Below are 142,454 nucleotides of genomic sequence, written 5' to 3' on the forward strand. Positions count from 1 at the left end.
GTTGGAAAAGGATTCATGATTAAGGCGACATTTGAACGCAGACCTGAAGAAAGTGAAGCCAATTTCAGATTTTTCTCTTAGTGAAAGTGAATTCATTGGAGAATTGTGAGCCCAGGAGTGACATGACCTGACTAACATTTTTAAAGGAACACTCTGGCTGCTTTAGGAGAATAACTGGGAGGGGAAAGTATATGCAGGAAGATGACTTACGAGCCTTTTGCAATAATCCAAGTGAGGTAATGGTGGCCTGGACCAGGTAGGAACCGTGGAGCTGCTGCTTCAACTGAGTTCTGCAGTTTGTTGTTTAGTTCTCTGTGACCTATTTTTCTGTAATTTTGTTTGTGTCCTGGAAGACAGGTTTTGTTTTAAGATTTATTTGTTTCTTAGAAGGGGAAGGGGTGGGGGGAGAGAGAGAATCCTGCAGCAGGGACTCCCTGCTGAGCATGGAGCCCCACTCGATTCTACTCGGGCTCAATCCCAGGACCCAGAGATCATGACCAGAGCTGAAATCAAGAGTCGGCTGCACAATGGACTGATCCACCCAGGAATCCTGCTGGGAGACAGTTTTGACCCATAATGGCTAACAAAATGTGTGAGTCACGGTGCCCTGCCTGCCACAAAGAAATAAAGGAAGACCATCATGCTGAATGTTAAAATGGGAGGTTTTTGGTGTCCCTGAGGCATCTTTGAGGAAAGCGTTCAGGAAACAAAGGTAAGGATCAGCACTCAGGGAATGGAGCAAGCTCTTTGACATTATAAGAGATGTCCTAACTATGCCACAGCAGGAGGATTGATCAACTGCTGAATGACTAATTGCTGGAAGAAATCAGTACTAGAGACATTTTATAACTTCGGGGGATATGAAGAGAATTCCACCACCTTGCAACACTAGAGCAACGTCTGCAAAAGGACTCTATAGTTCTCTCCCATTTCCAGAATGTATTCCCTGTGCTAAAGGGAATATTAATTTGGACAGTGTTGGAACATTTTGCTGTCCTCCGCTGACACACAAGTTTCTAGAATGAATAGTACTGATAGCTGTGGTCTCTTAGATTTGACCCTTCTTGATAATGATGGGAAACCAAAGCAGCAGAACACAGAAACCTTAGAATTCCATTCACATGTGCCTCTACAACATATTTGGGAGGGGTCTGAAAGCCAGTCCACTTTGGTATATTGAAGAAGTTGTACCTTAATACGGCTGCTAAAAAAGTACTCCAGTCTTCAAGAGCCAACTTAGAAAAATTGAAACCTCTCCCTATAGGTTTCCAAGAAAGGTCAAAAGTTAATGGAAGTCCCAAGTTGGGCATTTCACAGTTAGGTAGCCAGAGACTGTTTCTTTTCTACAGTTTATGGAAACACTTATTTGCTTTCTTGGCTTATGGTTTCTGCCACGAGTTGAAAATTAGAACCACGTGTAGCTTGGAGACTGTCAAGACAGAGAGACAAATGATTTCAACATGTCTTTAAAAGCAGTGATCCATGGGTGCCCGTCTGCCCTTGTTTTGCTAATATCCAGACCCAATCACCCACTTCTTGGGTTCAGTGTGAAGCTGACCCGTACTTGTCAGGGTAGGGAGTGGAGAGGATTGGGAGGTCAGTCCAGGCAGAAAGCAGCTTTGTGGGGGACAATGCCAGGTTTCTTTAAAATGAGCGTCTTGCTCTCTGCAACCTACAGTCAGGATGGTCAAAACCAGGAACGCAAAGGAAGCTACTCATTCTGGAAGTCGTGAGAGCTAGAAAAACAGTGGAGAAATTTTCACCATCAAAGCATCTCCCAGCCCCAAAAGATTGACAGCTGTTGCACTGAGCCTAGGAGTCAAGAGAAGTCCACACATATGGGTGGGAATATATGCATAATGTGATGGGATATGCCTGACTTGATGGAGAAATCATCGTGACATAAAAGGCAAGTGATCTGTGTTTGACCAATGACAAATAAAAAATGGGGAACCCAGAGGCTGCTGCTAGGTTTTATTTAAAAATATTATGTGCTACCCCCTTGTGTTTAGAGGAGTTGAGGACTTTCCTAGGTGCTCAGAAAATTCTCAAGAGGTGAGAAATAACTGGAGGAAGTTTTCCGACTGGGTTTCTAAAATAAACGTTGCTGGGGCACCTGGGTGGCTCAGTGGGTTAAAGCTTCTGCCTTTGGCTCAGGTCATGATCCCAGGGTCCTAGAATCCAGCCCCTCATCGGGCTCTCTGCTCAGCAGGGAACCTGCTTCCCTCTGTCCCTGCCTGCCTCTCTGCCTGCTTGTGATCTCTGTCTGTCAAATAAATAAATAAAATCTTTAAAAAAATAAAATAAAATAAAATAAACGTTGCTCATTAGCTTTCAGTAAAAAGCAACTGAAGGTCTCTGTCTTCCAAATATATTTTGCAAGAAATGTATGAGCAGCGATTTCATCAGTCATCAAGACTTCTCTGAGTTGCTGTATGATTTCATGGAAGGTAATAATTTCGTTAAACTTTGAATTAAATTAATATTATTTAAGAGACACGCAGAAGCAAAGCTACATTTGTTTCATCTAGGTTGTTGCTACGAAGTTGAGCAGGTATGATTATCAAGTAATTAAACTGATTCCATAAAGCTTCATGGAAAAATTAATTGGATTACTTTATAGACACACTTGTTATGTGGTTTGTTCACTGCAATAGATTGCAAAGTAAAATTTAATTAAAATTCCCTTTTTTTCTCTAGGATACATTCTTTTCTAATTTAGCAGTGTTTGTATTTTATTATAGTCATGAATAATTTCCAGAACGCAACTACAGACATTAAACAACTTGATTCACTCTTCTGAAGGACAAGAGGATTAACATCATTGTTTTATAGATGAGGAGACTCAGATAGCCTCCAGAATTTAGTTTTAAAGGTTTCTGGTGTAGATAGGTGATCACATCTTCTGGGGTCTCTACTTATTGTTGAGTATGTACAGTAGGAGTTAGAGGTAGCAAGAGGGCCATCTCCTAAGACAGCCAAAGATTCATTTTTAATGTCTTTTGTGTTGCCTGAGACATAAAGTTAGTAAGACCTGAAAATGTGAAAGTGTCAAGATTCACCAAATTAATTTTATAGGAGCAAAATGATTTAGCCTTCATTCATCTAGGAAAATAGTTCTCATTTCTACGTTTGTGTGTAAATGCATTGGTGTGTAAGTCCTTGTGAATCAGGTGTGATATGAGCTTCTTCTTTCCTAAGCACCCTGCTTCCTGGGAGCCTCTGGTCCCTGCTTCTCCTATTCAGAGATCTTGTTCCTAATCGAGAGAAGTGGATCTTCACCTTTCCTGCATTATGAACCCCTTGAAAATCTCTGTGAAAGCTATAGGTTATCTCCTTAGGAAAAATGCATGTTAGTACATATGTATAAAATTTTGCAAATACTTTCAGGTTTGAAGCCCATTTGTGTGCTTCTGTATGAACCCCAGGGAAAGAATCTCAGGCCCTGGGTTCACTGGTCAAGATCCTTTGCTCCCTATCTTTCCAGAGGAGTGATATATTTCTCAGCAATAAAGGTTTGTTGTCATCATTCTGGTAAAATCCAGAGTACTACTGGGCAGAGTGGGGCTTGATCCCAGGACTCTGGGATCATGACCTGAGCCAAAGGCAGACATGTAATAGACTGAGTCACCCTGGAGCCCCTACACTGGAAGTTTCAACTGTATTGGTAATGTTTTCCTTTTCTTAAAGATGTTATTTACTTATTTAATTTAGAGAGAGAGAGAGAAAGCACAAGGGGGGGGAGGGGCAGAGAAGGAGGAAGAGGGAGAGAGAAACTCTCTCAAGCCCACTCCACTCTGAGCGTGTAGCCAATGTGGGACTCACTACCCCTACCCTGAGATCATGACCTGAGCCAAAACCAAGAGTCTGATGCTCAACTGACTGAGCCATGCAGGCACCCGGTAATTTTTTTTTTTTTTTTTACACTGAGTGGTAGGTGCATAAGTTCCTTGTACTACTCCTTATTTCTTGTGGTTCTTAAATATTTTACAATTATCTCATTAAAATAATTTAAAGAAAAATAAAATAATCTAAAGAAGAGCAAAAAAGGAAGTTAAGTCTTATCAAAAAATTTAAGAAATCCCTTTAGGTAACACTCATTCTCTTTAGGAGAATAACACTTGGGGACACCTGGGTGGCTCAGTTGGTTAAGTGTCTGCCTTGGCTCAGGTCAAATTACCAGGAGTCCTGGGATTGAGTATTGAGTCCCACGTCTGGCTTCTTGCTCAGGGGGAGACTGCTTCTCTGTCTGCCTGCTGGTCCCCCTACTTGTACTCTCTCGCTCTCGCTCTCTCTCTGGCAAATAAAATCTTGAAAAAAAGAAAAGAAAGGAAAGAAAATAACACTTGATTTTCTCAGACCTTTACTCTTTTCTCCATTTCCTCCCCAAATTGTTTAAGCCAGTATAGCTTATGCAATTGTATGATAAAGGACAGAATCCACGAGACCCCTAAGTGCGAATGTTCTTTGACTGTTCTGGCCTTTGGGACATTGTCCCTTCCCCACCAGGCCACTGCTTGTCCTGCTGGTATTTGCAGCTGAAAGATATGGTTCCAGACCAGGTGGATATAACTTGTGAGCTGGCCTTGGTTGCTCAGGACTCATGGCTGTCTCTCAGCCTCTCTTCAGCTCTTTGGCTCTACAGATCCTATAAACTACAGTTTGTCTCTGAGGCGCATTAATGAGCCTTGGCCCTGGGTGGTGGAGGCAGGGGATTTGCTGGGCAGGCTTCCCTACTGTGTCACCTTGCTCTAGCTTGCTAAGGTCACCCCTCCAACAAGTTCCTCAGCCAGATACTGTGGCTCTCATTGACAGCATCCCAGGAAAGCCAGACCCCAGGGCCTTTGGTCTGAGTACACTTTTACTGGCTGTGTATTGCCAGAGGAAGATACAGAGCATCCTCTCAGGGGTCCCAATGGGTGCAAGTCCCTGCTATTCCCTCCAATCACATGATGTACCTCTCATTTGAGAGAGAGAGCATGAGGCAAGGGCGGTGGAGGTCGGGGGAGAGAAACAGACTCCCCTGCTGAGCAGGGAACCCCATGTAGGGCTCCATCCCAGAACCCTGGGATTATGACCAGAGCTGAAGGCAGAACCGACTGAGCCATCCAGATGCTAGATATCATCTCTAGACAGAAGTCTGGAAAGGAGAAATCAGGACATCTGAGAGTTTTCCCTTTCCCCCTTCTCTCCTAGTCTTTCTTCCCATTATCCCCCAGGACCAACAAACATAGGATTCCCTGCCTTCCTCCACTCTGTGTCCTTCTACCTCTGAGCAGCAGACCTCACGTCTTGACAGTCATACCCTTTGAAAGAACCTCCTGAATTAAGTCCTCTCAGCTAGTATCTTCAGGGAGTCAAACTTTTTTTTTTTTTTTAAATCTTGAAAGGAATTTAGGAAATCTTCTTTCAAGCCAGTAACCTGGCTTAGGAATTTCTTGTCTTGCTATAAAATTCTATTTTGAATGTCAGAAGCTGAATATCTCAGTATTTCCACTCCCCCCCACCATTCCTTCTCTAACAAATCCTTATCTTCCTCAAGCAGATGGACGCCAAGGGCCAACTAAGGCTAAAGTCATTTATTCATAAAGACACAATGTTTATCTAAACTATTACTTTTCTAATTGCACTAACGTTCTCCCCATCCTGTTCCTCTCCTTCATAGATCTCCCACAACTGCCCCGTGACAGGTCAAATTCTGAGATTTACTGCCGGGAGTGATGCTCAAAATGTTGAACAACCAGCTGAATAGCATCGCTGACCCATGATGAACCAGAGAGGAAAGAGTACCAGTTAAGTCAGTTCCCAGTGTTAGCTCTTCCTCTTGCCCAATGCACATCCGTGTCTAGCTTGGAGAATGTTTTACCCAGGGGCTCTTTTCCTCAACCTGTGTTTGGAATGACTCCCCTCCTGCCTGGTAGGCAAGATCTGCGCAGTGTGCCTGGCGCCCCTCTGGTACCAGCTCACGAGGCATGACTTCAAGGAACATAAACATCTCATTGATGTCACAACTGCCTATTAGGCCGGAGGTCTCTCTGGGGGAAAAAGTTCAGGCCCAATATTCAGGAAGTCAGTGAAAAAAAGTGAAAGGAGAGCCTGGCAGTAGTTGAGGAATCGGGCCAAGCACTAGCTAGCTCCTCACTTAACCTTGTCTGAGCTTAGTGTCTTCAACTGTGAAACCAGGTTAAAGAGAATTCACTGACCTAATGCATGTAAGATGCTTAGCACAGAAGTGCGGAGTCAATGTCAGCTATTAGTGTAAACATGAGTAATGTTTATTATAATAATTATTTTGTTGTTGTTACTGGGCCAGTGTCTCACTATTGACTATGAGTATTCCCGCCATCAGCACCCTTAGCCACACATACTGTGGGATTTCTAATACAAATAATGAATTAAATGGCAGGAATAAACGAATGAATGGAGCATGGGACACACCAGCAACAGGGTAGTAAGGATAGAAAACTCAGTCACATACCATGCCCCAGGTTAGCATAAAACAGAGCTTTCCCTATACTGAGAAGGAACAAAGTAAAATTCAAGCATTACTGCCTTTCATATTATTTACACAGGATATAAAACTTTTAAAATAAGCAATAAGGGAAAAAAGAAAAATACATATTTTAAATAATATAAATTAAAATAAAGTAGAGAAGGGGAGTCTATGATTACATTATATCACAGCAACCAGGATTTCAGGAGACAGGGTCTTCAGATACATGTGGAATGTGGCCAGGGGCCATAGAAAAAAGGGAGCTTGGCAGAAGTGCCTTCACATTTGAAGTTATAGCTTTCTTTACTGAAAATAATAGCTTTAAGGAGATAAATTATTTACAAATCATTAACAGCAGATGCTGAGATGGGAAGATAATAAGCAAGAAAGATAATTAAAGCCTGTGTTCTTTTTAAAATGAAGTAGAGAGGCATGAATTGGATGACTTTTCAATCCTTTCTAATCTTATCATCCTAAAATAATTTCTTCTAGTGCAGAAGTTTTTCAAACATTTTTTGACAGCAAGCCTTTAAGAAATTAATCCACATTTCGACCTGGTACATGCAAACACACACAATATTCTCTCACGATACAGGTTTCATGAAAGAATATTGATCCCTACTATGTAATACTTTCCTTCCTTCCTTTCCTTCCTTCCTCCCCCTTTCCCTCCCTTCCTTCCCCCTTACTCTCTCCCTAATATTCTTGTCAAACGGATTTGCCACTCAGTTTGAAAAATACAGGTCTAGGGGCGCCTGGGTGGCTCAGTGGGTTAAGCCTCTGCCTTCAGCTCAGGTCATGATCTCAGGGTCCTGGGATTCTGCATCAGGCGCTCTGCTCAGCGGGGAGCCTGCTTCCCCCCCCACCACCACCACCTGCCGTTCTGCCTACTTGTGATCTCCATTGTCAAATAAGTAAAATTCTTAAAAAAAAAAAAAAAATACAGGTCTAGTTGGTTTTCCCAATCATTAAATATTTCTGTAGGTTGTTTACTCTCCAGAATTCAGCAAACTGCCCCTAAGGGCAGTTTCAATGACTTTTGTCTCTACGACTTAAGTCACTCCTAGGGGATCTTGTTTCCCCTATAGGACAGACTACATGAGAACCAATACAAAGAACTGCAAGGTCTGAAGGCAAGAACCATGTGTCTAGTGGAATCTATTTTATATTATTTATTATTAGTTTTTTAAAAAAATCTCCACCTTAAATATTTAGCACCACCGTGCACCTTTTACAAATAAACCAACACACAACTCTAGTTTGGGAGCCCAGCTATTCATTTCCATGCGAGAGAAACCCCTTTCCCAAAGCCAGGCTCCCGCGGGTCCCTCCGGAGCCCCAACCCTTCTCTGGCCTCGGGTTAACTTTTCCCTCCAGTTTGGTGGAAGGTTACCTTAGAAGAAAATAGTCCCCACCGTCTAAAAACTTTTCAGGGGGAAAGAAGGCGTTGGACGTGCGGTCGGTTGGGTGGGCTCCGCGGACAGGAGACGCGGAGCCGGGACCCGCCGGGGGCGAGGGGGGAGATGGGGGCGGAGCGGGGTGGCGGCGCCAGGCGGCAGGGGCGGACCGACGGGGAGGGGAAAAGAAAACCTGAAGTCCCAGAAAGGGCGCGTCGGCCTGCGCGCCTCTGTTGAGTGCCCGCCGCCCGGCAGGGGGCGCTGGCGGTCGGGGAGTTGAGGACGGGGCCGAAGTTGCCCCGCCACCCCCACCCCCGGCCTAGGGGAGTGGTTTACTCCCTGGTCCTAGAGCCGCCTTTTCTTATTGATAATTTCTTTTTGTCATCGTCATCTCTTGGTCTCAGACTGCATTAAGGGAGCCATACTGAGAGTGCAGAAAATAAGGTGACCTGGAGAAAAAATTAAAATGTGATTTAAAAAATAGAGTTTCTCCTGCTTCCTTTTTCCTCTCTCAAATTACTTTAGATGTAAATTACATTTGGAAAGGCCCCCAAGGTCAGGCTTTCCAAGGCTCTGTCTTCTGCCCTCGCCTGACACTTAAAATGAGGTTTTGGTGTAATGGTAATTTTGCCAAATGGAGGTCGGCTTCCCAAAACATCACACCCTGGTAAGTAATGAACATTTCCATAGCTGAAGACTTAGTTTTTGTTTTACTTCTAATAACATGTCTCTTTTGAGTGGGTAAGATTATACCTAGGTCAGGGCACCTGGGTGGCTCAGTGGGTTAAGCCTCTGCTTTCGGCTTAGGTCATGATCTCAGGGTCCTGGGATCGAGCCCCGCATTGGGCTCTCTGCTCAGCAGTGAGCCTGCTTCCCCCTCTCTCTGCCTGCCTCTCTGCCTACTTGTGATCTCTCTCTCTCTGTCAAATGAATGAATAAAATCTTTAAAAAAAAAAAAAAAGATTATACCTAGGTCAGCCCTGGTTAATTCAAAGATTCTTTTTAAAAAAATCTCTATGGTAGATAACTTACTTAGTTTCTTATTCAGATTTAGGGAATTTTGCTTTATTGCTACATGAATTTTACCCATCTTTTGCCATGTTATTCTTAGTGTAGATAGAAAATAGCCTGTCTTTTTCTTTCCCTCTCTCTCCTGGTTAGCATTGTCAACAAATATTTGGGGAGTACTTAGTTCAGGATGCTGCTGGGTACTACAAATTAAACAATCTGACATACCTGTTAATTTCATTAGAATAGCGTTTAGGGGGGCAGCTGGGTGGCTCAGGTCATGATCTCAGGGTCCTGGGATGGAGCCCCATGTCAGGCTCCTTGCTCAGCTTCTCCCTCTCCCTAGGCCCCTCCCCCTGCTCATGCTCACAGTCTATCTCAAATAAATAAATCTTTAAAAAATAGCATTTAGGATTTCATTTACATATGGTCTTTATCTTGCTATATATCAGAAATATCTGTGAAATGTAAACTCCTAAAATGTAGGGGCTCTGTTTTATTCTTCAGTGAAATGGAGTTAATCTCCATGTAGCATTGTGCATTTTAAAGGGTTTAGGATGTAATAGGGACTCATTAAATGACAGGTATTAGTATTGTTTATCTGGATATCCTCCAAAGTGCTTTGCACGTGGTAATCAATAAGTATTGTTGAATGAGTGAATATGCCATGTCCCATACTATACACAGGGAAATAATAGGATGGGAGCCCTCTAGCACAATGACGTCATTTCATCACTGAAGTTTAGTATGAAGGTTTCCATCCTGGAGCCCTTTTACCTAATGTGGGTTCTCTTGACCTTGCAATGTGGACCACTTCAAATTTTCCGGGGGGAAAGAGTGTGCCTAATTAACTAGTGGGGCCTAACCTCTTGTCAGGATGGAACTTAAGAAGTTTGTTTAAATATGGAAAAGCTAAGCTCACTTGACACAGATGGGGGGTTTCTAAGCATTATTCAAGTTATTCATGTCAAAAGCGATTAATGGGCCCTGGTTTCCATTATTACCTCACTTGTTAAGAGAGTAAGAGCTAGGAGCTCTGCAAGTCACATGATTCAATGAAGGAATTGAGGGAATCTTTGTGTTTCTGCCCTTAGCCATATTCAGTTTTCAGTATATTTGGAAAAGGTGAAAACGGAACATGGAGATCTAGTTACTTTAATGCTGTCAGACTGCTAAGTGGTGGAAACTTGTTGAAGAGATTTACGAGCTGTTTCCGTAGATTAAAGACTTCAGTGAATTAATTAGAAAGGTTCTGAGAGATAAAACATGCCAGACCCCTACTGGCTCGTAAAATTGTTCTTTCCTATTGATGTGATGTGACAGCTGAACACAGTTCATGTGAAGCTGCAGAGGAATTAAATAAGGGCCATACTGGTGTGTTCAAAGAATGCAAGTGTTCAGCTCCATCTGGCCATGACAATGGAGTCAGCTGGGTCCCATGCTCATTTTTTTCCGCTCAAGCACCTGAGCTCAACAGAAGCCTAGACTTCAGCAAGGTGCTAGACTATTTGGTGAAAACAAAGTCACCACTTCAGAAGAGCTTCACAGATTTTGATGAGTAGGTATTATATTTCATGTTTTAGTCATTGCTTTTGGAATGCACACCTGAAGCTGGCCCTCAGTTACCCAGCCAGATTTGTGTCACTCAGTTTCCAGAGTGACTGACTGAACTGAAAGTGAACTATGTCTGTAAGGAGACAAATATCCCTGGAATGTTCCAGACAAGGAGGTGAACTGCAGAAGTATTCTAAAATTTTTGACCAGTGTTTGGGACTAGCTGGTATAGAAAGTACATTCTTTTTCAGGCAACAGTGAAGTCAACATTGTCAAAAGTGTCAGCCAACACTGAAGCTGCAAGACTTCAACATTAATATATACCTGTAGTCAGAAATCAAGTAAGCTGTGGTTAAATAGAACATATTCCTTCTACACATATTTACTAAGTGGTTGATCTTGGAGATGCCTCAGTTTTTATAATTTGAACCATCTATATAATTTAAACTTTTCTAGTGGCCATATTAAGAAATTTAAAAGAAACCAGTATAATTAATACTGTATTTTATTTATCTGAATATATTTAAAATATTATTGTGGTATGTGACCACTATAGAAATAATACTAATACTTATTATTAATTTTAAAAAGATTTTATTTATTTGAGAGAGGGAGAGTGAGTGAGCAAAAGAGAGAGTACAAGCCCTGGGGAGAGGCAGAGGGAGAAGCAGACTCCCTGCTGAGCAGGGAGCCCAATGTGGGGCTTGATCCCAGGACCCTGGGATGATGACCTGAGCCGAAGGCAGACATTTAACCGACTGAGCCACACGGGCACCCTAACAGAGCCACTGAGCCACTTTTTTTTTTTTTTTAAAGATTTCATTTATTTATTTGACAGAGAGAGAGAGATCACAAGTAGGCAAAGAGGCAGGCAGAGAGAGGAGAAGCAGGCTCCCCGCCAAGCAGAGAGCCCGATCAATCCCAGGACCCTGAGATCATGACCTGAGCTGGAGGCAGAGGCTTAACCCACAGAGCCACCCAGGTGCCCCTTAGCCACTATTTTGTAATAGTTTATTATTTTGGGGGCATCTGGGTGGCTCAGTTAAGCCTTGAATCTTGATTGGGCTCTGGTCATGATCTCAGGGTCATAAGATGGAGCCCCGTGCTGTGCCTGGAACCTGCTTGGGATTCTCTTTCTCCCTCTCTCTCTCCCCCTCCACCCCCCGAAAAAAAAGTTTATTTCTTTCTTTTTAGTAATCTCTACACCCAACCTGGAGAATTCACACTCTGTGACCTATTTAGAAATTATTAATGAAATAGTTTACGTTCTTTGGAATCCAGCTTTTCTAATTTGTTATTTTACACTTTCAACACATCTCACATTTTGCTTACCATAGTTCAGCTACTTAAAGCCACACGTGACCAGTGGTTACCATATGGGGCAGCCCAGGTCTAAAGGGAAATACAGATGAGTAAACAGGTAATTTCTGCAAAATGTAACAGAAGCTATGATGAGACAAGCATAAGGCACAATGAACATATACAAAGGGCTTAGTCCTTTCAGTCTGTTCCCAGATTCCACAATTCTCTGTGTTTCTTGGCATCCTTCTCATAGCCACTCTTAAGCCAGGCCAGCATCTCTCTTTCTCAGACTTGAACAATAGCCCCCAAAATTGTCTAACTGTATCCACCCATGCACCTTTCTGCAGCTAGAGTGACCTTTTAAACATATGCATGTGATCGTGTCACCCTCCTGCTTAAAACCTTAAATACATGAATGCACAGTGAACAAATGTGAAATGATGGACTTAAGGGCACCCAGCACACAGGTTCTGCTCACTGAGTTTACTACCACTCCCTTTCACTGTTTCTGCCTCTTCCCTTTCTCATTCCTTTTTCTGTCTGCCTCCCAGGCCCAGCCCCTCCTCCTCCTTTTATCACCCAACAGTCTCTATCATCTGAATTTTTTTCTTTCTTACTTTCCATTTTCTTCTCTCCTTTCTTTATTTTCTCCTTCCTTCCTTCCCTCAGGCTTGATGCCCAATATGGGACTTCAGTTCACCACCCTGCGATCAACAGTCCCCTGCTTTTTGGATTGAGTCAGCCAGGCACCTGTCTTCTTCCTGCTTCAGTAGAATTTAAGTGGGTTTGAAGAGAATTTTAATGGGGTTAAAATTTTGTGCTATAGTTCTTTACTTCTGTGTTCAAGTTCTTCACTTAAAAACCAGGAGAGCTTGACCCTCTATCAGAATTAAATTCAAGTGCTTTTTTCTTTCTTTCTTTTTTGAAAATATAGTTTATTTATTTATATGACAGAGACAGAGCTCACAAGCAGGGGGAGCGGCAGAGGGAGAAGGAGAAGCAGGCTTTCCTGGGGAGCTTGATGCAGGGCTCTATCCCAGGACCCTGAGATCATGGTGGGTGCTGAAGGCAGACACTTAACTGACTGAGCCATCCACATGCCCTGGGTGCTTTTTTTTTTCCCTCAACATGGTCTTCAGTTAACTCTTCTTGTAGATATGAGACTACTTCTCCTCCTCCTTCTTCTTCTCCTTCTTCTTTTTAATATTTTATTTATTTATTTGACAGAGAGAGAGAGCACAAATAGGCAGAGCGGCAGGCAGACGGAGAGGGAGAAGTAGGCTCTCTGCAGAGCAGGGAGCCCAATGCGGGGCTCCACCCAATGCGGGGTTCCACCCAATGAGGGGCTCCACCCAAGGACCCTGGGATCATGACCTGAACCAAAGGCAAACGCTTAACTGACAGAGCCACCCAGGTGCCCCGATACGAGACTTCTATAGAAAAATACATATCACCTTCTCCTTCTGGGAGGAAAACGATCCCCTTTCACATTTTGTAGAGGGGCAAAGTGGTGTAGCTACTTACACAGGATCATCTAGTGATTTGAAACAAGTCAGAAGAACCCAGGCACTTGCCCACAATGGTTACCTCTTTTAGGTAGATTGCTGCTGCCTCCTGGCAGTAGGGCAGTGAGGCAAATTAATTATTCAGTGTCTGGAGAGGTCAATAAATAAATGAAATCCCTACTTAAATATACCAGGGTGCTGAGAGCTTATAGTTTCCTTAGCCGTGCACACTTTCTGTGGAGCACCATTTCTCTTGTTTGAAGGAACAGCCTACCCAAGTATACAGGCTGCCTCCCTTTTACTTCTGGAAAAGTGGATTTATGTCTCTAATAGAGACAACTCTGCCAGGTGCCAACAATCTTTCTACCTCCAGTGAGAGCAAGAAGAGATCCTGTAATTACGTAAGGAAGAAAGGAACTTATAATTCAAGAAGGACTTCCTGCTGCCAAGTCATAGTAGTCACCAACACAAAACAAATGAGGGAGGATGTCGTCCTGGAAAAGATGTGTTTCTGTACAATCAAGAACCCCCTGAAAGACTTGGGCATTCAGAGTCAGATTCAGCAAACATTTGTTGGGTATCTTTCCACTATACCATTTAAATATATATTTTTTTCATTTTAATATTTGAATCTATCTTTTTACTATACCATCTATCCTTCTACTATATCATTTTTAAAAAAAGATTTTATTTATTTATTTGACAGATCACGAGTAGGTAGAGAGGCGGGTGGGGTGGGGGCAGGGAGCAGGCTCCCTGCTGAGTAGAGAGCCTGATGTGGGGCTCTATCCCAGGACCCTGGGATCATGACCCAAGCTGAAGGCAGAGGCTTTAACCCACTGAGCCACCCAGGCGCCCCTTTACTATACCATTTTAATATCTGAATCTAAGAGAAACTCTTCAGCTTTTTCCCAAATGGAATTTCATCCTGAAATAATATCCTGCAGAGCGAGGACGAACTACAGAAGTACTTTCTTTCTTTCATTTTTTTTTTTTAAGATTTTATTTATTTATTTGACAGAGAGATCACAAGTAGGGAGAGAGGCAGGCAGAGAAAGGGAGAAGCAGGATCCCCGCTAAGCAGAAAGCCCGATGCGGGCTCGATTCCAGGACTCTGGGATCATGACCTGAGCTGAAGGCAGAGGCTTTAACCCACTGAGCCACCCAGGCGCCCCCAGGAGTACTTTCATATTCATTATGTGCCAACTACTCGCAAATTAAAAAAAAACCCAGACTGGGGCACCTGGCTGGCTCCGTTGGTGGAGCATGTGAATTGATCTTGGGGTTGTGAGCTCGAGCCCCACGTTGGGGGGCAGATTGTACTTAAAATTTTAAAATCCTTAAAAATAAATAAATAAATAAATAAATAAATAAAATCCTTAAAAAAACCCCCACCCAAACTACTTTTGTATTAAGGTACCTCTGCAACCCGAAACATTTTGACCATTGCTCCATGAACATACAGACACTGTGTACCACATTCCATCTTAGCATGTTGTTCTTACCTTCTCACTACAAAGATGTACTGATAATATCTTTCTGAACAGAATTACTCTCGTGAAAGAATGGAAGCATGTTGTATTAGGATAATTGCTGTAACAGATAGATCCAAATAAGGAAAGTGGCTCCAATACAAATCTTCCTTCCTTCCTTCCTTCCTTCCTTTCTTTCTTTTCTTTTCTTTTTTTTTTTTTTTTTGAGATTATTTATTTATTTGACACAGAGAGAGAGAGAACAAGCAGGGGGAGTGGCAGGTGGAGGGAGAGAGGGAGAAGCAGGCACCTGCTGAGGAGGGAACCCAATGTGGGCTTGATCCCAAGACTCTGGGATCATGACCTGGGCCAAAGGTAGACTCTTTTTTTTTTTTTTTTTTTAAAGATTTTATTTATTCATTTGACAGAGAGAGATCACAAGTAGGCAGAGGAGCAGGCAGAGGTTGGGGGTCGGGGGAAGCAGGCTCCCTATGGAGCAGAGAGCCCAATGTGGGGCTCAATCCCAGGACCCTGAGATCATGACCTGAGCCGAAAGCAGAGACTTAACCCACTGAGCCACCCAGGTGTCCCCAAAGGTAGCCTCTTAACCAACTGAGCCACCCAAGTGCCCCCAAATCTTCCTTTCTTTCTGAAGATTTTTATATATTTTTAAAAAGATTTTATTTATATATTTATTTGACAAAGAATGAGTGAGGGGGCAAGTGAGTACAAATATGGGGAGTGGCAGAGGGAGAGAGAGAAGCAGGCTCCCTGCTGAGCAGGGACACCCCCCAGACATGGGGCTCCACCCCAGGACCCTGGGATTATGACCTGAGCCAAAGACAAACGCTTAACTGACTGAGCCACCCAGGTGCCCCTAAGATTTTTATCTCTAAGTAAACTCTACATTCAATGTGGGGCTCGAACCCATAACCCCAAGATCATCAAGAGTCACATGCTCTACCAACTGAGCCAGCTAGATGCTCTCAATTGTTTATTTCTTGCTTCTTATGTGGCAGAGCAGCCCTCCTCCATGCAGACGTTTAGGAACCCAAATTAAGGAAGGCCCACAAAAGGCATGGAGGAGCACAAGTGGGAAGTTTTTTTGGGCCTAGAAGTAGGGTACATCCCTCAAAATGGGCTTTATGGACTGGTATCAGTTTGATACAGTTACTGAGGTATGACAGAAATGGCAACTAAGCCTTCAGAAAATTTTATAACCATTTTTTTTAAAGATTTTATTTATTTATTTGACAGACAGAGATCACAAGTAGGCAGAGAGGCAGGCAGAGAGAGAGGAGAAAGCAGGCTCCCCACCAAGCAGAGAGCCCGATGCGGGGCTCGATCCCAGGACCCTGGGACCATGACCTGAGCTGAAGGCAGAGAGGCTTTAACCCACTGAGCCACCCAGGCTCCCCTATAACCATTTTTTTTTTAAAGATTTTATTTATTTATTTGACAGAGAGAGATCACAAGTAGACAGAGAGGCAGGCAGAGAGAGAGAGAGAGGGAAGCAGGCTCCCTGCCGAGCAGAGAGCCCGATACGGGACTCGATCCCAGGACCCTGAGATCATGACCTGAGCCGAAGGCAGCGGCTTAACCCACTGAGCCACCCAGGCGCCCCCCCATAACCATTTTTGATACTGTTTTATGTCTGCTGAATTTAAAAACTGGAGCTTAATTTTTATCTTTGTGTTAAAATTTCATTTTTTCCAGCAACTCTGGCAGTGTATTTTATAAAAGTTTTGGTCCACAATGAATGAAAAGAAAAAGAAGAAAAAAACCCCCACAAAAATCATGATCTAGAAGCATGAGTGTACATTACTTCCCTTCATATGTCTTCAGCTAGAACTCAGTCTCATGTTCCTGTCTAACCACAGTGGAGGTTAGAAATGTGGTCTAGCTGTATGTAAAGAGAAAGGGGGAAAAAAAAAAGAGAAAGGGGGAAAACAGAGACGTTGGTGAGCACTAGAAGTCTCTGGCACAGTTAGCTTGCACACCCAGAAACACAGCGTAAAGTGTGAATTAGAAGAAAGAGAACAGAGCACCTGGGTGGCTCAGTTGGTTAAGCAACTACCTTCAGCTCAGGTCATGATCCCGGAATCCCAGGATCGAGTCCCGCGTCAGGCTTCCAACTACATGGAGAGTCTGCTTCTCTCTCTGATCTTCTTCCCTCTCATGCTCTCTCTCTTTCTCTCAAATAAGTAAATAAAATCTTTAAAAAAAAAAAAAAGAAGAAAGAGAACAAAGTCCTTGGGGTGAGGCTGAGCAATGAGAGGTATATTGTCCTACTTTTGTCCATTGCCAGCCATTGGAACTACTTAAAATCCAAAAGGGTTTGGCTGTGAAGGCCAGAAGGGGAAATGTTTTCTTTACTTACTGTGCTCATTTCTCTCACACCCTAACTTTTCTTTCCATTCTTCTGGCCATGCTTTAGTTCATCATTTCTTAAACTATCAAAATAGCCTCCTAACATTGGTCCCCACCTCCAGCCCCCACATTTCTCATCCCCATCTAATGTGAACCTCGCCATGTTACTCTTCTATGATTCCCCATCACTTACAGACTTGGGTTAGATTTTAATCATTAAAATCCCATAGGGTCATTCACATTCCAGTCCCTTCCTATCTGTGAGTCCTCATCTCATGGCCAGATTAATGAAATCATGCCTTTTGCTATTGTGTGACTCACTGAGACTTCCCAAAGGAGCCACCATCCATCTCACTCTCTTGTGGCCACAAGACTCACTCTGAACTTTGGCAAAGAGTGAGGCGGAAGCCAGAGGGGAGGGTTAAAGTCAGCAGAGGGCTTAGTTTAGCCAATCTGTGGAAGAAAAATAGGGTATTCAAAGAGTAGGAAAGCAGTTAGCAAGTTCAAGGGAACTATACTTAGCTAATTCTTGGGTCCCAAGTCCATCCCCAGACCTAGTGTGTCAACCTACCATAAAAATGAGGTCCAGAAAACTTCAGGAGATTTATAAGACTTTCTTTTTTAATTTTTTAAAAATTATTTTATTTATTTGACACAGAGAGAGAGAGAGCACAAGCAAAGGGAGTGGCAGGCAGAGAGAGAGAGGGACAAGCAGGTTTCCTGCTGAGCAGAGACCCCGATGTAGGGCTTGATTCCAGGACCCTGGAATCATGACCTGAGCTGAAGGCAGATGCCCAACCACCCAGGAGCCCCTGATAAGACTTTCTTAAGTATGGTGAAGGTCTCTCAAGAGAAGAATGGAAGACATAGTCCCCTCCCTGAAGGATTTTGTCATATAATACATCCATTGCAGCTATCAGCAGGCAGAATTGTGTATGGTTAAGAGCATGACTCTAGCAGTCTGGGTGTGAATGCTGGCTCTGCTACTTACTGTGTGACCTTGGGTAACTAACTTAACTTCTCTGTGCTTCAGTTTCTACACTTTAAGTAGGAGTGATAATGCTACCTACCTCATAAGATCAACATGAAGATTAAATGAGGTAATATTTGTAAAGTAATTAGAATAGTGTCAGGCATATAATAAGTGCTTCAGTGCTTTTAAAATAAATAAACATGTGTAATTAGAGATTTCTAGATAACATTTAACAACACTCATCATGTGGCTTAGTTCCATAAGAATTCAGAAAAGGGGGGGCAGGTGCCTGGGTGGTTCAGTTGGTTAAGCATCCAATTCTTGATCTCAGCTCAGGTCTCGATCTCAGGGTTGTGAATTCAAGCCCCTTGCTGGGCTCCATGCTGGGCATGGAGCCTACTTAAAAACCATACAAAACTAGAACAAAAACAGAAATGGGAAAAATTACAAGGAAAAAGAAACAAAGAGGGGTTTCAGTAAGGTAGTGAAGCTTCAGAATGGGCAGATTTGGGAAGACAGACATGTGGCCAGATCCAGATGAAGGCATGGTGGTAGAAACTGGCATTGTATGGGGGCAGGTGGTGGAGAATGAGAAGAGATGGCAGGACAGCAGAGTTGCAATTGGGGAACAGAGAGAGCTAAGGTTGACACCTGATTGCTTAAGACTCTGAAAGACTCTAGGAGGCAACAGAGAATTGTTGGCATTTTTCAGAAGGAAATGGCATGATGAAAGTGGTGTTTTGGGAAGATTCATTTGACAGTGGTTTTCTGTAAAGACTGGAGAAAAGATCAGGAGGGGGAAGGACAGTTAGGAGGTAGTTATAATCCTGACTTGAGGTAGTGAGGACCTGATTTAATGTTGCTCTAGAACATAAGATGAGGGGAATTTGGGAGACGATTGGTTTTAAATTTCTTTTCAGGAAGTAAAAATGTAAGATATACTTAGAGTTAAAAAAAAATTGAATAGAACATAATGGTATAAAATGAAAAATAAAAGTCTCCCTTGTCTTTGCCACCCCTAGTCTGGCTTTACCAAGGTAAATAAGTTTTAAGCATGTACCTGTGTATAAATGGTTGACTCTGGTTTTCCTGCTAGTTCTGTTCTATAAAGTTGTCTCCAGCACTGAATTAGCAAATACAGAACAATTGCTCTTGGGGAAACACAGGGTTAGGTTCTTGCAAGTCTCTGATCATAACATTTTCAACTGATCAAACATAACTTTGGTTTTGTGTGTTTCTGTTTAAATATACCTTATTTAACATGTATTGTTGATTCATTAACATCGATCTCATGACCAAGAAGAGTACCATGACTCATGCCTGAAGGAAGCTTATCTAATGCATATTTTCTCTGAAAGTACATTGAAGTTTTCTTGAGCTTGGACACACTAGACAGCCCTTCAGCACAACAGTTGGCAGCCATTTTAAATGGCGAAATCATCAACACCACCAAAAAAATGTGAAAAGCATGACACTACATAGACCATGAGTAGAACACTTGTTTGTAGGATCAGAGCCAAAAGAAAGAAGGTGGAGCGTTCCTTTGTTGGACCTCAGCTGGGAATGAATCTGTCCTGTGACTCAAATTGTTTGCTGCTCTGTACATGTCTGTGGATGACTAAGAAAGCATTATGAGTATTGATTGGGGGGCTACAAGTAACTTTTAGCGATTTGGCAAACTGACAAATATAGAACTCTCAAGTAATGAGAATAAACTGTGTTTAGAGGGAAGCCCAGCTTCACAGCCCTATGACCTGTGCAGTCACACAGAGCTGAATTCAGTATGTCTATATATAAACACATACACTTCAGCAGACCATGACATTACATTCAGACACTATATCCACAGTAGCATTGCTGCTAAGCCAAAGGATATTTGTATTTCAGATAGTGATCATGATTGCCTTGTTGCTCTCTAAAAAGTTTGTACTGGTTTTCACTCCTAGCAAGAATATTTTTTGGGTTGCCTGGGTGGCTCAGTGGGTTAAAGCTTCTGACTTCGGATCAGGTCATGATCCCAGGGCCCTGGGATTGAGCCCCACATCAGGTTCTCTGCTCAGCAGGGAGCCTGCTTCCTCCTCTCTCTCTCTCTGCCTACTTGTGATCTCTATCTGTCAAGTAAATAAATAAATAAAATCTTAAAAAAAAAAAAAGAATATTTTCGAATGTCTATTTTCTTACTGCTTGCTAACTCTGTGAATTTCCAAACTTTAAAACGTTTGCCAATCTGATCGTTGCAGTTCTTTTAATTTGCATTTATGTAATCATGTGTGAAGTTGAACATGTTTACATATTAGTCATTTTTTTCTCTTTTGTGAATTGCCTATTGCTATCCTTTGTTCTAATACTAAAGTTGTTTGCCTTTAGTCTTTCTTTATATAAATTAATTAGCTCTTTCCTTATTATATGAGTTACAAATATACTATCCGTGACTTATGAGTCTTTTGATTTTATTTGCAGCATTTTGGGGGGGGGAGTATTTCTTAATCCCCTTCACCTATTTCTCCTGGCAACCACCAGTTTTTCTCTGTATTTATGAGTCTGTTTCTGTTTTCTTTGCTCATTTGGTTTTTTATTTAAGATTTTATATATTTGTTTATTTTAAGAAAGATTTTACTTATTTATTTGACAGAGAGACACAGCGAGAGAGGGAACACAAGCAGGGGGAGTGAGAGAAGGAGAAGCAGGTTTCCTGCATAGCAGGGAACCCAATGCAGGGCTTGATCCCAGGACCCTGGGATCACAACCCGAGCCGAAGGCGGATGCTTTAATAACTGAGCCACCCAGGCCCCCCAAAGATTTTATTTTTAATAATCTGTACAACCCGGGGATCATGAGTCGCATGCTCCACTGACTGAGCCAGCCAGACGCCTCCATTTGTTTTGTTTTTCAGATTCCACATATAGGTGAAATCATGATATTCGTCTTTATCTGTGTGACTTCTTTCCTTTTTTAAAAAAAGATTTTATTTTTAAGTAGTCTCTACACCCAACATGGGACTTGAACTTACAACCCTGAGATCAAGAGCCCCATGCTCTACTGACTAAGCCAGCCAGGCACTGTGCTTTTAATTTTTAAATAAACAACTTAAGAATTATTTCAGATTTACAGAAAAGTTGCAAAAATAGTAAGTACCATAAGAGTAAGTGCTCTCATCTACCCTACACCCAGTTTTCCCTGTTATTAAATCTTATATTAGTACGGTACATTTATCACAATTAATGAGCCAAGGGGCACCTGGGTGGCTCAGTAGGTTAAATGTCTACCTTTGGCTCAGGTCATGATCCCAGGGTCCTGGGATTGAGTCCCCCATCAGGCTCCCTGCTCAGTGGAGAGCCTACTTCTCCCTCTGCCACTCCCCCTGCTTGTGCTATCTCTGTCTCTGTCAAATAAATACATAAAATCTTAAAAAAAAAAAAAAAAGAAAGAAAGAAAGAAAAAGATTCCTTTGATTTGGAATGGTTCTTTAGGTCTTTGTCTTAAAACAGAAACATAAAAGATTTTTTAAAAATGAGTCAATAATGCTACGTTGTTATTAACTAAATTTCACGCTTCAAATTTCATGCCGATTTCCTTAGTGTTTAGTCTCACATTCTTTTTCAGTTCCAAGACCCCATCCAGGATACCACTTAGTATTTACTCATAATGTCTATTTAGGCTCCTCTTGGCCATGACAGTCATCCACATCACGGATTGTCATCCCACATCAGTTCATGGCTAATGAGAGCACAACCCTCTTGGAACCAGCCATGCTCACCATTCAGAATCAGCGAATAGCTGACTCTAGATCCCTATCTCTGCTCTCCCTTCTGCTTCCAGTCCCTTTATCCCGAGGATCTCAGGCATTCCCATCTCCCTGTACATTCACTTTAGTGCCCTGTGCATTCCTCACTTGCCCTCTGAATTCAACATATGGAAGGTAAGTCTTCCTTTTAAGTAAAACACTGCTTTCTAGCCTTCTTTGCCAGAGGTTGGGCTCACCCCCAATATTCCCATAAGCTTGCTTTATTTGTTTTTGTGTGTGTTTATTTACCCCCTTGTCAGGGTAGCTGGCTGGTTTTCTTGGTAGCTAGTTTCTGGTACCATTCTAAGCAAAGAGTCTCTCCTTCAGATCCTGAAAAGACTGAGGACTACGGCTAGCAGAGACAGGAAGGTCGAGAAGAGTTGGTGAACTGGGGAAGTTAATGCCCCTGGTTTGTACGTGTCAGAAGTAAAGGTAAAATGTGCAATCACAGAAGGCCTAGAGAAAGCTAGAAATACAGATTTGGTACACTGACGAGAGGTCAGCATTTAAAATAGAGATGTGAGTTACCTGCTTTTGAAGGTGGCAGTAGAAAGCATGGGACTGAGGGAGAAGAGCTGAGGGCAGAGGAGAGAGAGCCTTGTCTACAGTTACGGGACTGGGAGGGAGGGTCCGTGATGGAGACAGGGGAGGGGCTGGCACCCATGGAGAAAAGAGTGTGGAAGACTAGGAAGCAGATGAACAAGAGACATCCAATAGAAGGAGCAACTGAAAAGAGGTCTTTAGTTTCTGAGCTCAACTGTAGAGGGATAAGGGGATTCAGAACCACTGAGTATAAACTGACACAAGCAATAGTGAATAGAAAGGAAGGAGATAGGGGAGCAGCTACAAATTGCAAAAGGAAGGGGATATGGTTCTCCTATACATCTCTGAGGTCAGAAGGAAAGTAACTCTGAGAGTGAGTTAGTGAAGATGATAGAGGGGAAAGAAAAATTGGTGGAAATTAGGTTCTACTTAGGTTCTTGTAGTTTCCCTGCTTCACCAGAATGTAAGTTCACAAAGGCAAGGATTTCTGTGTTGACTTCTGCCATATTCCAGGAGCCTAGAACAGTGCCTGGTACCTGGTAGGTCTTCAGTCAACATTGCTAAAGAACTGAGAAGAACAGGAATTATTAAACCTAGATACCAGGAAGAGAGACTGATTTTAGAATGAAGGCTAAATGTGTCTCTTCCTCTTAGGCCATCGGGAATATTAAGGAGCTGGGAATAGATACGGAACTCATGCCTGAAGCCCTGGGCTGAAGGACATGGTACCCAGTGGAGATGGACTGCAGGCTTGTCAGGGAACTGAGGGCAAAAATCTCCCCCTGCTTCCATCCAGGGCAGCTAAGAGCTGGCCTCGGACACCATCTGGGCTCCTTTCCCAGACCTTTGCATTTTAGCTGAGTCCCATGCACAATGAAGAAAGGGAACTGACAGTGAAGTGACATGATTTAGGTTAATGAACCACTGGTCACTTGCCAAGTGGATGGGAATTTTTCTTTCTGCCCACTTTTGTAGAAAAAATTTTTTATGAATGATTCATCTAGTCTCATTACCCAAAGTACAAATTTGTGAGCGGATAACAAGAGATTAAAACCCAGGGAGAACATATTCACCCCCACCTGCACATCTACCTCCAATTTCTGGTGGATGGATATGTTCACTGTCTTGACTACAGTGAGGATTTCATGGATGTAGATATAGAGATAGATATAGATATAGATACTATCTCTATATATCTCAGAGGGATCAAATTGTACATTTACATTTATGCAGTTTACTGTATGTCAATTATACCCCAATAAAGCTGTTTAGAAAAAGGAAAACAGGAATCTCATATAAAATATTTTTATAATCATAGAGTTAGGGTATTTAATTTGTGCATGTTTACTTGTGTATATCAATTTATCTAACTTATCTTTGCAATCAAAGATAAAATCATTTTGAAATATTATTTTGGAGGAAAAAAGGACAACCAGAGAGACAAGCTACAAAGAGTGTCGTTGCAGGAATCCCAGCCACACACCAGGATAAACTAACCATTTTCTGAAGTGTGGGGTGGGGAGCAAACAACTGAAGAAGAGAGTCTTCCGTTAGCTGGGGTGAGAATGTTGTGTTCTTTTTGTAATTTCTTATTTAGCTGGCTAACTCCTTGAGACCATGCTCTCCTTGTCCCCACCACTATACATAAAAACCTCCCTTTTACAACATAGAAAGATGTTTTCTTCCCTAGGGAAGCTAGTTGCTCTTCCCTTCTGCTGGTCCCAGGGTCTCATTTCATAGGCCTACTGAGGCACTACAGAACTTGAGAGATGTGAGTACAGTTCACTGAATGGATGGATCAAGACCTGGTTTCCCTGACCCCAGGACTCTGTGATGAATGGAACTCTTGCTGAGGCCCATCCACTTTAAACTTTTCTGAAAATGTTTTGGAAATTATGGCCACAGGAATCAAATTTAAGTGGCTAAGGATTTAATTTACTCCCAGTTGGGGGCACTTGGGTGGCTCAGTTAGGTAAGCGGTTGACTTAGGCTCAGGTCAGGATCCTAGAATCATTAGGGAGTCTGCTTCTCCCTCTGCCCCTCGCTCTGCATGTGCTCTGTCTCTCAAATAAATAAATAAAATAAATAAATAAATAAATAAATAAATAAATAAAATCTTTACAAAAAATTACTCCCAATTGGTCTCTGCTATTGCATTGCCGTCTTAGGGCTTTTATGCCAAACAACATGCATGCATCAGTGCTGGGTGTTGTTCTTAATCCTAAAGAGCAGGTTGGTTCTTGATCTTGACCTGAAATTCAGAAAGGCTAGAGACTAAAATCCCTGGGGGATGAAAACATGTAGTTTTTCATTTTTCTGTTTAACATTATTTTATTGCCTGAGTGTGTCAGTTTGGGTCCTTTGGGAAAAGAGATGCTGAGACAAATTTAGGAATGTAAGTTTATTAAGCTAACACCTGTGAAAGAGGGAGGATGCAGGACAGAGCAAAGGAGAGCCTTCAGCACCATGCACATCTGATAGAGTCTTGGACCGCCCAGGAGAGAGGCCTGGGGGAAAACCGCTAGTATAGGAGTCCCACACTGAGCAAAAATGACCAGGTCCTAGTACCCAGTCATGCTCAGTTATTGGCTGGGGTTGCCAGGGAAGAGCATGCTTTCAACTGGAACATAATAGTGAATCCTGGAGGTGCTGCACCTGGAAGGGGAGGAGGGGGAATGACTGTACTTCTGGCAGCTGAACAGAAGGTACTTTTTTTTTTAAGAGTTTATTATTTGACAGGGGAGAGAGAGAGAGAGATTGAGAGAGAGAGAGAGAGAGGGAGAACACAAGCAGGGGGACCAGCAGAGGGAGAAGCAGACTGGGGGTTCTCGATCCCAGGACCCTGGGATCATGATCTGAGCTAAATGTAGATGCTTGACTGACCCAGGCTCCCCTCTCCTTTTTCTTTAAGATTTATTTTGAGAGAAAGGGAGCGTGTATGTGGGTAGGGGTAGAGGTAGAGGGACAGAGAATCTTTGAGCAGACTCCATGCTGAGCACGAGTGGGGCTCGAACCCAAGATCCTGAGATTAGGACTTGAGCCCCAATCAAGAGTTAATCAGCTCAATTGACTGAACCACCGAGGCATGGCTGGCTCCCCCCAACTTTTTTTTTTTTTTTTTTAAGATTTCATTTATTTTGAGAGAAAGAGAGAAAGAGACAGGTAGAAAGTACTTTCTTGAAGGGACTCCAACTGGGGCCCTCTATGGCTGCTACAGCTGCCTTCTTGTGTCCTGTGGCAACAACAACATTTTTTTTTTAAAGATTTTATTTATTTATTTGTCAGAGAGAGAGAGAGAGCGAGCACAGGCAGACAGAGGCAGAGGGAGAAGCAGGCTCCCCGCCAAGCAAGGAGCCCGATGTGGGACTCGATCCCAGGACGCTGGGATCATGACCTGAGCCGAAGGCAGCTGCTTAACCAACTGAGCCACCCAGGCGTCCCAACAACAACATTTTTGTTTTCCGTGGGCCTCTCTTCCTGAGGAGGAACTCAGATGCAGGTTAATGGAATAAACTCCTGTCCCTGGTGCTGCCATTAGTCTCAGGGCTGCAACCGGTCCTCTTTGTTTCCTTCCTCCCCACTGCAAATCTCCCTCGCTCTCAGCCATTCTCTCTCCTGTTCTTAGTGGCCCAAACCCTGATTCCTGAGTAGTATGGGGTCCCTTTGCAGGTTGGGGTTGCTGCACCTTTTCATTCGTGGTCACAACTACACAAGGAAGGACCATGAGGTGCCTAGATAGGTCACCACACACTTTTTTACTGGGATGCTGGTGAGTTACTGGGACCTTCATCCTGCCCCAGCTTTGGAAGGGCAGTCCTAGCTCTTACCTGATCAGGATCCATTACCCCTGGCACCACAGTAGTTTCATATCCTGCCTGCTACTCCCTGTACACATATAAGGAGCCCAGCTCCTTATATGCTGAAAGGGCAGCCGTAGTATGTAGTTTAATGTGATCCCTGTGGAAAGAGCGTGCCTCTTTGTGGACCAGAAGTTCTAATCCTGCAAAGCCCAGAGTAGAAGGAACAGGAAGCAGAAAGACCTCCAGTAGGTCACTGAGAGTGAGATGGTAAGTGGGTGCTTTGGTCTGAATGTTTCCCTCCCTCCAAAATTCATATGCTGAAATCATAATACCTGATGTAATGGTTTTAGGGGTGGGGACTTTGGGAGGTATTTAGGTCAAGAGGCAGAGCCTTCATGACTGCAGTTAATGTCCTTATAAGACGACAACCAGTAAAATCCCCTCTTCCTTCTACCATATGAGAACACAATGAAAAGACAGTCTTTGGGCTCCTCGGTGGCTCAGTTGGTTAAGCAACTGCCTTAGGCTTGGGTCATGATCCCAGGGTCCTGGGATCAAGCCCTGCATCGGCCTGCTTCTCCCTCTGCCTCTGCCTGATGCTCCTCCTGCTTGTGCTTTCTCTGTCAAATAAATAAATAAAATCCTTATTTTATTTATTTATTTTTAAAGATTTTATTCATCCATTTGACAGAGAGAGAGAGAGAGAGGGAGAGGGAGAAAAGAAAAGACAGCCATCTATATACCAGGAAGCCCTTACCAAACATGGAACTTGCCGGCATCATGATCCTGGACGTCCCAGTTTCTAGAAGTGTCAGAAATAAGTGCTTATTGTTTATAAGTCACCCAGTTGATGGCATTTTGTTACAGCAGCATGAGCTGAGCAAGACAGTAGGGCTACTTCATTCCTGCTCCAGAAGGGGCTGTCTTCTGTGTCACCGGGTATATGGGCCAGAGCAGTGTTTCTTGAGTGGCATGTGTTGCCTGCACAATGTGAAGTGGCCTGTCAAGTGCTGTGATTCCTTCTTTGTCCTAGGAGATGCAAGATATAGCAATTTTTCTTTGATTTTGGAGGGGATGTCCTGGCATGTTCTTAAACACTGGACTCCTAAAAACTTCACTGTGGTTTTGATGCAATAGGCCCTGGAATCTTCATGGGGATTATCTTTCACACTCTGGGGCATGTGTGTCTCCACAGAAGCTTATGGAAGCTTATAGTACGCAAGCTGCTCTTGCTTCTCCTGACCGATCAGCATATATCATCAACAGATCAAAGGGATGTTCTGCAGGATGGCCCAACAGTCCAGATTGTTTCTGACTAGATGGACTGACTCCATTGTAAACTCAGGATTCTATTTACTACCTGGCTCTCATAAGCTCCACTCAACGGGGGTGGGGGGATAAGATATGCTTCGGGTCTCCAGATAACAATGTCAACTCAGGTCCTGCATCCAACAGTCCTCAAAATGCTTGGCCTCTTCTCCTCTCCCCTGTTTACAGTCACCCGGGAAAACAGTCATAAGTCCCTTTGTGGAAAGACTGGGGAATTATTGTAGTATATACTTACCATGGTATTGCTAGTCTTGGAGATCCTGCCACCTCTTTAACCAATGCACATTAGGTCTGAAAACCGACTCGAGTTGGGGAACTAGATAAGGAATCAGGATTTTTTTTTCTTGGGACTTCCATCCTTAGGTTCCTGCTTATTTATTTTTGCTTTCTTTCAACGACATATATTCAGTAATTCCTGGGCTTTGCCCCTAGGGATGCTGCATTCTATTAACCATCTCTACACCTCTGTGTCAAACTCCCTGGGCTGTCACTCTGACCTTGCCAGTCATTAGGATAATTGTAACCCCCAGGCTTCTGGCAGTTAAGTTTAAGTGCTGCCACTTGGCCTCGTTGCTTTGGGACTCCTTTATTTCTGTTGCTATAAAAGAGCCAAGCTGTGACAGCATCTCATCTTATTGGCCCTGGCTTGCAAAAGAAAGCCACGCTGAGCTTCATAGCAATGCTGGCACTGCCCTCACTAGCACATTCCTGATGGCCTTGGTAAATTGGTTCCTCTGGACTCTAGCATGTGCCCACTTCACCGAGCCATGTAATCCTTTCTTCTCCCAATTGCCATGGCAATCCAGGCAGATGAACTTCATGCAGCAAGGGTTCCTCCATGTTTCTAGGAGTCACTGGGGCAGGTCCTTACCAGGAAGTTAAATTCTACCCCAAGAGATTAGGCCCCAGTGAGTAAACTGTCCCTTATCCAGTCTTGTATTTCAGTCCCTTGGTCACAGATACTCCTCAGATCTTACCAGTACCTGCTGGTTAGTTCTTACACAGCACATGCAGTGCTTGAGGCAATAGTCCCTTTCTTCTCTCATTAGGACCAGCATGTTCTTGCTGTACTAAACTGTAACTTAACCTTAAATAAGGTGTTGGCAGTCAGGAGAGGAGGTACAGGCAGATTCTGGCACGGGGGAGGCCCCCGTAGTGTCTTTTCATGTGGAGGGAGTGCTTGATCTTAATAAGGAGGTGAGGGCCCCTTCTTAAGGCTCTGAAGGTTCAGAGAAGTATGAGAGCCAAAATTTTGGGGGACAGGGCACCACTTAGATACCTCCATTCTGTGTACCAGAGTCCTGGGTTTTCCCCACTCGGGCCCTGACCTTGATTACCGATCTGCCTCCTAGAACTCTATTAAATCCCAAGTTTTGTCTTCAGCTTCTTTTGCTCTCCACCTGCTACAGATAAGGTCCTCTTTGTAACCCATCAAAGAGGCTATCTGCCCTTCATAGTTAATTTTCAATGTTTGGTAACTGCTCTCAGCTTTTCATTATCTCTTGACAGGGTTCAATGCAACTTAATAACAGCCAGCCAATTCCATTGTCTCTGTATTCACTACTACCCCTCTGCCTACCCTGTATGCTTGAATTGTTACACCACAGGAACATTCTCCCACTTCATCATTAGTGAAAGCAACTGGGCCACCATCTTGTCTCAGACTATCTGTAGCCCACATACTATTTGGGAGAGGTTCTTACTGTCAGCCAGGCAGTGAGTACTGCAGTTCCCAAACCCTATCTAATTGTCTGCTTTTTCAGACCACTCCTGGAACCAACTTGAGTCCATTCAGGTGGCCTGGGAAGCACATGCTGAGGCAAAATTAGGAGTGCAAGAGGCTCCGTGGGTATTAATGCCTGTGAATGAAAAAGCGGAAGGAAGCAGGAAAGGGTACGGAGAGCTTTTAGATAGAATACAGATCTGACACCCCTGAAAGGAAGGATGTAGGAAGCAAAATTGGACAAGCCATGATGCAGGTCCTTCCAAACTCCAGTCAACTCAATGGAAAGCTCCAGAGCAGAGTGTCTGACAGAGGAATCCAATAGTGGACAGAAATGGCCAAGTTCTGATCCGCATACCATGCCTAGTCCTAGGCTAGGGGCTGCCTGGGGAGAGGGGGGCCTTACCTCTGACACTGTAACAGATCCCGGAAGTGATGTAGCTGGAGGCCGACAGCTAACCGGGTGCTGGTAGATGAATGGCAGATTCTTTGTCACAGGAAAATCTGAGCCTTACAATCTCCGTGGCTGCCACATCAGGTATTTTGTCTCTGATTTCAGTGCTCTGTCCACATATCATCTTCCCTTTCTCTGTATTTGAGATACATATTTAAAAAAAAATTCACATAAAGAATCTAAGCAAATCCAGCAATTGGTGGGACCCTGCCGAAACTTCTTGCCATAACTGCCTGGGAGAGAACCTGGGGCTTTGGAAATGTGTATACAGGTTTAGGCTGCCAAGCTTCTGCCTCCTTCACTGAGATGAGGAAAGTAAAGCAAGATGGGAGGGTGGAATCAGCTGTTGTTTGGGTGTGTGGAGGCAAGCTGGCTCTCTCCTCCAAACAGCATCTTAACAACTCAGAAAGAAAAATTATGCAGAAGAAATCTGTTCCTTTTAATTTCCCTTGGAATTGGAAATATGTAGCCTTCTTGCTCTTTTTTTTCCTTTTAAATGATACTCTTATTTTGTATATCTACTGGAAACTTTAAACATACTGGAATTTGGTTGCTCAGAGTGTTAGAGGTGGGGCAGCTAGGAGCACAAATGGGTGAGTGAGTGTAGGACCGAAAGGAGGAGTTTAGAGATGAGGCTCTCCCTTGTTAGGGAGTGACTCTGATTAGACTGAAAGGTTGCTTGGAATTCTTTGTCCAAAACAGTTATCCTGTTACATATCAGATATGGTTACACATATTCATGTTCCCAGCCCATGATAAGAGAGGGGCTGGAAGACAGAACTTGACTCTTCTTCCCTAAAGAAGCTCTAAGGAAACAATGTAATTATGAAATCAGGGATCATTTTCTTAGTTTTTCAGAGGAAACTGAGTCCCAGAGATTTAGGAGACTTGGCTAATAGTATGGATTTCCCAGAAGAAAAATGAGAATACAGATTTCTGACTCCTGATTCAGTGCTCTGCCTCAATGATGTCCACTTATAAAATCTCTGTGGAAAGACTGGAACACATGGGTTGGAAAAATGAAATATCTTTGGGGAACTCTTAGAGATCTCGAACCCAAACACTGGAAGAGTGTATCAAGTAAGTATGTAGAGTGACTCTTTCTTATTGTCTTCCCTAACAATTCCCGTAACAGAAATTTTACTCAACCAAGAAAAGCTCCAAGCATTAGTAAATTGCAAGTTATCATTGCTCTTGAAGGGCAAAATACTTGTAAACAAAGCTCCAGAAAGAAATGATGAGCAAGCAGTGTGCTAAGGGACATTAGGGTGAGTGGTCCCTTTCTTTCTCCCTTGCCACAACTCCAGTGTGGGGCATGCCACCTCAACCAAGCTTTGCCCCCCTGCATTTATCATATTGAACTAGCTTAACCCTCTTGAGTACTGCCTGCTTCTCCCTCAAACCCTTTGATAGTTCATTACAAATAAAGCCCACATTCCTTATTCTGATATTCAAGGCTTGTACAATCTATCCCAGAATCTGCCTCTCTGGTCTTACTTCCCACTCTGTCCCGGTCTCTTTGATTAGCTTGTAGGGGCTCCTTCCAACTCCTACAACAAACACTATGCTTTCCTGCCCCAGGACCTTTGCACAATTCTGGTCCTCATTCCTCCTCTTCCTTCACTTACCTGTTTTCTCAACACTCAGATTAGATACCACTCTCTTCTAGTTGAAAGGAAGGCTTTCCTGGTAGCATTCATTTGAACCATTTATTTGGCACTTACTGTATTCTTCCATAGGTTTCTGGGTAATTCCAATAGTTCTAAAACTGGTTTACAAAGTCTCTAGTCCTCAGAATCACCCTTCTTTTTGGCAGGTTGTGCAATGTGGTGAACTAAAGTGATCTGACTCCACTTTATGCCCCACTCCTTACCTGGTCTTCCAATTTAAGTTCCAGAGTACAGACTTCATCTTTTCCTCTATGTCCAGGCTTTGACTGCCTGCTCACATTCTCTCTCTCCTTTGCTTTCTTTCTTTATTTTTTTTTTAAGATTTTATTCATTTATTTGACAGACAGAGATCACAAGTAGGCAGAGAGGCAGGCAGAGAGAGAGGAGGAAGCAGGCTCCCTGCTGAGCAGAGAGCCTGATGCAGGGCTCTATCCCAGAACCCTGGGATCCCTGGGATCATGACCTGAGCCCAAGGTAGAGGCTTTAACCCACTGAGCCACCCAGGCGCCCCTCTCCTTTATTTCTTGAATCTTGCTCACCCTTTTGGCTTATTCTCAAAATATAACCAAGTCTCTCATCCCTAAAAACAAAATAAAACAAACATAAAACTTCCCTTTTACTCTGTGTTTTTTTTTTTTTGTTTTTGTTTTTGTTTTTTTTTTGCTTGTGTGACCTTTTAATGGTGAACTCCAGGTCACAACACATTAACTGTCAGTTCAGCTACACCAAGGTTTGTGGAGACAATGGCTTCTGTGCCCAAGCAGGTTGCAAATAAATTTCGAATGGAACCTGGCATTACCCTGAAGGAATTCTAACTTCACACTGTTGGGGTAGTATACCAAGATGGCTTCAGAGTAGACTAACTTTACACAGCACATTTAAAAAAAAGACACATTTATTCAGCGTCATAATCAGACTATTACATTTAGCAATCAACAGCATGGGTGCAAAAAAAAAATCTACATTAAAACCCTTTGTTGGAATGCTTTACACTTTACACAGAACAGAAACGAAAATAACCTGTTATACAATTAGTCACAAATACAGTCCTCGAGTTTTTTTGCCCATACACATGAGTATTGTCCAAAACATGTCTTCTTTGTAGCAGTTAGGCCCTGCCACCACTGTACTTGGCTGAGTTCACAAATCTGTTATAACCTATAGCTTCCCTGTCACTTCTCTGGCTCTCCTCTCCTGCTAAGCTTTGTTTCCTGGCAGTAATTAAAACCTTCTGCCACTGCCATACCTGCTGCTGCTACTGGAACCACCATAGCCACCTTGGTTTTGTGGTTTGGCGAAGTACTGGCCTCCACCACCATAAGGACCAGAGCTTCTGCCTCCAAAATTGCCTCCTTTCATGGGTCCAAAATTTGAGGATTGATTGTTGTAATTGCCAAAATCATTATAGCTTCCGCCACCTCCAAAGTTGCTTCCATCATTACCAAATCCGTTATAGCCATCCCCACTGCCACCATATCCACCACCACCTCGACTGCCACCAAAGCCACCTCGACCACTGAAGTTTCCTCCGCGACCAAAGTTGTCATTCCCACCAAAAACACCTCCACGACCACCACCAAAGTTTCCAGAACCACTTCAACCTCTTTGGCTGGCTGAAGAACTAGCCATCTCTTGATTAGAGAGCGCTTTCCTTACTTCACAGTCGTGGCCATTCACAGTATGGTATTTTTTGAATGACAATCTTGTCTACAGAATCAGGGTCATCAAATATTACAAAAGCAAAACCCCTCTTTTTGCCACTGCCTCGGTCAGTCATGATCTCAATCACTTCGATTTTCCCATACTGTTCGAAATAATCTCTTAGATGATGTTCTTCAGTGTCTTCTTTAATGCCACCAACAAAAATCTTTTTCACAGTTAAGTGGGCACCAGGTCTTTGAGAATCTTGAGACAGCCCTCTTTAGTTCCACAACTCTTCCATCTACCTTGTGTGGCCTTGCATTCATGGCTGCATCCACCTCCTCCACAGTGGCATATGCGACAAACCCAAAGCCTCTGGAGCGCTTGGTGTTTGGGTCTCTCATTACCACACAGTCCGTAAGTGTTCCCCATTGCTCAAAATGGCTCCTCAGACTCTAATTGGTTGTTTCAAAGCTCAGACCTCCGATGAAGAGCTTCCGCAGCTGTTCAGGCTCTTTGGGAGACTCTGACTTAGACATGACGTCGGTGGGAGGGGAGACTTTAACGATGATTACTCCACGGCGTCCCCGGGCAGAAAAGTTACTCTGGTTTTCTTTAAGTCAAGTTACCTTTTTACTTCTCTTTTCTTGATATATATTTCTGTTGTTGCAGTCTGAGCTGAGGGTCTGACCTCTACTGAAACTTACACCTGGAAGATCAGCAAAAATTCAAAATGTCAAATTTCTATTTCTTCTCCTACTTCAACACCTCTCTTCCATGGACTTTGTCACCTACCTCTCCGAATCCTCCCTCTGACTTTGTGTTTCTTCCTTCTGTCTCATATTTCTCAAGGTTTGTTCTTTGGTCCTCTTTGCAAATTTGCGTATCTCTGAGGATGATTCTTAGATCTGTTTCTAGCCCTACATCTCTTCTAAGCTTCACTTCCTACTTTGTGTGTGTGTGTGTGTGTGTGTGTGTGTTTATGTCCCGCTTACTTCTCCAACATGGCAAATTCCAAAGTTAATTTATTATGTTCTTCCTCTTTTGGGTCCTCCCCAAATCCCTTCTGTCTCCTGTCCTTTCAATCTCAGCCAATGGTGTCACCTTCTTCCAGTTACTTACCTTTGAGTTACTCGTCCTATGCAGTCTTCCCTGCAGCTCCTCAAGAACTGGCCACAGATTAACAGGTGATTTTTTTTTTTTTAAATTCTAAGTAGATTCTTTTTTTTTTTTTTTTTTAAGATTTTACTTATTTATTTGACAGAGAGAGAGAGAGAAAGAATGAGCAGGCAGAGCGGCAGGCAGAAGGAGAGGGAGAAGCAGGCTCCCTTCCAAGAAGGGAGCCCAATGGGGGACTCAATTCCAGGACCCTAGGATCATGACCTGAGCCTAAGGCAGATGCTTAACAGACTGAGCCACCCAGGCGCCCCAACAGGTGATCCAGACAATAATTTCAGTAGAGTTGTTACTGGTAGTGGTGAGATGGCCTGGGAAACTCAGAAAAAAACAGAGGAAAGAACTGTAGGACAGGAATTTGGTACCAAATTCACTTAGTGAAAACTAACAATTTACCTAGAACTTACTCTTTTATACCATTTCACAAAAAGTATAATTACCCACTTAAATATATATATCAGTGTAATTTATTCCTTCTTTCTGAATATTGTATTTGCTCTGCTTTCCTACCTTTGCCATACTTGTAAATTGGCCAATTTTTCCAAATTGTAACATTTCTTAAGGAGAAGGGACCACAAACTCTGTAAAAAGACTTTTTTGGTGTCACCTTTACTACCTTTGCCTGATGATGGTGTCCTTCAGAGATTGAGTGCTTCCTTGAGAAATAGATGACACTGATGATAACTTTGAGGCCTCCTGGTTTTTCTTGTAATCTGTGTCCAGAGTGCTCCGGTGTGGAGTCTTCTTTACCATCCTAACTTCCTATTTACTAAGAACATACTAAGTACCCTAATTATTAAGGTGTTATCCATGACTTTAGGTGTTTCCACTTTTCCAATAGCGGGGTCAATTATCATTCTCCCATTTCAAAAAATTTTTTTGTTTAAATTTTCCCACTGGTCTGGAGATAACACATTCTGGAGGGATACTTCCTCTTCGGATCCCCACCCCCACACCTTTCTGCTGTTCCCTCCCCTAGGCACTGGCCGGTTTGTTCACTCTAATCCGGGTATAATGCTTCTCTTGGAACGCAGAGACTTTGGTTCCTAGCAAAGGAACTGGTAGGTGGACTTTACCCTCCAGGACCCACACCTAGCTTCCGGAAGGATTGAAGGGCGGGGAGGGGAGGGTAGGGAAATGAGCGCCAGCGAGTGCACCCGACTGTCAGCTGCATTTAAGATTCCTCGTCAACCCTAAATAGATACACGGTAAATATTTGTTGAGAACAATATTCAGAGTCCAGCAACATAAACTAATCTTTTTACGTATCTCAACGGTTAAAATCTAGGAAGCCGACTTTAACGCTGTTTAATCACAGCTAGCGTTTAGCTGGGGCCTGTGGTTCTCTGAGCAGCCCTGACTCTAATTTATTTCTTCTGGGGCCTGGGATCAATTCCACCATCTCGGGGCGCCTGGGTGGCTCAGTGGGTTAAGTCATGATCTCAGGGTGCTGGGATCAAGCCCCACAAGGGGCTCTCTGCTTAGCAGGGAGCCTGCTTCCTCCTCTCTGCCTGCCTCTCTCTGCCTACTTGTGATCTCTGTCAAATAAACAAAACCTTAAAAAAAAAATTCCTCCATCTCTTGAAAGGCTAAAGTGGATTCACAATCTGGGGTTGAGTCCCCTTTTGTTTATAGAGCTAGGGTTATTCCTATTCATTGTAAACGTACATCCCCCTTCAATGTAAACTTACATAGTCATTTACCCAATTCCCATTCATTAAACGAATTAAGCGCCTAACGTGTGCCGATACCTGTAGTAGGGGCTTGGGATAGCAGCGAACAAAACAAGAGATCCTTTCCCCGGTGGAGCTTGACATTGGACGAGAGACAAACGATGAATATGATTTTAAAAAATTGATGAGGTAATTTGGAAAATGATAAAATACTACAGAGAAAAAGGTACCAGGCTGGACAATGATTTGTGGAGCCCAGAAAATAGGGGCTACGGCTCAGGCTGGGGAGAAGTGACACGAGCCGAAGTCGCGGAGCTCTGGCGTTTGAGAACCAGGGAGATACCCTCTGCGAAAGGACATCGGAGCTATCTGATTTATGCCGAGATGGGTGAAGGGGAGAAAGCGTTCTAGACAGAGATTCCCGCTGAGAATCGCGGAGGCAGAGGGCTGCTTTCCAGCAGGGGCAAGAAGATGCCCTGGCAAGCGGCTCCTGGGGCCGGGCAGGGGTGGTCACAGACTGCCAACCACTACGCCAACCACTACGCCCCCAAAATGGCCTCCCATTACCCCTTGCCGCCCCGCCCGCGGCGCTCCACCGCCCGCCGGCGCACGTGACCCAGCCCCCTCCTGGCCTGCGACCCCCTGTCCAATTCCCGGCGGCGAACGGCCCCGCCTCTCGAAGGAAACGGGCCAACCAGAGAAGGGTAAGGCGGGCGGGTGGTGACGGCCAATGGGGGTGGAGCTCTGGAGGGGAGTAACAGGTTGGTGGGGGGAGGGAGCGCTGAGGGACGGAGGGGGAGGGCCGGGGAGAGGCGGTTGCTGCTCAGCCCGAGCGCGAGCCCGAGCCCGAGCCCGAGCCCGAGCCCGAGCCCGAACCCGAACCCGAGGCCGAGGCCGAGCCCGGGAGCGCCGAGCCCGGTTGGGGTGAGTGAATGCGGAGGGGGCAAGAGCCCCTGAAAAGGCAAGCGGGCCTGAGGGGCAAGGGGCGAGGCGATCCGAGATACCCTTCTCCGGGGTACAGGTGCTGCACTGAAGAGAGGAGGAGGGGAGCTGAAGCTAGGGTGGGGAGTACTGGTTAAGAGCTGGCTCCTACTCAGGTACCAGAGGCAAGTGGCTGGGAACGTGCCAGGTGAGGGGCACCTGAGGCTAAGGCTACTCTCAGGACACGAAAGCGTTTCAGCGGCTGGTTATCTCTGGAGGTCAGACGCAGGTCCTAGGGGCAAGAATTTCTGTTGGAGACCGCGGAGTTAGGGGGGAGTAGTTAGTGACAGTTGAACAGGGGGAACAACTACCTGGGGTTCAGAGACGGAAGGGGGAAGGCGTCCAGAGGTGCTATTTCCCTCAGCTTTTCCTCCTGACTGCCGTTCTGAGCTGGCGCTGGCACCTCCTTTCAGGCTTTGAGAGGTGTGAGGTGAGTTTTGCTCTAACCCTTCACCTACAGATGGAGATACTGAGGGACAAAACAAAAAGGCACCCCCATCTCTTTGCTAGGTGTGAAACTGTTTAAGCCTTCAGTTTCTGTCAGCCTTTGCTTTAACGCCTGGGAGATTTTTTCCTTCTTCCTCTTGAGAGAGTGCTTGCCAAGAGAGGGGTATGAGGAAGCATAGATCCCTAGGCTTACAGAATATGTAGAAATACTTTCTAACAAGGCTTCTGGCTGGGGCTAATGTCGGACCCCCCCCAAGCACAAATAGTTTATCCTGTGGTTCTAGATGGGGCCATTGGATGCAGTTTAGGAGCCTAACCATTCCCTTGATGCCTCCCGGAAGATCCCTTATTACTCCATGAAACCCCACAGGGAGTCCCTGAGTCCAGGACCATGATGATTGTCATACTGTCAGTAGGCACCAGGGGTGTGGGAAATAGGCAGGACTCCTTAGGAGACCATAAGACTAGGGGAATTAGCACCTCTGGGACTCCACACTGGACGAGAGCTGCATGTTGCGGCCCAGACAAGGCTTCTGAGGCAGATTTCCTTGCCTTAGGCAGGTAAGGGAACCAGAGCCAGTCTTAGCTTGGCCCCTTTGATGCCCTGCCTGAGGAAAGTTGTTGTAATTGGGAAATAATTAGCAACCGCTATGTTGTCCATAGGCTGCCTACATGTGCCTCTGCACCTCTTCTTTTATCCTTGATATTTCGAGTCGGGGGCTGGCTGTAAGGGACTGCTAATCCAGAGATTTGCCTTGACCCTAAGAGGATTCTGGCTTCCTAGAACCCTTTCTTATTTCCCCAGGCTGACCCGCATGCTATCAGCCCTGTGGGAGGAGAGGAGAAGGTAGGGTTGTTTCTCTTGGTTGTTGCAGGGGAGGGGAGAACTAAGGGCCAGGGAGTGGGCCAAGGCAAGTGTGGGATGAGGAATGCAGCTTCCGGAACTTGAGAGGGAGGAGTGGGGGACACAAAGTCTTCCTATCACATACTGGCCTGTCACTCACCAGGTTCTTTGTGCATCTGTTTCTCCCTGTTCCCTCTCCACTCTCTGCCTCCTTCACAGTCTTGGCATCTAGGCTGGGCAGTCCATGCCAATGGTTTTGCCCCCTGCCTCCTCTGTGGTGTGGAGTTTCTCTGGTCTGCTTTATGAGCTAGCTGCCAGTGGAGTCTCTCTGGCCCTCCCCTTCCCCTTGCCTCTCAAACCAGTCCAGCCAGTTTGCAGGGCCCAGTTCATCATTGTGTTTTTTTCCTCTACTGGCCAAGCTGCTCTAGCCTGGCTCTCAGGTTTCTGCTTTTTCAGTGGACTGGGCCAGGAGTCCACTTGGGGCCGGTTCTTTTTGATCCATGGGGAACCTTCTTATCTTTGTAACTCTTTCTGAGAAAATAACCAATCCATCAAGGTCACTGAGCTGTCCTTTTCTATTTTGGCCATTTACTTCTCTTGTTCCCTCTGAGGGGAGTCTAATCTCTATAACTCTCTTTCTTCCATTTTCTAAATCTGCCAGTTATGTAGCATCTAGCATATTGCCTGGCCCTGTATATGTCAGTTCTTCCTCTACACACCCCAAACTACCCCACCCCCACTTCCTGCCAGAAGTTCAGAGACTGTCACTCCTAGTTGGAAGCCAGATGCTTATGGCTGGGTGAGGTGACGGAATTGGGGCAGGGTAGGCTAATAAGTAACTGAGGGAGAAGTGGCTGTCTGGTATAGGTGCAGCATATCCTCCCTCTCCTTACAGGCAGGAATGGAGAGGCAGACAGATGAAGTTGAATTAACCTGTGGCCTGGGCTCTTCCCAGAATACAGTTGATGAGGAATGCCCTGGGCACATGCTGAGGAGGGAAAAGCAGGGGCAGGCTTTGAGAGTGAAACCTGTGTACTCTGTGTTTCCTGGCACCAGAATGCTGTTTACCTGCCTCTGGGGCTTACGCAAGGCCTTGGAGCTGCTTGGCTCCCCTGGCCACACCCCACTGTCCTCTGTAACTAAAGGTGGATAGGTTTCAGGTTTTCCATGTTGAATCATTTAGAGCTCTGCTTTCTGACCCACCACCCCAAAGATCACGTCAATCCTGCTCGCCCCTGCCCACTGTCCCAGGACTAACAGTCCGTTGAAATTAGGGAGTCATTGGGACTTGGGGGCACGTTCAGCACTGCCTCTGAACAAGTTGGTGCTCTTGCGTGGGTGAGGGACTGTGCACTCTGCTGGGCCTAGTCTGGGAGCTCCTCGATCTGGATCTGGAAGATCAGTTGATGTACTGACAGAGTAGAGCTGTGATAATGAATAAATCATGGGACTTCTGAGAGCTGGCAGTCTAGGCACATCTGGCTCCAAAATTAAGACTGAATGGGGCAGGGAGAGGTCTTGTTACGAGGGCACATGAGAAATGGCTGTGAGGGGGATCGTTGGGTAAATCTCCCCACTGCTATTCGAGAGTGCCTTGGTTCAGGATACAAACTTTAACACATATTTATTGATACATACTGTGTCACCAGGTCCTGGAGGCCTGGAGTCAGCTGAGAGCCATGTTCTTTGCCCTCCAGGAGTGTGTCATCTAGTGGGGGAGACAGACAGGAAGCAAATCACTCTGATAAATATACAAAAATAAACAGGGGTGTCTGGCTGGCTCAGTTGGTACAGCATGCAACTCTTAATCTCGGGGCTGTAAATTTGAGCCCCACATTGGGTGTAGAGATTATTTAAAAATGAAATCTTTAAAAAATAATAAACTGAGGTAGATTTATTGAAGGACAACTATAGAACATATAACATTGTTCTTTTCTTTTTTTTTTTTTTTAAGATTTTATTTATTCATTTGACAGAGATCACAAGTAGGCAGAGAGGCAGACAGAGAGAGAGAGGGGAAGCAGGCTCCCTGCTGAGCAGAGAGCCCGATGCAGGGCTCAATCCCAGGACCCTGGGATCACAACCTGAGCCTAAGGCAGAGGCTTTAACCCACTGAGCCACCCAGGAGCCCCATATAACATGGTTCTGATCTAGTTTGTGGGAGGGGGTGGTTGGGAAGGGCTCTGAGGAAGTGACATCCTTCTGTGAAGCTTGTGGAGCCAGGAAGGGCCTGTTAGAAGGAGTGCATGTATGCAGGGTGAATTTATTATCAGCTTTGTGACAGGCATAGGTGCTGCTAGCTATGTTTCATGTTTCATGTCTTGTCATTTTCCCTCTTTTTTTTTTTTTTTTTTAAAGATTTTATTTATTTGTAAGAGAGAAAGTGAGTGAGTGGGAGGGAGAGGGAGAGAGAACCTGAAGCAGACACCGTCCGGAGCACAGAGGCCAACATGGAGCTCGAGCCCCACAACCATGAGATCAAGTTGAAACCAAGAGTCAGATGCTTAACTGACTGAGCCACCCAGGCGCCCCTATTTTCCCTCTTTTTTTTTTTTTTTTTTTTTAAGATTTTATTTATTTGACAGAGACAGACACAGCCAGAGAGGGAACATGAGCAGGGGGAGTAGGAGAAGCAGGCTTCCTGCTGAACAGGGAGCCTGATGTGGGGCTCGATCCCTGGACCCTGGGAGCATGACCTGAGATGAAGGCAGACGCTTAATGACTAAGCCACCCAGGGGCCCTTCCCTCTTTTTATTTAAAAATAAATAAATAAATAAATAAATAAATAAAGGAACCTAAGTAAATTACATGCAAGAATCTGAAATGTAGAACATGATAACATTTTTATAGCTGTATACACTTGTAATTATTATTGTCTAATTTTTATAAGTATTTCCTCAGGAGGTATTATCATTATACCTATTTACTGATGAGGAAATTGAGGCTCAGAACAGTTGTGATTTGCTCAAGGTTATATACATTCAATGAAGAGGAGGGCCAGGTTCTTTTTTTACTGGATGAGTGGTTTGAAGAACCTTTGCCTTGTAGCTTCTTTCCTGATCCCATTTCTTACTTGAATTCTAACAAAGGACCCTGCCGATTTAATATCCTTTTGTTTGGAGTATCTGAGGTTGGTTAAAGTCCTCCCCAATGCCGGAATGGAGGAAGGACAGGGGTCCTTTAGTTCAGGGTGGACTTGGGAGGTCTTAATGAAACTCTTGAGATTCTGTAGCAAAAGCTTGTGTGGACTGTTTCTTGGGGGGTGGGTGGGTAGGTGCATTACTTCATTCTCTCAAATGGAGTCTGAGAACCTTGCCAATAAGGGCTCCTCCCTCCAGTTCCTTTCCCTGGAAGGGAAGGGCTGGGAATGTTAGGAATGTTCTTCCCACCAAGCCCTTTCTCACCTGCTGCTAGGCCACTCCCTTTCCTTCTCACCCTCGTTTTCTGGACTTCCTAGCAAGACTACAGTCCCTGAAGGGGGCCTTGCCAGCTTTCCCAGAGCTCCACTGGGAGATTGAGCTGGGTATGTTTTTGTGTCTGTCTGGCTCTTCAGATACTCCTCCTCCAGTTTGGTACTAGGCTGTGGTGGAGATTAGTTGTAGGGCTGCGGAAACTGGAGTTGTTATTTGCTTCAAGGAGAAACTGCCCTCCCCAGTTCCTGGAGCCAGAGCACACCTGGAATATATTCCATTTGCTGACTCTAATCTTAGGCTGATGGGGACCAGAGGAGTTGGCCTATGTGTTGTCCTGGCTCTGGCCCTCAGGTGGGACAAGTCTGCCTATCCTAGGGCCCTTGGAATGGACATTCTTAAATTTTACTTAAATCTTTTTCTTTTTTTTTTTTTTTTAAGATTTTATTTATTTATTTGACAGACAGAGACCACAAGTAGGCAAAGAGGCAGGCAGAGAAAGAGGAGGAAGCAGGCTCCCTGCTGAGCAGAGAGCCTGATGTGGGGCTCCATCCCAGGACCCTGGGATCATGACCTGATCTGAAGGCAGAGGTTTTAACCCACTGAGCCACCCAGGCGCCCTGCTTAAATCTTTTTTTTTTTTTTTTTTTTTTTTTAATAAGCAATACATCTACATGGTTCAAAATTTAAAAGGGACAAAAGATACACAGTAGAAAGCTAGTTACTCTCCCATCCTTGTCCTCAGCCCCCATGTCTTCCAACCCAGAGGCTTCACTGCTATCATCCCAGAAATAGGATGGCATATCTTGTGTGTGTGGGGGGTAGTTTTGTGTATCTTAAATGAACTCTGGGAGTAGAGGGCCCCTTTTCTCCATTGGGATAAAGGTATCTGTTAGGCGGGGTTTGGGATTTGCCTTCATTGGGGTTGGAGGAGGCACACCATGCTATAGGCGTATGTGTGAAGATCAAGCAAAATTGTTGAACTCTTGACAAAGCCAGGCTCCCTAAGACTGTATTAGAGGAAATGGATTCTTCTAAGTCAATGGATCTCAAAACCTGGAATCTGGACCAGCAGTGTCAGTATCTCCTGGGAACTTGGTAGAAATTCAGATCCAGACCTACTGAATCAGAAACTCTGGGGACAGAGTCCAGTAGATACTTTTCAGATAAAATAGGAGAACCACTATTCTGTGTAGAAGGAACGACAAAATAATAAGCCACACAAAAGCCGGACAGGTGGAGGTTTCTGGCTTTCTGCTTCCAGTCTCTCAGCTTTAACTGTTTTCTTGATTTTCTAGGACCCCCTCCCATTCATGGAGCAGGCATCCACCATGGCTGAGCCCCGGGGCCCTGTAGACCATGGAGTCCAGATTCGCTTCATTACAGAGCCAGTGGGTGATGCAGAGATGGGCACCCTACGTCGTGGTGGGCGACGTCCAGCTAAGGATGCAAGAGCCAATACCTATGGGGTTGCTGTGCGTGTGCAGGGCATTGCTGGACAGCCCTTTGTAGTGCTCAACAGTGGGGAGCAAGGTGGTGATTCCTTTGGAGTCCAGATCAAGGGGTCCAACAACATAGGGGCTCCGGGAGCGCTGAGCTCTGACTCGGAATTCCCTGAGAGCTCCTACTCTCATGCCAAGGAATTTCCTGCCTGCTCACAGGGCAGTATGTCTGATGAGGAGCCTGGGGCCCACTGGAATGGAAGGCTACTCAGATCCCAGTCCCAGGCCTCACTGACAGGCCCTGACCCTGTGAGTCCGAGTACCAGGAGCACTAGCCTTCTGGAGCTGGCCCCCCAGGGAGCTTCTCCAGGGAGCACCATTGACACTGCTCCCCTGTCTTCAGTGGACTCACTCATCAACAAGTTTGACGGTCACCATGGGGGGCAGGCCCGGGGGCGGACTGGCCGGCGCATGCGTACTCTGCCCCCTGAACAACGCAAGCGGAGCCAAAGCCTGGACAACCGGCTCCCACGGGATACAGTTGAGGAACGGGAGCGTCGGTCCCCCAACCACTGGACTCCTAGCACAAAGCATGACAGCCACATGGGCAGCTCTAGGCAGTTGACCCAGAGCCAGAGCTCTCTTGGTGACTTTAGCCATTCCCATCAGACCCAGGACTGGGTTCTGCAGAGTTTTGAGGAGCCACGGGGGAGAGCCCAGGATCCTGGCATGCTGCAGGTCAGACCCCACTCCTCTGTGGCTTCCGATCCCCCCAGCCCAGCAGCCCCAGGACCCCTTGCTGATTCAATAACTTAAGGCAGAAGGTTTCTACTTTTGTCCTCCACTTTACTCATCTTCTAGATAGATGATATTCACATGTACGAGATGCTTCCATGGAAATGGAACTGATGTGAAATCAGCCTTCACAAGCATGAGAGTCACTTGTTACTGCCTGGCCATGGACTGTGCCTCAGTCACTAGCATTTGCTAGGTCTGCAGCATCTGTAAGGCAGGCCGGGTAATATGACCAGCTTCCAGTGCTCTGGTCAAAACTCCCATCTCTGTCTCCCACTCAGGAGTGTAAGTAAGTGGGGCAGTAGCTTCTTGCAGACAATATTAAGCCTGTTCATTTATAAGTTCATTTATAAGTTCTAGTACATTAACTGTCAGTAGTAACAGGTTACCACAGAGCTCACAGCTAGTTGAGATCAGCTTGTCAAGGAGAATCTGGCTTGCAGCAATAGTGAGAGGTGTACCCTGCTTGGACCTCTCCTGGGCCTGCTGCTCAGGCCTCTGTAGTGTTGCCTCTTTTCCGCATGTGAGGCCTGTTTGGCATGCTGGGAGGGCCTCGTCTCCCACCTGCTGCTTCTGCACCATCTGAACCCCACAAAATGCCGCTGGCTTCATCTTCCTGTTTCTCTGGGTTTATGTTTTGCAGTTCAAATCAACCCCAGATCTTCTCCGAGACCAGCAGGAGACAGCGCCACCAGGCAGTGTGGACCATGTGAAGGCCACCATCTACAGCATCCTGAGGGAGGGGTAAGGGGGGGCCCTCCCAGCAGCGCAGTCACACACCTCCCCTCTTTTCCTTCTGGCTTCCTTCCCCATCTTCCCTGTCCTTAGCTCTTCCTTCTCTCATCTCTGTTACCTCTTCCCTCTCTTAGCCTTTGCTTCTGCCCTTTTATCCTCCAGAAGCTCAGAAAGTGAAACGTCTGTGAGGAGGAAGGTCAGTTTGGTGCTGGAACAGATGCAGCCTCTGGTGGTGAGTGGCCACCTCCCGGTGGGACCAGGAGGCAGGGTTAGGGCCTGTGGGGCCTGGATCTGGATGTGGACTCATTCCTTCCTGCCCTGTTTCTGGCAGATGACTTCTCCTGTGTCTGCTAAGGCCCTGGCTGGGCAGAGCGAGCTCACCCGAAAAGTGGAGGAGCTACAGCAAAAGCTGGATGACGAGGTGAAGGTGAGGGGAGACTAGAGGTGCAGGAGGCACATGGGGCACGGGAGAAACAGTGCTTGGGTTGCTCTTCCATGTGATCAAATGAGCACTCATATGTTCTGTGACACAGGAGACAAGAGTATGTGCTGGTCCCCACAAGGACTTCTGGGCTTCCCTGGAGCTTAGGGAGAAGAGCACAGTCATCAGAGCTCTGACTACCTTCCATTCATTTCCTTTGGAAGTTCTTATCCTGGCTTTGCTGCTCACCGGGATTACTAACCTCAGTTTTTTTCACTGTCATTATGGTGATGGCAATACGAGTAGCTGTCATTTATTGAGTGTTCTCTCTCTCTCTCTCTCTCTCTATCTATCTATCTATATATATATATTTGAGAGAGAAAGCATGAATGGGGGAAGGGGCAGAGAGGGAGGGAAAGGGACAAGCAGACTCCTGTGGAGTGTGGAGCCTGGATCCCAGGACCCTAAGATCATGACTGGAACCAAAGTCTGATGCTTAACCAGCTGAGCCACCTAGGTGCCCCTATTGAGTATACTTCTTGTAATAGGTACTGTCCTGGCTAATACATAATAATTATAGTGATCTTATAAAGTAGATATTGTGGACCTTTTCGTGATAAGGAAACTGAAGATCAGCCAGGTTAAGTGAATTGCTCAAGGTACTAAGTAACAGAGATGGAATTTAAAAATTCAGGTCAGCCTTATGTGAAAGTCTGTGTACTCCCTTTAAAAAAAAATATTGTGGGGCACCTGCGTGGCTCAGTAGGTTAAGTGTGAGACTCTTGATTACAGCTCAGGTTGTGATCTCAGGGTTGTGGGATTGAGACCCGTGTCAGGCTCTGTGCTGATCATGGAGCCTGCTTGGGATTCTCCCTCTGCCCTTTCCCCCACCCCACATTCTCTCTCTCTTAAAAAAAAAAAAAATTTAAAAAGTTTTAAAAAATATTGCTCCCACCTCTAACAGTATTGCCTTGCATGTAGTTAGTAAGTATTGGATTGTAACTCCCCTTATTTCCTGGAAAGCAGTATAGTATACTGGTTAAGTGGTCAGCTGTGGAGTCAAACTGAGTTCAAATCCTGGTAACTGTTGACTGAGTAACTGACTTCAGGCATGTTCTTTACATGTTCTAAGCTGCTGTTTCCTTAACTATAAAGTGGGGATAATAATTGTACTATCTTATTTATCTATGGCTGTGTAACAAATTACGTCAAAACTCAGCAGTTTCAGTCATCTCCTGGTGTCTTGAGGACCCAGATTCTGGAAGCACCTTAGCTGGGTAGTTCAGGGTCTGTTAGGAGTTTCCAGTCAAGGTGTTGGCTGGGGCTCTAGTCAGAAGACAGTGGTTATTGGCTGGAGAACTTACTTCCTTGCTGTGTGGACCTCTTCCTGGGGCTGCTTGAGTCTCTGCACAGTATGGCATCTACCTTCCCCCACAATGATCCAAGAGAGAAGGTAAGGAGGAAGCTGCAGTGCCTTTTTAGGATGAGTTGCAGAAGCTACACATCATTGCATCCTTTTTCTGTTTGTTAGAAGAGTGTTCTTACAGGTGTCTGGGTGGCTCATTAGTTAAGCGTCTGCCTTCAGCTCAGGTCATGATCCCAGAGTCCTGGGATTGAGCCCTGCATCAGGCTCCCTGCTCAACGGGATCCCTGCTTCTCCTCCTCTCACTCCCCCTGCTTGTGTTCCCTCTCTCACTGTCTCTCTCTCTCTGCCAAATAAATAAATAAAATCCTGAAAAAAAAATTAATTAAAAAATAAAGAGGGGAGAAACTTCACCTTTTGAAAGGAATGTCAGACAATTAGTGGACATACTTTATACCATCAATCACAAGTCCCAAGGCTTGTTAGGAGAATTAAATGCAGATAATAAACACAGGATCCATAGTACAGTGCCTGTCATGTAGTGAGTCAGTAAATGTTAGACATTTGCATTACTCCTGGTCCTCTGAGAGGCTTTCCCTTCTCTCCAGCTGCTTTACTCTCCCTGCCTTTTCCAGAAGCGACAAAAGCTAGAGCCATCCCAGGTTGGTCTGGAGCAGCAGCTGGAGGAGAAGGAAAAAGAGTGCAGCCGGCTGCAGCAGCTGCTGGAGAGGAAGAAGGGGGAGGCCCAGCAGAGCACCAAAGAGTGAGTGCAGCTGATGGTGCACACATGGGGCTGCTTGGGGACGGAGGCCAGAGTTGGAGGTGTCCCCTGGGTGGGAGAGACAGAGAATCTAGATATCTAGAATCTATAAGGGGCAGACAGAGATAGTTTAAAGATAGGACCTTTCTCTTTGCTTTCTCTGTCGGTAATGGTGATTGTGCCTGAGTTGGGTTACCTGGCTTTGCCTCTCTACTTCAGGCTCTAAATCTGTAAAATGGGTTAATAATAGTAGCTACCTCACAGGACTGTTCATTTAGTAGATGTTTTTGCAATGAATACTGTTTGGCAGGCACTGATCTAGATTTCTGGGGTATACTAGTGAACCATTGAGATGAGGAGCACTGCTGTCCAGAAGCATAGTTTCTTGTGTGCGTAGGGGAGGAGGTTGGGGAGACAGACAGTAAATAGTGAGCATATTAGATAAGTAAATCTGTAGCATTTGAGAAGGCGATTAATGGAGTAGGTCAAAGTAGATTGGGGGGCCTGGTGGTGGAGGAGCCAGTTTGTGTATTAAATAAAGTGGTCAGGGGGCACCTTGGGGTTCAGTTAAGTGTCTGCCTTCAGCTCAGGTCATGATTCCAGGGTCCTGGGATCAAGCCCTATATCAGGCTCCTTGCTCAGTGCAGAGCCTGTTTCTCCTACTCCCCCTGCTTGTGCTCTCTCTCTCTCTCTCTTCCTCCCTTTCAAATAAATAAATAAAATCTTTTAAAAAGAAACAAAGTGGTCAGGGGAGGCTTCATTTAGATTTGAACAAAGAAGGAGGTTTAAATGAATTAATATATGTAAAGGGTTTAGAAAACTGCTTGACACCCAGTGCTTGATGATATTATTTGTTATTAATTATTAGGCTCCAGAACATGAAGCTCCTTGTGGATCAGGGTGAAAGGGTAAGACATGGGCTGGAGACCCAAGTGATGGAGCTGCAGGACAAGCTGAAACAGGCCCAGGGATCAGAGTCTGCTAAGGAGGCACTAAGAAAGGTAGGGAGGAGAATGGCTCCCGTAGCCTCTGTTTCCTTTCAGCTAGAACACCCTCAGGTCTGTTCACCTCCAGTTTCCCCACAGTATGGGCAGAAGATAGCTGATTATGGGTATCCCTTAGTGTGCTTTCAGATAGGTTCAGTGGTCAGATGGGGGGTAGAGCCCAGAAGGGTGGGCATCCTAGAGAGCAGAGAGCACCGGGTACTGAGCCTGACAGGTCTAAGCTGCTCAATAAATATTTTTGATTGACCAAATGAATGGACAGGCAGAGTCACCTCTTTACTTCTGTCTTCCTTTCCCCAGGACCTGTCAGAGACCCGGCAGCTTTTGGAAGAGGTGTTGGAGGGGAAACAGCGGATAGAGGAGCAGCTGAGACTGCGGGAGCGGGAGCTGACAGCCCTGAAGGGGGCCCTGAAGGAGGAGGTGGCCTCCCGTGACCAGGAGTTGGAAAGCGTCCGGCAGCAGTACCAGCGAGATGCAGAACAGCTTCGCCAGAGTATGCAGGATGCCACCCAGGCATGTGACCAGAGCAGGGACTGCTGGAAGAGGGCAGCCCCTCACCCCCAGAAGGGGCTGCCTTGAGGTCTCTTGGTATTTGGGGACTTTCCATGTCATAACTGGAACTCCCTCTGAAAGACAAATGTGAGATGTAATGAAAACCTTGGCCAGGAAACCTACAAGGGCAGAGTGAGGAAATGCAGGCCAGGAGTACCATGAGGGTGTGTGACCAAAGTCCCATGGGGAAATAAATGGGGGAGGCATCCTGTCAGTGACAGCGGGGGTGGGGGGACACTCTGACCTGGGGAGACTTTGTGCTAACATCACACCAGGCACCCTGAGGTCTCACGGTGTGTCACCAGTGTGGTGCCTTCTGGTCCTGAGCCTCCCCTTCCACATGCTTAGACTTTGATCTGAAGCGAGTTCTTCCCTCTGAGCCTCCTGTCCCCCAATTGTCTCCTTCCCTAGGACCATGCTGCCTTAGAGGTGGAGAGGCAGAAGATGTCAACCCTGGTGCGGGAGCTGCAGAGGGAGCTGGAGGAGACCTCAGAGGAGACAGGGCATTGGCAGAGCATGTTCCAAAAGAACAAGGAGGAGCTTAGAACCACCAAGCAGGAGTAAGGAATTTGTCTGTCAGCAATGCTTATCTGTGTTTCCTATATCCTGCTGCTTTTCTACCCATGCTGTGCCCTTTACTCTGCTGAGAGTGGGTGCCCAGCCTGTTGGCTTCTGAGGAGGTGGTTTGCATTGTCCCACTAACCTTTCCTAGGCAGGTGGCCTGACCTTGTTCCCTTTTCCTTTGCATTCACCTGGCTGGGCTCAGACTCCTGCAGCTGCGGATGGAGAAGGAGGAGATGGAAGAGGAGCTTGGGGAGAAGATGGATGTCTTACAGAGGGAGTTAGGGCAGGCCCGGGCTGGTGCTGCAGATACTCGCCAAATGGAGGAGCTCAAGAAGGTACTTGGAGGGGCACCTGGCTGGGACTTGATCTCAGGGTTGTGAGTTTGAGCCCCATGCTGGTATAGAGATTACTTAAAAAAAGAAAAGAAAAAAAAAAAGGTACTTGGAGTTGGGGTGTGGAAGAGCAGGTTGGGGTGATGGGCACTGACCTCACCTACCCATGAGGATCTCCAGACTAGTGGCTGCCTCCTCTGTGCTTGGTTTTTAGGACCCATCTTCCTACTCAGCCAGCTCTTTCCCCTATACACTCTCTGATGCAGTTGGGCTGCTCTCATTGAGTGTACAGGTTTCCAGTGGGAAGGACTCCTAGTTGGGTTCAAGCCAGAGGCTGCTGGCTGCCTCCCAAGAGACCTCAGGGGAAGCAGCATTTAGATGGATTTGTGAAACTCCAGGGTCATTTTTGAAGCTTCAGATTTGGTCCGCACAGGGAGAGTTGCTCTGTCTGGAGGGGGTGGGGCAGTGGGGAGTAGGGCAGGGGATGGACTCATTAACTATATCTATGAAACCAACATTTACAGTTAGAATGGCAGTTTATTAACTTGTAGCATGAAGTGTCATCAGACAGACTGGAATATTTGCATTGGCATGGCCAGCTGACCTACTGGGGAAGCCAGATGGTATAGTGAAGGCTGCTCAGAGTATAGAATCTAGACACAGGGATTTTATCATGCATGGATATTTTATAAATGATAAGGTCATCAGATTGAAGCGAATACAGATAATTTCTTCATATTCCTGGTATTAGTTTTTGGAGGACAAGAAAGCATCTAATTATTTTGGATGATTTAGAAACTTAGAAAATATTTTGTTAGTATAGGGAACTGGCATTTATGGCCTCCTAAGGATCCTTCTTGGTTTATAGTTCTTTGATTCACTATGCTGGATATGTAGTTGGTGCTCATTTAACAAGTATTAATTAATCATTGCTTGTTTATCATTCCTTTGCCATAAGGCTGCCTAATTATAATCAAGGCAGTCATATTTATTAAATGAGTAAAGAAGTATAGCTCTAAGCGATGATTTTCCAGATAAACAAAAGTCTGAGCTTACACAAAATACTTGGAGAAAAACATAATGAACGTTAACCAAGTGTTAACGTTAGTGATTATGAAATGAAAAGTGCTCTTAAGTTTTTACTATGTTAGTATGAAGTTAACAAATTATCAAGAATGTCTGAAGTCTGTTTGCTATATTAGTGGACATTCCTCTGGACAATCTCAGTTGACTATCATAGGAGATAAAGCTGAAAAGCTAAGAAGAAGTAACTAGTGCTTGATTTATCTCATGTATGAAGTGTATTTTATCAAGTACCCACTCGGACTACATATGCATTAGGAAAACAGACCCCATCCAGTATAGATCACACGCTGTGCTGTTTTTTTCTTTGCAGTTAGTTGTGTTATTTTATACCGAAAACTCAAAGTATATTATATAACCTTTCAGCCTAATTATGGTATTTTCTGAATTTCGGAAGTAGCTGATAGCTAAAGAACGATAGCACGAGAGTTCATATCTCAAAATTTGATTTGTTTTTTATTTTATTTATTTATTAGAGAGAATACAAGGCAGAGCAATAGGCAAAAGGAGAGGGAGAAGCAGGCTCCCCATGGAGCAGGGAGCCCAATGTGGGGCCCGATCCCATGACCCTGGAATCATGACCTGAGCTGAAGGCAGATGCTCAACCAACTGAGCCACCTGGGCACCCCCTCAAATTGGGGCTCAAACTCACAGCCCTGAGATCAAGAGTTGCATGCTCTACCTACTGAGTCATGCAGGCTCCCCAGTATTTTAATTAAAAAAAAAAAATAAGAGCAGCACCACTATTTATTGTGTAATATGTTTTGGTTTTCAACATATTTTATTTTTGAAATAGCCAATCCTGTTTATCCACACCCTCATCTACTCTCACTTAATGTGATTTGATTTTGTGTGTGTGTGTGTGTGTGTGTGTGTGTGTAGATTTATTTCACATACCATAGAATTTACCCTTTCTAAGTGTATGACTTAGTGGGGTTTTTTGCTTATTTGTTTTTAAAGATTTTATTCATTTATTTGACAGAGAGCACAATCAGCGGCAGGCAGAGGGAGAAGCAGTCTCCCCACTGAGCAAGGAGCCCGATGTGGGAGTAGATCCCAGGACCCTGGGATCATGACCTGTTGCAAAGGCAGACACCCAACTGGCTGAGCCACCCAGGAATCCCTTTGTGGTTTTTAGTATATACACAAAGTTATATGTCCATCATCAATATCTAATTAGAGAACATTTTCATCACCCCAAAAAAGAACCCCATATCCATTAGCAGTCACTTTCCCCAGCCCTGGGTAACCACTAATCTACTTTCTGTCTCTATGCATTTGCCTATTCTGCATAATTTCATATAACTTGAGTCACAATATACGGCCTTGTATATCTGGTTTCTTTCACCTAGCATAATCTTTTTGTAGGTTTACTGATGTTGTAACATGTATCAGTACTTTTTATAGCTGAATAATACTCTATATAGATACATCACATTTTGTTTATCTGTTCACCAATGGGTGGACGTTTGGGTCATTTCTGTTTTAGCCATCGTGAGTAATGCTGTAATGAACATTCACGTGAACATGTTTTTTGGGAACATGTTTTCAGTACTCTTGAATATATACCACGGAATGGAATTCATATGGTCATTCTATGGTTAACTTTTTGAGAAACTATCAGACCCCTTGCCCAAGTAGCCACAAACATCTTTCATTGCCCCCGCAAAACATGAGAGTTCCAGTTGCTGCACAGTCTGATATCCCAGGCCACCCCTGTGCCCTGTCACTGTCCCCCTTCCCTTCCAGGAGCTGCGCCAGACCCAGCGGGAACTTAAGGAACTGAGAGAAGAGCAGCAGAGCCAGGAGGTGGCTGGACGCCACCGGGAGCAGGAGTTGGAGAAGCAGCTGAAGGTTGAGGCTGATCGAGGTCGGGGGTTGGAACAGCAGAACCTCCAGCTACAAAAGATCATCCAGCAACTGAGACAGGACTGTGAAGAGGCTTCCAAGGCAAGGGGAGTGGGCACAGGGCTTAGGAGGTGGAGGCTGAGGGGTCTGGAGGGCAGAGGAGCCAGAGGGCATGGAAAATTACCTATCATGGGTATGTACAGACCAGATCCTTGGTCCTAGGTGTGTGGTGAAAAGTAGCTAGGATTGGGCAGCGGGGAGGCAGGGCTGCAGCATGGCTCTGTAGGGGTGGGATTCGCAGAGGCACTACCACTATTTAGGTCCAGTTCTCATGGGTGGTCTTCCAGGTGGCTCTCCTGGGGGTAGCTAGGGACTTGGAGCCCTGGGGTCTGAGCTACCACTCCCTGAACTGGCCGCAGGCTCAGGCGGCAGCAGAGGCAGAGGTGGCAGTGCTGGGGCAGCGGCGGGCAGCCGTGGAAACCACACTTCGGGAGACCCAGGATGAGAATGATGAGTTCCGACGGAGCATCCTGGGTCTGGAGCAGCAGCTGAAGGAGGCCCGGGGCCTGGCGGAAGGTGGGGAAGTGGCGGAGGCAAGGCTTCGGGGCAAGGTGCAGCGGCTAGAGGTCAGTGCTTCTGCCCACGTCGTTGGCTCCCTGTCCGCCCCCACCCCCCGGCCCTCTCTCCTCTTGTCCCTGGCTGAACACTTCAGCTAAATCCTCAGCTATCAGTTTCATTTTATGCCGAGTGTGCTTCTGTTGGCCTTCCCAATCCAGTGTTACACTTGGCTTTATTTCCTGGAGCATGCTTTGCTGTGGATGTCTTGGCCCTTGCACTGGTACTTTTGTCTCTTATCTCCCACCTTGTGCTTGTTCTCTGTTTCCTGATTTCTTTGCTGCTTCCCCTGAGCCTGTTTTCACTGCCCACCTTTTTCATAAATCACTCTTCTTCCCTCCCATCTATTCCCCTTGAAATGGCCTATGTCTTCCCTCTCCCAGGCTGAGAAACAGCGGCTGGATGAGGCCCTGAATGCAGCTCAGGAAGAATCGGGGAGCCTGGCAGCTGCCAAGCGGGCACTGGAGGCCCGGCTGGAGGAGGCCCAGCGGGGGCTGGCCCGCTTGGGGCAGGAGCAGCAGGCACTGAACCGGGCTTTAGAGGAGGAGGGGAAGCAGCGGGAGGCGCTCCGGCGGAGCAAGGCTGAGCTGGAGGAGCAGAAGCGCTTGCTGGACAAGACTGTTTGCCAGCTGAACAAAGAGGTGGGGCATGGGGTGTCCTGGACTCTCAGGAAGAGTCCCAGCTCTTAAGGGAAGCTTGCCTGGGGGGGTGAGGGGTTGGGGAGGGGTCAGAATGTGTGGTGTTGGCTTGCCTCAAGTTCACTGCTGGGGAGGCCAAGGCCAAATCTTGAGAGAGAGGTGTCCTTCCTACCGCTCCTCAGTGTTCATGTCCTCCCTCCACATCCCATTCCATGTGGTCTTGGTCCTTGGAGAATGTCTCCTGGGATTCTCTCTTAAGACATCTGTAAGATGAATGTAAGAATCTTCATTAGTAGAATTTTCTGTTTGGGGTAGGGAAAGGAAAGTTCCATCATCTCTCCCTAGCTGACTTTAAGACCTAAACATAGGAATTTTTGCGAATGGAATTTTATATTTGGGGGAGGGCAAGAAGAAAGGAAAAAGAAATAAATTGCATTTTTGCAGGTAAGATCGTCCCTGTAATCTCTCACTTTATAAAGCTAGAGCAAACACATATTTTGTCAGTTCTAAAGTGCACATTGCGTCATCTCTGAAGTTGACTTGGCATCTTGTAACTGATGGTATGTTATAGGTCAGTTGGCAGGTTTTTCCTTCTTAGTGGTATATCTTACGATCTATTGGCATCTTGGGTTTGTTGAAATGTGGTCATTTAAGGTTTACTTGGTATCAGACACTTTTACAAGTACTTTGTATCATTAATGTAATTCTCACAATAACCTTGTGATGTAGGTACCATTATTTTCCCATTTTATAGATGGGGAACTGAGACCTAGAGAGGATAAGTAACTTGTCTGTGATCATACAGCTAGTAAGTGGTAGAGCCAGGATTGGAGCCCAGGCAATCTGTATATTACTACTAGCCATACTATAGGGACCTAGGCCCAGGGAGAGCAAGGGAGGGCTGCTTTGGCAGTAAGGAGAATCTGGGGAGTCTGGGCTCAGAGGAGGGCCAGAGGTATGGTGCTGAAAAGGCTCTTTTCTCTTCCTCTCAGTTGGAGCAAATTGGGAATGACTCTAAGCAGGCCCTGCAGGAGCTGCAGGCCCAGCTGGAGGATTACAAGGAGAAGGCCCGGCGGGAGGTGGCGGATGCCCAGCGCCAGGCCAAGGAGTGGGCCAGTGAGGCTGAGAAGAACTCAGGGGGACTGAGCCGGCTTCAGGATGAGGTACGAGGAGAAATGGCAGGGGGTGGGAACCTGCCCAATGTCCTTGGTTTGAAGGTCATTGCCCTTTTTTTTTTTTTTAGATTTTATTTATTTGAGGGAGAGTATAAATAAAATCTTAAAAAAAAAAAACCACAGTACCAAAAGAACCTCAACACTGCAAGGTTATTGGAAGCGTAGTATCAAAACAGAGGCATGTCTCGAAATATGATAGCTAGTTTTATTTTATTTTTTATTTTTTATTTTTTTAATTTTTTTTTTTTTAAAGATTTTATTTATTTATTTGTCAGAGACAGAGGGAGAGAGAGCGAGCGAGCACAGGCAGACAGAGAGGCAGGCAGAGGCAGAGGGAGAAGCAGGCTCCCTGCCGAGCAAGGAGCCCGATGTGGGACTCGATCCCAGGACGCCGGGATCATGACCTGAGCCGAAGGCAGCCGCTTAACCAACTGAGCCACCCAGGCGTCCCGTTTTATTTTATTTTTTAAAGATGATAGCTAGTTTTAATACTTCACAATCTTTTACTGTAACAATTTGCTATAATTTTCTGTTCTGCGATTACATTAAACCCTTTTTGTTTTGTTAAAAAAAAAAAAAAAGTCCCAGTACCCTACCTGGGTCCCATATCGCTTAAATCACAACTCCTAGGGCTGGGGCCCAGGATCAGTTGTCTAAAAATGACTTAACTGATACTAATTTGTGTAGGGCATTTTAAAACAATGAAGAAAATGGACTAAGCTCCTTTCTGCCTGATCGATAGGATGCTGCCTGATTCCTGAATTGTTAAAGAAAGCTAACTAGATCTTCAAAGAGAAGAAAAGGGACTAAAAGTCGGCCTGCTTTTTATTACCACCAGGCTCTGGAAATTCTAAAGAATGTCAGTGATGTGACATTTCTTCCCACGGGTCGGACTGCTTCCGCCCCTCTGCTCCCACCTTACTTCTCCAAGCTGTTGCATTTTCCCTCCTGCCCAGACCCAGAGGCTACGGCAGGCCCTGCAGGCGTCTCAGGCTGACCGGGACACAGCCCAGCTGGACAAAGAGCTGCTGGCCCAGCGATTGCAAGGGCTGGAGCAAGAGGCAGAGAGCAAAAAGCGTTCCCAGGATGACAGGACCCGGCAACTCAAGGGTCTTGAGGTGACGGTGTGAGGGTGGCAGGGAGGGGGAGGGGTGTCCAGGTCCTGGCACAGGTGGGACTTCCGGGGGGGAAAGTAGCCAGGACACACCAAGCCCCCTTTCTCTGCTGGATATTGAAAGCTGGTGGCCCACAGCTGATGGGTTTTGTTTGAGTGCAGTGTTTTAAATGACTGAGTTAATTGCCAGTGTTTAGAAATGTATACATGTCACTTATATCTTAACGATTTCTGGCTCCTTTTGTACATGTGGAAAATATGGTCACCCTGAGCTTCTAATCCCGAGTTGTCTGCATGGCAACAGTTGGCTGGAACTGAGCAGTGGCATCTCCCCTTTAGAGTGGATAGTGGTCTTCAGTTTGCTATATTTGGCAGCAATAATAAAAACAGTGACAAGGGACGCCTGGGTGGCTCAGTTGGGCATCTGCCTTTGGCTCGGGCCCTGGGATTGAGTCCTGCATCTGGCTCCCTGCTCAGTGGGGAGGATGCTGCTCCCTCTCCTGCTCCCTTGGAGGAGCAACAACAACAATAACAACAAAGTGACAATAGCAGCAGCAAACACATATTATGCCATGTGCTGGGCACTGAAGACTCATTTAATCCTGAGAAAAAACCTGTGGGATAGGTTCTCCATTTTTTTTTTTTTTTAATTTTTAAAGATTTTATTTATTTATTTATTACACAGAGAGAGAGAGAGAGAGAGAGAGAGAGAGAGCACAAGCAGGCAGAGAGGCAGGCAGAGGCAGAGAGAGAAGCAGGCTCCCCACTGAGCAAGGAGCCCGATGCGGGGCTCGATCCCAGGACCCTGAGATCATGACCTGAGCCGAAGGCAGCGGCTTAACCCACTGAGCCACCCAGGTGCCCCGGTTCTCCATTTTATAGATGAGGAAAACAGACCCACAGAGAGGTTAAGCAACTTGGCCATGGCTCTTCTGCTAGGAAGTGGTAGATCTGACTCCATCCCAGCTTTGGCTTGGACACTTTGGTTTCTGTCTGTTATCCCATTAGGGAAATCGGGCTGCCCCACTGAGGAATCGATTTGGGGGTTTGTCATCCTGCCAAGGGCCAAGACTAGAGCAGGCGCCACCACCCTCTCCCCTCAATGCCACGCCTGGTCAGCAGAGGGTGCTAGCTCCATGGTGGCTCTGGGCAGGGGCGAAGACAGCTGGTTGTGGGGACATGGGAAACAGCAAGGTCTGTGGAGGCTGGGCTTTGGGAGGGTCCTGGTGGGGGTTTAGCATTCTGGTGTCCAGCATGTGGGGCAGAATGAACCTGTTGCTTCTGTGCCACAGGAGAAAGTCTCACGGCTGGAAGCGGAGTTAGATGAGGAGAGGAGCACCGTGGAGCTGCTGACAGAACGCATGAATCGTGGCCGGGACCAGGTACCCCCTTCCTTAGCTCTCAGCCCTCTCAAGAATACCTCTGCCCACCCATGTTTCATAATCTGGGGAATTCTGGCTGTTGAATCTGTGCGTGGCTGGTGCTACTTCAGGGTCTCCTCTCCTTTAGGATGGGTGGAAAGGAGCCAGGGATCTGAGTGGAAGAAGGAATCCTGATGGCCTGGGATCCTCTGACCTGAGTCCAGGCTACTTCCATTCAGAGGGGATGCTGGTTCCTGGCGAGATGGAGGCAGTCCCGTTTAAATTCTGTGGCTCCTCCCATTTGAAAAGGCTGTGATTTCTTAGTTGCCTAAGAATTGTGGGGATTCAGAGAGCATCCTACAGTTTTCTCTGCCTCACATGGTTCACCTGGCTGGTTCATTGTTAGCCCTACCCAAATCTGGCTCCTCTCATCCATCCCCACTAGGTGGACCAGCTGAGGGCAGAGCTCATGCAGGAGAGGTCTGCTCGACAGGACCTGGAGTGTGACAAAATCTCCCTGGAGAGACAGGTAAGCAGGGGAGTAAGGAGTCTTGGGGATAGACACCAGGAGGCAGGTAGAATGACCACAGGAGGGATCAGAAGTGGAGAGTGACCACGGAGACTTTCTGTCCCTCTCAGAACAAGGATTTGAAGAGCCGCTTGGCTAGCTCAGAAGGCTTCCAGAAACCCAGCGCCAGCATCTCTCAGCTTGAATCCCAGAATCGGGAGTTGCAGGAGCGGCTGCAAACTGAAGAGAGGTGATGTGAGCCTATCCTCCCTCTTTCCCTCTGGGCTCTTCTCTGTCTTGCATGTCAGACATGGCCACCCTAACCTGATCTTCAGGGGCAACTTTTCTCTTGGTCAAGAGCAGAGGGAGCTGTAGAACTTCTGAAATGTGAATGACCTATTATCTCCCCTGTTGCTTGGATCTGCCCCTAGATCCTCCCTAGTGTGACATGACTGAGAGGAGTTCATGGAGGCTGGAGGGAGCCAAATAGGGTTTTCTCTGGAAATGGCTACAGCCACAGACACCCCCCTACCATACCCTCCTAGGGAGAAGACTGTTCTGCAGTCTACCAACCGAAAACTGGAACGGAGGGTTAAAGAGCTGTCCATCCAAATTGATGATGAGCGGCAGCATGTCAATGACCAGAAGGACCAGGTAAGGACGGGAACCAGGGACAGGAAGTCATATGGTAAGCATATACTGTGTGTTTGCTTGAGGGCAAAGGGAGGCCCCATCTCATAGGTCTTCCCAGCTTCATGTAGGGATGGAGACTAGACTGGAGGCCCTGGATTAAAATAATCATAGTAAGCACATGCATTGAGTGTCTGTGATGTGCTAGGTTCTCCTTCTGTTGTACATGTGTGAGCTCATTTCATCCCCAAAACAAGCCTGTGAAGTTAGGGAACTTGCCTGTGGTCACGACATTTTTCTAGGGCAGCGATTCCTTGTCAGAATTGGGTCCCAGTCCATGGTCACAGCAGATGCTTTTCTAATGTGGGGACTTTGTATTCTGCCCAGCTAAGCCTGAGGGTGAAGGCTTTGAAGCGGCAGGTAGACGAAGCAGAAGAGGAGATTGAACGACTCGATGGCCTGAGGAAGAAGGCCCAGCGTGAGCTGGAAGAGCAGCATGAGGTCAATGAACAGCTCCAGGCCCGGATCAAAACCCTAGAGAAGGACTCCTGGTATGGGCTGCTTTTCTTTCCCCCTCTTCTGAACCCCGGGAATGGGTTCAGGAGAACTGAATAGGGAGGAGGATCTCTAAGATGGGACCTCTGCAGTCACTCCTTTCTGGCTGAAAGCCTATATGGTTATTCTTTAGCTCAGCCCACTGTCTATATATACCCCATCTCCCCAGATCTCACATAGGTGGGGGAGCTTGTACTTTGAGGCCTTAGAAAAGCTGGGAGTTTCCTTAGCATGAAAAGCATAGTTGTCTCAGTCTGTCTCCCTCCCTTACAAGTATTCCTCTCTCTTAGGCGCAAAGCTTCCCGCTCAGCTGCTGAGTCAACCCAGCATGAAGGGCTGAGCTCAGATGAGGAATATGACAGCGTCTATGACCCTTCTTCCATTGCATCACTGCTTACGGAAAGCAACCTCCAGACCAGCTCTTGTTAGCTTGGGTCCATGAGGGACCAGAGGCCACACTTGCAGCCTGCCCTGGCCAGGCCTGCACTGCCCTGCCAAGCCTCGAATTCCTCATTCCTGGAGGGGGAACCCAATTATTAAGCCCTAAGAACGGGAAGGGTATGTGTGATGGTGATAAAAAAGGCATTGGCACTAAGCCAGTGAACAGGCTTTCCCTTTCCTCTGGAGGAGTGGGTATTTTAGGCCAACTGAGCCCTTCCCTTAAGTCTTTTTCTTCCCTCACAGCAATAGGATGGTCACCATAGAGGCTGAGGGGGATTGAGCATGTTAGGAAGGGATAGACATTGCCATGTATATAAAGCTTTATTTCTTTAGCCCTTAACCCTCAGGCTCAGGGAAATACCTTTGTGATTTTTGCTCCCATGACTCCTGCAGTATGTTTTCCTCCCACTCTGGAGCAGGGTGAAGGGAACATTATGGATAATAGACACACTGGGGTGGCTCTATCCAGCTCGTGGATGCTCCTCTTTGCACAGTCGTGGGACCCATATGGTAGTCCCCACCCCTCTCCACTCCTTTATGTTTTGTCTTCCTCAAGCCAGTGGATCCAAGGGATCTGTTCTCCCCTTCCTGTCTTCATCATCCTACCTTCCTTTCCTTTTGGTGCCTTAGACAGGGTGAGGAAATAAGGATGTTCTTCTTGCCTTCTATACCTGCACATTCATACCTCTCCAAGGACCAACCTTTCCCCCACCAGGGCCCTCAGCTTCCCCGGCTGCCCCAGTCTAGAGAGTTATTGGCTCATTTACTGATGAGCCCTTGAGGGAGGGATTTTGGTAGGACTGTGATAAGGTTGTGGGGCTTGGTTCTGCTCAGGGTTTCCATGTTTCCTCCTGTCTTTCTGTGACTATGGATGTGTTTGTAAGGGGCTTGCATCTGGGAACCCTGATAACTGTCTGCATGAGTTTGAAAAGCAGAGGTCTTTCTCGTGGCTTCTCTGACCCAGATGTGCCCAACCTCAGTAGGGAATCAGGGGATCCTCATTATCTCAGGAGCTTGGACCTGACACAGGGCTTCCTGCCTAGGGCTAAAGATGGACTCTTTGTAGAAATGGGTAGAGGCAGTGGAAGATTTATTCCCCTCTTGGGTTTTGGGAAGAGCCAAGCCCTGGTAGGGAGGAGGTAAACCTGCTTATTTCCTGAGCAGGTTCTGTAAGGAGCCTAGGGGAAGAAGAAAGCTGTTTTCACCAATGACTTGTAATTTCATGATTTTTTTTTTAAATCTTCTATTCTGCAAGTTAGAGATTTTCTCCCAAACCAACCCAGCCTTGATTTTATTTTAAACTAAACATTAAAATTATATATCTATACTGAAATCCTTGACTACTCATTCTTTTTCCTGGCTTATTTGGAGGTCTGTTTTATGCAGAAACCATTTTAACTAGAGAACTTAGAGGCTGAAGCTGGGGTTTTCTTTATCTCACTTTTTAGAGGCTCTTTACAGCAGATTAGATGGACCCTGGGGAACGACGTTAAGTGTTTATAGCACCTGCATTCTCTCCTAAACAACCTTCTGGGAATAGAAAGGCCAGTAAATGCTGTATCTGAGGGTTAAAGGAGACAGACCAGAACTGGGTTTTATTCCTTTGGGGCACAGGGATGTCCCCAGCATTCACCTCCCATGTACAAAGACATTTCATTCCCATCTGGTATGGGACCCAGTCCCTACCTGGGGAAGTAGAAAAATTTCTGTCATTCCTGCTCTTTTTTTTTTTTTTTTTTAAAGATTTTATTTATTTATTTGACAGAGATCACAAGTAGGCAGAGAGAGGAGGAAGCAGGCTCCCTGCGGAGCAGAGAGCCCAATGTGGGGCTCGATCCCAGGACCCTGGGATCATGACCTGATCCAAAGGCAGAGGCTTTAACCCACTGAGCCACCCAGGCACCCCTGTCATTCCTGCTCTTGTGTTGCCTTGATGAGGGAGCTCGCTGTTCATCAGAGCCATTGTCAGATTCAGGGACACTGCCCACTCAAGAGTGGGCCAGACCTCCTGCCTGCTTTCCAGGTGGATCACAGCCCCATGGAGTCCCCAACTTGTGGCGAAAAGCCAGGCTGTTAGAGACTCCATCCTTGGGTGATCCTCTCCTGAGGGCCCTTAAAATGGTAATCTGGGTTTGGGGAGCAGATGCCATTGGAGAAGTTGAGGCTCATCTTTCCTCAAGAATACAAAATCCTTTTAAGGCAACGTGTCCCGCCTCTCCCAACCATATAAGGGCAGCTTTGGTATAATAGTTTCTACAAAACAAGCCCCACCCAGATCCAAGCTGGCTTTGACTTTGGCCTGTTTCCTGCCAGGGCAGGGCACCTGCCAGACTGGCTTAGGCCAGTCTGAGTGAGTTGGCTTCTGGTGCCTGCATTTCTACCATGCTCAGTTCCACAAAGGTGGCCTACATAGGGAGAGGAGAACGTATGGAAGCTTTTTTCCAACTCATCCTCTAAGGGGCAGGTAGGGTGATTCTCTTCCACCAATACTGACCTTGGAGTTGAAAAGGGAACAACAGCAAGATTAACGAAGAATGTTTGAGACGGTACAACACACACTGGACAAAATTTGGGTTAAGCAGCCTCAGATAGCCTCCGAGCCCCACCTTTAGGTAAATCTGAGCTAGCGCAGATGGGCGTGTCCTGATGGTTCTCGGTCACGCCCATCCTGCTCTTTCGCCCACATTGGCGAACGGAATCTTTGGGGCGTGTTCAATCGGCAGTCACCGCCCCCCGACGCGCCTATAACAAGGGGGCGGTTCCGCGCCCGCCTGCCTAGTAGGCGCAGGCAGATAGGGCGGAGGTTAGTCCTCCGCGCTGCGACCCCCGCGGAAATAAGATGAACGGGACACAGAACTGGTGTACCTTGGTGGACGTGCACCCGGAGGGTCAGGCCGCGGTAAGAGAGAGTGGCCCCCCGCCTCCCCCGCCCGGTATTCTCGGTTTCCCGTTCGGTCCCTCCCGTTCCCCGCTCCGAGTTCGCTGACATCACCTGGGGCCGGCTTGGGGCCGGGTGGGTGCCGCGGGCTCCTCGCCGCACTTCTCTTTCTCTTTTTCTACCGCCGCGTGGCTGGCAGCGGGGGTCTTGGGGAGTCGCGGCAGGAAGGCTGTTCCGGGACTCGGGCGGTCCCTGCCCTCTGGAAGGACACTGCGTCTTCTGCCCGGGACCCCCGCGAATATCCGGTGCGCGCTACTCTGGCGTCCTGTGGGCAGTAGATTGCGTCGTGGGAGAAACGAGCTCCTGGAACGGGGTCTTTGCGCTCTTGGTACTTTGAGTCCCCGACGGGGGGAGATTAGCCTTTTCTGTGGGTCCTGGTGTTCTCAGAGGCCCTTCAGATAACTTAATGGTGCTCTGGGTGATCGGTAAGAAGACAGGGTAGAGAGTCAAATCCCAGGGCTTGGACCAAACGGTGGGGCGGTAGGACTCTAGGTACGTCGACATTGGCCAGGAAATCCACCTTTCGCTGGGAGGGATAGGGCTCTCTGCTCGGATTTCTTCTTCCCCTTGCAGTCCTCCTGCCTCCCCTTCCCCCATCGGCCAGCCGGTAGCTTCCTGGGACGGTTTCTTCCCTTCGTTTCCGGGTCCAGCTACCAAGCGCTGGGCAAGTGGATAAAGGAGATGCCAGAACCTAGGCTGGAAAGGGAAGGAAGTGACCCACGCGAGAGCTTCCGGACGAAGTGAGGTTGGGGGAGATAGGGGCGTTCTCCAGCGCTAATACATCTGCTCTCTTTCCCTCACTCCCTGGCCCCCTGTCCTTGTTCTCCCCACCGCAGGTGACCGACCATATGATTTTTTCTCTCCAGAGGCAGAGGAAAGTAACTTGTGGCTGAATGTTTCTAGGCTTTGCTAGGGAACTTGACCCAGAAAGGGTGTTTACTGTTTCATGGATTTTCAAGCTGTTGTGGATGAGAGTGAAATGGGAGTCAAGATGATGGGGAGTTTGTATCCCTCCATTTCCCCTCCCTCCACTCTGTATCTGATTCCCTTTCTGGGTTCCAGTCTCAGCATGTTCCCTGGGGGAGCTAAGCCAGCTGCACCTGGATTATGGCTCTTCAAAATTACTCAAAATAACTCGTAGAATCGTTTCTCATTTCAAGTTTAGGGTACAGATAAGCACTTAATTTGTTCACAGTCCCTTCTCCATTTCTGTCTGGTCTGTGAGTCTTTCTTTCTTTCTTTTTAAGATTTTATTTATTTATTTGACAGAGAGAAAGATCACAAGTAGGCAGAGAGGCAGGCAGAGAGAGAAGAGGAAGCAGGCTCCCTGCTGAGCAGAGCCCAATGCAGGGCTTGATCCCAGGACCCTGAGATCATGACCTGAGCGGAAGGCAGAGGCTTAACCCACTGAGCCACCCAGGCGCCCTCTGTGAGTCTTTCTGCCCACATTACAGGTCTTGCTACTGCCCAACCCTCCACTCCCCCAGCAGTGCAACTCTGAAGATAATAAAGAAATCCATCCTCTATTATGTCAGCCCTAAGACCTACTATGTGCTCTTACTCACTGTCTTGGAATGATTGAGGCAGGGAAAAGGGTATGAGGAAAATAAAGGAGAGGGGTGTTGGGCTTCTTTTTGTTTGCTGTAAAAAAGAGATCCGGAAAGATCTTAAGACCAATGTATTGGTACTGTTGAGAATGATTTGACACACTCTTCTGTCCCTTGATATTTTGTTGCTTGCCTTGTGAGGGAGAAAGAGTCCGTAGAATAGTGAGCAAGGAATTCAGTCAGTATACAGCCATGGATTAGTTTAAACCTAATCAGAGATCTCTAGAACAATGGGAAATAGAAATTCCTTTTATTCCTTCTTCATAGGCTAGACTTTAGAGGTATTTTACTTCAAACCTGTGAATGAAATAAGCATTGCTGGAATCTGTTCTTGGAGACATTCCTGAGCTGTTCAGGAGCGGGGAGGAAATGGAAAACAATCAATCAGTCAGGAGATAGGATTTGTCCCTGGATTCCTCTCCTCTGAGCCAGCCTGAAGATTGACTTTATGGCTCTGGACAGTCCCCAGGAAGCTGTAGAATATTCACACCACCGAGTGAGTGCTCAGTGCATGCTCAAAGTGAGTGAATGAATATGCAAGTGAACAGATGTTCCTCCTTGGTGTCCGGGGTATAGACAATTTAACCCGCTCCTGCATCCTAGTGAGGATCCTGGGACTCTGTTGGTGTTTCCCTACCAGGCAGGCTGAGTGCGTTGGTGCATCACACTTGGACGTGGAAATACAGCTAATACCTCTTTGGTTTATTTTTATTGTTAGAGGCAGATGCAGCAGGTAGGGTGAGCCAATGTTTTTCATACTGCAGATCATGACTACAGCGGGTCTGAAGTCAACTTAGTGGTTCGAGCCCTAGTATTAGAAAAGAAATGGATTCTGATTACATGGCATTTTGGACTAGGCAAAACTGGGGGGACAACAAAGAGATCAATGGCTGCCAGGAGTTTTGAGGGTAGAGGGGAAAGAAATAGAGCACAGAGGATTTTTTTTTTTCCCTAACCCACAAAATGTACATTATTTACTTTACTTGAGTGAACTCTAAGGGGATCCAGGGGCTTTGGGTGATTAAGATGTATCAGTGTAGGTTCATTCTTGGTAACAAATGTGCCATTCTAGTGAGTGAGGTAGGTAATGGAGGAAGCTATGCCTGTGTTGGGGTAGGGAGTATATGAGGAATCTCTGTACCTTCCTGTAGATTTTGTTGTAAATCTAAAACTGCTCTAAACAAAATAAAGTCTTCAAAACAAAAGAAATAGAATTAGCACTATCAGAGTGTTAGGGTGGACATTTTTAGCAAAGATGTGGTTTCAGTTAAATATGTATATACATAGTATATGTGTGTGTGCGTGTGTGCGCTTATTAGATCTTGAGGTAAATCTTTTAGGTCAGAGGAGTCTGCAAACTACTGTAGTAAATTATACTGACAGATGGAAGCACAAAGTAACCTCAAACATTTTTATTAGACATTCCATTAAGTTCCTTTGGTTATAAGCAGCATAGAGGGACTCTAGCTAACTTAAGCAGAAGAGGAATTTATTAGAAGGAAATGGGCAATCAGAATTTAAGGGAAAGCTTAAAAAGTGTGGACCAAGGCTGTTTGCATTGGCAACACATGTACTAAAATTGAATGGATACGGAGAAGATTGGCATGGCCCCTGTGCCAGGGTGACACTCAGAGTTGTGAAGCCTTCCCTGTTTTTCATTGTTGCTATAATAGCAGTGTGTGGTGACAGATGGTAGTTACACTTTTGGTGAGCATAGCATAACCACAGAGTTGTCAAGGCATTAAGTGGTACTCCTGAGACTAATGGAACATTGTGTCAGCTGTACTTGGAGGGTCTTGGATCTGGCTAAGTGGAAGGGACTAATGGAGGGTTTCTACATCTGGGCGAATTGGTTCCCGGTGTTTTTGCCATTCTGTCCAAGATTCTAAGGAGAGGGTTTCATGGGCCCCTCACCCCCCCTTGGCCAGGGCAATACGGTGTTCCCTGATGGACAGGCCCACCAGATTCTCCTGTAAAGGAGGGAGAGTGTGCAAAGCAAAACCCAAGTGCTGTTACTGGTAGAGGAAGATGGAAGCTGTGTGGTAAAAGCAACAGAAGTTTACTATGTTAGACTTCAGTTTGAATGATCTGTTTCTTTCTTTTTCTTAAAAAAAAAATTTTTTTTTTAATTAAGTAGGCTCCACATTGTATCTAACGTGGGCTTGAACTCGTTGACCCTGAGATCAAGAGTTGCATGTTCCACCTGCTGAGCCAGCCAGGCACAGGCACTCCTCCTTTCCTTCCTTCCTTAGATTTTATTTATTTATTTTGAGAGAGAGAGAGCATGAGCGAGTGGAGGCAGAGGTAAAGGGAGAGAGAATCTCAAGCAGACTCCGTGCTTAGTGCAGAGCCCAACATGGGGCTCAATCCCAGGACCCTGAGAGCATAACCTGAGACGAAGTCAGATGCTTAATTGACTGAGCCACCCAGGCACCCCTCTCTCGTTTTACCTTCCTTCCTTCCTTTCTCTCTTTCTTTCTTAAAGATTTTATTTATGTGAGAGAGAGAGCACTCGAGGCTGAGCAAGTGGGGAGGGCAGAGGGAGAAGCTGGCTCCGTGGTGAGCGTGGGGCCCAACGTGGGGCTCGATCCCAAGAGCCTGAGATCATGACTTGTGCTGAAGTCAGACACTTAACCAACTGAGCTACCCAGGTGCCCCTCTTTTTTCTTTATAAATCATTTCTTAATCAAATATATGTGCATGATTTTTAAAAAGACTAATATTGTCAAAAGACTTTTTAAGAGAAAGTAGCAAGAAGTTTCCTACCCCAATCCCTGCCCCATGGGAGAGACCACTTTCAACTTTTGGCACTTTTGTCGGGTGTTACCCCCATGTTTCTAAATAATATGCTTAGAGTGATTCTTCTTGACTTCATCAGTTTCAGACAACTATTGACTTCCTGCTGTAGGAATTACAGGAAAGTTTATACTCCCACCCCTTACATACTCTATTTCCCTTCTCCCATCCTCCCAGTGTATTTACATCACATTACAGGGCTAAACTCTGATTTCTGTTAATAGCATTGTGGTTAAGAGCCTGGTCCTGGGCCTCTGACTCTACAGTGGGGTTGTAGTCAGGGCTTTGAAGTTGGCTTTGCCCAAGATCATTTCAGTAAATTACTTAATCTTTTCCATCTCAGTTTCCTCATCTGTAAAACAGGGATATTAATTGCACCCTTCTAAGGTTGTTGTGAGTATTAAATAAAATAATGTATGTGAAGGGGCGCCTGGGTGGCTCAGTGGGTTAAAGCCTCTGCCTTCGGCTCAGGTCGTGATCCCAGGGTCCTGGGATAGAGTCCTGGATCCCCCCCACCTCCAACCCCTGCCTGCCTCTCTACCTACTTGTGATCTCTGTCAATAAAAACATAAAATCTTAAAAAAAAAAAATGTATGTGAAACATTAAGCCCCAGGCCTGGACCATGGTAAGTGCTCAGGTGCTAGCTGTTATTTTCTGTTTGCTCTGCCTACTGGCTTAGATGAGACTGTTTCAGCCTCTCGTGAGAACCCTGCCCAAGGGGTGGAGGAAGAGTCTGGGAACTCTCTGGTCTGGTCGAGGTGTGCTTCTTTCCATTATGTTCACATTTATGCTTCTCTGTTCCTTTCCCCTTGCCTCTGCCTGTGGAGGGTCTCGAGGAGGAGATGGGGTCCGTAGTCGGCCTAGAGTAACCTTTGCCAGCACCAGCTCAGCCAGGATGGGTCTTGGAGGAGTGCTGGTCAGGGATCATATTTTGGTATCCTGCTCTAGGCCCCTTTTCTCTTCCTCCTTTTTCTGACTCATGGCCGAAGTAGCTGATGTCCCATGATGCTCTGGACTCTTTGGTAAGGTGATTGCCTTTAAATAATCTATCAACATTACCCTTCCTCAGAATATTTACACTTTATTCATCTCTAATTTTAAAGAAAGATTTTATTTATTTATTTGAGAGAGAAAGAGAGAGAATGAAAGAGAGAACATGAGAGGGGAGAGGTCAGAGGGAGAAGCAGACTCCCTGGTGAGCAGGTAGTCCGCAGGACTCCATCTTGGGACTCCAGGATCATGACCTGAGCCGAAGGCAGTTGCTTAACCAACTGGGCTACTCAGGCGCCTCTCTAATTTTTTTTGTCTTGCTCAGTCTTGGCCAGAGAGTTTCTCTAAACAACACCTGGGTGGATTTGGAATTTTTTCATCAGCTACAGCCTGAACCTTTGTCTTTACCCTGGAATAGGTGTTATTCCTTTAGGATCTCAGAAGCTGAATTAGTTTAATATCAAGTCTTTCCTGAGTTCCATTCCTTTAAAATTTTGCGGGGGAAGGTGGTGCCTGGGTGGCTCAGTCATTTAAGTGCCTGCCTTCTGCTCAGGTCATCATCCCTAGGTCCTGGGATTGAGCCCCACATTGGACTCCCTGCTAGGGAGCCTTCTTCTCCCTTTCCCTGCCTGCCCCTCACTCATGCTCTCCTTCACAAATAAATAAAATCTTTTGAAAAATTAAAAAAAATTTTTTTTTAAGATTTTATTTATTTATTTGACAGTGAGAGAGAGATAGCGAATGCAGGAACATGAGCAGGGGAAGTGGGAGAGGGAAAGCAGGTCCCCTCCCCCCCCAGCAGGGAGCCAGTTGTAGGGCTGCATCCCAGGACGCTGGGATCATGACCTGAGCCGAAGGCAGACGCTTAACGACTGAGCCACCCAGGTGCCCCCCAAATTTTTCTTAACTAAAGCTATGATTTATTGAAGGATTACTCTGGGCCTAATTTTTCTGTAACTACTTTAATGAGCTATAATTCATAGACTGCACAAATTTACCCATTTAAAATGTGTAATTCAGTGGCTTTTAGTGTCGTCACTGAGTTGTGTAGTCATCAACACAATCAATTGTAGAACATTTTGTCTAGCTGTAAAGAAATCCTGATCCATTATCAGTCACTCCCCATTTTCTCTTAACTGCTCCCCCCCACCCCAGCCCTAGGCAACTACTGGTTTCTTTCTCTGAGATTTCCTGTTCTAGGTATTTTATGTAAATGTAATCATTTAATATGTGATCCTTTGTGACTGGCTTCTTTCAATTAGCATGATGTCCTTATGGTTGATCCATGTTGTAACATGAATTGGGATTTCATTCTATTTTATTTTATTTGGTTTTTTTTTTAAGATTTTATTTGAGAGAGAACAAGAGAGCACAAGTGGAGGGGGAGGGGCAGGGGCAGAGGGAGAGGTATAAGCAGGCTATCTGCTGAGCAGGGAGTAGGACTGACTGACATGGGGCTTGTTCCCAAGTCTGGTATCATGACCTGAGCTGAAGGCAGATGCTTAAGCGACTGAGCCACCCAGATACCCCTGTACATCATTCCTTTTTAAACCTCAATGATATTCTGTTGTGTGGATATATTATCACATATGCTTGTCGGGGATAAGTGTTCATGGACATATGGGTAGTTTCTGTTTTTCGTCTATTATGAATAATGCTGCTGTGAACATTGACTTATATTTTAATTTCTTTAATTTCTTTTGGAGAGACACACCTAGGAGTGGATTTTGAAAGAGGATTCATTGATACTTACTCCAAAGGAATGAATGCATTCAAAATGGTGAGAGCCCTGCCTGTGTGACACCTGGGGTAGGGAAGAAACTCCTGGGCAGAGGGACTTTTCAAGTTTGGTGACTGCCTGCCTGTTCCTTCCACTCAAGCTCAGCCCATAAATTCCTCCTCACACCATTCCAGCTCCCCCATTCATTGCCAGATTCTTACTTTCTAGTGCACTACAACTGATGTCTCCAAGCCTGCCAGGGATTTGGGAAATCCTGGGCTCTGCCAGAGGATCTGGGATTAGGAGGCTTACCCAATCACCTGGCATTTGGCGCCAGCGTTGGCCATATTTTTCTGGTGTGGGGGTTGGGGTGTTCACTCAGATGGTTTCAGATCCAGACACATGTGCTCAGAGCAGGTGAGGCGAGCTTCCCCGCCTGCCTGTAATTATGGTACATGCCTCTTTGGGTCACAATGCAGAGTCTTGTGAAATCCTTTTTTGTTTCTTAGGGGTGGGGAGGTTTAGTTAGGGGAATAGGTATGTACCAGGGAAGTTGGTGGCCTAGATTTAAGCCTGGCCAGCAGGGGCAGGAAGAGGAGAAAAAAATACAGGGTCTGATGGAGATGGGTAGATGAAGGAAGAAAAAGGAAAGGATCTTCTAGGGTCTGGGGCCACAAAAGCAAAAAATGACAAAATGACAAGAGGGAGGAGGGGGCACTGCCCCTCCATCGCAGGCTGGCTGGGTACCTGGCAGGTTTCCTAGAGAGTGGCTAGCTCAGCAAAAGGGTGTCTCCTTCACATTCGAGAGCATTCAGGAGCCCCCATCTTCCTTGTACACATTCACTATTAGGCCTCTTCTCCCCTGGCGGATGCCTGTGCCAGGTCTCCAGGTGATGAGAAAGGCTGCCCCTTTTAGAGTGCCACCCCAAATCCTTTTTCTCATTTCACCTCCCAATCACCCCGGTCAGCCCTCTGCATAGTGCTTGTCCAGCCCATGCCTCTGGGCAGGTAGCCAGACAAAAAGCAGACACCTGTTTTGTTGGCTAATCTGTGGGGAGGAGAGGAATAATTCTTTGTGTCATACTTAACAAAGGGCCATCTCTGGCCTAGAGAGGCCAGAATGAAGGCTGTCCAAAACCTGAGAGTGGGGTGGCAGCCAAGAGAGGGTAAGCCCCAACCACCTCATCTGGCCTTGTGCTGGCCTCTTGGGAGCCAGTGTTTCAAGGAGCTGGCTATTCCCATTTCTCAGAAGGGGAAACTTGAGTTGGCCGTCGCAGCTGTTTGAGAGACCACGTACGTTTTGGGCAGGAGAGGGGATAGGACTGAGAGACAGGGTGATTGGAGGAATGAGTTACAGAGTGAATAATTAAGGATGCTGGTTTCCAGCTCAGGGACTATCTCTACTGCCCTTACCTCCTAGAAAGAGCCTCGATCCTCACCTGCCGCCCATGCTCACGGTCCCCATAGCAGTCTGGGGAGTGCGAGCAAGGGAAACATAATTTCCCATAGATCTGTCCCCTATCACGTGAGCCCAGGGTGTGAGAACCTCTGGGGCCTCCCTCTTTATCTCCCTATCATTTGTCCACAGCGTCTTGATCTCTAACCCCTCAGCTATGTGTTTATTCCCTCCCCGCTCTCAGGAGTGATTCACAGCTGGAGATTTGTTTGAACAGAAGCGGAGGCTGCCTGTAATTTGGAGGTGGCTGGGCTTCTCCCCAAGAATGTTTATGAGGTTAGAGGCTGCTTACCTTGTGATTAGCTGCTACTTTTTCCCTAGAGAAGGTTCTACTTCTTATCTTGCCTTTCAGGGAGGAGTCTCCAGTGGGACTTTCCTGCTAGACATTTTGGGGTATTCCTAAAGGTCCCTGGAACCTTCTCCTAGCCCTGAGATGAGTCCAGCTCCAGAAAATAGCTAATGGCACCAAGCAGAGATGGGCCTGGGTTTCCCTCCTTAGCTCTGGGCTGGAGTGTAGGTTGAGGTTCATGGCCTTGCAGACTGGATTCTCTGGTTCTGGAGGCTGAGGTGGCAGAGAACCCTAGATTTGTTCACATGCTTCATTTAGACAATTTGGCTCACCTACCTTCCTCCCTGTGTCTTCCTAGAGCTCCTTGGGAAAGTAATGCTGTCTCGCCTTTGTGAAGTGATTTATGGTTTGCCAAGCACTTTCACGCTATCCTATCATCTCTACCTGTCCTGCCTTAAATGTATGCAAGGTACTATTATCACTACCATTTTGCAGATAGAAAAAGGCCCTGAGAGATAAAGTGATTGCTCAAGGGTTAATAGGTGTCGGTTTGACTCAGACCCCACCTCCAGCTCCAGCACTTTTTCTTGCCTTCTCTTAATTTATGTGTTGCACTAGACCAGTGCCGCACAAACACATTTTCTGTTCCTCAAGTTTAAAATACTGTAGAAGCATGGACTGAAATTCCCTTTACTCCTTTGTCCTCCTCTTGTTTAATGTGTATACATTCAGTGCCTTTCCCATTTGCTTACATTCTAGAAATGCCCTGTGGCATGGTGGCTGGGAACACAGATTCTAGAGCCACAGGACCTGGGTTTGAATCCTGCCTCTGACCTTTGCTAGTTATATGGCCTGGGGCAAGATACTTAACGTCTGGGCTTTGGTTTTCTCCTCTATAAAATAAGCATGTTGATAATAACATTTGCCATATAATATTATGAGTATTAAATGAGTTAATGTATTTAAAGCACTTAGCACAGAGCCCAGTAGGGCTCAGCACATAGTATTTGTTATATATAGGAATTGGCAATTACTATGAACATATATGTGTGTGTATATATATATGTACTTAAATAGGAAGTCATTTTTTTTATGACTTAGTGCCTTGCTTTTTTCCTGCTTTCTTGGAGATCATTTTCTGTTAAATAAATAAAAGTTTATTTACCAGCAGTATAATATGCCGCAGTGTGGATGATACCATACCTGCACCTACTGGAAGGTAGTTCTGCTGTTCCCAGTTTGTAACTATTGTAAACAGTACTGCTGTCAACAGTTTTATACATGTATCTTTGGGATTTTCATACGGCATCTTCCTAAAAGTGGAATTACAGGGTCAAAAGGTTTATGAAATATGCAAATACTTTTTATTAATATTGCCAAATTAACTTCCCAAGATCCTTGTATGAACTTACACTCTAACAATACATGAGACCAATCCTGGACCTTATCGGTATCTTTATTATTTTTTTTAAAAGATCTTATTTATTTATTTTGTGAGAGAGAGCACGAGCAGAGAGGAGGGGGAGAGTGAGAGGGAGAAGTAGGCTCCCCGCTGAGCAGGGAGCTCGATGAGGAGCTAAATCCCAGGACCCCAGGATCGTGACCTGAGCTGAAGGGAGACGCTTAACCAATTGAGCTAGCCAGGTGCCCCAGTATCTTTAATATTTGCCAATTTTTTGGTCTACAAATGCTATTTCTGCAGGATTTACATGAGGAAAAGTCCATTGCTTTACTGAGAGCCAGAAAGAAGGCTTGAGTATATGGGAAGTTTTAAACAAAGCAAAGCAATAAAATGGACAGCTGTGCACTGAACACCCAGCTTAAGAAATAGAACATTACCGATCTTTCTGAAGCCCCTGGGGTCCTCCTTCCTAGTTCATAATGCTCTGCTTCCTCCACAGAAGTGATCACTGTCTTGAATTTTGTGTTTATTTCTTTGTTCTTTATTCTACTTATCTTACATAGACAAGTGATATAGTGCTTGGTTTGGCATGTTTTGAACTTTATATTCATGATATTCTCTATATTCTCTAGCTTGTTTTTTTTAAATTAGTTAATTAATTAACTAATTAAATTAGTTATATTCCCTATATTCAAATGTGGGGCTTAAACTCATGACCCTGAGATCGAGACTTGCTTGGTCTTCCAATTGAGCTAGCCAGGTGCCCCTTCTATAGTCTGCTTTTAAACTTACCACTAATTTGAAGATTCATTCATGTTGATACATGAAGCTGTAATTCAGTTATGTTCACAGATGAATACTAGTTCATCGTACTAATAGGCCAGACTTTATTTATCCATTTTGTTGTCAGCCGATCATCTGGGCTATTGCCCAGATGCTGCTGTGAGCATACATCTGCTTGTTTCCTTTTTACACTTCTTTTTTTAATTTTAATGTTTTATTTATTTTTAAAATATTTTATTTATTTATTTGACACAGAGGGAGAACAGAGTGAGAGAGAGACCACAAGCAGGAGGAGTGGGGGAGGGAGTAGCAGGCTTCCCACTGAGCTGGGAGCCCAATGTGGGGCTTGATCCCAGGACCCTGGGATCATGACCTGAGCTGAAGGCAGACTCTTAACAACTGAGCCACCCAGGCACCCCCCCTCTTCTTTTTAAAAATTTAAATATTTATTCATTTATTTTAGAGAGAGGGAGAGAGAGGAGAGAGAGCATGAGCGGGAGGGGCAGAGGAAGAGGGAGAGATAATCTCAAGCAGACTCTGTGCTGAGCGCAGAGTCTTAATGGTCTGATGCAGTCTGATGCAGGGCTTAATCTCACAATCCCCAGATCATGACCTGAGCGGAAACCAAGAGTCAGACACTTAACTGACTGTACCACCTAGGCACCTCTCCTCTTTACTACTGGTGCTACTACTTCTACTACTATTACTATTCGTTGTTGTTGTTCTTTTTTTAAAAAAGATTTAATTTATTTATTTGAGAGTGGGAGAGAGAGAGAGAGCATGAGTGGGAGGGGCAGAAGGACAGGGAGAGAGATTCCCAAGCAGACTCTAAGGGCTGAGTGTGGAGCCTGACATGGAGCTTCATCTCAGGACCCTGAGATCACCTGAGAAACCCAGCATTAGAGGCTTACCTGACCGCACCACCCAGGCACCCCTACACTCTTAAATTTACAATTTAATGAAATTCTCCCCAAGATGATAACTCCTTATTTTTTTATAGCATTTCCCTAATTACTGGTGAGGTTAAGCATCTTTCATATATTTTTAACTTTTACATTAAAATTTTTTCCAATAATAGATTTTATTTAACCCAATATATGCAAAGATTATCATTCCAAGTGATCAGAATAAAAAGAAATTGTTCAATATTTTTGTACTATGTCTTTGTACAGAATATCTCTATTTGGACTGGCCACATTCCAAGTGGTCGATAGCCACTGTGGCTAATGGCTACCACATTGGACAACATAGTTCTTGATAGTGAATGACTTGACTTAACTGACCCAACTCCCTATATTTAGACCAAACCTGTCCTTTATCTATCAACCCATATGACCCTTCTGTCTACCAACTGATTTATTTATACATTAAACTTTAAATTTTATTATGTCATTATTTTTAATTGAATTATAATTGATGCACAATGTGACATTAGTTTTAAGTGTACAGCAGAGTAATTCAACAAGTTGTATGTTATGCTGTGCTCACAAGTGTAGCTACCTTCTTTCTCCATGCAGAGTATCTTTTCAATAGTCTATTAGCTACTTATATTTCTTCTTAGAGTTGCCTTTCTTAGACTTTGCTCATTATTTTTGTTTCCCCTCTTTTTGTGTTTGCTTTTTCCAGTGTTTCCTATTGCTTCACTATGCTGAGAAGTTTGTTTCTCAAAAGAGAGGGAATTGGGGAGATCCTCTGTCTCATCATCTGGAATTGATGCAATGTGTATTTTTTGAGAACCTACTTAGGTCAGACACTGTGCTAAATAAGCTTATGACTTTACTGGGGGAGATGCATAGATAAGTAGTTATAAGGGGGATCATTGTTACAGTGTACGATATGTATGCAGTGAGTGCAGAGAGCAGGCTCTGACTGAGGAGTGCTGGGGCGAGACACATGGAGCAGGGATGCCTGAGCTGAGAATTCTCCGAAGAGGAAAGGGAGGGGAAGGGTCCCAGAAAGAGAAAGCAACATGTGCATTCATGGAGAGGTGAGACACATATTGCCTTGCAGGACTCATCAGCTGTAAGAGATTTGGGTTTGGTTGCCTTCCTACTATTAGATCGGGAAAGTTTGGGATAGAGTGTAGGGTACAAGTAGGGTAGTGGGAGGAGTCCAGACATTATGTGGTATAGATAATATATCACATAATAAGCCTAATTCTGAGGGGACTTTAATGCCATGGGGAATTTTAATTTTTTTAGGAGATTTTATTTAACAATAACATACATACAGAAAAGTGCATGTACCATAAACGTACAGTCAGTTAATTTCACAAACTGGATATATTCTTCAACCCAGCATCTAGAGGAAGAAACAAATCATTAGCACCACAGAAACCCCTGCTTCTAGTCATTATCCCCTTCTAGTCAGTACCACCTTCCCCCATCTTCCACAAGTAACCACTATCGTGACTTTTAAAGTATATATTAGTTTTGCTTGTTTTTATACTTTTTATGTAAATGGAATTGTATAGTATACTTCTGTGTCAGAATTCTTTTACTTGGGGAGCCTGGGTGACTCAGTCGTTAAGCGTCTGCCTTCAGCTTAGGTCGTGGTCCCGGGGTCCTGGGATCATCCCACATCGGGCTCCCTGCCTAGCAGGGAGCCTGCTTCTCCCTTTGCCTGCTGCTCCCCCTGGTTGTGCTCACACTGTCTTTGTCTCCGACAAATGAATAAATAAAATCTTTAAAAATGGGGTTTTAGGGGCACCTGGCTTAGTCGGAAGAGCATGTGACTCTTGATCCCAGGGTTGGGGGTGTAGAGATTACTTAAAAATAAAATGTTTAGTGGCCCCTGGGTAGTAGAGTTGGTTAAGTGTCTGACTCTTGGTTTCAGCTCAGGTCATGATTGATCCCCCTGTTAGGCTCTATGCTCAGCATGGGGTCTGCTTGAGATTCTCTTCTCTCCCTGCTCTCTCTCTCTCTCAAATAAATAAATAAAATCTTTAAAAAATAAAATAAAATCTTTAGGGGGTACCTGGGGGATGCAGTCGGTTAAGGGGCTGACTCTTGGTTTTTGACTCAGGTTGTGATCTCAGGGTTGTGAGAAGGAGCCCCATGTTGGATTCTGTGCTCAGCAGAGTCTGCTTAATACTCTCTCTGTCCCTCCCCCACGTGCTCGTTCTTTCTAAAAATAAATAAATCTGGAAAAAATAAAATCTTTTAAAAAAGAAGAAAAATAAATAAAAATAAAGAGGCTTCTGGGTAGCTCAGTCAGTAATCGTCTACTTTCAGCTCAGGTCATGATTTCTGGGTCCTGGGATTGAGTCCTGCATTGGGCTTCCTGCTTAGCAGGGAATCTGCTTCTCTCTCTTTCTCTCTCTCTCTCTCTCTCAAATAAATAAAGTCTTAAAAACATTTTTTGGTTTTATGTATGTATGTATGTATTTAAATAATCTGTACATCAAACTTTCGACCCTGAGATTAAGAGTCACATGCTCTACCAATTTAGCCAGCCAGGTGCCCCTATCCTTTATATTCTGGAACATTTGGATAAATTCTAATTTTTGGCTATTAAGAGAAATGCTACTGTGAAAAATCTAGTATCATTTTTTATGGGTAGAATTTTTTTGTTTTTAGGGGGAACATAGGTATACATTTCTGTTGAGTGATAAATTGGATTAGAATTACTATGTTACAGGGTTTGCAAATGTTCATCTTTGGTATATGTTTCCAAGGAGATTATGGTAACGAGCAGTCTCACCATCGGTATAGGAGAGTTCTGATTGTTCCATGGCCCCCAACACTTGTTTTTTTGTTTTCGTTTGTAGTCATTCTTTTTTTTTTTTTTTTAAAGATTTTATTTATTTATTTGACAGAGAGAGATCACAAGTAGGCAGAGAGGCAGGCAGAGAGAGAGAGAGAGAGAGAGAGAGAGAGAAGCAGGCTCCCCGCCGAGCAGAGAGCCCGATGCAGGACTCGATCCCAGGACCCTGAGATCATGACCTGAGCCGAAGGCAGCGGTCCAACCCACTGAGCCACCCAGGCGCCCCTCATTTGTAGTCATTCTGATGGGTATTCTGTAGTATTGTCTTGCAGTTAGTGTCTAGCTCTTTGATAATGATGACTAATGAGACTGAACCCTTTTCAGATGTTTATTGACCATTTGGATAACCTCTTTTGTGATGTGTCTTTTGAAGTCTTTTGCCCATTTTTCTGTTGGGCACCTGTTTTCTCTCCCTTTCTTTCCGTCCTTGCCCTTTCTCTTTTTTTAAATATACTTCCTATTCTGGAATATTAAGTTTTTAGGAAAGTTGCAAAGATATTACAGAGATTCTCATACAATCTTTGCTCAGTTTCCTCCAGTGTTAACACCTTACATAACCATGGTGCCTTTGTCATAATTAAGAAAATTAATGTTGATACAACATTGTTGTATCATTGTATGTATACATTGTAACATGTAATGTTATATATGTAACATAATGTTATATATGTATACATGTAACGTTGTAATGTTGATACAACAAAGTACAGGCTTTATTTGGACTTTGCTGGTTTTTCCACTAATATACTTTTTCTGATCCAGATCCAGTCCAGGATGCCATGTTGTATTTAGTCTCTTTGTTTATAGGAATTCTTAATATATTCTGAATATTCTTTGCCAGATAAATACAGAGTGAATACCTTCTCTGTGGATTATCATGTACTCTCTTTTGATTAACAAAAGTTCAAAACTTTAATACAGTCCAACTTATCAAATTTTTTATAGGGAAGATTTTTTTTTTTTTTCTTTTTACATTTAACTCTACAATCCAGGGATGCCTGGGTGGCTCAGTTGGGTAAGTGGCTGTCTTCAGCTCAGGTCATGATCCTGGGGTCCTGGGATCAAGTCCCACATCAGGATTCTTGCCCAGCAGGGAGCCTCCTTCTCCCTCTGTGTGCCATTTCCCCTGCTTGTGCTTGCTCTGTCTTTCTCTGACAAATAAATAAATACAGTCTTTAAAATAAATAAATAAATAAGCAATCCACTTGAAATTGATATTTGTGATATGGTGTGAGGTAGAAGTTAATATACGTCTTTTTCCAATGAGACACTTTTACTTTAGCTTATAAGCATATACTGCGGCAGGTATTTTGAAGAGGAGCATTACATCAAATTTTGAGGAACTGAAACTTTTGTTTATCTGCATGTTTTAATCACTGTGTTTTCACTTAAGCATCATACTGTCCATCTTACCAACTAATAAGGGGGAGAATAAATCAATACACACAACAAATGAAAGCCAGTGTCAGTGTTCGAGCACAAGTCCAGCTGTTCCAAAGGTGATTCTTTTCTGCAAAGAAGAGAGAAAGCCAACTGGGCTTGAGGGGTAATGGACCAGGCAATAAATTTGGTGGTGATCTAGGTACTGTTGTGTATCATCTCGTTCTAACTGTCAAAAGAAAACATATTTTCTGAAATAAAAAAATAAATATGTAAGAAATAAAAAGAACTTGACAGTAATCTACAAAAGTGGGGGCAAGGGAAGGAGCTTAGTTTGAATACCTAAGTTTATTTGGTTTAATCTATTCAGTGGTATACTAGTGGCCACTAAAAGCCAATTTTGAAGAATGTTGAGTATGATGGAAATTAATGATGAAATATGAAAGGGAAAAAGCAAGTATATAACTTTGTACAGTAGTATGTTTTTAAAAAATTGTGTAGAAAAATTATAAGGAATATGCTAACATTTTAATAGTGGCTATTTTGAGGTAGTAGGATTATAAGTACTTATTTTCTTCATTATAGTCTTCAATTTTTGTCCCTGAAAGTATTAATTAAATTTTTATTAGATAATTGTAGATTCACATGCAATTATAAGCAATAATAGAGATTCCCCATCCCATCTTGCAAAACTACAGCATGCTATCACAACCAGAATGTACTTCATACAGTCAAGATACAGCATATGTCTGTCACCACAAAGACACTTCACGTTGAAGCTCACACATACTTCCTTTTCACCCATCTTCTCTTTACCTCCTGGCAACTACTAGTCAGTTCTTCATTTCTATAATTTTTTCATTTAATAACCTTAAATGAATGGAATCATACAGTATGTAACCTTTTGGGATTGGCTTCTTTCCCTTGCATAATTCTCCGGGAATTTATGTATGCATCAATAGGGATGTGTACAACAATAGGAAACAAACAATAATTTGTTCCCTTTTCTTGTTGAGGAGTAAGTAGTCCATGATATAGATACACCACAGTTTGTTGTCTGCATTGAAGGGTACCTGGTTTGTTTCTAGTTTTGTAGTATTACAAAACTGCTATAAACACTAGTGTACATGTTTTTGTGTTAACGTAAGTCTTCATTTCTCCTGGATAGATGTCCAGGAGTACAACTGTTAGGTCATATGGTATTTGTATGGTTTTTTAAATTTTTTTTTAAAGATTTTATTTATTTATTTGACAGATAGAGATTACAAGTAGGCAGAGAGGCAGGCAGAGAGAGAGGAGGAAGCAGGATCCCTGCTGAGCAGAGAGCCCGTTGTGGGGCTTGATACCAGATCCCTGGGATCATGATCTGAGCCAAAGGCAGAGGCTTTAACCCACTGAGCCACCCAGGCACCCCGGTATTTGTATGGTTTTTAAAGAGAGTGCCAACCTTTTTGTTCTGCCCCAAAGTGGCTGTCACTTTACATTCCTACAAGCAGTGTGTGAGGGATCCAATTTTTCCACATTGTCAGTACTCAGTGGTGTCACTGTTTTTTGTTTTGGCCATTCTGATAGGTGGTATAATGGTATCTCACTGTGGTTTTGATTTGTATCACCTCAGTGACAGTGAACATCTTTTTATGTGCTTATTCACATCTGTATATCTTCTAAAGTGAAATGTATTTTCGTGTCTTTTAACCATATTCTAACAAAATAATAAGAAACAGAACTTTATGTTCATGAGAGATACTGGTCTGTAATGTTTGTTTTTCTTTTTATTTTTTCTCTTCCTATTATTTTTTTTAAAGATTTTATTTATTTATTTGAGAGAGAGAGAGCATGAGAGGGAAGAGGGCCAGAGGGAGAAGCAGACTCCATGCTGAGCAGGAAGCTGGATGCAAGACCCACCCGATCCTGGGACTCCAGGATTATGACCTGAGCTGAAGGCAGTTGCCTAACCAGCTGAGCCACCCAGGCGCCCCTACTTTCCTTTCTTTTAAAAAAAATTGTCTTTGGTCTTTTCTATGTTAAATTTTATTCGTTTCTTCTCTTATCTTTATTATTTCCTTCCTCCTGCCTGTTTTGGGTTTAATTTGTTGTTCTTTATCTAAAAGTGAGAAGCTTACATTATTGATTTGAGATTTTTTTCTTTTCTAATATATGCATTTATTTATTTTTTAGAGTAATCTAAAGAGCGTGGGGCTCAGACTCATGACCTTGGCTGATCAAGAGTTGCGTGCTCAATGCGCCTAGGTGCCTCAGTCAATTGAGCATTCAACTCTTCATTTCCACCTGAGTCATGATCTCTTGGTAGTGAGATCAAGTCCAGCATGGGACTCCTACTCAGCAGGGAGTCTGCTTGAGATTATTTCCCTCCGTCCCTCCCCCCTACTCCTGTGCTCTCTTCTCTTTCTCTCTCTCTCTAAAATAAATAAATAAATCTTTAAAAAAAAAAGGAGAAAATTTCATGTCTACCTATTGAGCCAGCTAGGTGCCCCTTTAATGTATGCATTTAGTGTTAGGAATTTCCCTCTCAGACTGCTTTATTTATTTTTTTAAAGGTTATTTATTTATTTATGAAAGAGAGAGCAGCGTGAGTGTGAGGGAGAAGTAGACTCCCCACTGAGTAGGGAGCCCAATGCGGGGCTCAATCCCAGGACCCTGGGATTATGACCCAAGCCAAAGGCAGATGCTTAACTGATCGAGCCACAGAACTGCTTTAGATATGTCCCACAAAGTTTGACATTTTATGTTTTCATTTTTCTTAAGTTCAGTGATTTTTAAAATTTCTCTTGAGACTTCCTTTTTTTTTACATTAGTAAGTATGTACTTTTTTTAAAAATTTTTATTTATTTATTTTTAAAAAAGATTTTATTTATTTATTTGACACAGAGAGAGAGATCACAAGTAGGCAGAGAGGCAGGCAGAGAGAGAGGGGGAAGCAGGCTCCCCGCCAAGCAGAGAGGCCGATGTGGGACTCAGTCCCAGGACCCTGAGATCACGACCTGAGCTGAAGGCAGAGGCTTAACCCACTGAGCCACCCAGGTGCCCTATTTTTATTTTATTTATTTGAGAGAGAGAGAGTGAGTGAACACAAGTGGGGGGGAGGAACATATGAAGAGGGAGGGAAAGAAGAAGCAGACTGCCTGTTGATCGTGCAGCTGGATATAGGGGTCAATCCCAGGACCCCAAGATAATAACCTGAGCTGAAGTCAGACACTCAACCACTCTTAAATGAGTGGTCTCCACTCAGGTGCCCTTGAGACTTCCTTTTTGACCAAAGAATTATTTAGGAGTATGTTGTTTAGTTTCCCAGTATTTAAAATTTTCATTTTCTCTTTCTGTTACTTCTAGTTTGATTCCACTGTGGTCAGATAACATGCTCTGTATTATTTCAGTTCTTTCAAGTTTGTTGGTTTGTTTTATGGCCAAATTATTTTATATCTTACTGTATGTTCTATAGGTACATACAAAGAATGTGTTACTCTGCTACTGAGGGGAGTGTTCCATAACTGTTGATTAAATGGTGTTGGTTGGTAATGTTGAACTCTTATGTATCTTTGCTCATTTTGGCCTAGTTCTATTAATTGCTCAGAGATGCATGTTGAAGTCTCCAACTATAATTGTGGGTTTGTGTATTTCTCCTTTTAGTTCTTTAGGTTTTTTTCTTCACATATTTTTCAGCTTAGTTGTTTGGTGCTTATCCTTTTGGGATTGCTATGTTTTCTTTGTGTATTGACTCTTTTACATTATATGACCCTCTCTGTCTCTGATAATTCTCTTTGCTCTGACATTTATTTTATCTGATATTGATATAGCCACTCTTGCTTTCCTTTAATTAATGTTTGCATGATATATCTATTCCCATCCTTTTGCTTTTAACTTGCCTATATGTTTATGTTTAAATGCTTTTTTTAGACAGCATGTATTGATTCATGTTTTTTAATCAACTCTGCCAATCTTTTTTAATTGGTGTATGTAGACCACTTACATTTAATGTAATTATTGGCATGGTAAGTCTGCCATTTTATTTTTGTTTTCCGTTCTCTATTTTTCATTTATCTGTTTTATTTTCCCCGCCTTCCTGTGGGTTACTTGACAGCTTTTTAGGATTCCATTTTGATTCATTTGTTGTTTTTGAGTGTTATCTGTTTGTATAGACTTTTTTTTTTTTTAATGTATTTTTTTTTTTAAAGACATTTATTCATTTGACAGAGAGATCACAAGCAGGCAGAGAGGCAGGCAGAGAGAGAGGAGGAAGCAGGCTCCCTGCCGAGCAGAGAGCCCGATGCGGGGCTCGATCCCAGGACTCCGAGATCATGACCTGAGCCGAAGGCAGCGGCTTAACCCACTGAGCCACCCAGGCGCCCCTGTATAGACTTTTTAATGATTGCTCGAGGTATTACTCTTATATAATAATTTATATAATAAAACTTTTCACAGTATACTAGTGTGCCATTTTACCAGTTGAGTGAAGTATAGAAACCTTACCTTCCTTTACCTTCTCCCATTCATAATATAATTAATTTAAATATTATCTCTATGAACTTTTGTTTTTTCTTTTTTATTTATTTTTTTAAAGATTTTATTTATTTAGAGAGTGAGAGAGAGAGTGGAGAAGGGACAGAGGGAGAGGGAGATGGAGGATCTCAAGTAGATTCTCCACTGAGTGTGGAGCTTGAGTGGGGCTCGATCTCACAACCCTGAGACGGTGACCTAAGCTGACATCAAGAGTTGGAAGTTCAGCCAGCTGAGTCACTGAGGTGGCCCCTCCTCTGAGTACATTTAGAACTGAATCAGACAGTGTCATAATTTTATCTTCAACCATGAAACGTATTTTAGAAAACCCAAGAGAAGAGGGAAAACCTATTGTATTTACGATGTTTTTGCTATCAATGTTGTTTTTATCTTCCTGATTTTCCAAACTTCCTTTTTTTGTACTGTTTCCTTTTATGTTTGAAGACCTTTTACAACTGTTCTTTTTTGTTTGTTTGTTTGGAGAGAGAGAAAGGGAGGGAGAGCTCTGGAGGCAGGGAAGGGCAGAGGGGAGAGGGACAGAATCTTAAACAGACTCTGTGCTGAGTGCAGAGTCTGTCATAGGATGCCGAGCCCACATAGGGCTGGATCCCAGAACCCCAGATCATGGCCTGAGCCAAAGTGAAGAATCAGCTGCTTAACTGACTGAGCCACCCAGACGTCCCACTTTTTTTTTTTTTTAAGATTTTTATCTATCTATTTATTTATTTATTTATTCATTCCAGAGAGAGAGCATGAGAGTGGGGGTGCGGAGGGGAGCAGAAGGAGAGGGACAAGCAGACTTCATGCTGAGAGCACAGAGCCCAATGTGGGACTTGATTTCACGATCCCAAGATCATGACCTGAGCCAAAATCATGAGTCAGACGCTTAGCTGACTGAGCCACCAGACTTCCCTACAGCCATTCTCTCAGTTTTCCTTTACCTGAGAACATACTGATTTCCCCCCTCATTCCTGAAGATTTTTTGGTCATAGGATTGTTGATTAAGATATTTTTTTCAGTCCTTGAAACTAGTGTGCCATTTTCTCCTGACCTTCCTGATTTCTGATGAAAAATCTGCTTTTTATTCAGGGTATTTTCCCCTTATAAGTAAGGTATCTTTTTTTTTTTTTTCCCTCTGACTTGAAAAGATTTTTTCTTTGCCTTTAGTTATCAGAAGTTTAATTATGATGTGTCTTGGCATGATTTGCGGGTCCATCCTGTTTGGAATTTGCTCAGCTCCTTGAAACTGTGCATTTATATCTTTTGTAAAATTCGTTAAGTTTTCAGCCATTATTCCTTCGAGTACTTTTGCAAGTTGCCTACTTTCTCCTGTCCACCTGGAATTCTGATAACATGTATGGGTGAGGTAACTTTTCATAGGCTCCCATCTAGCCTAGTTGTCTGTGCTCTTTCAGTTAGAATGCCTGGGTTCATACAATAAATCAGACTTGATGATCTTCACTAGCTAATAATGACCTCTTTATTTTGGCTGAGGGATTCCCCAAGTTTCCTCAACTGCCTCCAGGTATGGAGAGGATATTATAGCCAAAGTGCCTGTCTGTGTCCTGGGGAGAAAGAGTTGGCAGCCACTCTGGCTATTTTGAAATCATTTCCTCTTCTTTCTTGTGTAATGTTCTCTTGACCTAGATGTCATGGAGTACTCGTTTGCATTCAGAAAATACTTGCCTGTGTAAAAGACTGTGGCAGACAGCAGCCCACAAGGAGTTAGCAGAAGGGGCAATTCCTCCTGGAACATGACTAACTGAGAGGCAGGTGCCGTGGGAGGCCCTGTGATACTGAGGGAGCTCGGGGAGGGGAGGGTATGTTTCCCACTGGAGGTAGGGAAGTGTCATGGAAGATGTGGCATTTCAGTGTGAACTCTTGAGGGCCTTGCGGATGTCCCATGTGAAGATGGGAAGAAAGGACATTTAAGGCGAATGGTGAAAGCAAAGTCACCAAGGTGGAAAAGCCCGGGATATATTGGACTGCGGGCAATGAGGAGCAGTAACAGAAGAAGTGAGTTGACCCAGGCTCTGGAGGGCCTGAAATGTCCCCACTAAGGATCTAACTTGTATTTGGTAGGAATTAAGTGTTTTTGTAAAGCAGCTACATTGCTAGGATTGGGAAGCCCTAAGAGCCATGTGGGAGTGTCTTCCATCTGTCACAAATTTGGGTTCATTTCCAGAAGTAGGAGGAGGCTAATATTTGAGTACCTCTCTCTTATGTGGCAGAGAACAACCTCCATACACTTTCAGTTAATTTTCAGCAAAACCCCCTTAGTAGTGTTGGAGGGTAGTGTTGCCATTTTATAACGAGAACACAGAGAATTAAGTTATCTGACCACAGAGAGTGATTTCTTCTCTCCCAAATTCTCTTCCTTGCACAGGAAGGACTGTTCCCTGCCCAGAGAAGCTTCTCCCAGCTCCCTCCATGGAGCACATTCTTTCTTCCTCCTTTCCTTCCACCAGACATTTGGAATGTTAGGAAGGTTCCTTAAAACCATGTTAAGGGCAAGATGGCATTCATACTCCTGGACCTCAAGGTCACTGTTGTCCTTGGGTAGCTCAGCATCCATCTTCCCATCATTGCCTGAGGGAAGTATATACTCCCTTTTCATGCTCTCATGGTATCAAAGCTGGCAGGAACCTTAGAGATACTTAGTCCAACTCCTTGGATTGGGTGTGCCTTCTTCGAGGCTGGGAAAACGGCGGTGCGTGCAATGTGCTATAATCTGAGGATCAGGGTGGCTAGCCCCTCTGGAGCTCCATGGAGCAGCATGCTGGACAGTCTCTGGCGTGGCATCAAGAGCACGGTCAGAGGCCCCAGGGACATCCTGCCACCCAGGAGTGACTACTGTTAGGCAAGCTAATGTCCCCTTTCCAGACCTCAGCTTTTCTGTCCAGTGGTGCTGAGAAGGCCCACTCCACAGGGCTGGCAAAAGCGTCCCTGGGCCAGTCCCGGACGGTGAAGGTAAGGGGTTATTGTTGCTGTCATTGTCATTATTAGGGCAGCGTGGACATTCTCAGGCTGACTCTACAGAGAGAACTGACAGGAGATGAACTTGAACACTTAGCCCAGAAGGTAGGGAGGTTTCTGGCGGGGTGAGGCCTGTCCCTCAACCAGTTCTCCTTCCTTGCTGCTGACTTCCCATGCCAGTGCTGCCGGGAGCCAACTCTGCTGCTGCTCAGGATCACCTTTCAGACACACCACCTGACCGCGGCGTTGTGCACGGCTTTGAGGCAAGGGGAGACCCCACTGAAAGTGAAACTAACCTGCAATTTCTGCTAATTTTCCCTGTCCGGCGTTGCTGCTGTGTGGCTTCTGGTAGAGGTTCTGAAGTGAATTTTATTGGGGAAATCAGACTAACCCTTTACATCTTCTGAGGAGCAGGTATTCTGCATTGGGCAAGGGGCACATGTTCCGGGCTTGTCATGATTTCTGAGCCATTTTTCTCTCTCTCTTTCTGGCAGGCGGGCAAGAAGACCTATGCCATGGTTTCTGGCCGCTCGACCAGTCATTCCCTGGCCTCAGAACTGGTGGAGTCCAATGACGGACATGAAGAGATCATTAAGGTAAGCTTAGTTCACCTGCACTCTCTCTCTCTCTCCTCTCTCTCCTTATAGGCCTGCGAGAGGGAGCAGCTGAATTTGCCACAGGGTTTGACTAGGAGGAACCTGACCTGGAATGTTAGTTCCTGGGTATTTTCCTGCAAAGATCTTAATTAGCACCAGGAGACCACAGTGTGGTGACTTTGGTGCAACCCAACCCCAGGCAAGAGAATGGATGAGAGGACCTTTCCAGGTGCCTATCCCACTATCCATATTTAGCTGCTGGAGGTTGTGAAGATAGGTAGGAGGTGTGTTTAGGGAACTTAGTATTTTTTTTTAATAAAGCAATTTTTGTTTTTTCTTTTTTTTTTTTTAAGATTTTTTAAAAAATTTATTTATTTGACAGACAGAGATCACAAGTAGGCAGAGAAGCAGGCAGAGAGAGAGAGGAGGAAGCAGGCTCCCTGCCGAGCAGAGAGCCCCATGTGGGGCTCGATCCCAGGACCCTGGAATCATGACCCGAGCCGAAGGCAGAGGCTTAACCCACTGAGCCACCCAGGCGCCCCTGTTTTTTCTTTTTAAAAAGCAGCTCTTTGCGGTATAATTCATATACCATACAATCGATTCAGTTAAAGTGTACAATTCAGGTTTTTAGTATGTTCACAGAATTGTGAGATCATCACCACTCTTAATTCCAGAACATTTTCGGTCACTCCTTTCTGCTTCTGGCAGTCACCAATCTATTTTCTCTGTCTCTGTGGGTTTGCCTCTTCCAGGCAGCTCACGTAAATGGAATCCTAGAACATGGGACCTTTGTGTCTGCCTTCTTTCACTTAGCATAATATTTTCAAGATCCAGTCATGTTGTAACATATGTCAATACTTAATCCTTCTCATGGTTCAATAACATTCCCCTGAATGGATATATATCACATTTTGTTACCCACTCATCAGTTGATGAACATTTGGGTTGTTTCCACTGTCTGGCTGTTATGAATATTCAAGAGCAGGTTTTTATGTGGATGTTTTTGGTTTTCTTGGTACCCACCTAGGAGTGGAATTGCTAGGTCATTTGGTAACTCTGTATTTAATCTTTTGAGGACCTACCAGACTTTTTCTCAAAACATTTGTTCCATTTTGTACTCCCACCAGCAAGGTAGGAGGGTTCCAGTTTCTTTGTATCCTTACTGATACTTGTTATTATCTGTCTTTTTGATTATAGCCATCCTATTGCACGTGAAGCCATGTCTTGTGGTCTCCTGGTGCTAATTAAGATCTATTTTCTAGATATAAGGGTTCCTTATACATTCTGGATACTAACTAGACTCTTATGATATATATGACTTGGAAATATCTAAAAATATTTTCCCATTCTTTGTTTTGTTTTTTACTTTCTTTCTTTCTTTCTTTTTTTTAAAGATTTTATTTATTTGACAGAGAGAGAGATCACAAGTAGACAGAGAGGCAGGAAGGCAGAGAGAGGGGGAAGCAGGCTTCCTGCTGAGCAGAGCTTGATCCCAGGACCCTAAGATCATGACCTGAGCTGAAGGCAGAGGCCTAACCCTCTGAGCCACCCGGGCACACCTTGTTTTTTTACTTTCGTAATGATGTCCTTTGAAACAAAAGTTTTTAATTTGATGAAATCCAATTTATGTATTTTTTTTCTCTTGTTGGGTTTTTGGTGACATATCTAAGAAGGTTTTGCCTAACCCAAGGTCACAAAGATTTATTCCTATATTTTCCTCAAAGAATTATAGTTTTAGCCCTTTTGAATAGGCCTATAATCCATTTTGGGTTAATTTTTGTGTATGGCATAAGGAAGAGGTCCAATTTCATTCTTTTCCATGTGGATCTCCATTTATACCAACATCATTTGTTGGAAAGACTATTCTTTCCCCATTGAATTATCTTGGCATACTGTCAAAAATCAGTTTAGGATATTTTTATTGTGTTATTATTGTTTCTGGACTCTCAGTTGTATTCCACTGATTTATGGGTCTCCTAATGCCAATTCCACACTGACTTGATTACTGTAGCTTTGTTATTTTTGTTAACATTTTGTTAATACTGAGGCGCCTGGGTGGCTCAGTCCATTAAGCGTCTGCCTTCAGCTCAGGTCTTAATCTCAGGGTCCTGGGATCGAACTCCGCATTGGGCTCCCTGCTTAGCAGAGAGTCTGCTTCTCCCTCTGCCTGATGCTCCCCCTGCTTGTGCTCACTCTCTCTCTCTCTCTGACAAATAAATATAATCTTTTAAAAAAATTGTTAATATTTATTAGTATTTGTAATTTTGTTATTTTTCAGGATTATTTTAGCTATTCAGAGTCCTTTGTATTTCCATATGAATTTTAGGATCAGTTTGTCAGTTTCTGCAAAGAAGCCACCTTCGATTTTCATAAGAATTATATTGAGATTATAGATCAATTTGGGGAGTATTCATCTGTTTTTTTTTTTTTAATTCCATATGTAAATGAAATTGTATGCTATTTGTCTTTCTCCAGTTGACTTATCTCACTTAGCATAATACCCTCTAGTTCTATCCACGTAGTATTTTTTCTTTTTGTTGCTATTGTAAATAGAATTATTTTTAAATTTCATTTCAGATTGTCGCTTGCTAGTGTCTAGAAATAGTTTTTTTTTTTTTTTTTTCGTATATTGATCTTATATCCTACAACCTTGCTACAACCTCTAATAGTTTTGGAGTGGATTCCTTGGCGTATTCTTTTTTTTTTTTAAACATTTTTTTTTTTATTTTATTTATTTATTTTTTTTAATTTGACAGACAGAGATCACAAGCAGGCAGAGAGGCAGGCAGAGAGAGAGGAGGAAACAGGCTCCCCGCTGAGCAGAGAACCCGATAAGGGGCTCCATCCCAGGACCCTGGGATCACAACCTGAGCCGAAGGCAGAGGCTTTAATCCACTGAGCCACCCAGGCACCCCCCCCTTGGCGTATTCTATATAAATGATCACTTCATCTGCAGATGGAGATAGTTTTTCCTTTTTCTTTTCAATCTGAATGCCTTTAATTAATTTCTGTTTCTTATTCAAAGTCATTGCATGGCCCTTAGAGAAAGCCAAACCACCCCATAATTCTATCAATGTAGTCATTGTTGTTATTACTTTGTTGCGTATCCTCTCAGACATTTTCCTTCGTGTGTGTATTTTTTCAAAAGTTAAATTGTATCGTATATATTCTGTCCTACAATTTGCTTGTCCCCCCCAACAATGTAATGCTTTAAATGTTGGTTTGTAACATCATCTGTGTCCATAAATGTAAATGTCTGGTATTCTAATGACTGCATAGTATGCTATTATAGACATACCACAATTTAAGTAATCCCCCATTGTGGGACATTATACCTGTTTCCATTTTTGTAGTCATAAACAATATTTTGCTGAACATGTTACTACATTGTGGATGTTTTTTATAATACAGTAATAAATATTTTCTTTATTGTGAAAGAGTCAAGCATGTATAGAGAAAAATGTGTAAATCTCTTTTTACAACTTCCTTTGCATAAATTTACATATATATATGAGTGTTTATGCCAGTTTGGCTAAATTTATTTCCTTAGGATAAATTTCCAGAAGTAGATTGGGTAGGTCAAAGAGTCAGTATCGTTCTCAGCCTTCTGATTTCAGTGGTCGAATCGGCATGCAGAAAGGCAGTCAGTTTACCTTCCCAGCAGCAGTGTATGAGCCTGCCCGTGTACCATGAACTCACCAGGGGGTTCCGTAACTGAGTGGTGCTGTTTTCCTTATTGCAGGTGTACCTGAAGGGGCGGTCTGGGGATAAGATGATCCATGAGAAGAATATCAAACAGCTGAAGAGTGAGGTGCAATACATCCAGGAGGTGGGCCCCCATCCCTCTGTGGGAACCTCCCATGTTTTTGACTCCCTTCTTTTGTAGGGTCTGGTTCTCTCTCATCTGCTCCCTTCATCCCCAAAGTGCCACCAGGGCCCTTGGTGTCAGGTATCATTTCCTGCCCTTCCATCAGTCAGCCAATCCATTCACCAACAGTAGTTACTTACTACCATGTGCATAGCACTGTACTACCCCAGACATCATCTCTAAGACTGCCGGTCTTTTTTCCCCCACTTTTCCTGACCCTCCCCTATAGCTCTTGTTGGCTCCTTGGCCCTTGTCATCATGTAATAACATATTACATGTTTCATGTGTTTGCCTTTCGCGTTGTGTGTCTCTGCAACAAAAATGTTCGCTCTGGCAGGCAGGGCTTCCTGTTTGTGTAGGAGGGACTTGCCTGGGGTCCCTCCTGCCCCCAGCCAGTGCTGAGGGCAGGACCTGGCTCACAGGAGGATGGGGCGGGGATGGTCACAAAGCTGGGTGAGGTGGTATGCTCTCTTTCCTTTTCCCAAAGCTCAGGCTTCTTGCCCTCCCCTCCCAGGCCCGGAACTGCCTGCAGAAGCTCCGGGAGGACTTAAGTAGCAAGCTTGACAGAGATCCGGGAGATTCTCTCCGTGGACAGGAGATACAGGTAATAGGAAATGGTTGATGGTCGGATCCTCATGGAAGAGGTTGTTCCGGGCAGTCCCTTTTGCCAGTCGAGTTGTGGGTGTGGAGTCTCCCACCACTGCCAGGAAAGGCGCGAATACAGGCAATATTGGCTTTCTCAGAGCACTCACTACCTTCGTAGTGCTCTCCAGCTGGTGGGTACTGGTGTTTACACCTATCAGCCTATAGGAAGTATACATGTTCCCAAAGCAGTGTGTAAAAACAGAACTTATGTAAATAAAATTACCATTAAGTTATTGGTGAAAACCTCTTCCCTGCGAGGATTCTGTGATCGGTCTTTTTGCAACATGGAGTCTCATGAAGCAGACACTTGCCTATAAATGTAAACTTCTCATAAGTCGATCTTGCTTAACTGGGGTGGCACCATGGTGTGAATTGGAGGTCTTGGTCCTTGTGTGTTATTTGTGTATTTAGCTGTCTCTACCCAGGCACCAGAAGCTCCCTGAGGTTAGGGTTCATCCCACCCTGTGTCTCTGTAGCCCCACACTCAACACAGGGTCAACAATGCAGAAGGTCATCAGTAAATGTCACACTGAACCTATTGGAGAGGTCTTCTTGAGATGGATGAGTAACCCTGGGATCTTGCTTTTTGGCTTTTCTAAAATTGGAGGCTAGAAGTGTGCTCAGGAGAACAGACCTGTCCCTTCCATTTCACCCTCATCCTCCTTTAGATGTTGAGTTGTATCTCCTTCATCTGTGTTTTGTTTGGGGAGTGGTGGGGGCTAGTCTTTTTCCAGCAGCCCCTGCCCTCATTCTCCTAAGGGAAACAGTGACCTGGAAGCTAATGGCAGCAAGGTTCCTCTCTGGCGTGAGCATGGATGATGCTTGTGTGGTGTTTCCCCCTAATTCATTTTGCTGTGATGGAAGGTAGGACTTTCACTGCCCGAGCTCACATCTGGTGGCTGGGAGGTGCTTTGTGAGGTGACTGAAGAGCCTGATGTGCCCAGAGACAGGCCCGAAAATCCAGGGCCCTTGCTTGCACAGACCAGGAGTCATATGATGAATAATCAGGCTTTGGGCTGGAAGGGATTACAGCAAAGGCCGCTTTGCCTTCCGCTTTATGCTTCATCAAACCTTGTCAGGATCACTGAGGGGCAATGGAAGCTCTTTGTTGGTGACAGGCAGTTGCATGTATTCCCTGGGCTTCCAGGAGTCAGCCTGCATGTTGTTCTGTGTGCTGAAAGGTTTTAGCCTGGAGTTCCCCTCATCTTCTCCACAAGGCTAGATAGAGTATTCCCTTCCAAGGCCACACACGTTTCTCCACTGCCTGTCCTCTCCATTTTCCACAGAGCGCTCAAAGTCTTTTTTCTCTTCCTGCCTGCCCTCCTACTTGCCTTCCTTCCTTTTCTTCTTTCTCTTCCTCCTTCACTTCCCCTTCCCCTTCTTTCTCTATCTTCTCCACCTCTTTCTTTTATTCTGAGATTTGAGTTCTTTGGATATTAAATGTTTCAAAGTTGGTTGTTTGGGCTGTTTTAACTATTGATTTTATTTTCCTTTGAACAGGTGGTGTTAGAAAAGCCAAATGGATTAAATCCAAGCTCCACAACACAGTATAGCAGCCCACCTGAGGTACGTAATAGGGAAAATGGTAACTACTTCACTGCCAAGAGGCAGGATAGCTTCCTCCCTGATCCCCTTGTTATCACTCTTCCTCTCTCACTAAAGGTAAGAGTAAAGTTTCTGTGAAAATCCAAACAGAGAAACAATACAAACTGGAAATTCTCCTTGCCCAGTTCCACTCCTTTGAAGGATCCACTGTTAACAGATTGAAGTGGGTGGATCCTTTTAGATCAGTGCTCTTGGCCTTTGCTGCTGATTAAAATGGCTCTGGGAGCTTTCAGGAGACAAGCCTGGTGTCAGCCCCAGAGATTGTAATTTAATTGGTCTGAGACGTGGACTGGGCATTGGGACTTGAAAAAGCTCTTCAGGGGGAGCCTTGCTGGCTCAGAGGGTAGAGCATGCAACTTTAATTTTATTTAATTTTCTTTGTTTATCTATCTATCTATCTATCTATCTATCTATCGAGGGGGCCTGTGGAGAGAGAGAGTGGGAGAGAGAATCTTAAGTAGGCTTCACAGTCAATGTGGAGCCTGACTTGGGGCTCATTCTCACAACCCTGAGATCATGACCTGATCGGAAATCAAGAGTTGGAGGCTTAACTGATTGAGCCCCCAAGACACTCTGAGCATGCAACTTTTGATCTTGGGGTTGTGAGTTTGAGCCCCATGTGGGGTGTGGAGATTACTTAAGAATAAAATCTTAGAAAAAAGAGAATATATCTCTTTAGGGGATTCTAATGTCTAGCTAAAGCTGAGTATGTTTTTCTTTTCTTTTCTTTTCTTTTCTTTTCTTTTCTTTTCTTTTCTTTTCTTTCTTTCTTTTTTTTGGTAATCTCTACATCCAATGTAGGGCTCAAATTTGCAACTCCAAGATCAGGAGTCTCATGCTCTTCTGACTGAGCCAGCCAGGCACCCCTCTAGTGTATTTTTCTATACATAGACCACCTTATCTAAATAACATATGCCTATTTGTTTGTATATAAATATATACATACATACCATTGACACATGTATAAATACATGTGTATAATATACACATACTTTGCACAGATTCAGGGTCATGATAAATACATTATTCCTTGCTTGCTTTTCAATTTTTTTTAAACTGTAGCTTCCATCAACGTAAAGTTTATTAAATTTATAGCCTTCTGTCTATGTTAGTACATGTAGATCTACCTCCTCCTTTTGAATAATGACATAGTGGTATTCCTTTCCATGGCTGTCCTTGTTTATTTATTTATTAAAATTCCAGTATGGTTAACATACAGTGTCACATTAATTTCAGGTGTATAATATAGTGACTCAGCAATCCTATGTATTGCCCAATGCTCATCCTGGCTATCCTTTTTGAAAAAAATCCCCCAGCTTTATTGAGGTATAAGTAAGAAATAAACATGGCTATCGTTGTTAGGAAAAAAAGGGGGCGGGGGCTTTGTTATTACCTTTTGTGATTATGTAATAAGATATGCTTATCATAGAAAATTTAGAAAATTCAGAAACAAACGTGAAAGAAGAAAAAATGTCATTTGAATCTACCCAGAGAAAAGCCAGTTTTTTTTTTATTAACATATAATGTATTATTTGTTTCAGGGGTATAGGTCTATGATTCATCAGTCTTACATAATTCATAGCACTCACCACAACACATACCCTCCCACCCTCTTCCCTACCAGCAATCCTCAGTTTGTTTCCTGAGATTAAGAGTGTTTTATGGTTTGTCTCCCTCTCTGGTTTCATCTTGTTTTATTTTTCCCTCCCTTCCCCTATGATCCTCTGCCTTGTTTCTCAAATTCCTCATATCAGATTATATAATAATTGTCTTTCTCTGATTGACTTATTTCGCTTAGCATGATACCCTCTAGTTCCATCCATGTTGTTGCAAATGGCAAGATTTCATTTTTTTGGTGGCTGCATAATATTCCATTGTATATGTATATATAGCAAATCTTCTTTATCCATTCATCTGAAAAACGACAGTTTTAAATGCAAATGTGTGTTATAATATCGAGATTATACTGTATATAGCATTTCTTTCTGTTTGTTTCTTTTGTCTGGGTGGGCTTTTTTGTTTTGTTTTGTTGTTGGATTGTTTTTTTATGGCTCTGGAGTGCAGGTCTAAATCAGATCTACCCATCCATTAGGGCATATTATCATCTCTGGTCTCATAATGACCTTTTACTTTTTTTTTTTTTTTTTTTATTCTGCCTACCCTGCCAAAAAGTATACATTCTAATATATTCAATGTATGGCTTAGCTAGGTCTGTGTTTTCAATTTTCATGATGAATTTTGTTTTCCTTTTTACCCAACACCATGTTCTTAGGATCTATCCACACTGCTGTACTTAAATCTGGTGTGTTTCTAACTCCTACATGCAGAGTTTTGTAACTAACTTTTTTCTCTTCATATTATACCATGAACATTTTCCATGTCATTAAATAACCTTATTAGAACACCGTCTGAAATAAGCACATAGTGGTTTGCTCCAGGAGCTTTTAAATTGTTTTCACCTGCGGGGCGCCTGGGTGGCTCAGTGGGTTAAGCCTCTGCCTTCAGCTCAGGTCATGATCTCAGGGTCCTGGGATCGAGTCCCGCATCGGGCTCTCTGCTCGGCGGGGAGCGTGCTTCCCTCTCTCTCTCTCTCTCTCTCTGCCTGCCTCTCTGTCTACTTGTGATCTCTCTCTGTCAAATCAATAAATAAAATCTTAAAAAAAAAAATTGTCTTCACCTGCTCAGCAACTTAGGTATGGATCAAGGGCCATGAACTGGATAACTTCTTGATGTCTAGAGTTTGGCATGTTGTGATTCTAGCTGCTCACTCTAGATGTGCAGCTTGAATTTTTTCCCTTCCCCTGAATCACCATAGTTGGTAACAGGTTATAATAACATCTGGTACTATTTGTTCAGCTTTTTCTCCTCACGAGCTCTAAGCCCTGCCAGATATTATCTTATATTTGAGTCAGCCTGTGAGGCAGGGCATGGTAAGGCATCTTCTCGCTGCTTCACAAAGGCCCACTGGACTCAGTGATGGTGCAGCGACTAGGGCCCTGCGGCCCGCCTCCCAACTGAGAGCTCCGTGCTTCCTAAAGTGCAAGACAGGGAAAGATTTTTCTGTCAGACTTGCTGGGAGCTGGTAACTGGGGGCAAGACCCCACATGCCAGCACAGTGCTAACCACCAACCCACGACTGGGTGTGTCTGGGGAGAGACTTGTGGTAACCTCGATGAAGAATTGAATCAGATTCCTTGTAGTTGGTTGGGTGTTTTTGCTCTAAACCTGCCTGTCCATCAGTAACCCTCTGTGTGCTGGTCTCTGTGCTAGCTGCAGAGAAGACCAAAACGTTGTGCCTTTGGGGTGCACCCCTCCTGGTGGGTGTGGCCCAGTCCCTGCCCTTGCGGTACTGTGGTCTAAAGGGGAACACGGTCCCCCCTCTCGGAGAACTCGTCTAATGGAAGCAGGACCTACAGGTGAGGATGGCATCAGCCTACCTGTTAATCCATTGATACCTGTATAAAAATTACTGGGTGTGTCCTAAAATCATAAGGTGAGTTGAGGCTAGTTGAGTTCCCCAGGATATGAAGAGTGTTTTCGTGTGAATAACTCAGTGGTCTGGACAAGAGGGCCCACCTGTGTGTTGCAGGGAACCTCCTCTTACACAAACACGGGGCCTTCACCTTCTTTTCCCTGCTCTGACTGTAGGTAGATGCCTACATAAGCGAAGATGCCGAGAGCTTGAGGAAGACTGTGCGGGACCTGCTTGTCAAGCTGCGGGAGGCTGAGCGGCAGCACCAGTCAGACCGAGTGGCTTTTGAGGTAAGATTCGGGGTCCGAGGAGAAAGCACCCCAAGGGTTGGGCTGCTGAATATAGGCCATGACTTAGCATGGACTTCATGTCTTTCTGGCCATGTGCCAGCCCCTAGAGAGGCCAGGCTTTGAGGCCTGGGCACTTTCCTGTCTGCTTTTCGCATTCCTGGGCATTTATAGTTTTTGCTGTTCAAGTCGAGTCCATGGTTTAAAGGTTGGCACTTGTTTCTCTGCTGAAGTTGAGTGGTAGTGCTGGTCTGGGATAGCGGGTAACTCAGGGGCTGTTACTCTTACCACAGTAAGATTTACTGGGCTCTAGGCAGCTCACAGGCAGGGACTGTTGCTGTCAAGGTCACCCATGTCTGGCATAACATCTGACGTAAAGTGGGTACCTCTTAAATGTGGACTGGATAAGTGGGTGAAAGATCTGTGCCCACGGAGTCAGAGGACTTTTTGAAGTCAAGTCTTGATTTTATATGCAGAGCTTTGTGATTTGGAATGAGTATTTCAATTATTGTTATAAAAGTAATACCAAATTATTATGGAAGATTAAAAAAGTACAAAAGTCTATTGAGAGTGAAAGCCCCCCACAATTTAAAACTGTGTGAGGTCTGCCATACTTTCCAGAAAATTCTTTGAGTATAAAATGAGGTACACTGGGAAGACACTAGGCTTTTGCATGAGATTAACCATCTGTTATCTGCTATTGTTCATCCACGTGTAAAGAATTTCTGTGTCATAAATATGTAATGATAGGCTGTGCCCTGCCCAGGCATGCCAGGAGCTGGTGGTAGGAAGACTGAATGCTTCTCTTCTGTGGGACTAAGAGAGAGAATTTTTAAGAGGGATATTGAGGGGGCAGAAGAAGGCACAGGGCTAATCAATTGCCTTTAGAGATGATCAATTATTGGAGCAAGTAATTTAACCTAAGTATCAGTTCCAAATTATGTAAAAAGTGGTCATTTTAAATATACAAGTGTGGTATGTGAATTGAGAGGTAAGAAACATACGTACATATATTCCTCCGTAGGATTTTAGAAACATAAGATAACCCTGTATTTTTCTTAGTGATCAATTTAGTTAAGCGGGTTTTGCTATCCTAAATAGCTTGGACTTCACGTGATACTGTGACAAGTTTGTTCTTGGAACAAAGTAGTTGTGCAGTAAAGGAGTTCGCCGCATCTGTTTCAGAACCCACAATTTGGATAAGTGGGTTGACAATGGATCATTTTGGTGATCAGCTGCTCCCTACCTTCCTGGTACACACCAGGAGGAAGGGAGGCTGAGGCTATAGCACTGACCAGACTCTGAATTTTGGAAAGAAATTTCTTTCTTTTTTTTTTTTTTTTTGGTAAAGATTTTATTTATTTAATGACAGAGAGACACACAGCGAGAGAGGGGACACAAGCAGGGGGAGTGGGAGAGGGAGAAGCAGGCTTTTTGCCAAGCAAGGAGCCCCATGCGGGGTTCGATCCCAGGCCCCTGGGATCATGACCTGAGCTGAGGCAGATGCTTACACCACTGAGCCACCCAGGTGCCCTGGAAAGAAATTTCTACACTGAGAGGTGTTATGAAGCACTTGTTGGTTTGGGCCATCTGTGGGGGGGGGGGGGGCGGTCTGCTAGCTCTGGGTCTCAGTGCTTGAACAAAAGGGTCCAGAGTGAAATCCTAAGGCCAGAAGGTCCCTGACTTCTGTAGCCACCTGCCCCCAGTTTCCCAGAAGGGGCTGGCCTTAATAAGCAGCCACTGCCTGCAGTCAGAGGTGCTGTTTCTGCTGTTGGGGTAGGTTGGCACACCTCTCAGGATTAAGAGGCTCCTTCGGGGCATTGCTGACTGGAGCAACAGGGACAAATGTGGCAGAGGAGTATGTTTTTTTTTCCTTTGTGATCCCACGGCAGAGTGAGGATCAGTCCATGACCCATTAACGCTGTGCTCTGAGGACACACCAACCTGCGTGCAGTGTTAGGTACAGAAGTGAGAGCTTTTGTTTTTATGTTCCTGTCCATGGGGCTAGCCTGTTCCAGGCTAAAAAGGGACTTTTGGAGGCTTTTCTCCGTCTTTCTAGTGAATGAAACTCTCTGATCTACATTTCTATAAAGGGGGTAGCAAGGGCAAGATTGTCAATGACAGTGAAAACAACCTGCCAATGAGCATGGGTTTTCTGTTCTATCAGCAGCAGCCTGCTGTCAGGAAGGGTTCGCAGAGAGTTGGCTCTGCACAGGGCTGGTGTGCAGCATGGATGTGTCTCATCACATGTCCTCCTGAGCTTTGCTTTCTCTTCTCTGAGTCTGACTTTGGGAGGGGTCAGACAAACTGGTGACTTTGGTGTTCTGTTTTCCCAGGGCTGCGTGGACTTTTGAGAGGTTATATGGATTCTTCTGTAGCAACCGACTGGGGAGTCAGTGTGGGGTATCTAGGAAGAACTGAGATGAATAATGAAGTCATTGTGTTCTAGCATTGGCTCTGTTATTCCCTAGCTCTGTACCTTGGGTAAATCAGTTGACCTTTAGTTGCAAAAGGAGAGGATTAGACTAGATGAGTACCAATTCTTCTTATGACATTAGCGAGCAGTAAGTGTGTGCTAGGTACCGGGCTGAGCTCTGGAAATATAATGGTTCTTGCCGATGGCCCACTGGGGCGTGCACACAAGTGACTGGGCAAAATCCCCTCAGTGCTCTAAGAAGGAAGGCCACACAATGGAAGGACTACTCACCAGGCATGGAGGCTTCTGGAAGAAAGGATATCTAAGCTGAGACCTGAAGTTGGCATGCGGGAGGAAGGGAGGCAAGTTCTTCCTTAATTTTTCATTCTAAAATTCTGCTTCTTTCTCTCCCAAATTGGCTGTCATCTTGGAAATGGAACAATTCTTCCTGGTGCCCTTCTAGGTGCTATTTTGTCCTTTTTATGCAGGCTGCGGTATTGCTTGATGTGAGGGTGAGGAAGTGTGGGAACACAGAAGGAAGGATGTGGAGATATGCTCCCCCGGATTCTTTGTCTTTGCATTTATAGGAAAGTCACAGCCCTGGGTTAATCTTGGGTGGCACTGGCCAACTGGGGGCGGGGGCAGAGGAGATATTGACAAAGTCCACCATCTGGAAAGCGCTAATGGGTTCCAGATGTCACTCTAAAGTAGAGCTGGATCAGGGGGCCTGGGTGGTGCAGTCAGTTAAGTGTCTGACCTGGTTTCAGCTCAGTTCGTGATCTCAGGGTCATGAGATCGAGCCTGGTGTCCAGCCCTACACTCAGTGTGAAGTCTGCTTAAGACTCTCTCTCCCTCTCCTTCTGCCCCTCCCCACACCCCAACCCCTTGCATGTTCTCTCTCAAATAGATAAATAAATCTTTAAAAATTTTTTTAAAAATACAGCTTGATCAACTATGTGCCAGTGAACCCTGGAAGTAGAGATACCTGCTGCTTTCCCAAGTCATCCTAGAACCATGAATGGGAAAGAGGGGGGGTGCCTCCCTTCCCCCATCACTGCGCCCTGGGCCCTGGGTCCTGGGTTCTCTCCTAAGGTTTTTATCCACGTTTGCTCTTTCCCCTCCATCCCCTTCACCCATCTGCATCCTGTCTTAGGTCACACTCAGCCGGTACCAGAGAGAAGCAGAACAGAGTCAAGTGGCCCTTCAGAGAGCAGAGGACCGAGTGGAGCAGAAGGAGGCTGATGTCGGAGAGCTCCAGAAGCGCCTGCTATGCATGCAAGCGGTAATAGTTGGAGTCCTGCCTTCAGGGCCTAACTCCTGCACTGGGGGAAGGAGGGGGTGGTCCTGGGAATAACTGAGACCACTGTAGTCTGCTTTTCTGAGCAGTACCAGTAAAACACTTCACCACTTCCTCAGCAAACACTTTCGAGAAACTTTTAGCCTTTAAGGAACAAGAGGTCTTTCTCTCTGCTAAGCTCAGCCCTTGCTAACTAGAGTTGAACCCATTTCCATTTCAGTTGGGTTCTTTTTTTTTTTTTTTTTTTTAAAGATTTTATTTATTTGTCAGAGAGAGAGAGGGAGAGAGAGCAAGCACAGGCAGACAGAATGGCAGGCAGAGGCAGAGGGAGAAGCAGGCTCCCTGCCGAGCAAGGAGCCCCCGATGCGGGACTCGATCCCAGGATGCTGGGATCATGACCTGAGCCGAAGGCAGCTGCTTAACCAACTGAGCCACCCAGGCGTCCCTCAGTTGGGTTCTTGTAGAGCTGCCCTTTATGGGTTTGTGAAGTGTGCTGAAAAGGAAAGAAAAAAAGAAAAGACGGGACTGCTCTTAAGGAACCACAGGGCCTGGTTTGGCAGGGACCGGTAGCCATAGTCGCCAGGTGGGCCTGGATAACACAGGGCCAAGCTCTCTGTCCAGGTAGCTGGGTGAGGCTGGGAAGTTTCTGTGTGCTGAAGGTGGGAAGGGTTATCCCTGACAGGGGAGGGTGCCTCAGCAAACCAGCTTGGTCTGCTGCTCTTTGGCAGCTATCCCAGGCCCAATAGGGGCTGAGCCCCAGCCCTCAGGCCCCTATCACCCCAAACACAGAAACCATTGCTACCTCCTTATCCTAGATTTTCTTCCCTTTGGCCCATCCAGGAGCATCAGGCCTTATTGGTGAAGGTCAGGGAGGGGGAAACAGCCCTGGAGGAACTTCGGAGCAAGAACACTGACTGTCAAACAGAGCGAGAAAAGTAAGGGCCCATGTTCCCCGGGGAAGCTGGGGTGAAGGGAGGGGAGGGCGTGCCATGCAGCCTGAAGCTCCATGGCAGCCCGGCCTGGGGAGGAAGCTGGAGCTGATGTCAGATCTTCCAGCTCTGACTCACGGTGTGGCTCCTCTGGGTGGGGCCCTGCCCAGGGAGATACTGTTTGGGAGGCTGCCATCTTAGGGGAGTTCATTTTCCACAGAGTAGGAGCCTAAAGAAAAGGCTTCCATGGTGTTAGCGCCAAGGTCAAGTGGGAGCTGGTGAAGTTCCTGCTGTTCTGGCAATCATTCTACAGGCTGTCATATGGGATGCACGTGTGGTAGTATTGCACCACAGTTTCCGCCCCTCAAAACAAAGGCCGACTGGAAATTATTTGAGGGCAAATCAAATAACTTCCTCACAAGTCATGCTTCGAAAAATACAATGAGCATCTTCATGAAGAGATTCAGAACTTCCTGTCCCTTGAAGCTACTCCAGCTGAGAACCAGGGGTCGCTGGGATCCTTTCCGCTCCAAGATGTTCACAGATTCCCTCTGTTCAGAGATCCCAGGCCCTACCAGTGAAACCTATAGAGCAAAGAATGGGCCATTTTGGACCTTTAAGGATTTGGAAATTTTTTATGCTGCTGGTAATTAATAAGTAAGACCTCAAATGGCAAATCAAAGGTAACATCAGCATCTTGGGCCTGCTCTCCATTGTGTGAGTTGGATCTTTTTAAATTCAATAGACATCACCTGGAGGGCCTTCTAAGGCATTTCAAGATGAACAGACATGATCTTTTTTCTTTTTTGTTTTAAAGATTTTATTTATGTATTTGACAAGAGATATCGCATGAGAGAGCAGCACAAACAGGGGGAGTGGGAGAAGCCGGCTCCCCAGGATCATGAACAGCAGCCATAGCCGCCAGGTGGGCCTGGATAACACAGGGCCAAGCTCTCTGTCCAGGTAGCTGGGTGAAGCTGGGAAGTTTCTGTGTGCTGCCAAAGAGCACATAGAAACATCCTACTCCATGGAAAATGAACTCCCCCAAGATGGCAGCCTCCCAAACAGCAGGGAGCCCGATGTGGGGCTTGATCCCATGGTCCTAGGATCATGACCTGAGCCAAAGGCAGATAGATGCTTAATGAACTGAGCCACCCAGGTGCCCCTACGGACACAATCCTTGCCTGCTTGGACCCCACAGTCAGTGGGGAGTATCTTCCCTCCTTCGGGATAACCTCAGTCTAGGCATGGGAAATGCAGACATTGTATCGTAGCCTCCTTTTGTGCTCAACGTCATCACGGAATTGTTTTAAATTACTCACCACTCCTTCTTTCCCAGCAGTGGTACTTATGGGCAGGTGACTGAGAGGAAGCATCAGGAGAAACAGAAAAGACCCAAATAATCCAAAACTGAGGCTTGGGAATGGCACGAAATGGCTGTGCACCAAAAATGTTAGTTTTCTTAGTAAAAGGAGACTGGTCAGTAGGTCACCAGAGAGTTGATGGTGGACACTCAGACTGTGTGAGGCTTAGGGAGGATGTTAGGGCTCAGAGTGCATTACACTCCACCCCAACCTCACCAGGAGCCCTGCCCCACTGCTTCTTCAGGCAGGAGAGGAGAGAGATGGGTGCTAGCAGTCTGAACTCCTGGACACCCTGCCTGATCGCTGGACCTCTGGGGATCTTGGCCCAGTTGAGAAGATGCAGAGAATATATCAGTCTCTTGAAATCAGGAGATTTAGGAACACACTTGAATCTTATCTCCCTCTTGACACAGAGTCCTCTCCAACAGCTTGATGGCATTGGGTATCATACTCCCAGCTCCCACCCAAATCTTTCCAGGAATGAGGAGCTCATCACACCTGAGGCAGGGCATGTTCTGACAGCTTGAATGCTGAGAAGGTCTGTCCTGTGTTAGCATGAGGACTGCTTCCCTGGACATCAACCTGTCGGTTTTAGTTGTACCTTCTAGAACTTTCCAGAATGACTTATCCATTCTTACCTCTCTGAGCAGTAGTTCCCTTGTTAAGGCTAGCTGACCTCTAGCGAGGCTTCCACCGCACTGTTCCAAGGTGTCCCAAGCAGCTCCTCCTTGTGGCAGACCACTGGGGCATCAGGCAGAGGGGATCAGGGTCATGGATACCCCCCAAGCCCCAGGTTCTTTCTGTGACTGGGTAGAGAAGTGCATCTTTTCCCTTCTTGCCTCAGCTTTCTGTTCTTCCTGCCCAGGGCTGCCAACCTGGAAAAGGAAGTGGCCGGGCTGCGGGAAAAGATCCACCACTTGGATGACATGCTGAAGAGCCAGCAGCGGAAAGTGCGGCAAATGATAGAGCAGGTAAGCTGCGCCCGCGTCACCCCGTGCCACCCACCCTCTCGGGAAGTCACTACGTGGGGCCCGGCCCTATTTTCCTGTCAAGTCTATGCCTTTGCTGTTCATGCTCCTGGGGAGCTTGGCTTATAGTCCGTATATTAACACATTTATGTGGCACCTGGGTGGCTCAGTTGGTTATGCGTCTGCCTTCAGCACAGGTCATGATTCCAGAGTCTGGGAATGGAGTCAGAAGTTGGGCTCCCTGCTCCCGCTGACTCATTCTCTGAATTTCTCTTGCTCTCTCTCAAATAAATAAAAATTAAAATAAAGAACAAGGGAAAAAAAAAAAACAAGAAAAACATTTATGGCTACCAGTTACTAGGTTCGAGTGATTGGTATTTGCTTTTCTCCCATCTTTCCCCTTTGGCTTTAGTCATTTGCTTTCTGCTAGGAAGGAAGGAAAAGGTTAGTCTCTCTTAAATGTTGAAGAACACTGGTAAATGAATAATGAAGTCACAATAAAGTCACTTATCTGGGTGCAGATTATCAACCTTTGAGCCTCACAGCAGGTTTTCTGCCTTCCCCCACCAAACTCAGGATATGGTGTTTTGCAGAATAGTCTTCAGAATTTAGAACACCCTAACTGGGAGGGCATATTTGTTGCATGTCAGCTCCACAAGGATTAGGATTTTTCTGTTTTGTTCCCTGCTGTTTCCTGGTGTCTAGAACAGAGCCTCTCATAGTAAGCACTCGAGAAATATTTCTTTTTTTTTTCTTTTTTTCTTTTTTTAGATTTTTATTTATTTTAGAGAGAGGGAGCACAAGTGGAGGGGATGGATAGAGGGAGAGGGAGAAACAGGGTCCCCGCTGAGAAGGGAGTTCTATGTGGGGCTCTATCCCAGGACCCAAAGGCAGATGCCTAACCAACTGAGCCACCCAGGTGCCCCAAGAGTTACTTCTTCTTTTTTTTTTTTTTAAGATTTTATTTATTTATTTGAAAGAGAGACAGGCAGAGGGAGAGGAAGGGAAGCAGGCTCCCTGTTGAGCAGAGAGCCCAATGTGGGGCTCGATCCCAGGACCCTGGGATTATGACCTGAGCTGAAGGCAGAGGCTTTAACCCACTGAGCCACCCAGGAACCCCCCGACAGTTACTTCTTGAACGAATGAATGAACAATGTGTATTTCTCAACATTAAACGGAATGGGTTTTAAGCCATCCCTGATTTTGGATCGTCAGGATGGTGTTCTCACCACCCCTCCCCTCACACCTGGGATAATCAAGAGTTCAATATGGACTGAAAGGAGGCTTTTCTCGAAAAGCTAAGAAAGTCATGTAAGAGGTGCAAAAGTCTGCCTTTTGTTTCTGCTGGCTCCCCAACAGCAGGGGGAGGTTTGACAAGCATATACTGAGTCATTTTAAAATGAACCCTGTTGTCTCCCACATCTTTACAGCTCCAGAATTCAAAAACTGTGGTCCAGTCAAAGGACAGCACTATCCAGGAGCTCAAGGAGAAAATCGCCTATCTGGAAGCAGAGGTGTGTGCACTGGGCAGCCCTGGGAAGGAAGCAGGCTCTTGAAGACAGGACTGTACATAGGGAGAGAGATTCTGGAGGGTGTCTGTCCTGCCTGGCTGCTGCTCTGAAGTGAGCATCTGGGATCATTGTTGTGGAGTCAGTGCTTTCTGGAACCCTTCAGGGAGTTACGGTGGTGAAACCTGTCCCCATTCTAAAAGGGCCCATTATCCCGTGTCATGAGTTTAGCAAAAGAGGAGACGGCGAGCTGGGCTGTGAAGGGGGAGGCATTCCATAGGAGGTGGTGGCCTCGATCAGCTCATGAGTTCTTAGTCTAATTCCCCCCTTTCCTGAGAGCTGGGGAGGATAGCAGGGAACGATCAGTGTCACACAGAATTCTCAAAGGGAGGAAGCAGGAGTGAGAGCTGGAGGAAGAGGGTGGTCAGGCGTGGTGAAGATGAGGGAAGAGGGTACCCTGGTGGTGGCACGCACGGCAGGGGTAGTGGGGACCACAGCACAGGCAGAGGTGCAGAGACAATGTCACAGCTGGCCGACTCTGACCCCACAACCTGTATTACAGAATTTAGAGATGCATGACCGAATGGAACACCTGATAGAAAAGCAGATCAGTCATGGCCATTTTAGCACCCAGACCTGGACCAAGACCGAAAACCTGGGCAGGTGAGTGGGCGTGCCCATGGTGGGGCCTGGGTGAGGAATATGGGAGGAGGGACAGAGCTGTGGGAAGGAAAGCTTTAGTGCTGAGGCCAAGGACAAGGCTCTTTAAATCCTGCTTCTGCTCTCAGTGTCTAATCTGACCTGTTCTCCACCTGAACCATTTTCTAACCAGGTCGGAGTAGAGCCTGGTAGCACAGCCCCAGGGAGGCTCACAAAACAGCCTCTGGATGCAGATAGACCCTCTGAAATTGTTTGCAAAAATCATGAAGGTGTAGCAAAGTGTGTATTTCTAGAGAGAGGCCCTTTTTTTTCCAAGAGACTCACAGAAAGGTCCCAGATTTTGAAAAATCAAGAATCACAGCTAGACCCGCTTCTCAGCTGTTGAACTGCTCCCTGTTTTTCCGCCACCCCTATTCCTCAGATAGCAGCACCCCCTGCCCCTTATCTTAGACGCTGCTGACAGTTACGGTTCCGAAGTCTGAGAACCAAGAACTCAGCTGGCACTGACGTGTGGAACCCAGGGCCGGGTGGGGGGCCAGACACGGGAGGTGGCTGCGTGTGGGGCAGGCGACAAGCAGCACTCAGTGTTTGCCACTTTCTTTCAGCGTGAGGATATCCAAGCCCCCCAGCCCTAATAAGCCCATGCCTCTTATTCGAGTGGTGGAAACATGAGCAGAAGAGCTGGACGCTACTGTTGCCGCTGCTTCTCGCCTGCGGAGAAGCCGCCACCCCTGTAGGCTGCTCACCCCGACTTTGACTTCCTGACTGATCCCTGGCTACATTCAGGGCTGGGGGTCCATGTGCCCCACTGTTTCCAAGCTCCTGTCCCCTGTGTGCTGGGCAGACAGAGGATGCACACCCCTTCTGGACACTGCAGCCCTTGGAGGACGTTCACCCACCAGCGAGAGCCAGGGCAGTATCCTTATTCCTGTAGTTACTAGTTTTCTCTGTAGTAGAGCCGCCCTTCTCTTGTAGGCTGGAGTTCAGCTGCCCCAGGATCCAGGCCCTCACTGGGTCGGGAGAGGTGGCAAGATTTCCCTCACCCAGAGAAGCTGGAGGCACCAAGGTCTGCAGCAAGGGGAGGGTGTCCGGGGAAGGGGGAATGAAGTTCCCTCCACAAACGCAGTTCAGTTCTTCGCAACTCATTGTTTGTTTTTCCACTCACTCTGCCCTCAGCCCCTGCTGACCCATGCCTCCTACAGACAGACCCAGGGCGACCTGTCATGGCCTGGGGCAGAGTCAGTGAGCTGCAGCTTTGACTGGCCAGCCTTGTCTTCCTGGGAGAAGGAAATGTACATTCTGGGAGTAGCTTTTAGTGGAAAGGTTCTGTGGGGCCACAGGGAGTAATGTGTGACTTCTCTCTGCTGGGGAGACTCCCAGCATCTCTTAGGGTTTTCCCCTAAGATGCAGTGCAAGGTACACCTCAGTCTTTTTGACTCAAGAGCCTAAAAACTATTTCACTGGGTTACATTGATCTCAGTGAAACTCTCATTGTATTTATTTTGCTAAGTTATTGGTGTTTTCCCTTACATCTCACGATTGATTTAATACTAGTTTTATAGCCTTCTCTTGTGGTGTTTGGATTTGCTCCGTGCTGGGAAAAATGTGTTCCCACTGGACTTGTTGATTTCAGAAGTAAATCTTTCTCTCTTTTCCTTCTACCTGCTTCTTTCCCTTCCTCCTTCAAACCTGATCTGAACCTCAGCGCGGCAAGCATATTTGTCCTGAGGCTTTGGGGTCTGAGTGTGTGTTGTTTGAGGGAAAGGGGTGATCAGGACTCTTTTGGGGGAGGGATTGAGTTCTTCCCCTCAGCCCTTTGCACCCTCTGCTCCACAATCCATCTGTTTCCCTGGCTCTGAATGACCCTGACACTCATCGTGTTTTCTTTAGGGCTCTTCCTGCAGCCTCAAGGAGGAGATATTCGTCAGAATGTGGTACTACTGTAGGGCACAGAAACATTCAAAGTCAACATGGGTTAAGTCTTTAGGTCCTCTTTGGCTCAAAACCAGAAGCCCGAACACCGTGTTTCTGTGTGCTGGGATTGGGTGGACAGGCCGGGGCTGTCCAGAGTGCCATGCTGGTATTCCTCATTCACTTTCCTCATTTGTAAAATGAGGGGGTCCGGATAATTTCCATGGGCCCTCCCAGTTCTGATGTTTTTTCCTGTGGCATAGTCTTTGTATGGCAAACTTAATAAAATATGTTAAATGTGTCTCTTTGAGCTGCTGGCCTATTCCCCTGCCCCACCCCACCATCCCCAACTTTTCTGGGAGGATGAAAAAACATGATTTTAGTGCCTGTTGAAGCTGGGCCCCCTGTTGTCCACATCTGGAAGGTACGGGCCAAGCAGCCCAAACGCTAAAGGACTGTGGCATTCAGAGGAGTTAGAACGTTCCTCTGAAGCAGCTCAGCTTTGTGGGCTGGGTCTTCATTGTAGGAGATGGCCCCCAACTATGGCCCTATCTGAGGTGGTGGCTTTGTGGGAGCCCTACAGTTAGCCAATGTGTGTCCTCCTTGATGGGAGAGAAAAACTGGTCACAGCGGAGATTCTGTGTTCACTTAGAGATTCACCAATCAGCATGGGAGGAAGTGGGAACCACTCCAGGCCCTTTGTGGAAATGCCTAGCACTCTGGAAATGCTGACAGCAGCCGTTTAAGGATTCTGCGTTTGACTCTCTCTGGGCATCATTCAATTAGTCCACTGATCTTTTTCTTTCTCTCTGCCAAGAATGTAGTTGACTGCAGAGCCCCCTGGGGCATAGCCAAGTTTACACAAATCTTTCCTAGACCAAAGACACTAGAAATGCAGCTGCCTTTATTCCCTCTCGTTCCCCTTTCTCCTTCACTGGGAAGCATGGAAATTTTTCTCTTAGGACATTTCTTCCCCCTTCTGCTTGTCAGCAAATTCACACCCAAGGTTTCAGAATGCACTGGAAACCTTCCATTACAGACCCAGGTCTGTGTTCTGACGGTCCAGGGTTCTCTTCTTTCTTTGGCAGTCTTGCTTGACCTGGGTCTACCTAGACTGTGCTTGTTCACAGAGTATGAAGAGGGTGGAAGCCGGGTGGGGTTGCCTGTGGCGCCAAGACTTGCAAAGCTGGAAGGCAGGAGTGAATGTACTGCCTTACAGGAAAGGGATGCTCTCACCCAGAGCCTCAAGGGTTTGGTGGGATGAGCAGAGACTTGGATTGGAGATAAAGAAGTGGTCTGGAGACTAGAACTGGGGCTCTGCGAAAGTCCTGGGACCAAACCGTGCCTTCCTATATATTTGCCCCTGTCTACTTGTCTCACCATTGAAAAGGAGCAGGGGCTTGCTCCCAAGGCTAAGGAGGAACAATGGGAAGAGAAAGCGGTGGGAAAGTGAAAGGTCATTTATGTCTTAGCAACCTTTCCAATGGAAAGCGAGAGAGGGGAGGAGGACATGGAGCCCAGAGCCTGAGGAAGGGCGTGGTGAGCAAGCTGCTCCTTGATTTCAGCAATCTGTTTATTGCCTGTGTTAGGTCACTGGTAAGCCAACTCTTCTGTGCTGCCTGATGATTTTGTGGAGGGAAGATTGAATCTGCCCGCCCGGGACCTTTGCCATGAAGGCCTGTTTCTTTGAGCTGGGTGCTGAGGGCTGCCCGGACACGCAGCCGTCAGCAACCAGTTTCCTACAAACCTGGAGCATCAGCCCCAACGTGGGAAAAGCAGCTTTGCAGGAGCACTCCTCGGCTCCTGCATCCCTTCACATGTACCCTTCTGCAAACAGAAAAAAGCCCAAGAGGGACATGGTATTGCAAGCAAGAGGTGCTTGGCAACTTCTGGAATTTTTATTTCTTTTAGTTTTTATTTAAGTTCCAGTTAATATACAGTGTAACAGTAGTTTCAGGCATACAATTTAATGATTCAACATTTGCACACAACACTGGATGCTCTGCATTTCTTAATCCCCATCACTTATTTAACCGATCTCCCCACCCACAGCAACTTCTTTTTTTTTTAAGATTTTGTTTACTTATTTGAGAGAGAGAGACAATGATAGTGAGAGAGAGCATGAGTGGGGAGGAGAGGGAGAAGCAGGCTCTAGGGGGCTCAATCCCAGGACCCCAGGATCATGACCTAAGCCAGAGGCTGCCGCTTAACTGACAGAGCCACTCAGGCGCCCCTCGGCAATTTTTTTTTTTTTTTTTTTAACTAAATTTCTAAAGCCCGGGCGCCTGGGTGGCTTAGTGGGTTAAGCCTCTGCCTTCAGCTGGACTCGGGTCATGGTCTCAGGGTCCTGGGATTGAGTCCCTCATCGGGCTCTCTGCCCAGCAGGGAGCCTGCTTCCTCCCTGCCCCCACCTGCCTTCTCTGCCTGCTTGTGATCTCTGTCTGTCAAATAAATAAATAAATAAATAAATTTCTAAAGCTCAAAGTTTTTTTGGTCCTGGGATTGAGTCCCTCATCAGGCTCTCTGCTCAGCAGGGAGCCTGCTTCCTCCCCGCCCCCACCTGCCTCTCTGCCTGCTTGTGATCTCTGTCAAATAAATAAATAAATAAATAAATAAATAAATAAATATCTAAAGCCCAAAGTTGGTTTGCGTATCTTCATCTCTATTTAAAAGAATCTTTCACTATGAAATGTTCCAAGATTTACTCTGGAAAGATGCTCTTGATAAGATAAGGCTTAAAACAACTTAATCTGACCAAGGAGGGCAGTGTCCCTTGGGGAACTGAAGTGGCCTCTCCTCTTTAATGAGTTCTTCAGGATGTGTTGCTGTTTTCTGTGGGGCTTTTAATAATCCCCTGGGTTCCCTCATTCCTCAGAGCCAAGCATCACAGAGCTTGGGCCTGAGCTTGTTCAGGCTCTGACCGAACAGCAGATGTTAGCCTAGGGCCCTTGGCCTCTTTTCCCTGCTTCGATTTAGCACTCTGGCTTTACAAGGAGAAAGTGTGTCCTGTCTTCCCTGTCCCAGTTCTGAGCACCATGGCCTTGAAACTCAAAGTTGGAGACCTAAATAGTTCCTAGACCCTCCTCCAGGCTGAGGACAAAGGAGATGTTTCTTACAGGGAGTGATAGCTCTGCGTGCTCTGCAGGTTGGCAGTGAGACTGCTTTGAACTCTCAAATGTGTGTAGCCTTCCAGCCGCAACCTCTTCTCCCGCTGGAGCCTCCTGGGACGTGGGACTGAGGGTGGACGGTGACAGGATAATGCAGTTCCTGACAAGGTCTTGGTCACCAACTTGTAGGCCACAGGATCTCAGACAGCTGAGGGAAAGAAGTCACTCATCCCCATCACTTAATCTGCTAGCTCAGTGCTGCTTACACACCTAGGCCTTTCTTCCCTCTCCCCGGTATTCTGGGTACCGTGTCTGCAGGAGTTTGGGGACCCTTATACCTCTTCTATGTGTCTCTCTCTGTGTTTGTGTGTGTGCTGCCTGCTATGGAAAACATTATTGTGGGGGGAAAAATCTGAAAAACTCTGTCGTTTAGGAAAACCTCTCTTTTCCACCTATGTTTCCTCTGTACAACTCTCACAGGACACTTCACTTCTGAGGCTCCTGGTCACAGAATGGGTAGGCTTCCCCCTCTTCCCCACTGAGGACCCCTGCTGGGCATTCTGCAATTTAACCTCATTCTGTCACCATCTGCCCAGAGACACCAGCCTCTCCCTCAGGGTAAGTGCTCAACCCACAGGGCTGCTCCCTGTGTCAGATGCCAATCACAAGTAGCAGCTCCCCAGGTTCCCACAACTTGTGTCTGACTTTGCTACAAATGGGAGGTTCCCACAACCCCCTCTTTAGCTTAGATTAATTTGCTACAATGGATCACAGAACTCAGGGAAACATCGAAGTTTGCAGTTTATTACAGGACATGATAAAAGATACAGATGAACAGCCAGGTGAAGAGATACCGAAGGCGAGGTCTGGGAAGGTCCCAAGTGCAGAAGCCTCTGTCCCCGTGGAGCTGGAGGAGGGGTTGATGTGTGCCACCCTCCACGTGCGCATGTGTTTGCTGGCCTGAGAGCTCTTGGAACCCCATATACTATTGGGGGGGTTTTGGAGGCTTTCTCAAATGGGCATGGTCAGTTATTAACTCCCATTTCCAGGCCCTCCCTCTCTGAAGAATTGGGGATGAGGCTGCAAATGCCAAGCTTCTAATCACGGCTTGATCTTTCTGGGACCAGCTCTTGCCCAGGAGCTTGCCCAGAGTCACCTCACAAGAACAAAGATGCTCCCAGTGTTCTATCACTTAGGAATTCACAAGGGTTACGGGAGCCCTGTGTTGGGAACCAAGGCCAAAAACCAAATATGAGAACAAGAAATGTTCCCAGTGCTCTTATCACTTAGGATGTTACAAGGCTTTTAGGAACTCTGTGCCAGGAACTGAGAGCTGAAACCAATATGTATATATATTTTTCTGTTATCTCACAACTCATTTATAGTACAGACCTCTCTTCTTGGATCTATTGTAATCTCAGGGTCAGGAGGACAGAAATTGACTACCTTCCCAAATAGTGCTACCCCGTTCTCTTTCTCTTTGTAAAAAGAGTAACTCTCTTCAGTGAGTCAGGCTGGAGACTTTGGGCTGTTTTTGACTCCTCTTTCCATTCCTTCATCCCTTGTGTCCAGTTGGTCAACATGTCCTGACGCTTCCTTGTTTGAGAAATCCCTCAGACTTGCCTCTTCTTGTGTCCACAGCCTTGTCTCAGTCAGCCTTAAAAGCTGGATTGCCTCAGAAGCCAGTGCCTTCTGGTTTCCTACCTTCTAGTCTAACATACCCCAAGCCCATCCTCCTTACCACCATCATTTGAATCTTTCCCCAATACTAGGTTCATCCTATTAGCTGAAGGTTCATTCTTCAGCCAGGATGAAAAAAGACTGAGGGGAAACAGGACAGTCTCCAAAGATGAAAATCTACCTGTAAGAGGAGGGGCAGGTTTACTCCATCTGGCTCCAGAGGGCAGAACTTGGGTCTGTGGGTGGTTTTGGTGGGAGACCGCCAAGAAACGAAAGAATGCATGGACAAGGAGAGAGTCAACTGGACTGTCCTGTCCAGTTGGCAAGTTTCCCTGCAGACACCAGTAATAGCCCAATTTGAAAACACCCTGAAATATAAAATACCTAGAAATTGGGCACCTGTGTGGTGCAGTTGATTCAGCATTGGACTCTTGGCTTCAGCTCCGGTCATGATCTCAGGATTATGGGATCGAGCCCCTCAATGTGCTCTGCGCTCAGCGGGGAGTCTGCTTGAGTTTCTCTCTCCCTCTCTGCCCCCTGCCCTGTGCTTGCTCACTCTCAAATAAATAAATAAATCTTTAAAAAGATACCTGGCAATTGCCTTTATTGGAAATGTCAGTGAGCAATGTGAAGACAATGACCAAATTTTGTTGAGAAATATGGGAAAAATCAATGAAGGAAAACTTCCCTGACTGGCAAAGTTAAAAATTGTAAAGATGTCAATTCTTTCTTAATTTATTTCAGGCTTTGTGTAATTACAGTGAAAATCCCAATAGAGTCCTTTTAGAATTGGCTATAATTATTTTAAAATTTATCTGGAAGAATAAATAGGGGAGATGGCAAAGAATATGTTGAAGACAGAGCTTAACTGGGAAGAGTATTAGCCTTGGCAAATAGTAAAACATTATATAGCTTATACATCAATTTAACAGACTGGTGAGGCAAAAATAGACTCAAATTTATATAAGCCTTTAAAAAGAACCATGGGGGGGCGCCTGGGTGGCCCAGTGGGATAAAGCCTCTGCCTTGGGCTCAGGTCATGATCCCAGGGATCCCAGGGATCCCAGGGTTCTGGGATCGAGCCCCACAGCAGGCGCTCTGCTCAGCAGGGAGCCTGCTTCCTCCTCTCTCTCTGCCTGCCTCTCTGCTACTTGTGATCACTGTCAAATAAATAAATAAAAATCTTAAAAAAAAAAAATAAAAGAACCATGGGGGGCTCCTGGGTGGCCTAGTCAGCTGAGCATCTGCCTTCAGCTCTAGACCTGGTCACAGGGTCCTGGAATTGAGCCCCACATCGAGCTCCCTGCTTAGTGGAGAGCCAGCCTCACTCTCTGCCCCCTCTGCCTTCTCTGCCTGCCCCTTCCCCTGCTTGTGCTCTCTCTCTCTCTGACAAATAAATAAAATCTTTTTAAAAAATAAAAAGAACAATGGGGAGAAAGGCATTTGAACAGTTGGTTAAAATTTGGGACATGGGAGCAGGTAGAGGACTCTATCCTTAAATAGTACAACAAAATAAATTCCAGGTAAATGAAATATTACAAGTTAACTGTAGGCAGAAATATAATTTAATAACTCTGAGAGGAGATCCGTTTAGAATTTTAGTCCTCAAGGTCATGAAGGTATATGTCAATTATACCTCAATAAAAAATTTTTAATTCACAAAAATGTTACTTCTGAATTAAACTGAAGGCCAAAAGAATGAGGAATTCTTAGTGACAAAGATTGAAAAAAAAAGGTCACATTTTTACTGATAAGCTCAAACAAAATGATCGAAATACGAAGATTCCCTTAGACCACTGGTCAATATGAGGATGGATAATTCCTACACATGTTTATTAAGCTCCCACTCTATGCAAGCCATGTAGCCTTGGTCCTAGGATTTCCCCTAGGGTGACCAAGGGAGAAAAGTGTGTCGAGGTGGAGAACGTGGGTTGCAAGTCCGATGGGCTTAAGCAATCAAGGGTCAGTCTTACGGTTCAGGTGACAGGAAAGTCAGAGACGCTGTAGGCCCAGGCAAGTGTCAATAGAGTACTCTGAGGTCTCACTAAAGACCTGGGCTCGTTCTCTTTCTTCTCTCTGCGTAAGAGGTTTGTTACAGTGCTTCTTGTAATAGTGTAAAATGAGAGACAACATGTGTCCAACAGCAGAGAAATGGGTCCAGCACATGAGAATGTGGCTTCCCTGGGATATTATGCGTTCACTACAAATGGCCTTTATGAAGACTATGTCGCATCAGGGAACAGTGCTTAGAATGTTAAGTGACAAAAAGTAGGGCACAACATTTTAGGGACACTTATTACAGCTTTGCAAAAGAAAAAAATGTTTCTGAAAAGGCTAGAAATAAATACTCTGAACCACTCCCCATGCTTGTGCAATGTGGCTTGTTTTTCTGCTTGGTTTTTGCTAACTTGACCCTTCATTTTCCAAATTTCCTATGGCGTTCATTCTTTTCTCTCCAGCAAGGCTGCTTCCCACACTGCCTTTGGCTCATGCAGGGATCAGTCTTGTCTTTGTACATTTTCTGGTATTGGTTCCTTTACCTGGAATGCCTTCCTCTTTTGACCTATTAACCCATTAGACATTTACTGATAATCAACACAAGGATATTTGTGGAATGCATGAAACACAGTGTATAAGAAAACACTTTGTGTAGAGCTTTACAGATGTTAGTTTTTATCATGAGGAAATAAAAAGGAAGGAGTGACGCCTATTCTTTGCACAGTGGGCTAAGGGAGGCGCTAAGGGAGGTCAGACTGGAAAAATCCAGAAGCTTACCATCTAGTTAGGTGGGTAGGGGAAAAACAACAACATGTGGAATGCTAACACGAGAGAGGCAAGTAGTGCTGTGAGAGAAGGGTGGGGAGGATGTGGGGTTAGAAGCAGACCCTGAAGGATTTGGGCAGGTAAGTCCCAGGAGAAAGGGCAAAAAGAAAGTCCAAGTGAGAAATAATCAGCCTGTGTGGGGGATAGTGGGCATAGCTGAAGAGTCCTGCTGGAGAAGTAGTGGGGGCCTAGGAGGTGTGGGAGGCAGCTAGGGTGGGCATGCCCCCAGAATCTGGACTCTAATCTTTACAATAACGGGTCTCCAACGGAGTTTTAAAAAAACTAGTGTGTAGGTTTCAGTGGGACAAGGGTCTTCCTTGTCTGTCCTGTTCAACACTGAATCCCTAATGCATAGAAGCAAGGTTCCTGGCACACAGTAGGTGCTCAATAAATGTCAGTTGAAGGGAAGTGGGAATGAAGGCTCATCCCAAAGAGGTAGATGACACAGACTGAAAAGGTCAAGGCTGGTGGCAGAGACACAAATTAACAGACTGTTAGGGCACCTCCAGGCATAAAGTAATGAGAGACTGACCTGGGCTAATGGCCACGGAACTGGAAAGTAAGGGACTGCTGCGATAGTCATTTGGAAAGATGGGATAGGTCCTGGTCCCTGACCAACTGAATGCAGGACATGGGGAGAAAAAAATCAAAGATAACATCAAGGAAAGTCACTCATGCTTCAAGATGGCCTGGGTTCCTCTGCCAGGAAGGCTTCCCAGAATTCTCAAGCTGTGTGTTCCCTTTCTGAACTTAACACAAATAATCTGTATCACCCCATTTTAGGGTGCAACATTATAATCCAGACTTTGCAAGTGTTTGTTTCCCCAACTAGACTGCAAGCTTTTTATTTTATTTTAAAGATTTTATTTATTTGACAGAGGGAGATACAGCGAGAGAGGGAACACAAGCAGGGGAGAGAGAGAGGGAGAAGCAGGCTTCCCGTCAAGCAGAGAGCCTGATGCGGGGCTCGATCCCAGGATCTTGGGATCACGGCCTAAGCAGAAGGCAGACCCTTACATGACTGAGCCATTCAGGCACCCCTAGACTATAAGCTTTTAAAAGGTCAGGGCTATCTCCAAGCCCCTCAATGCCTGCCCTTACTACTGCTGCAAAGTAGATGCTCAGTAAGTCTTTAATGATTTAGAAGAGACCTGTGTTCTCCTCCATGTTGAAGAGGGTGCTTTACTTCTGTTTTCTTTTTTGTTCTCTTTTCTCTTTTTCTTTTTTAAAAATTATTTTCATCTCTCTTAGTTGGTTCGAGGGAGTGAGGAGGAGGACAATCCTGAGTACTAATACATTCCCCATGGAAAAGTCAAGGGCCAACTATTGGTATTGCCACCAGCAATGAGGAGTTTCATTCATTCGTTAGTTCTTATATGGGCTTAGTCATAGAGGGATGGTATAGCATAGAGCCGAAGCTCAGCATGGGCTTTGGATCTTGCTTATAATCTTTGATCTTAGATATGTCATTTACTGGCCATGCTGGCTTGGAACATTTATTTAATCTATCTTCTCTTTAATTTGCTCATCCATAAAATCAAAATGATAATGTCCACCTCACAACATCTACTGAGAGCTAACCATGTGCCAGGCACTGCCATTTGAGTCCCATTTTACAGATGAGGAAATGGATACGCAGAGAGGCTGACCATGCACAGGTTAAGAAGTGTAGAACTGGGAGTGGGTCCTAGGCCATCCAATCCCATGGCTCCTGTGCTTGGGCTGCTTTTGAACCTCAGAGGTGTGGCCATGGTCCCCACAAAGCCATATGGAAGGATCACGTGCCACAGGTCTGGCACACAGCAGACACTGGATACGCTAATGTTGTTAACATTTTTGAGCATGTAACGTGTCAGAGGAATAGGCTTAGGCTCCGGGAGTGTGACCAGGAAGAGACACACTCCGCCTTCAGGTTGCTACCAGTTCACTGCTGCCACTAGATATTTGTGGGCCCAGAGGCAAAGCGACAATCATGAACTCTCACTGCTGAAAGAAACCAGAGCCTAGAACTGCTTCACTTTACAGGTGAGAACACTGAGGCCCAAGTGGGGGTGGGGGGAGTCACTCAAGGTGGAAGCTTGGATGAGAATCCAGATCTCCTGCATTGGAGCACTGGGTCCTTGGCCTAAAGAAAGTGTCCAAAAAGGCAGGAGATGGTCCTTATCCAATGCCGGCGTGCGTTTCCAAAGCAGCTTTCCTTGGGGAGCAGAAGATGGGGTTGGGGGTGTCACGGACAGACGGAGAGAAGCCCATCAGATCTTCTCTGCTTGCCTGGCTCACCAAGTCTTTAGTATCGTCCTGTCTTTCTAAACTTCAAATGGCAGCTCCCTCTTCCTGCCTCGTCTTCCAATGAGGATGGCCAAATGACAGAATCTCTCTGATCCTTGGGTTCCTACTCTTAAAAAAAAAAAAAAAAAAGCCAAAAAAGTGGGGGTGGAATAAGGTCTCTTTCAGCTCTAAAAGGGCGTGGGTCTTGAGGGGAATGCTTTCAGAGCACATTTACTCAGTAAACCTGAAAAACAGAAGGATTTTTTGTTTGCCAAGTGGAGGGTCTGCCATACTGCAGGTTGCAGCCACAAGAGGGCAGCAGGTCCTCGAGCCCCGGGGCAGATGGCTCTGGTGGGTGGGCCCCGCAGGAAGAGAAGAAGCAGGCTCTCTCCAGGACCTTGCCTGGGGTCCCAGAATTTTCCTGTTATAAATGCCAAACTCACTTCTTTAGCAAAAGGCAGCCAGCAAGCTTAGGGTGAGATGAGGGAGCAATTTTGCAAATTAAGTATAGCACCAAAAAGATGAAAGACCAGGCCTAAAAAGAAATTGGATTCTAGGAAAGTAAATATTTTATGAAATATTGAAAATGTATCCCTGTCCTAGTTTAAGTTGCTTACAGCTCACATCATCAGAGGCAGAGCTTTGAGAAGAGCTGGGAGCATTTTACAGGCTGATAAAAAGTATGGCAGGCTTAAAGGTGATTTTAAAAACTTATTTGTGAGATACCACCTCACAACAGTCAGAACGGCTAAAATTAACCAGTCAGGAAATGACAGATGCTGGCAAGGATTTGGAGAAAGGGGAACCCTCCTACACTGTTGGTGGGAATGCAAGCTGGTGCAGCTACTCTGGAAAACAGTATGGAGGTTCCTCAAAAAGTTGAAAATGGTGCTACCCTATGACCCAGCAATTGCACTACTGGGTATTTACCCTAAAGTTACAAATGTAGTGATCCAAAGGGGCATGTGCCCCCGAATGTTTATAGCAGCAATGCCCACAATAGCCAAACTATGGAAAGAGCCCAGATGTCCATTGACAGATGAATGGATAAAGAAGATGTGGCAGGGACGCCTGGGTGGCTCAGTGGGTTAAAGCCTCTGCCTTTGGCTCAGGTCATGATCCTAGGGTCCTGGGATCAAGCCCCGCTTCCGGCTCTCTGCTCAGCAGGGAGCCTGCTTCCCTTCCTCTCTCTGCCTGCCTCTGCCTGCTTGTGATCTCTGTCTGTCAAATAAATAAATAAAAATCTTTAAAAAAAAAAAAGGTGTGGTGCGCGCGCGCGCGCACACACACACACACACACACACACAATATGGAAAACTATGCAGCCATCAAAAAACAAAGTCTTGCCATTTGCAACGAAGTGGATGGAACTAGATGGTATTATGCTAAGCGAATTAAGTCAGTCAGAGAAAGACAATTATCATATGATCTCTCTGATATGAGGAATTTGAGAGGCAAGGTGGGGGGTTGTGGGGGGAAAGGAGGGAAAAATGAAACAAGATGGGACCTGGGAGGGAGACAAACCATAAGAGACTCTTAATCTCAGGAAACAAACTGAGGGCTGCTGGGGTAGGGGAGGGATGGCATGGCTGGGTTATGGACATTGGGGAGGGTATGTGCTATGGTGAGTGCTGTGAATTGATGATTCACAGACCTGTACCCCTGAAAAAAAATACATTATGTTAATAAAATAGCATACCATAAAAAAAATTACTTGTGAGGCTCATGTGTTAGATCAGTGTTTCCTAAAGCTACTTGAGAAGTTTCAGTTTATTTTGCTCATGTTTATTTTATGTTTTAAAGTTTTATTTATTTGAGAGAGAGAATGAGAGAGGGAGACAGAGAAAGAGCGTGAGAGGGGTGAGGGTCACAGGGAGAAGCAGACTCCCCGCTGAGCAGGGAGCCCGATGTCCAGAGACTCCAGGATCATGACCTGAAGCCGAAGGCAGTCATATAACCAACTGAACCACCCAGGTGCCCTTTGCTCATGTTTAGTAAGCCTTTCCTCAGGAAATAATTAGTTCTGGAAGTTTCCAAAGCTCTTTGGAAACTCAACCAAGACACCACTTTTTGTTGTTGTTGTTGAGAGAGAGGGTAAAATAACCCAAATTATCATGTGTCATTGAATGAAGAACACCAGCCTGGGCACATTAATGTGTGGATAGGAGAGGAAGCTTGGTGAGGATGTTGAGGACGGCTGCGCGTACTGGCTTGGCTTAACCTCTTCAGAGTTCCAGTCACCAATAATCACATTTCAGATCATCACAAAAGCCCAGAGATTCCAGATGACCTTCCCATGGGCTTTTTCAAATATATAAAAAACCTTGATTCCTTGAGAAGACAGTTCCCATTGCAGATCACAATCTTGCAAAACTTCTACAACACCCACACAACAAAAACGTAAGGATATGAGCTTTATATAGAAAGAGAATCTTGCTTAATTATCAGTTGTAGAGCTAGAAATTCAATTTCTTTTTTCCCCTACCCCCAGGGCCATGAAGGGGTGATGATTGGGATTAAGCTGCCCACTGCCTTACTCAACCAGTCTCATTTCTGGACCTCTACTACCCTGTGAGGTTCCAAAACACACTGTGTGCCATTCCCCACCTCTCTGCTTTTGCATATGCTGTTCCTTCTGCATGGCACTCTCTGCCCTGCCTTAGCCTTCTAACAAGCTTCTATTCAACCTTTAAAACCCCCACTGAAATGACACCGTTTGGTGAAGTCTTCCCTTACTCCACAGAGAATCGCCTACAGTTAATCAGTGGTTCCATAGCAGCTGGTACAAAACTTATCCCATTCTACAGGAATTGTTTGTTTTCATGTCTGTCTCTCCCCCCAGATCTGAGAATTCCTAAAGGGTGGGGCTGATGATTTATGTCTGTGTCCCCAGCCCTGGCCCAGTGCCTGGCACGTTGTGAATACTCAGCCAATGCCAGCTGACCAGAAATGGATTCTCTTTCCTGTAACCAGCAGAGTGTTTTGCAAGGTGACTGACCAGGATCACAGAACAAAATGAAACCATTCCTAAAGGGAGCCCTGGAGCTCTGCCTGGTATTAGGAGCTAAATGCAGAAAACTGCTAACAGTCAATGTTCGTGCTTGGAAGGCACACAGCATTCAAAACTTAATGGAGACCATTTGCCTAGAATCTATTTTAACAAGATTACATGTAAGGAGAATTTTTCTGATCATGTGATTAAGCTCCAGAACATGAATTTGAGGGAGTGACGGGTACTCCCTATTGAAGAGCTGCATAATTTATGTATTTTGGAAAAGACTATTTGGAGTGAGTAGGTAAACATGAACAGAGACTTCTGATTGTAAGTTTATGTAACAGAATTGCTCAGCTCTGGGCACTGGACACGGGGTGGGGCTTCGGTAGCTTCCCGTGGAATGACGTGGCCCTCCGTGAACGGGTGTTGGGGTTGGATACATAACTGTCACCTCTCTGCACAGCTCCTCACAGCTTTGCCTCATCTGCAAACATCTGAGGGATTAGTAAATATTAGTAGATACGTGTTGTCGGTAAATAGATTGTGAGAACTGCCAGCACCTGCTGGTGCTAAGTCCTTGTGCTCCTTTCTGGCTCCGAGTCTTCCTCTCTGCCTCCTTGTCCTGCAGCCTCTTGGCATGGATGTGGGGAGATCCAGCTGTACCAAAAGAGGACTGGGAGACAAAGGAAGAAAGGGGGCAGGTAACCTTTAAGGGGAAAGGAAGTGGGTATCGTAGTTGGTTCCATTCTGTGCTGGGGGTTCCCTTGTAGGGCACTTTGGGGGGATGGGATTTCTTGAACTGCATGTGAATCAAAACAACAGTGGGTTTGAGAAAAGAGGGAAGGACGACACAGCAATGTGAAAGAAGTGATTGCTGAGGCTAGAAATGATTCTCACCCACAAATTAAAATGGGCAAAAAGTTCAACATTAGGTTATCAGAGAGAATCATGAATTTATATTGTACATTTGTATCTTTTTCAAGTTTAGTGCAATTCCTTCACTGTATATCTTTTTTAAAATCAAGATTTTATTTATTTGACACAGAGTGAGAGAGAAAAGGAGACGCACACTCCCAGCTGAGCAAGGAGCCCGATGTGGGACTCGATCCCAGAACTCTGGGATCATGACCTGAGCCTAAGCAGACACTTAATCGACTGAGCCATCCAGGTGCCCCACTTTGTTGTATATCTTAAATAGTCTCACTATTTTATTAAAATTTTTTATTGTGATAAAATAGACATAACATAAAACTTACTATTCTAATGATTTTTAAGTGTATGATTCTATGGCAATAAGTATTATTTACGTTGTTGTGCGATGGTCACCACCATCCACCTCCAGAACTTCATCTTCCCCAACTGAAACTCCATATCCATTAAACACGAACTCCCCATTTCCTCCTCCCCCAGCCACTGGCAACTACCATTCCACTTTCCATATAAATTTAAATACTCTAGGCATCATATAAGTGGAACCATACAATACTTGTTTTGTGACTGGCTGGTTTCACTTAGCATGTTTTTAAGATTCATCAATGTTGTAGCATTTGTCTCACTGGTTAATTGTTATTATTGGGGAAGGGGAGAGGCACAGGGAGAAAGATGGAGAGAATCTTAAGCAGGCTTCATTCCCAGCACCGAGCCCCATTTGGGGCTCAATCTCACAACCCTGATAATCACGACCTGAGCCAAAATCAAGAGTCGGACGCTTGACTGACTGAGCCACCACTGTTTCATGAGAGTATCTTGCAAAATCCTTTTTTTTTTTTTTTTTTAAGATTTTATCTGAGAGAGAGGGAGAGAGAGCGAGCATGTGCATGAATGGGGGGAGGGGAAAAGGGAGAGGGAGAAGCAGGTGCCCCCACACCCCGAAGCAGGGCTTGATCCCAGGACCGTGAGATCATGACCTGAGCTGAAGGCAGATGTTTAACTGATTGAGCCACCCAGGTGCCTCACAAAATCTTGTTTCTTAAAGTATCTCCATGTGTAGATAAAGTAGACATCATCATCTCTAGTTTACAGTTGGAGAAACTGTTGAAAAGAGTTTGTTGAAGAGAAACTGTTGAAGAGTGAAGAGAAGATAAGTACATCAGATATGACTGGATGCTTTTCCAAATCTGTATCCCCCTATACTCTCTCCCTCACAACCTTCTTTCTTTTGTCAGAGCCCCAATTTTGTTCTCATATTTACTGGCAAGCTATTCCAGGGAATAGGGAATACTCTTAGCTCCATGAGTAAATCTTGATTAGTTTGACTCAATCACAGTAATTTCCGTTCTTTTGCCAATGACTAGTTTAGATGATACACTTTTGGCCAAGAGACATAAGAGAAAGCTGAAGCAAGACCTTTAGAAAGAGCTTCTTTACTTTTACAAATAGACACAAGAAGAAACATCCTAGTTTCTGCTTCTCAAAGTGGTCACCTGTGTGGGTGACGCTTGGAGCTCGGCAGCCATCTTGTCACTATGGGAGGAGTTAGCAAATGTTGACATGGCAGAGGAGAGAGATGGAAGGAATGTGATCTTTGGTGATATGAATAAGCTGCTGAGTTAATAAACACACTGGAACTCCCCCACCTTGATCTTGATACTTATGTGAGATCATAAATTTCCTTACTGTTTAAAGTGCTTTTAAATTTTCTGTATTTACAGCTAAAAAAATACTCAATGATTTTGAAGGATAACAGCTAAGCAGGAATGCAGAAGATGCAAGTCTCACTCCCCTTTTCCACTGGATGACGCTAATGCCTCAGAACTGGTCTTTTGCTATGCGATCTCCCAACCTGTTGTATTATTTCTGAACTGTTGGCTGTGGGAAGTAATTTTTGGTAAAAAGGACCTGTGGAAGATTAAGTTCAATTTTGAGGAAAAAGTTGGAGGCACTGGAGAAAGCGACGAGAGACACAGAGTGACAACTGCCTAGGGCATTACAACTGGAAGGATGGTGAAAAATGTTATTTGGGAGCGAGCTGAAACATAACAGTCAGGTCTGATGAGAAGGGCTAGATGGAAAAAAGCCAGCAAGTGAGGCTATAAGTGCCAGGGAGCTTTTCTTTCCCATGGGAAGCCCAGCAAATCTTGGAGAGGTGGTATGTAGCAAATGGGAGACAAGGGCATGACATGAAGATGGCTGGGGAAGGGCTTTGAGACACCAGAACTATAGGGTGCTGCTAGAGAAGTAACATAATTATAACTACATACTAAGCTGACTCCAATGCTCATTTAAGCCTGTGATAGATTTACCCAGAAGCTTTCTTTTGGCATGTGACTTGGGTATGTGATCCAGGTTCTGACAATCATAGTTCTTCATTGTCCAGGCAAGTTGAATTGGTCCAGGTAATGTGCACATGAAAGGGCCAAAGTCCTTCCTGAAAAATAATACATGGATTTTGAGAAAAATAAGGTGTTTTTGCTAATAGATAAAGAGAACCAGAGATGAACAAAAATGAAAGGCAGATGAAAAAGAATTAGGTGGCCCCAGGTTCTCTGTGTCTGACACTTAAAAGGCCTTGGTTTCTATAGTGCTTGGTTTAAATCAAAGAGCCAGGGATAACTGGGTAGCTCAGTTGGTTAAGCATCTGTCTTTGGCTCAAGTCATGATCCTGAAGTCCTGGGATTGAGTCCCACATTGGGGTCCTTGATTGGTGGGGAGCTTGCTTCTCCCTCTCCCGGCTGCTCCCTCTGCTTGTGCTCTCTCTATGTAAATAAATAAAATCTTGGGGCGCCTGGGTGGCTCAGTGGGTTAAAGCCTCTGCCTTCTGCTCAGGTCATGATCTCAGGGTCCTGGGATCGAGCCCTGCATTGGGCTCTCTGCTCAGTGGGGAGCCTGTTTCCCTCTCTCTCTCTGCCTGCCTCTCTGCCTACTTGTGATCTCTCTGTCTGTCAAATAGATAAATAAGCTCTTTAAAAATGAATGAATAAATAAATAAATAAAATCTTAAAAAGAATCAAGGAGCCATCCCAATGTGGCAGGTTATATTTTTCAGAAATGGCCACTGTGATATATCCCACTCTGATTATGTTGCAAAATTGACACTCTTCTCATCTAGGGTTGTGTCTGTGTCCCTTCCCATTGTACCTGGGCAGACCTCTGTGACCACCAGGACAAAACAATATGGTGCGGTGATGTCATGTGACTTTCAATGCTGAGTCATAAAAATCTCATGCACCAGAACCTTTGATTTTGGAGCTTTGACACCAAGCTTGAAGAAGCCAAGAAGAAGAAACCACATGAAGAGGCTATGCATGGGGGTCAGGCCATCAGATCAGCTCCAGCTGAAGTCCCAGCAGACAGCCAGCCTCAACTGCCAGGAGTAAGACATGCCCAGATGACTTCAGCCACCAGTCACCCTGAGCTTTTGAGTCCTCCCAGCTGAGGCCCCAGGCACTGTGGGACAGAAACCAGTCATCTCTATGTGTCCTATCTGAATTCCTGACATACAGTCCATAAGCATAATAAAATGATGGTTTCAGGCCACTAAGTTTGGGGATGGTTCATTATACAGCTACAGTTAACATGAATACCCAGTGTCCTTCTCAGTTATGTGAACCAATACATTCTCTTTTTTGCTTAAGCTAGTTTGGATTAAGTTTCTGTCACTTGCAGCTATAAGAAATTTGATTCATGTACCCTTTAGTCTGTAGGTATTATTCACTCTTGCAAATCAGTTATTCAATTTACCAAAAAAATAAATAATAAATAATTTTCATGTGGTCTTCATGGAGAAAGTACAGAAAAATTAGTGAGAAGGATAGAAGACTCAGAATTAGGAAAAGGGGCTAAGAAAAGGGCCCTCTTTTTGCTTTCTTCAACCTGTGAGTCCACAGGTAATGATATACCTTACTGCCTCATTTAAGCCATTTAATTTTTTTTTTTTCAGTAGTGTTGAGTTCTGGCCACTGATCAGCTGAGTGTCCTTTGACAAGTCATGACACGTTGCTGGGTCTATTTCTTTTTTTAGAGAGTTGTAGTGGAGGAGCTATTTCTTCATCAGCAAAATGAGGGAGTGGGGCTAGATGTGATATTATTATTGAATATCTATAATTAAAACAATAGATGTCCATTATTTTATATATATTAGTGATAACTGTGTTATTATGTTAGGTGTTTTCCCCATATCACTCATTTTACTCCTATACAGCAGCTGTTATTAGACACTTTCTGGTCCTTTTCTGGACTGAGATTTCAACAATACTCCTTCTCTTGTGCCCCTCACTCTCTTACCTCGTTGAGGACATGTCATGTGTGACAAGTTCCTGGTTTTCCAGAAACTTATGTTCAGATTAGAAAAGTAAAGCTGGACTAGACATTAAATCATTATGGTCTAAACTAAGGGGCACGCCACAAATACGATAGGAGTAACATTTGTTATCTGCTGCCATGTAATAGATGACCACAAATTTAGCAGCTTAGAACAACACACATGTATTATTTCATAGTTTTTGTGGGTCAGGGGTCTGGACTCAGCTTAACTGGATCCTCTGTAGGGTCTCACAAGCCTGCAGTCAAGGTTTTGGGCAGGCTATGTTCCCTAGTGGAGCCCAGGATCCCCTTCCAAGCTTCTGTGGTCATTGGTGGAACTTCTTAGAGGCACTGGACTGAGGGCCACCATCTTCTTGCTGTCAGATAGGGACAAGTCTCCAAAGTCTCCGTTCCTAGAGGCTCCTGCAGCTCCCTGCCATGGGCCTTCTCCACAGGCACATCAGAACATGGAGGCTTTCTTTCTCAGAGCCAACAGGAGACTCCTTCATCCTAGTCGGCTAAGAAGTGTTATACAATGGAGCTGTATGTATGGGAGTGACACACATCACCTTTGCCACATTCTGCTGGGCAGAAGAAAGTCACAAGTCCTGCCCACAGGCAAGGGGAGGAGATTACACAAGAGTGTGACTCACTGGGAGGTGGTGGTGGTGGGGTGTCCCAGGAAGGTGTGTTTGCTACAGGAATTTAGGAAAAAAAGGTAAGTCAGAGTGAACTGGACTCCCTCAAGGGATGCTTTATGGAGGGACTTAAGCTAGAGTTTAAAGGAGGAGTAGAATTTAGACCCCCAAAGAGGGAAAGAGAAGAGGCAGACTATCTAGGATCAAAGGACCATACATATATGAGCAAAAGTGTGAAGGTGGGGTTCTCTCTTAAGTTAATGCCACACAAAAACCCAATGGAAACCTGCTGACTTCTTACATTACAAAGGACAGGAGGATCTTTTTTTCTTTTCTTTCTTTCTTTCCTTATTTGAGAGAGAGAGAGGGAGAAAGACAGAGAGAGAATGAGCACAGAGGAGGGGCAGAAGGAGAAGCAGACTCCCCAGTGAGCAGGGAGCAACTCCAGGATCAAGACCTGAGCCAAAGGCAGACACCCGTTGAGCTGCCAAGGTGCCCCTCTTTTCTTTTCCCCCCAAAGATTTATTTATTTATTTGGGAGAGAGCTGCGGAGGGGGGTGGGGCGGCACAGAGCGAGAGGGAGAGAGTCTTAACCAGACTCAGGCTGAGCACAGAGCCCCAGGCAGGGCTCCATCTCATGACCCTAAGATCAAGATGTGAGCCAAAATAAAGAGTGGGACGCTTAATTGATTTAGGCTCCTAGGAGCCCCAGAACATTTTTTTCTCTTTAACCAAAAGGAAGCTGGGTATTAAAGAGAGTCCTGGCTGTGGTGTCAGAAAATTTGGGTTCATGGTTCAGTTCTGCTATAAACTAGTAGTATGATTGGGGCCTGCTGGTTAGCTGAGCCTACTAGTTTCCTGTGGATGCTTCTATTTATGTTGCTATCGTGAGGACTTTGTAAGCTCTTGGGTGGGAAGTGCTCTATAAACTTTCTGGGTCCCATTTCCAAAGGCAGCTTCAGCGAGTTCCAAGATCCCACTCTCTCCAAGGCCATCTCTCTCTGGCTCTCTGGGAATCCTATTTCTCAGTCATCACCTAAATGGCCAGGGGGAGGCACTCTCCAGGTTCTGGCCTTGGCACTCCTAATCACTTTGTTATCCGCTCTGCCTAGTGTGCTCCTCCATCACCACCCACCACCCTGAGCCCACGCTCATCAATCCATGCTGGGGCCAGACCCCTTCCCCAGTGCCAGACTCACGAATCCAACCAATCCAACCTGGATCTCCCCGAAACCCCTCATATCTTTCTCATATCCAGAACTAAACTCATTGCCCTCCCTGCAAGCCTCCTCCTCTTCCTCCTGGTCTTGGGAAATCACACCACCAAGTCTCACCTCTTGGGACATTCTTTCCACCCTGGCCTCACACCTGAGCTCCAAGTGATGCCAAGTCCTCTCTGCCCAGTGTGACCCTCCAGTCACCACAGCCCAAGCCTCCCTCTTGTCAGTACTCACGGGAATCAGGGCACCTGGTTCTCAACAGATCCTCCTGGCTCAGTTTGTTCTCCACACTTCCTGCTGGATGAACTTTCTCAAGCACGAATTTAATAATATGTCTGCTCTGCTTTAAAGCATTCAGAGGCCCCTAAATACTTGGGAATGAAATTCAAACTCCTGGACATGATTTTCAATGTCTGAAATCCTCTCCGATGTGATTCTTGCCCACGTCCCCTCGCCTCTGCTCCAGTCCTACTGAACTGCAGTCCGTTCTCAAATGGCACCATATTCTTTCAAGTCTCTGGGTTTGAATGCACTGTTTCTCTTGTCAGAAATACCTGACCACACCATCCTTCTCTGCCTTGCCAGCCCTTCTTATCCAGAATTACCCAGCTTAGCTGTTCCATTTTCAAGGCCTCTCCTAGGGGCACTCTTGCCAGCTTGTGCAGGCCTCTATCACAGCTCTTGTTACTCCACAGACCCAAAGCCTGGGTTGTAACTTTTGCTTCTTTTGCTCTCTTCCTAGTTGTGAGTTCTCGAGAGCAGTAATGGTGTCTTATTTTAGTTTATTTTGATGCTCGGATTACCTTTTCTTCCAATCTGATCCTTTCCACATATTTTATGTAGTTATATTTTGAATAGGTAACACATTCATCTGCTTAAACATTCAGATGTTACAAAAAGCTATATAATGAAAAGTCTCCCTTCAACTGCTGTCCCACTCCAGTGGTCTAATCGCCCTCCCCAGAGGCAACCAACATTTTCAGTTTCTTGTGAATACTTCTAGGGATATAAATATTTCTAGACATAAAAACATATCTATGGTTCCCCTTTTATACAAAAATGTTATCATGTTCTACAGACTATGCTGTACCTTGTTTTCACTTATGTACTGTATCCAGGAGATCATTTCATTTCAGTACATAAAGAGCCTCCTTATTCTTTATTTTCAGTTTTCCATTGCGGTTGTACCCTAAGTTAATGAACATTGGGTTATTTTCAGTCTTTTGCAAATACAGATAATACTGCAATGACTCTCTTCACAAAAATGTCACTTCACACACAAGTGTAACAGTAGAATGAATTCCTAGAAGTGGGGCTGCCAGATCAAGGCATACGTGCATTTGTGAGTTTCACCATGTCATACGGCCCTTCATGGAGTTTGCAGATAACATCTTCTTTATCTTTGTATCCCTACTACCACTGCAAAGTCTAGAACAGAGCAGGCATTCAGTACTTTTTTTTTTTTTTTTTGGTCAAATAAACAAACGAAAAAATAGCTCTTTCAGTGGAAGCTCCCATTTTCCTTTCTTTGATGTCTAGTGGATAAATTCCTGCCCATTTAGAGCTCAATTCAAACCAAATGATTGTAGAGTATTATTGTAGAATAAAATTCTTATTATTCCAACTTGTACTATTTTCCCTATTTGTGCAATTGACACACTTCTTCATCAGGTTGGTTATAAAATAAGGTCATACTAACTTCTATGTTCTAATATAATAGCTGAATCCTCATCCCACATTTTGTGAGATGTCTTAATTATTCTACTACTCTCTTCCCCCACATCCTGAGCAATTGCTAGAAGCCCATACACAGTCCACAAATTCTTTCAGGTGGTTGATTGTTGCTTTTATAAGTCATCAGACCTCTCTCTGCAACGTAACTTTTACTGTCTTTTTTTTTTTTAAGATTTTATTTATTTATTTAGTTGAGAGACAGAGAGAGTGTGGGGGCAGGGGAGAGGCAGAGCCGAAGAGAGAATCTGAACAGCCTCTGCGCTGAGTACGGAGCCCAACCTGAGGCTCAATCGAAGGACCTCAAGATCATGACCTCAGCTGAAACCCAGAGTCAGACACTCGACGGACTGAGCCACCCAGGTTCCCTGCTTTTCTTTTCTTTTTTACACTGTGAATCCCTGTAGCTCCTCCTGGATTGTTTACTAGCTCTATAGATTCTCTATGCCTGTTTATTCATCTATAAGTAGGGCACATTATAGGATTGTGAAGATTAAATAAATTATAGTGTAAAGTGCTTAGAACAGTGTTGGGCGCATAGTAATGTTGAGAGAAACAGTTCTTTATGGGTCTCTCTCTCATGCTTCTACCCATCTTCCTGGGTATGCCAAAAGTGCAAGACCCTGACTTCTCTTCACCAGGGTCAATTCTCAAGCTTGCATTTAGAGTGAGCAACTTTAAGGAAAGAAGTAATGTCTCTCTACAGGACAGAGAACAGGTTTGTCATTGCTTCCTATGAAAAGGTAGTTTCCCCCAACTCAGTGTTCCCTCAACTGTGGTGTCAGTCCACCAAGTAAGTGCACAGCCTTCATGTGAGCCCTTGTAAGATCTGGGGGGAAGAGGAATTGACAAAAACGTGCTGAAGCTCATGTTGCTTCCTGTGCGGTAACAGTCCTTTGTCTCCGACTCAGTAATTCTGTGTCTTTTGTCAGCATCCACAAAACAGTAACAGACCAACTTATGTCCAGTCACAAACATCAGTCAGGAGGGTAAACTGAAATACCAGACTCGAGTACTAAGTGCTTAAGTAAGCTATTTTCATTATTTTGGCTCTTGCTCTTCTTTCTTGCCTTTGCTGGGCATTCTGCACACTCTCTGTGAGTGTGCATTTGGGTAGGTAGCTGAAAAGCATCAACTGGGCCATTGGCCAAGAATTCTACAGTGCTGTTTGGGGAAACAAAATAAATCAGAAATAAAGGATAACTTCAAAGTCATTGCCCAATTTAAATTATTACTTGGCCCCTCTAATATCCAGTTTTAAATCGCCGAGACTGTAGTTTTCTCTGCATACACTCTCTGTATAGTTGGAGCATAGTTTTTATGTCGTTGCAATACGTGAAAGTTGCGAAAAAATAACCGGGCCTTATTTCCTGTTAGCTAATAGCTGAATGAATTTGGGCTCTCTACAGTTCAGTTTCCAAATAAGTGAAATAGAGAAATGAATTCATGATCCACTCAGCTCACAAGGTTGTTGGGGCCACGGAATAAAATAATGTATGCGAACACAGAAGGTACTGAACAAATGAGTTGTTATGATTTAAGGTTGCAACTTAAGGCTGTCGAGTCACAAACATCAGTTTATCCTAATATTTTGCTTTAGAGGCTACGAAATGAGTTATGAAATGAAAGAAGAAAAAATTTGCCCGCCTGTCAACAGTTGAAACAGTCCGCCGCACTCGATGCTGTGTTAGTCGCCCAAACTACAACTCCCGTCAGGCTTTGTCCCCGAACTGCGTCACATAACCTCCGCTTCGCCCCGGGCCCTGCCCTCACCCCCGCCCCCACCGTCCAGAAACTACAACTCCCAGGAGGCGCCACGGGCCCAACCGTTCGTTTCCCCCACGCCCCCGGCCTCCCCTTTACCCCCTCCGGCCGCTCTGTGACCGACTCGGGTCCCGCGGGCGGCGGAGCGGGCGCGCGCGTCGGGGGTCGCGCGGCTGCTGAGCAGAGCGAACGCGCGCGAGTAGGGAGTGGAGGCGTAGGGGGGCGGCCGTACGGCTCGCTCGCTCGCAAGATGGCGGACGAGGACGGGGAAGGGATTCACCCCTCGGCCCCTCACAGAAACGGGGGTGGCGGGGGCGGTGGGGGGGTCCGGGCTCCACTGCGCCGGGAACGGCGGCGGGGGAGGCGGCGGCCCGCGGGTCGTGCGCATCGTCAAGTCCGAGTCCGGCTACGGCTTCAACGTGCGGGGCCAAGTGAGCGAGGGCGGGCAACTGCGGAGCATCAACGGGGAGCTGTACGCGCCGCTGCAGCATGTGAGCGCCGTGCTGCCCGGGGGGGGCGGCCGACCGGGCCGGGGTGCGCAAGGGGGACCGCATCCTGGAGGTGTGAGTATCTGGGCGCCCGCCGCCCCACCCCGCCCCGCCCCCTCCGGCCGTCCCTGCATCTCACTCTACCCCTGTCACACTCAGGCCCCACTGTCCCTCCACCCCCTCCAGTCCCTGAACCGGCCCTAGGGACTCCGTTCCCCTCAGGCCCCGCACCTCCTTGGGGTTGACCCTTTCACCTCCCCGCTCCCTGGGTTTTCGCAACCCGCACCTCCCTCCTTGTAACCAGTCTGCGTCCCTGCGCCCTCGCTGTTTTTACCCCTGCCTCCATTCTTCTGCCTTCTTTTCGGCCCCATTTGCTTTACCCCTGGGTATGCCGCTCTCTGCCCCTCGCCGCCCTCATAATGGACTTCTGTCCCCTGCTGACAGAATCTCTTTTTCTGACCCGGCCCCTGTCGTGTCCTCCCCAAGTTTTCATCTTTAGCATCGTAGTTTTTGTTCACCGCCGCTGCGGTCAACCCTCATGGACCGTTCCTCTGTCCTCTAGACCGAGTAGGCAAACCTGTGACCGGCTCCCACTTTTCCTGCGGGAATATCATCCCTCTACTGCACTCCTTTTGCTTTCCTTAGTTACCCTCTCCTGTGGTTAAGCACCCCTTCATTTTTCTATCCTGCCTTGTGTCCCTTTCCTCCCCTGCCTTTTGGATTCACACTCCCAAGAGTGTACCTTCTTCTCTGACCCTTGCTTGCATGCCTTTGTTTTTGTTTTTTGTTTTGGTGGTGGGGGAGGGTGTCTCTGACACTAGTTTCTTTACACTGTTGTCCCATATCACACAAGCATTTCGAATCTAGTGTCTACCATTTCCGTGTCCCTCTGTGAGCATCCGTATTCTGCCCCCACCCCCCTTTTCTGATCTTCACTTTTGCACCATACTCCTACTTCTTTTTAGTCAGGATTATGGTGGAGCTCTCCTTCATTCCTGGTTTCCCCCAAACTATGCTCCTCTTTTGGGTCTTTGACCTCCTTACTTTATTGGGGCATGCCCTTTCTATTCTCTCTTACTATATCCTCTTGTGATCCCACGCTCGACTTTATCCTATTCTTTATCTCCTCCAGGCTGCTTTCACTTCTCAGTTTAGGCTCTTGCTGCTGCTGCAACCCATCCTCTTCCTACTGCAGCCCCTCCTCCTTCATACTCCTTCAACCTTAACTTCCCACTGCATCCCAAAGCTGTGCTGCCTTGTCTTCCAGTTTCTGTGCAGACCTCCTCCATCACTCTCATCCAGGTTTTACCTTGGTGCCTTTATACTTTGTATTAAAATTTATATAGTGATTGCTGGTTGACTCTCATTACCTCCATTCTCCTCAGCAGTCTTCAATCCTGTATCTCTTGCCTTCTACTGAACCTTATTTTTTCCACACTTTTGCCCTCTCCCTCAGTGCTTGGATTTGCCCTCATGAGGTCTTTCTCATTTTTTATAAATGTTATTTTAGTTATAATTTCCACAACCTTCAGTCTCTCCTGTAGTAACACAGTAGGTTTGCCGAAGGTTTCAAAGAGGTTAGTATTGTGAAGATCTGGCCTATTGAGGAGTCCCTCCCTTTTTATTTACCTCATCACCCCTGCCCTTATCCTCTACACACTTTCTCTGTGGAATTCACTCATTCTGTTTCCTCTTACCTTCCACCTGAAGAAAGAGTAGCTCATCAAAGTAATTGTGTGGAGCTATTTAACTTTCCATTTATGTTTTCTTTTTCCATTAATGTTCTACATGCTCTTTTCTTATTCTCTGGTGATAGATACATTCTTAATCTTTGGGAGCCCAGGCATTCAGATATAGAATGGAGTTGTGACCAAAATTTGTTTCATACCTGGGCATCTAATTCTATTCTTTCTAGATAACTAAAAATCTGTGGCTGATGTTTCCTTTTGATAGAAGCTTTTGGAATTGTCATTTTCCTTTCCCTTTGGAAGTTAACTTTGGATCCAGGTGTTTATTTTTAAATTTAAAATTGAAGTATTTATTTAAAATTAGAAAGTTATCATAAAGTTCTAAATAATTTACTCTTTATAAGAACTAAAGGAACTAAAAAAAAAAAAAAAAACTAAACCAAAAATAATTCTGTAGATGACTACAGCTAACATGATCAACCATTTCAAATATATATGTATGTGTATATTTATATGTATATAGATATATATATCAACTAACAATTTTATAACAGAATCTTGACATAAATTAGGTACTGTAAGGAATACTTCAGATGATCCCTTAGGACAGATGGAAGGACTTGCCTCAGGTCCATGTTCCAGGCTAGGCCCATTCCTCCTCCTAGAGAGAAAACATTGAATTTTGGTGCATACGTGGTGGTGAGTAGGGACTTTGTCTTAAAAAAGACAAGAAAGTGGGCAGGACAAAAGAGTGCTCTTTGCTTAGAGAACCTTACTCTAGAGGGTTGTGATGATGAGACTTTTTCCTGGCAATGGTTTCTCACCTTTCAGCTGTATTTTGATTTCCAAATTCTATAAAACTTCTTTACTGCTGTTGTGGAAATGGTGATAGTTGCAACATGGAGTCAGGCAAGTTGGCAAATTCTCTGAGACTTCAGCTCTACAGACTCTTTCCTTCTTCCAAAGTCTTTATCTTCTACTTAGGTTTTCATGTGAGAGGAGGAAATCAGCAATCAAACAGACACAGTTCTTGAGGGATATCTATGTCTGTTATTTGTTTTGCTTTTGTTTAGGTTGATGCTAATTTTCCCGTAGCATTCTTTAGGCAGCACTCCTTAGAGCTTTTCTTTGTCTCCTACAGGTTTCTTAAGTTAACCTCTTTGTTGCCCCAGGAAAGTTTTGCATGTTATTGAAGTGCCATGTGGGATCAGGGTTAGGCATAGGTAGATTATTATTGTGTAGACATAGTTTGCATGAAGTCATAGGTGGATGTCTGGACCTTGATGATTGCTGTTTAAGACTTGTCCCTATTTTAGATGCTTTCCTGCTATATACAAATTATTCCAGTTTTCATATATTGTAGTCATTTGGACAACTGATTGAATTGTGAAAAGAACTGAGTAACTTTGAGATTTAAGGGACTAAAGGCTTGGACAAGAGTAAGGACATTGATTTCTTTGTATTTTAAAGTCTGCCTTACAAAGGCCCTGCCTCATTGAATCTTAGAACAGTCATTAAACTAAATTCAGTATGGATCAGTTTGTCCTTTTCCCTTCAAAACTGACTAGATTCTAACTGGTTTGCAAAGAGTCATGTTGCAGGATATGAACAAGCCCTCTCTGGGCTCTAAATTTTACTACAGATGGAAAATTTTGTGCTAGCAATGTTAGTCTCCACTTTGTAATTTTTCCCAGTGTAACATATATTGAATGTTTCCCTTTGATGTGTATATACCTGGAGGGATGGTTTCAATAAGTAGAACCAAAATGCATATGTTTTTGCACTAATTATATAGTATGTGCAGTAATATTTGACTTCAGGTTAATTTTCTTAAGGTTAAAGTATTTCCAAAGGCTCTTGACTGATTTCTTAAGAGGTGCCCGTAGAAGGGTTATAGTTGTGGTACCATCTTTATTTTTAAGTGATTAGGCTTATCTGTTGAGTAGTTTGTTTTATCTCTTTGGTATTTGGGTGGTGTGGTCTTTAATAAGCATGGATCCCTAAGATTGCTTGCAAGCATTTAAAATCCTGATATATTTGTGTGGGGTAGAGTTTATGCTTTTCCTCTTCATAGAGTCAAGATAATCTACCCATCAACTTTCCCTTGTTAAAGTTACACTTGATCTTAGCCAAAAGGCTGAGAAGTGATTCCCTTGTTAAAAGTTAAACCATAAGAAAAAAAATTAAAGCTCTCTATATATCTATGTCTATATAGATTTGTTTATTGGGAGTTCATTTTATAGGAATATCTCATGACCATTCCTTTTTTTTTTTTTGCTTCATTTAATGTGAAAGTTTGGAATAAAGAGGTTGGTGCCACAAGAAATATTTTTACAAGTTTAAGTGTGAGTCATTTAATGTTGACTGCTAAGTACCTTCTCAGGGGCTGCTTTCTCAATTATAGATGAATTCTATTTGGCCCAGATTTTCCAGGTAGATTTTAGAAATGATGTTTGAAATCATGGTTATTGATCAAAGGAAAATTTTATGGTACTGATTCTTATGCTTTAGTGAACATAAAAATCACTGGGTGTGTTTGTTAAAAGTATCGATTCTTGGGCTCATACTTTAAGGGTTATATATGATTCAGTAGGTCTTGCATGGGGCCTAGAAGTCTTTATTTTTTTCCTCCCTTTGCAACCCATATACCCAGCCCATACCTGGAGCAACAGGTTCTAGGTCTTGAATTCTCAGTTCATTTTATCTTCGTGGTTATATTGAGAGTTATGAGCTAAGACTATACTAAAATAATGATTTTTTAGACTCCTGAACTCCAGCCCTTAGAAAATCAATTCAGTAAGATAGTAGACTATTATATTTGCTCATTTAGACTTTATTGAATCTTTCTAAATGTTGTAATAAAGGTATGTGGTGAAGGGTTAGAACAAGTTAATAAAATCATTATATCACTTTGCACTTTTAAAATTTTTATTTATTTTTATTTTTATTTATTTTTTTTATTTGACAGGTCACAAGTAGGCAGAGAGGCAGGCGGGGGGGGGGGAGCAGGCTCCCTGCTGAGCAGAGAGCCCGATGGGGGGCTGGATCCCAGGACCCTGGGATCATGACCTGAGCTGAAGGCAGAGGCTTTAACCCACTGAGCCACCCAGGCGCCCCACACTTTCTTTAAATTAAAGATTTATTTTAGAGAGCGAGAGAGGGCACAAGGAGGAGGGGGGGGTGGGTAGGGGGAGAGAGAGAACCTCAAGCAGACTCTGCTGAGTACAGATGCGGGGCTTGATCTCATGACCCTGAGATCATGACCTGAGCTTGGAAATCAAGAGTTAGTCAGCATCAAGAGCTGAGCAGTCAGGTGCCTGGGTGGCTTAGTCAGTTGCAGTGTCTGCTTTCGGCTCAGGTCATGATTCCAGAGTCCTGAGATTGGCAGGGAGCCTGCTTCTCCCTTTCCTCCCTGCTTGCTTATGTTCTCTGTTGCTATCTCTGTCTCTCTCAAATAAATAAAATCTTAAAAAAAAAAAAAAAAAAGACATTCAACAAATTGAGCCACCCAGGCACCCCTCACTTTGCACTTCATGTAGTATGTTACAATTTGCATAGTATTTTTGCATTTGATCTTTACAACAGCCTTGTGAGATAGGGAAAATATAAATTCCTTGAGGATAGGGACTACATATACCTATGTTGTTTCCCTAGTCAAAGGTCTACTGGCACATACAAGGTATTATTCAGTAAATATTCGCTGAATGAATATAGGAGTATTATTTGTCCCTTTTTCATAAGAGAGGAAACTGAGTATTGCAGTAGTGTATGTTAACCAGAATTAAACCCAGGTCTTTGGATTCTAAATCCAGTATATTTTCCACTTTGTTTTCTCAGCTATTTTTGGCTGTTAATAGTCAACTATTCTTGACTGAATGATCCCTTAAAATTCTTAAAATTCAGCACATCCCTATAAACTTGGATAGCATTTGAGCTTTGGTTCTGTTGTGAAATGTAACTGTCTTATATCATTATTTACCCTGTCTCTGATTGTTAAATTGGATGGGTTACAGGGAACCAAAATGGCTATTTGTTGCCCTTGTTTGTTGATAATCTTTATTGGTTAGCAGTGAAGAGAGCCTGACATAATCATAATTGCAGTCCCAGGAAATACTTTTAATTCCCTAGGTAATTGAGGTAGAAAACAGATAAAACTAAATTTGAAAATAGCATTTATCTTCCTCTTGGAAATCATCGCTGTTACCAGGAAAAGATCTGTTGTTAGTAACAAGATTTGTCTGGTTCATATAAATTGTGAAGAAGGCTTCTCTTCATTCAGCCCCCATTGACTAGTTTGTTTCAGGTGAGGGTTTGTTACCATGCTCTCAAGTATAATTATTTTTTAAGGTAAGTTCCACTGGGAGTAATTCTTATGATAAGCAGAGAGACTCAGTTGACAAGCAGACACTTAAAATTTATGATCACTGCCCTGTGCTTTGGGAACACGATGTGTGGTAAGTTTATTCATTAGATGATGGCATTACTGACTCAGTGGATAATGTGGTGGTTTAGGTGAGAGCCAATTAGAATCATTCTTTTTGACTATCAGCTATATAGATTTCGAGCAGTTCTCTAAAAGCCTGTGTACGGGTGGTATGATTCTAGCCCCACATGTGGAAAAAAATATTTAGGACTTTTTTTTAAAGTAGGCTCCAGGGGTACCTGGGTGGCTCAGTGGGTTAAGCCTCTGCCTTCGGCTCAGGTCATGATCTCAGGGTCCTGGGATCGAGCCCCGCATCGGGGAGCTTAGCGGGGAGCCTGCTTCTCCCCTCTCTCTGCCTGCCTCTCTGCCTACTTGTGATCTCACTTTCTCTGTCAAATAAATTTAAAAATAATAATAATAATAAAAAAGTAGGCTCCATGCAAACATGGGGCTTGAACTCACGACCCTGAGATTAAGAGTTGCATGCTCTACGGACTGAGCCAGACAGGTGCCCCCAAAATATTTAGGCAGTTTTAAAATATCTTTTTAAAAACTTGCAAGTCTCTGTAAGAGATATATTTTATATTAGAACCAATAAAATAAAAAAAAAAAGCCACCTGAACCAAGTTTCAAAAAACAATATTTAGTGTTCTTGTGCTCTCTGGCATTTTTTAGTCTGTTCAGTATTTCAGAGTTTTTTGTTTTGTTTTTTGAATGTTGATGGTGATCCACATGATTTCATGACTATTAGGTTATGATCCACTGTTTGAAAAATAGTGATTTAGGGTATCACTTTTCTGGTGTTGGCCTACTAATATCACCCCATCTGGTTTAGCAATTAAGCACAAACCATGTGTAAATTACTGTTAGGCTTGTATGAATCAGAGAGTCCCTGCATCTCTGCCCTTGAGAAGTTTAACACTGCAGTGGGGTAGTATACAACTTACTGTGTGTAAAGCAAATGAATTAAGGGAGATAACGGAAAAACACAATGGAGTTTAAAGGAAAGAGTGATATGGTTGAGATGATTGGTGGGTAGATCGGTCACAGAAGGATTTTTAAAATTGTGATTGAAGGACAAGTCTAATTTCAGTAGTCAGAGAAGGGGGAAGGAATTCATAGGTGAGGAAACTGTCACCAAAGGGAGGAGGATATGAAAAGTTCTTGGGATAACAATGAATCTAAAGTTGCTATTTGTAGATAGTTGGGCTTGAAGTTAGATCAAAAAGGGCTTTGAATGCAAAGCTACGAAGTTTGGATTCTGTTCTGTTTTTGAGGTCAGAATATAATTATATGTGCATTAATACCTAGGACTCCCTGTGAATTTAGTTTTTATTTAATTATTTACCCAAAGAGGTTGAATAGCTTCCAAGGCCAAAGAGGAAAATCACTATTAGAATTAGAAGAATTTCAGAGCATCTAGTCTCTTGGGCTGTCTTATACTATATAAAGAAGGGAACTAAGAACAACTAAGCTCTAACACCCATAGCTGGGAACAGCTGGTGAGGAGCTGGTTGCCTTTAATTTGTATAAGTTTTACTTCACAATCTAGCCTAGCTTGTCTAATATACACTTCTCTTTTTAAGTTTTTTTTTTTTTTTTAATTTATTTATGTATTTGGGAGAGAGAGGAGAGGCAGGGTTGGAGGGGCAGAGGGAAAGAATCTTCAAGCAGACTCCATCCTGGGTGCAGGGTTCCATGTGGGGCTCCATGAGGATCTGACAACCCTGAGATCATGACTGTAGCTGAAATCAAGAGTCGGATGCTTAACCCACTGCGCCACCCTGGCCTCCCACTTCTCTTTAAGCTTAAAATGAGTGTACTTACTGTTGTGTTCACAGTTGTTAAGTTTGATCCTTACATGCTGCAGACCCACTGTGCTCTGCCCTACAATATTCTATTTTAGCTGTTCTAAGAATTCCTAGTCTGCTCCTCTGATTTGAAGATGCCTCCTTTAATTTAAATATTTGGTTTCTGCATATAGCATACTGTTGGGAGTTGAGGGGACTGCAGACAGATAACTTAATATAGTACTAAGATTTATATGTGCCGTCTACCTTCAGAATGAAAATACATCCTTAAATAAGAATTGGTGATGACCACAAAGTAAATTTTTGCTTTCTGTCCGTAATGTGAGGGGTACTTCAGGATTAAATTGTGTGATATGGTTTTAGTAAAATGCTAGGTAGTATGTATGTAGTCTCTTGTTTATAACTTAGTGTGCTCCCTGCTGTTGGTATGCTCCCTGCTAAGCAAGTAAGGTTCTTACAGTAGTTGAGGAAATAAACCTATCTGCAAGGTATTGAAGTTGCAGAGTAAGAAATTGTATTTGAGTATCCTTATAGGTACTTCCTTCCATGAACTTGTTATTATAAAAACATCTTTTTATTTTTTATTTTTAAAGTTTTTATTTTATTTTATTTTATTTTATTATTTATTTATTTTTTAAAAAGATTTTATTTATTTATTTGACAGAGATCACAAGTAGGCAGAGGGGCAGGCAGAGAGGAAGGGAAGCAAGCTCCCTGCTGAGCAGAGAGCCCGACTCGACTCGGGGCTTGATCCCAGGATCTGGGATCATGAACTGAGCCGAAGGCAGAGGCTTAACCCACTGAGCCACCCAGGCACCCAAAAACATCTTTTTAAAAATGATTTATTTTTGCTTAAGCTATCTAAAAGTGTAGGTTCTTGTGTCAGACCTCAGAGCAAAACTAGAATGACAGATCTGTGTGTTCTGTGGACTTCAAACACAAGTAATTAGTTTACTTCTCTTTGGAAAAGTACAGAGTGTCTGCAGAGAGTCAGCTGCTTGTGTGGATATTCTCCCAGCTGTGTTCAAGCAGCTGATCACTTTTAGAGAACTATTCCAGGAGATTAACCAGGAAGTTGTCTTTTTTCCCCCAAATACTGCAGTACTTTTATATTTATATGTCTGTTGTGTTTTAGTTAGGTTTATTTAGTATGTTTTAAAAAAATTGGTATATTGGTTAAATTAATTTTTGGCGGTCTTGGAAAATGTGAAAGTTTTGGAAACTTCTTCCACTTCTTTTGCTGATCAGTTTAATCATTTAATCATCTATAAAGTTTATAACTTGTAAAGTGTTCGTTTGTCTACTGAATGCATCATGGGTTACTTAATTTTTTTTACCCAGTGTTATTGTCATTTTGATTTTGGTAAGGTTAAAAACTACTTTCTGGATCTGTTTTCTCAAGATATGTAACTTGCATCTCTCTTTACTTGGAAACAGCAGTGAGTTTTGTTCTCTGGCCGGTATTTTGAATCCAAGGAAATGTGACACTTACTTATGAGTTATGTGCTGGTAGATTATTTTAGATTTCCCTGCCCTACCCAGTTATCCTTTATATTGCTGATTCAGAAAAGGTCTTATTGTACCTTTCTTCTTCTTTTTTAAAAAGATCTTATTTATTTGACACAGAAAGCAAGAGCCGAAACACAAACAGGGGGAGTGGCAGGCAGTGGGAGGGGGAGAAGCAGGTTCCCTGCTGAGCAAGGAGCTTGATGAAGGAAGGGCTGATGGGACCGGTGATCATGACCTGAGCTGAAGGCAGATGCTTACCTAACTGATCCACCCAGGCGCCCCTCTACACTTCTTTCTGTACACTCATGTATAGTACCTCTTGAGAGTAATTGAATGTTTAGGAAATAGCTAGTAGGATTCAGGGTGCAGGCTCTTGTCCTAGAACAAACTTACCAGATCACAGGAGGAATCATGTTTTTAATCACATTATGTAGTAATCCAGAAATAGTAGTGAAATAGAACTTTAAAAAATTAAGATTCCTTCTTTGGTAATTTGTGTCACTTACAAACTAAGATTGTTGATAAACCTGGTTGATTTTATCCTTTAACTTTCACTGTGATCAGTGTACCAAATTAAAAACATTTGGGGGTTCCATTTAAATTGGCCATGAAGGCAAGGGTCCAAAATACAGCAGATCTCAGACTTTCTGAGTTGGTGTTGGGAAATGATTTAAAACTGATTACTTTTATTTACTGCTCAGTAACTGAGGGGGTTGGTTCTCAGCAATAGTAGTGTACATGGGAAGCTATATTAGACTAGGGAAACTATAATGGCTACTAGCAATTTTTTTTTTTTAAGATTTTATTTATTTATTAGACAGACAGAATCACAAGTAGTCAGAGAGGCAGGCAGAGAGAGAGAGGAGGAAGCAGGCTCCCCGAGGCTCTTCAAAATTACTCAAAATAACTCGTAGAATCGTTTCTCATTTCAAGTTTAGGGTACAGATAATCACTTAATTTGTTCACAGTCCCTTCTCCATTTCTTTCCGGTCTGTGAGTCTTTCTTTCTTTCTTTCTTTTTTTTTTTTTTTAAAGATTTTATTTATTTATTTGACAGAGAGAAAGATCACAAGTAGGCAGAGAGGCAGGCAGAAAGAGAAAGGTGTAGTGGCATAAAATTCACTCTTTTAATTATAAAGTATTGTAATATGTTAGAGAAAATTTGGAGACTAAGGAAAAGAAAAATAATCCCCCATCTTATCATCCTAACAAAACTACTTTTGGTATTTTGGCTTTTATGTAGGCATCTTATATAAAGTTGAAATCGTACTGTTATATATATTTTGTAATCTAATTTTTAAAATTAATACTTTATTTACCAGAACAGTTTGATTTACAAAAAAAAATCAGAGTTCCCATATATCCTTCTCCCACCTCAGCCATATAATTTTTCCTTTTTTGAACATCTTACATGATTGTCCTTTTGTTTAAATTAAGGA

At 44.7% G+C, this 142,454-nt stretch overlaps 3 protein-coding genes and 1 non-coding gene across 10 annotated transcripts in view; all 4 read left to right on the forward strand.

The window, feature by feature from the left end:
• The first annotated feature begins 36,607 nt into the window (after positions 1–36,607).
• On the forward strand, positions 36,608–60,818 carry CGN (cingulin). 3 transcript variants are annotated; one of them, XM_032843594.1, is made up of 21 exons: positions 36,608–36,628; positions 42,848–43,729; positions 44,430–44,530; positions 44,684–44,753; positions 44,853–44,948; positions 46,941–47,068; positions 47,934–48,066; positions 48,370–48,582; positions 49,033–49,181; positions 49,388–49,520; positions 52,350–52,550; positions 52,868–53,074; positions 53,447–53,704; positions 54,694–54,864; positions 55,833–55,994; positions 57,283–57,372; positions 57,797–57,880; positions 57,991–58,109; positions 58,405–58,513; positions 58,877–59,040; positions 59,335–60,818. In XM_032843594.1, the coding sequence occupies exons 2-21, from the start codon at positions 42,863–42,865 to the stop codon at positions 59,471–59,473; spliced, it is 3,594 nt and encodes a 1,197-aa protein (XP_032699485.1). In that variant the 5' UTR covers positions 36,608–36,628; positions 42,848–42,862; the 3' UTR covers positions 59,474–60,818. The 3 variants fall into 3 exon arrangements, with proteins under 3 accessions (XP_032699485.1, XP_032699484.1, XP_032699486.1); XM_032843593.1 differs by lacking the exon at positions 36,608–36,628 and adding an exon at positions 36,743–36,791; XM_032843595.1 differs by lacking the exon at positions 36,608–36,628 and adding an exon at positions 36,743–36,791 and having other exon boundaries at positions 44,853–44,942.
• Positions 60,819–62,273: 1,455 nt separating this feature from the next.
• TUFT1 (tuftelin 1) lies at positions 62,274–107,022 on the forward strand. 5 transcript variants are annotated; one of them, XM_032843596.1, is made up of 14 exons: positions 63,257–63,301; positions 69,526–69,597; positions 86,134–86,208; positions 86,598–86,699; positions 90,442–90,528; positions 91,082–91,171; positions 92,713–92,778; positions 96,466–96,579; positions 100,146–100,274; positions 101,130–101,224; positions 103,448–103,553; positions 104,981–105,064; positions 105,621–105,721; positions 106,324–107,022. In XM_032843596.1, exons 1-14 carry the CDS (start codon positions 63,272–63,274, stop codon positions 106,388–106,390), a joined length of 1,218 nt encoding a protein of 405 aa, XP_032699487.1. In that variant the 5' UTR covers positions 63,257–63,271; the 3' UTR covers positions 106,391–107,022. The 5 variants fall into 5 exon arrangements, with proteins under 5 accessions (XP_032699488.1, XP_032699491.1, XP_032699487.1 ...); XM_032843597.1 differs by lacking the exons at positions 63,257–63,301; positions 69,526–69,597 and adding an exon at positions 62,274–62,384; XM_032843599.1 differs by lacking the exon at positions 91,082–91,171.
• On the forward strand, positions 65,582–65,686 carry LOC116858819. Its single transcript, XR_004381018.1, has one exon. It is a non-coding gene; the product is annotated as a U6 spliceosomal RNA (small nuclear RNA).
• A 24,187-nt stretch (positions 107,023–131,209) lies between the features above and the next one.
• Positions 131,210–142,454, forward strand: part of SNX27 (sorting nexin 27) — a 61,848-nt gene continuing 50,603 nt past the window's right edge. The window contains 3 exon segments of the mRNA XM_032843709.1: positions 131,210–131,415; positions 131,417–131,602; positions 131,604–131,659. Of these exon segments, the coding sequence (XP_032699600.1) occupies positions 131,347–131,415; positions 131,417–131,602; positions 131,604–131,659 (311 nt within the window). The 5' untranslated portion in view covers positions 131,210–131,346.

This window comes from Lontra canadensis, unplaced genomic scaffold (assembly GCF_010015895.1).
Source record: "Lontra canadensis isolate GAN:19392208 unplaced genomic scaffold, GSC_riverotter_1.0 scaffold142, whole genome shotgun sequence".
Classification (NCBI taxonomy): domain Eukaryota; kingdom Metazoa; phylum Chordata; class Mammalia; order Carnivora; family Mustelidae; genus Lontra; species Lontra canadensis.

Bases quoted from the DNA above. Each gene is read 5' to 3' on its own strand.
- CGN (XM_032843594.1), top strand. From the start codon at position 42,863: ATGGAGCAGGCATCCACCATGGCTGAGCCCCGGGGCCCTGTAGACCAT. The intron at 48,067-48,369 runs GTAGGGAGGAGA...TCCTTTCCCCAG, and splicing joins CTAAGGAGGCACTAAGAAAG to GACCTGTCAGAGACCCGGCA. The intron at 53,705-54,693 runs GTGGGGCATGGG...TCTTCCTCTCAG, and splicing joins TTTGCCAGCTGAACAAAGAG to TTGGAGCAAATTGGGAATGA.
- TUFT1 (XM_032843596.1), top strand. From the start codon at position 63,272: ATGATTTTTTCTCTCCAGAGGCAGAGGAAA. The intron at 101,225-103,447 runs GTAAGGGCCCAT...CTTCCTGCCCAG, and splicing joins TGTCAAACAGAGCGAGAAAA to GGCTGCCAACCTGGAAAAGG. The intron at 105,722-106,323 runs GTGAGTGGGCGT...ACTTTCTTTCAG, and splicing joins AAGACCGAAAACCTGGGCAG to CGTGAGGATATCCAAGCCCC.